Source organism: Mytilus edulis, chromosome 3 (assembly GCF_963676685.1).
Source record: "Mytilus edulis chromosome 3, xbMytEdul2.2, whole genome shotgun sequence".
Classification (NCBI taxonomy): Eukaryota; Metazoa; Mollusca; class Bivalvia; order Mytilida; family Mytilidae; genus Mytilus; species Mytilus edulis.
This window is the reverse complement of record NC_092346.1, coordinates 3,584,010-3,728,188: the sequence shown is the minus strand read 5'-3', so window position 1 is coordinate 3,728,188 and position 144,179 is coordinate 3,584,010. Positions and strand designations below refer to the sequence as shown.

The 144,179-nt window shown below is 32.4% G+C and overlaps 3 protein-coding genes and 2 long non-coding RNA genes across 6 annotated transcripts; 1 reads left to right on the top strand and 4 right to left on the bottom strand.

Moving 5' to 3' along the window:
• Nucleotides 1-21,167: 21,167 nt before the first annotated feature.
• On the bottom strand, nt 21,168-51,739 carry LOC139515632 (uncharacterized). Its single transcript, XM_071305258.1, has 7 exons — nt 51,624-51,739; nt 46,775-46,899; nt 37,939-38,073; nt 36,313-36,369; nt 29,379-29,470; nt 26,904-26,999; nt 21,168-21,557 (listed from the first exon to the last, which is right to left on the bottom strand). The coding sequence occupies exons 2-7, from the start codon at nt 46,857-46,859 to the stop codon at nt 21,309-21,311; spliced, it is 714 nt and encodes a 237-aa protein (XP_071161359.1). The 5' UTR covers nt 46,860-46,899; nt 51,624-51,739; the 3' UTR covers nt 21,168-21,308.
• Nucleotides 43,406-46,684, bottom strand: LOC139515570 (selection and upkeep of intraepithelial T-cells protein 6-like). The gene is made up of 2 exons (XM_071305148.1): nt 46,625-46,684; nt 43,406-46,129 (listed from the first exon to the last, which is right to left on the bottom strand). The coding sequence occupies exons 1-2, from the start codon at nt 46,682-46,684 to the stop codon at nt 43,406-43,408; spliced, it is 2,784 nt and encodes a 927-aa protein (XP_071161249.1).
• A 19,435-nt stretch (nt 51,740-71,174) lies between the features above and the next one.
• LOC139515630 (leucine-rich repeat-containing protein 24-like) lies at nt 71,175-129,419 on the bottom strand. Its single transcript, XM_071305257.1, has 14 exons — nt 129,253-129,419; nt 126,982-127,053; nt 126,187-126,258; nt 121,621-121,692; nt 113,818-113,889; nt 105,313-105,384; nt 103,982-104,053; nt 96,894-97,036; nt 95,441-95,506; nt 93,299-93,412; nt 91,824-91,880; nt 89,989-90,039; nt 72,573-72,680; nt 71,175-71,651 (listed from the first exon to the last, which is right to left on the bottom strand). Exons 1-13 carry the CDS (start codon nt 129,417-129,419, stop codon nt 72,595-72,597), a joined length of 1,116 nt encoding a protein of 371 aa, XP_071161358.1. The 3' UTR covers nt 71,175-71,651; nt 72,573-72,594.
• LOC139515631 (uncharacterized) lies at nt 76,273-86,296 on the bottom strand. Of its 2 annotated transcripts, none has more exons than XR_011662815.1 (3): nt 86,049-86,296; nt 83,329-83,512; nt 76,273-76,391 (listed from the first exon to the last, which is right to left on the bottom strand). It is a non-coding gene; the product is annotated as an uncharacterized lncRNA (long non-coding RNA). The 2 variants fall into 2 exon arrangements; XR_011662814.1 differs by lacking the exon at nt 76,273-76,391 and adding an exon at nt 79,445-79,491.
• On the top strand, nt 107,001-108,805 carry LOC139514761 (uncharacterized). The gene is made up of 2 exons (XR_011662687.1): nt 107,001-107,096; nt 108,580-108,805. It is a non-coding gene; the product is annotated as an uncharacterized lncRNA (long non-coding RNA).
• Nucleotides 129,420-144,179: the final 14,760 nt, after the last annotated feature.

The following is a 144,179-nucleotide window of genomic DNA, read 5'->3' as shown; positions in this document are numbered from 1 at the left end:
ACCAAGAAACTGCTAGGTGTGAAGATAAGATGTGTCAATTGTATGAGGACCTGTACGGGGGTCCTTAATTCTATAATTGTTCAGTTTTTTTCTGTGTTCTTTATATATATAAGCACTTCGTCATTCTCTATTCCTTATCTTTTTCTCTATGTTTCTGTAGTCATTATTTATTTTCCTTTATTCGGCACTTTTAACCCATTATTCACTATTCATCGACCCCATCCTGACCCTCTTTTTTAATGAACCGTTAGCAAATACGTCTCGAAGGTGGCAGCATACATCACAGTCCACGACATTATAAACTAGTAAGGCACACATACTGCTGGTGATCAACCTTTGATTTATAAACTAGAATAAATATACTAAAAAAATTTAAAGATAATATATATTTTTTACAATTTCGCTCGTCCGTTTTTTATCGACAAATGGTTCAGTTTTTTTTTTTCGCAGTTTTAAGTAACGTTATAATATATATATTTTATAGAATAGCTTAAAAGCAGATACATATCTTTATTTCGTGTCAAACCATTTCTTGGAACTTGTGAAGCTTTTTATGATAAATGGAATATTTTTTTCCCCGATTGACCTATTGATATCCATAATTTGTTTTATAAACCAATTGAAATACCAAACACATGACGAAAAAACAGTCGCCGAAAAAACATATTCATAGTCAAACTGTTTGTACACACGTGCGTGATTAGCGGTCCATGGTTGAATGATCATGAATTTCAATCGATTACACAGATTGCAATCAATATTGAACGTGGCATGTGTCGATAAAACATTAAATTTTGTAATTCTTAAAGATGTTATTAATATAAAATATTGAATTATTTATTTTGAAATAGTTTACTTCTATAATTCATTCCCTAGTGCCAATTATTTCATATCGTCTGGTCCCTTGTACTTGCATCACTTTTTATTAAAATTGTCATAAGAATCTTTCGACAATTTCGATCACACAGATGAAGCTTTAAAAAGTTGAAAAATATTTTCACGAGTCCAACAGTTGACGTGCTTTCTTTATCATGTTTAAGCATGCGAAAATGTATTCTTAAAAAATCTAAGAGACACAGAAAACGTAATACTACTAGTATACGAAATCGTTCAATTTTGCATAAAGATGATAACTCTAACTTTAAAAAAAAAAACGTTCAGAAATATGAAAAGGAAAAGATGGACTTCTTTCTTGACCAAAATACAAAACTAGTAAACGGTGAATGTATATGTCCTACTGTAGACTTTGTTATGATGATCTTTAACTTAATAAATATTTATTTTTTATTATTTCAATCAACAGGTATACCTTAATTAATTTTTTTCCGGAATAGTAATTTCTTTTTCTGGAAAAGTAATACCAATTTGCGGAAACGTAAAAACGCCGCTACTTATTTCGGAAAAGTAATGCACGAAAATGCGGAAACGTGAAATTGGACTTTTGGAAAAAAAAATAACTACTAACACTGAAAAAAATACCTAGTAAATATTACTAGTTTGGCTAGTACTTCATTAAAAGTCCCTAGTAGATAATCAAACAACTAATTAGACTAGTATGTTTACTATCGTGGATGCATCGTATTACCAGGAACCAGCTGTGTAACTGATAACAGGATTTCCCGCCGGACGATATCATATTCGCGTGGCCAAGTTCTGTTGTACATGAAGTGATGGCCGCAATCAAACGAATAAAGAACCCGAGTGATTTTTGGCCTGATTCATTGAAAAGCTGTAAGTATTTTAACTAATTTGTGTTTTATTCTATCGTCTTAACTTGTTTACACAAAAAAAGAACCACATCATCTCGCCTTTCACGTAAAATAAAATGTACTACAGAAGATGGTCAAGATAACCTTGTGACACGTCGAACAAACTTATCTATTTAAGTTAAGATTTACAAGATGCAGATTTCGTTATTTTAATCTTTTTTAATACGAAAACTAGTTAATAATCCTTCTATTTCACCACAGAAAACCGTAACTTAAATCCGAAACGTTTTATGATTATATAATTTAAGTGCGCCTCGTTATGAAATTAATATGGCTGCGCCCATGTAGTGAAAATGTGAACCTTCCAAAGCTATTAACACAGTCAATACATGGTATATCTTCAACATTTTCACATCAAATAAACATTTGAAAGCTCCACAGAATGTACTTGATGACATGCATGCACCATGTAGGTGTACACTTGCATCTTGACTCTGAGTGCACAAATGCATTATAATTTCAAACAAGTAATAGCTTTTCTAAAAAGCTAGTCGTCTCTTAGCTTCAGGATGAAAGTAGAAAGTGTTAAAATTCATAAAGGCTAATACAATTTTTCCTAATTTACTAATGTTTTTATGGGATAATTTACCAACAATGGATTAAAAAGGGTGATGCCTTAACTGTCTTTTAAATTAAATATGAAAATATTTATAAAAGTATATTTTAAACATGGCTCTGGGATAATTATTGTTTTTGCCAGTATTTTAACTCTCTGTATAGCAGTATAATTGTAGATTTAATATTAATGCATACATATTACACTCGTTAATGCCTTACTTGAAATACTTGTATGCAATTGCAATAAAAAGCTATAAAAAAAAGCACATACATGTAAATGTTGAGTGTGTATCTATATGTCTGACATGATGACTCACCTATCACACATAAGAAACAAAGTAAAATATAGTTTTTTAAATACAATGTATTTGTAGAAATTGACAGTAGAGTTCTAGTTAATCTATATTAATTAATATTGACAACACTACATGTAGTTTTATTATATGATTTTTGTATAATTTCAGGTTCTGTAAAAATCACAGGGGATGATAAATTTAGACAAGAAGGATCGACCACCAACATGCTACACTTACTGGAACTTGAAAAACCTGCAATTCACAAGAACAAGTCAAAGACTAGTATTACCGTACAAAGTGGTTGAGGGTATGGTCCCAGCTATCCAAACCTGACAAATTATTGGTAACAAATGCAAGCAATCTTTACCAAAAAGGAACATCAAGCTGACACGCTTTGCAGACTTTGAAAATTTGGTTAAGGCTATTGAAACAACAAACTGTGAAAACGAGCAATTTAAAAACACATTCTTCGTCAAAACTGTGATTCATTGAAAGAAGACGTAGTGTGCGCCAAGTCAGTTGAGAGCTTCAAAACAGCTCACCAAGGCCGTCAATATGAGTCCGCTCTCCTGTCAAGTTCAAGCCAGAATTGGGACCTTCGATGTAACAATGCAGATACATATATAGCATGAAAAGTTTTAAATAATGAACATTTATATTTATATCTATTGATGTTTCAGTACAAGTATGATTATTTGTTTTTGTTGTGATCTATGACATACATGAATAGTATAAACAATTTTGAAAAAGTGTTATCTGTATACATGACAGTTCCATGAAAATGTTAACCAACTTTTGTGTCAACTTATTCTTTAATCTAAAAACTGATACAAGCCAATATTAGAATTCAATAGATTAAGACTATAAAATCAGTTTTGACCTAGGCCTGTTGAAGTTTATTAAGGTCAAAATAAGATAAAACAAAGTTTCATAATATAAAATATCAATGTAGGAGCAAACCGTGAAAATGATTTAGATCCTAGTGCAATATGAGATGGGTGACATGTATTTAGATCCTGGTGCTCTAGAGGGGTGACATTGAGTTGCATCTGTTTGCTCAAACTAAAATTTACAGTGCTTTAAAAAATGATAAGTGATCATGCTTTATAAAGTTATAAACTGTTAGGTACAATCTGTATACATTTGTACTTACTTCCTGACAATTTTATTTTTACTTCTAAGTGTTTTAAAATGTAAACTTTGAAGTAGGAAGACATAAAATAACTGATAAGTCTTACTTTGTTCTTTTTTTTAAAATAAATAATCGAGGGAGTGTTTATTCATTTTGGTTTTGCAGGGAGAGCTGATTGATTTAAAAAGGGGCCGTGCAATAACTAGATGGGTTATAATTTATTAAACTGAGCTTTAATTTTTTTTCATCGAAATAACTTTAGAATTGTAAACTGAATATTCTAAATACATGTATGAAATATTGTTAATATTGATTAGGGTACAGCTTATTAATGGTTTTGAAACATGAATTTAAATGGTTACTTTGAAGTAAATTGAGAACATGTTACCTATTTGTTTGTTGTTGGTTGGACACTTTTTTCTATACTTGAAATTAACTACTTTGTATTGTCTACTCAAATGTATTTTACAGTTCTGATGTTATGCATCTTATATGTAAATAAAATATTTAGGATTTATCTTTAAAATTATTTTGCTGAACCTCACACACTGACAAATTTAGTTACATGTAGGTAACTGTAAAGCTTTCAGGCCTAGCATGGCGAAATTTGAATGAGAATGTGTGAAAGAGAAAACAACAAGAACAAGGAGTGAAAAGAAATAGTTTTGTCTTTATTGACATTGAAGGTCAATTATCACTACAGATGCAACAAATTTTTATTTGCATTCATTGGCAACCAAAGTATACATTGTAAGTCAATTCATATTGAGGATATTGTGACCTATTGCTGATGTTTTTGCTAGTCTTTTCAGGTCATTGTTGTATATTTATCTTTCAAAATTATTGCTATTGCCATTGTGTTTCCTGAATTGAAAGATCACAAACACATATAACTACCTAGAAGCTTCCTGTTGATTTTACTGAGTGATGGATTTAGGGGCCCTTAGGCCCCTTTCATGGGAAAAATGTAATTGATTATACCGTGAAAAATGATTACTTGAGTGAGCCCCCTTTTATGGCAGTCCCCCTTACTAAAAAAAATTGGATTTATTATTTTGAACTTTGTACCAGTACAATAGAGAAATAGCTATAAGAAATTGCACTGCTATGAAACTATGCATACAAATCAATATAAAAAAGAATCCTTAATCCAGTAACATTGCTACATGTAGGTACGAAAAAGTACCACACGAGGGTGACCTGGTACAAGTACTTATAGCTAGTAAAGTTACTAGCTGAAGGAGGTATTCCTACTAGGAAATGTTTGTAGAGTTACTTGAAGCTAGTAGAATCACTAGTCTTACCATGTATTTGCCACTAGGAGAACCTAGTTATGTTACTAAAAGGTAGTAAAATTACTTATTCAGACTAGTAAAGTCACCAAGCAGTCTAGCAAAATTACTAGGGACTCTAGTGTAATTACTAAGTAGCCTAGTAAATTTACTTTGATGGCCTAGTAAAGTTACTAAGTAGGCTAGTAAATATACTTCTGGCCTAGTAATCTCATGGACAGTAAGTTTACTAGTTTACCTAGTAGAGATTACTAGGTATTTTTTTCAGTGAAAGGACATGTTAGCGCCGACATGAGTTGTAAGAAAAGATTTCCAAAACAACCATATCATTAAGAAGGAATGTTTACATGCTATACTCTCGTACTAGTATTACAGGGTTCTTATGGCGTTCACCTTAGACACACATCTTTTTAACGATGTTTAACAAGAAAATCCCAATTTAGCGGACAAGCAATTTTTTTTTCTGTTATTGAATATAGAGAAAGAAAATAAATCCCGAAATTAATTTGGAACTTTGATACTCAATAGTTTCCCATCAAAATATTCACAATTAGTGTTCGTCCAGTGGCATACATAACAATCTTATTTCTATATGCAATCAACAATAAGCAAAACCCTAACCTTGTAGTCATTTAGAAAAGACCCGAAATGATAAATGTAAAAACAATTCAAACGAGAAAACTAACGGCCTGATTTGTGTACAAAATGTGAAAATTCCTTGATAACCTGAATTTTCTTAATTATTTGCCTACAATATATAAGTCACTGTTTAAGAAAAATAAAAAATAAAATTCTGGGACTATTATATTAACGTTAGTATAATAGTCCAAGAATTAAAGTGTTGATAAAATAAGAGCCTCACATTTGAAAGTTTTAAAACATTTCGAAGATAAAAAAAAAATTAAAAAAATATACAAAACAGACTTTTTCGTTCATTTTGTAACATGAATGAGGCGGTTAGTTTTCTCGACTGAATTGTTTTACATTGTCATTTCGGGGCCTTGTAAAACAGACTATGCGGTATGGACTTTGCTCATTGTTGAAGGCCGTACAGTGACCTATAGTTGTTTATTTTTGTGACAATTTGGTCTCTTGTGAAATGTGGACTCATTGGCAATCATACCACATCTTTTTTATATATTTAAATCATTTTACAAGATTTTGTGTTACTGTTGCAGACAATTCTTTTCAAATATTAAAAATTATTTTAATTAAATGGAATTTTGCATTTGCAACCGCTTGAAAAAAATAAAAACATATAAAGAAGCAACATCGAAATTCTCTGAACTTTAAGCGGCATTTTCACATGAGTAAAATATAAGGTCAACGTTTGAAACTTTTTCAGTCTTGTTCCGTCTTGTTCCATAACTTTCAGTCTTGTTCCGTCTTTTTCAGTCTTGTTCCGTATTTTTCAGTCTTGTTCCGTAACTTTCTACCCAGTCGTATAAACGAATCGTCGACAAGTGCGTACATTTTTTGGAACAACGTCAAAATCGTTGTTTTATTAGGAACGTCGTGTAACGCTAAGTGGCATCAATACCGTGCGTAACGTCAATATAAATCTGTGATTTTACTATGTCCACAACTTCGATGAACCAAAGCAAGTTAAAAATCGACCTGTATCTAAATCAAATTGGTTCTCTTCTTCTTCTTCGTCTTCTTCTTTTGGTATACAATAGTCTATCGACATTCGATGATTACATACTGTTGGCATACGTGGACTAGTCTATTTACAAAACTTTTACCCCAATTTATTCAAAATATATGTTTTTTTTCTTATGTTTAATGTATACATGTATATATTTTAAATTGCGCTATAGTTCCGTAACTTTCTACCCAGTCGTATAGACGAATCATCGACAAGTGCGTACATTTTTTTAAATCAATATTTCTGGTATGTTCCAATCTGTCCTTTACTATTGACAACGATAATCGGTAATACTGTTTTATATACTTCTTTGAATGATAAAACAGATTGCAATGCGACGACATTATGTTTCGTCGTCTGTTCAGATACTTTATTGAGCTGGGGACAACCCATATATATTACATTTTCCCAAAGTCAACCTTGGAAAAAATATTTAAATAGATTGTAATTTCATCAAATCTTATTTTTTGGGTATTATTTATATTTTTATTTTACACCAGAAATTTTATTTATAATCAAGCGTATGAGTTTAGTTATGACAAGTAAGACAAGAGTTGTATATTATACATCTGATAGTTCAAAATGGAAAGTTATAAGTTATCGGTCGTGTACACTGAATATTACCTGCAGAAGTGAAACGATGCATGAACTTGCAAGTCCGACAGGAAATCGGTTGAATACCTGGAAGTGTCACCTCACACCCCTTACAATACCTTTGGAAGTAATACATTAAGCCATGCTGGTGATCAGATGAGGGAAGATCAGAATTTATTTGAAAAAAGTTTATTACTTTAAAGAATTATGAACAAATTATATTTTCGAAAACAATTTTCACGGAACACTTATTCATGATTTCAACATTGACCAGGGGCGGATTTAGGCGGGGGCGTGGCGGGCGTGCGCCCCCCCCCTAAAATTTGCAAAGCATGGGTTGTCCCCAGCTCAATAAAGTATCTGAACAGACGACGAAACATAATGTCGTCGCATTGCAATCTGTTTTATCATTCAAAGAAGTATATAAAACAGTAAGTTTAACAGAACCAATGTGATTACTAATATACTGACCTACGGTTTATCTATAAGTTCTATCATAAATATGGTATACTTCAAAGAAAGGTGTCAAACGCGGTACTGCGTTTGATGACACATATCATAGGCTTTAATTGGCAGTTAAAGTAAAACAATTTATGAATTATAAACAATTTCTTTGATTATCGAAACTCCAAAACATCACAAACTCACTTTCCAACGAAGTAGGTGAAAGTGCCCTACCCGCGGTTGGGTTGGGTATTTCATCAGTGCACAGCGAAGAAAACAGTCAAGGTAACTGGTTAAATTCTTTCTTAATGAAAGATAGAAATACTGGTTCAAGCGAAAGGTTAGTTTTTATTAATTTGTATCAATATTTAATATATCTGTATCAATATATGTTTCTCACTTAATTGCAACCTGTAAAGTTTGCCGAAGCATGCATAAACGGTCAAGGCTCCAACTCGTATTTCCGTATTACATATAGGATCCCATGAAAATAAAGATCTCATTTTGAATTTAGTGGTTTGCTGTAAAAAAAATGTACATAAAAAGTTTGGCACGACCTCCGAAAACAACAAAAAATAATAATAATAAAAAATTGTGAAAAGACAATGAAAAATCGCTGGCAAAAGTGGACCGTTTTTTTTTTTAAATCTAATATTGGTCAGTTGAGCTATTGTTGAGTCAATGAATTGAAACTTGCACATTTCTTGTTAATTATGGTGATTGTAAATTGACAGGGGTGGATTTATGCGGTTTTTGCTTGAAACTTTAATTTCTCGCTTATTTTAACACAAAATATTCGCCACGTTTTGCTTGCCATGCAAGATATCTACATTACACCCTCTTTAGAAGATTATTCCAATAATTTCGATAATTATACCTCAAAAAAATTTTCGCCTCGCTCCGCTCGGCCAAATTTTAACATTGCGCCCCCCCTAATCTGAAATCCTGGATCCGCCCCTGTTGACTCTTTATTTAATTCCAATATTAACAGTTTAAAAACAACAGACCATGGTAATTTAAAAAAAATGCAAAAATTTTCCGTATAAAGTTAGTTAGTCGAATAAAACAACAGTACGATTGACAAGATATCGACACGCAATTACGACTACATCCTTATTCTTTCAAAAAGAGATTCCCAGGCAACCTCATAATATAAAGTTTCAGGTTTTGTAAATATTAGTAGACCTGTTACTATTCTTGCGGCCTCTAATTGCAAATTTTCTAATTTCCAAGGATCCGTGTTGAAGGCTGTTCTTTGACCTATTCAATTTTTAAATAAAATATGTTTAAACTGAAAAAACTATAAAAAGCCTCAAATGTTGAAGGCTATTCTTTGACCTATTAAATTTTTAATAGTCTTCAAATTTCAACAAAATTCCGCGTAAGGGACCACAACTTGGAAATGGAGATAGGTTTTTATAAAAAAAAAAAATCAAAGAGAACACAGAGTGTGTAAAGTTTTAAAATTTTTTATGGATACGAACATTTTTCTCCATTGCCAAATCAGAGACATATAATACAAGAGATTGGCAACTCTAGTAGAGTCTATATAACGGCCAATGAAATCACTTGGCCACCGGAAGTGCTTGGGATTATGATGTGACCTGGGATGAAGGAGGATCGAGATGAGAAAATTCCGCCATTGGCACATCAATATATTAAAAATATGCCATGAAATATTTTCCACTGGACGTAAGGCAACCATCAATTAAATCAGTCTGATCAACAACAAAGGTAGGTGCATTTCGTGCAGTTTGTATAAAGTAAAACAAAAAGGTTTTGACTTACAAATCAAGTCAAATAGTTGTAAAACTATTTACACATGTGCATGTCCGTTTCAAAACTAAAAGGAGATTTTAACTAGTCCAAAAGTTAAAAAGAAAGAAGGAAGGGAAACGTGTACATTTCGAAACATTTAGATATCAATGTGGCATTAAAACTGGTGTATGCTTTGAAGTCAACTTACCAAGCTGACAGAAGTATAACATAGTAAAATGTTTCTTCTTACAAAAATTGTTACATGAAAAGGCAGCAATACCTGCTGCTCTGAGTCTTTATCGTATATTTACCAGTTCCTTACACTTAAAATATGGTTTAATCTCTTTCTATTCGAGGTCAAAAGTGAGACTTATATTGCCATTTTCCCCTAAGTGATCATTAAATGTAAGTCCTAAATACACAATCCGTGAAAAGGAGAAACCATAAATAAACCGACAATCATAAAAAAAAAAAAAAAAAAAACTCAATGCAAGCTCATAATGTAAATTTTGAAAAAAAACACACTTAGAAAACAATTTACCGACAATCATAGAAAAAAACTTAATAAAAGCCCCAATTAATAATGAACACAATAAGTATTCAATTTTTAATGATCTATACAAATTATGAATATAAGACGAAGTCGATCATGATTAACGATAAACAAACAAATTAATTATTTTTTTCTACACATTAATTAATTTTATATATTTTGTAAATAGTATTTTCGGAAATAGTGTGGACACCTGTGGTGTAACAACTTCTTGTGTACCAGGTGTCAAATAAAACTCTTCAGTTTTAACAGGTTGTGATTTACCTGACCATCGAATAATTCAAGCCTAATATACATGTTACACTGTGAAATTATGTCTCCGAGACAGGTGTATATTTAATAGAAACCCATTGTGAAAGTATCAAATAAAATGAACTCTGATACAATTTATTAAGTGTTAATTATTTAATATTGTTTTTTTTTTTTAATTCAATATCAAATTATGTCAGTCTCTTTTTCAATAATACAAATAATACAATACAAATAAAAATTAAAAGGACATTTAAATAAATAATTATGAATGTATGAACTCAAATTATTTAATTAATTATGTTAAATTTAACACTGAAACAGTTACTCTATGCTTAAACATTCACCATTACCTCGAGTACTTTTAATACTTTGATAATAACTCTATTACCCAAAGAGATCTCGCGAGGTTTAAATGTGGCCGTGTGATATTACGGGATTTCACCGAGTTGCCAATCTCTTGTATTATATGTCTCTGGCCAAATCAACTGTAATATTAGCACTCATACCACTAATTATATTTATATCTATTTTCAGCATAGAATATCTCAGTTTGTTATTGTCGACATTTCTATTACATTTTCTTGATAAAACTTTTTAATACATGTATAAAAATTTTAACAAGCTCACCATATTCTAATTTAAGAGTTGGCGCCCATCAAAGCCATGCACACGAAAATATTTATAGGAAGAAAAATAAAACAAAAGCAAAATGATTTGTCCTTTTAATCTCTGAAATTATCAGCAATAATGATTTTTTTTAAAGTTTTAGTTACGAATGATATTCTGGGTGTGTCTAAACACTGCTAAGGAGTCCTTAGTGCACTAAGGACTGAAGGACTGATAACATGCCACTAAGAACTAGATGGAGAGCTGTTACATGCAATTTCTTTTCATATTACGGTAGAAATTGTTATTTAATGCATAAATTTCAATAAATTAAGGAGATATTCAACATTATTTAGACACGTGCCTGTTTTTCTTTGATGTGCCGAAAATCCATGAACCGTTTGACACGTGTCAAATTACATATTAATTGATTACACGGGAATCCTTTTGGTAAAGTTGGATACTAATAAATGAATTGTTGTTGAAATTTCATTAACAAAAAAATCTGAATGAAGAAGTATTTTCTTAAGTGTATATTTCTTGTAAATAATAAATTTGTCACCAGAGAAATATATCTAATGTCGCATTTTTATTTGATGTTCATATTAATAAGTGACTGAAATACAAATTTTTATAGATATTTAATTCACATTTATATATATTTTTTTTAAAGTACGTGTTGAAGTTTGGATAACCGGCAGATGCTTGTTGCGTTTTCATTAAATTCATCTTGTTATTGGGCTGTGATAAGCCCGGTAGTACCGAAAAATTAATCTAATATTTCGTAGCGTTCTTTGTCTCTTGAACCAATTTTATTTTTCAGGTGGTCGGACACATTATCTATAATGTGTTTTGTACCCGTATCTCTATTCTGTTTATTTTTTCTTGCAAGCGTGCTTTAATGTGGTGACAGGCGACGACGGACATGCGTTTGAACAATAGACTGGTTTGGAGCTGGAACACTTTAGTTTGTTTCTTATGGTGCACTGTTCAAAATTTATTTTCATATATGAAGACATTTTAAGAAATGTATTAGGGATGACATCAAAAGTTTAATGAAGGATAAAAAACTTAATTCACATAGTTTTTTCACTGACCCCCCACCCCCTCTTAACTTAATTTGGGAAAAATTGATTGACCCATATGGATATATGTAAAAATCAATGTCGGATAACCAAATCTTGCAGCCGTTCAACCCCCCACCCCAAACTATTTGAATTAAGTTTTTTTTTATCTTACATTGATCTTTTGATGTCGTCCCTAACTGGACAAAACGAAACCAATAAGATAATGCATTTTTACTACATGCAACACACTAAGTTCATATATGACCCGTTTGAATAATATATTTCGGGCCTTCAACAGTGAGTAAAGCGCATAGCACATAGTCATTATTTCATAAATTATTTCGTACGATATGTTAAGCAGACAATTTGTTAAAATCAATGCAAATCGGATTTCCTTCTGACATTCTTGCCACAGCCATTTGTCTCAGAACAAAATTCCTATATACCTTTTCTGAGACAAATGCCTGTGATACTTGTTCTTCTTTAAGAAAAGTAGATTTAAAGAAATTATAGTTGAAAATATTTCTGTCGGCTTTTTCTTTTTTTCGCGTGATATATTTAGGTTTAAATATTCTGATTATATTGCATTACAAAAAATAATTATTTACACATCATGTGGTAAAGGCATATTTTCAAGGCATTCATACGAAGCATTCTCTTTCTCTGTCAGAATTATATCTTTAGCTCTAAATTTACACATACTGAAAAAAAATTCGTGAATACTGTACTAAAAACTGTGAAACATTTTTAAAACATTTGTCTCTTTTATATATTTGAAAATGAAACTTAATCTGACTTAAAATCGGGAAATGATTTTTTTAACTTCTTTTACTTTTAGAAGAATAATAAAATGTCGAAATATACAAACAAATAAGTACCGTATGAAGCCTTTGTAAACACATATCAAGCTGGTTGAAAACAAGTGGTTTGGATAAACCCCAAGCACGACACATAATTTTCTCTCTCTCAATTCCATCGTATTGTTTTAGTGAAACCATTTGTATATATACACGCATCTTTGTCGAAATTAAAATAAAAACAAAACACTTATCAATATATATATTTATTTTGTCTTCATATCTCTTACATAACAAGCTGACCACACTCTAACTTATATTAGTCATTTAGTAGGCGCACATCAAAGTCGTGCACCTGTGGCAAATAACTTTGTCGGGAAAGAAGTAAAACAAAAACAAAATTATTTGTTCTGTAATCATTTTTCATAAGAACAACACATTTAATTATAAATATTAAGCATACATTTTTTTTAGATACAATTGTTTATTACCTAAAATGAAAAGATTATGATTGTTTAATGAATTGTTTTGTCATTTGGCACGTGTCAAACGGTTCATTGATTTTCGGCATATCAAAGAAAAACGGGCACGTGCCTAAATAATGTTGATTATCTTGTTTATTTATGATTATTTTTCTATAAAATTTGAAATTTATGCATGAAATATCAATCTCTAACATAATATGTAAAAATAATACACACAACAGCACTCCTTCTAGTCCTTAAGTAGTGGCATTGTATAGTCCTTAGTGCACTAAGGAGTCCTTAGCAGTGTTTAGACGTATATCATTCTAGCCTAACGTGTTGATGTGTCTGTTGTCAGAGATGCACATAGACCTAGGTGAACAATACTGTCTTTAGTTACATCTAGTGTTTAGTTCCATAAAATTTCAGTTATTATCAAATTTTGTTGAAGAATTTATTGGTGAAAGTTAATGTAAATGTTCAGTTGCAAACACTACATGCATATTGAGGACACAATAGAAGAAGTATGGTTACTGGCAAATCTATCCAGGCATCTCCACAATAAAAATATCTTCACGGAAAGCAAGCTATACTAAATAAAAAAATAAAAAACACTTATGTACGATTTTCAAAGTTGTTTAAGTAATTGTAGTGTATTGGATATACCCGTTGGATGCATGTTTCTGTCTTGTCATTACTTTCAATGAAAAGCTGGTGGTATTCTTAGCCCCAACACCATGTGTTGTTTTAAAATTGCTTCTGATTTTATTCACAGTTTTTGTTCAGATGGTGTCACAGTCATGTCTCAGTACCCAACAAGTCGGTTGAGTACACAGGAACCCTGATGAGTTCAAAATGATGAGTCCTCTATGCAGAAAGAAAATTCCGCACATAGAGGCGGGCCTCTTTTGGTCACTAAACAATAATGAATAATAGTTCAGAGAAATGGTTGCTACACTAATCTCTAAAATGCACTTTTGAACTTAAATTGAAAAAAAGCACATGAGATTACCAAAGGATAAAGGTTTCTGCTTTGAGACAGGCGATGGATGTATATTCATGACTTTTGATATCTCAACCGGCCCCTATTCCTTTAGCAAATGAGGAATAAACAACCACAATGCATTAAACAAGAGAAAACTCGATTTAAAAGAAGCCAGAGTCAAATGTAGAAATAGGTAACAGAAGAAACTACGCAAATGGCAAAAATAAACATAAAATAACAAACGGACCAGTAGCAGTAACTCAATGCAAGCTCCATGTTTGAAGTACACTTATCGGTAATTTGTGTCATTGGTAGAAAAATTAACAATTCTTAAACAATAATATCTGGGAATATTTGGTCTGCTCCAATAAAATAATATCCTTACCTACTACAAAAACATATAAAACTATTCTCTGTTCTTTGGTTGAGTTCACAAATAGATTTTTCTCTAAGATATTTCATTCTCCCATAGGATATTTGTTTCTCCTATAGGATATTTATTTCTCCTATAGGATATTATTTTCTCCCATAGGATTTTTTTCTCTCTTATGAGTTGCTTTGATCTCCCATAGGATTTTTAATCTCCCTTAGGATTTTTAATCTCCCTTAGGATTTATTTATTACCCTTAGGATTCTTTTTTATCCCACAGGATATTTTTTCTGTTATGAAATCCCTTAGGATATTTATTAATCCTATCGGATATTTTTAATCCCATGGGATTATTTTATTAGACTAATATCCTGTAGGATAAAAAATATCCTATAGGAAATGCTTTTATTTTTCCTAAGGGATTTTTTTAATCCTAAGGGCGAAACTATATCCTATAGGATATTTTTATTCTCCTAAGGGATTATAAATCCCTTAGGATTTAAATATCCTGTAGGATATAAAAAATATCCTATGGGATTATGACTTTATCCTATAGGATTTCTCAAAATCCTGTAGGATTTTTAAAAATCCTATGGGAGAAAAAAATATCCTACAGGATTTTGTCACTATTTTCACTCCAGTTGCCGAACCGGGCGAGCCACACCAATTTTTTTTTTGTATTGTGTTATTTATCCCCAGAGGTACATTATTGCCAAATTTGATGATTCTACGACAAAAAAAAGTGTGGTTCCAATTTGCACTTATGAGAAGTGCAAATTAATCCAAGAACATGTTTGTAGCAAATTGTTTTTATTCTCTATTTTTTTTTTAAAAGAAAACATTGTCAAAGAAGGGAAGTGAAAAATAACATTGTTTTAGAAGTGAAGGGAAAATTGTTTTTTTTTCAGAATTGGGAAGAGAAAAATAATTGGTTTTTTTTTGCTGATCAGAAGGCAATTGTGCATGATTTTTATTACGTGTTGTTTGTTTCTACTGATTAATCTTAAGATGGCATTATTTATTATTGTAAAATAGGACTGTTCCTGTGTGCTTCTGAAATTAATAGGGGTTCAATTTTTTGTTTTGAAAATTATGTGGAACATAATAAATTACTCCCCCTCATGTTGCATACAAACACAAAAGATGAATGACCAGTGTGGCAGTGTATATTGTTATTTTAATTTGTAATTCTCATATAAACATCCATTTTTGCACTAGGAAACACCTCTTTTGTATTCAAAAAGAGACTTCAAATGGTATTGAAATTGCTGCTTCTCTCAGAAGCCAAGTCATATAGAACTCTAAAGAGAAAAGACTGATTAAATTGGAAATAGGATAATGGGACCATATTAGGGTCTTGTGGCTGTTACCTTGTAAGTCAGCTTCTTAAATTAACACTGTTTATTGGACTAGTACATGTAAGCAGAATTTTCATACCACATTAATATATATAGGCTTACATGTATATGTAAGTAACACTTGCTACTGGATGTAATAGATTAATCAATAGACTAGTAACATTGGTTATAGTATAACAACCTCACTCAAGTTATTTTTATGACAAACCATTCCATTAAATAGCCCAACAACATAAACAGAAAATTAAAAAAAATAGTTTCCATATGTCCTCACTCAATTCAAAAATTAGAATTTATGATATGAATCCTCCTAGAGTCAAGGCAGCATAATAAACTGAAAATAAAACAAAACAGCTTCCAAATGTTATTGCAAACTATATCAGCTCCCTGAAGTAGCTTTCCATCAATGAATTTTAAAACTGCATTCTGCAGTAAAACATGCACATGTATTTTAATCCCTTTTTGGCAATAGTTTTCAAAGACTTGCATCTGTGTGTGCATATCATGATTTTAAATAAAACAGTACCCAGTAGTTGTCTGCATATAATATGATCTTCTTTGCCTGTACTTCATGTGATTAATAAATTAAACTATGATGAAAATAAATTTAAAATATTAATTGTCAGCTTTTGGTATTTATTAGTGCTGCTTTAACAAACATCAGTTGATGTATTTGTCAATTTTATGTTATCTTATACATCCTAAATTTTGACTACATAGTTAAGATTTTAATTTTCACAATTTTCCAAAAAAATAAATTCACTAGGCTCTTTTTTTTTTTGGTAGAAACAGCGCGAATATTTTCTTATCTGTAGTACAGTTATTTATGTTTAATTTTTTTTATATTATATAACCCCCATGACACAAATCAACTTTATTGGAAATATCATGGATTTAGAAAAAAAGTCACTTTTTGGCTTGATTCAATACTTTTATTTATTGGAAAGCTTCATTTTATTCACATGTGGAAGAATTAATGCACTACTGGGGTTAAGTCATAAAGCAAGGAAGTCCAATCGATTTTTATTGCAGTTAAAAACTTTTATTAATTAGTTCATGATCGCACATCAACGCTGGGGGTATTCATACAATCGTCTGGACGAGTTATTGTCCGTTATCGAACCCGAGTTATCTTTCTTCTTTCGAAACTGTAAACAAATGGCGGCCAAAATGTACGTGAACGACAGTCTTGATTTACAAGTAATTTTGCCAAGAAAACGAAAACGGAAACGGTTTTTAAGGAAAATAATGCAGTGGTTCATTGAAATAGCATTTTGAAACACACGTGTGCATAAGAAATGTTGCCGAATGTAAGTGAAAGTGATATACGGTACGCAATGACAAAAATTATCTTCCGACTCAATCAATCTACGTTATCGACACGCGTTTTTAAGGTAAAATTGAGAATGGAAATGGGGAATGTGTCAAAGAGACAACAACCCGACCAAATAAAAAACAACAGCAGAGGGTCACCAACAGGTCTTCAATGTAGCGAGAAATTCCCGCACCCGGAGGCGTCCTTCAGCTGGCCCCTAAAAAAATATATACTAGTCCAGTGATAATGAACGCCATACTAATTTCCAAATTGTACACAAGAAACTAAAATTAAAATAATACAAGACTAACAAAGTCCAGAGGCTCCTGACTTGGGACAGGCGCAAAAATGCGGCGGGGTTAAACATGTTTGTGAGATCTCAACCCTCCCCCTATACCTCTAACCAATGTAGTAAAGTAAACGCATAACAATACGCACATTAAAATTCAGTTCAAGAGAAATTGGATTTTTGATAATTTGTTTTAAATTAATTGTTGCTATTGGCTTTGAACTAGATGTCAGTACGATCAGATCTGTATTTAGTGTCTTTTCTTGTTGTTGGGATGTACATTTTTTAGTACCCAGCTACATCCAGTGTTTTCGATACTTAGTACATGTATTTCTAGTTGTATCCAACTGATAAGTCAATAAGCCTTTTTCAACTGATTTTATAGTTTAAATTTGATCCTCGTTTTACTGTTACACCATTGTTCCAAGTTAGGAGAGGGATTAGCAATGTATGTGCCGTCCAAAGTCAAGAGTCTTCAACTCAGTGGTTGTGTTTGTTGCTTTGTAACGTTACATATCTATTTTATACTAATAGTTATTAATTTCTTTAGCATTTTAGGTCTTATGTGAAGAGTTGGCTCATTGGCAATAGTGCTACATTCACTTTTATACATAGAATATGAGATGATGTAAATATTTCTTAATCAGGTCAGTTTCAGATAAAACCCTGCTGTATGTTAAGTCAATGATAATTGGTATGCAGTTGTACGAGCATTTGTAATTGTCATTAAGACGGAAAGTATCAAATTGGCCCTGCTCCCTCAGTCTTCTATTTGAATGAGAAAATATAATAGAAAAACCGGGAATGTGCGAAAGAGAAAAAAAAACACTGAACAAAGTGCAGAAAGGAGACCAGGGAGATCAACGTGTCCTAATAACAGATAGTTATTTCATTATAATGATATATGATATCGTGAAAACGACACAGGATTTCGCAAATATGACAATTTTATGACTTTATTTCAGTATATTTCTGCATTTATACCCAATTAGAATGCCCATAGTGTCCATACCGTCCTCCGCAGAACCATTTACAATGATGAGAGCACAACACGATAGGTGCAACATGTAGAGCAGGATCTGCTTACCCTTCTCTAGCAATTGAGATCACACTCAGTTTTAGGTATGGTTTGTGTTGATAAGATTATAGTTTTCTATGTTATGTCATGTGTGTTGTTGTTTGTTTGTTTGTCTATTTTTCTTTTACAACCATGGCGTTTTCAGTTTATTTAGATCTATGAGTTTGAATGTCTCTCTGGTATCTTTTGTCCCATTTTTCTTAAAGTTGTTATAATGTCAGTAATATGCCTGTAACTATCATTTTTTCATATATAAAAAACGAGACATATCTATATATTTGTCAACATTTTCTTAATACAAGATTTTCATAACTTGTAACTAATTTAAGATCAATCAATCTTTCTTTCTGAATATTTGTATCTATTTTAAGAATATGGAAAAAGAACACATTTTCAATTAAAAAGTACATTTATTTCTAATAGCATATTATGCAAATTTAAGCATATTCTAATAGCAAAAGTTTACACCCCAAGGCGTATTCTAATATTAAGAATTACCCATATTTGCTCTGCAGTCTTATGAGCAAAGAATTATCCGTATTTGCCTTTCCTTCTTGGCAATTTTATCTTACAGACATAGTTGTATTTAAGATTACAATTTTTTCCAACATTAAAATTATCTCGATACAAATATTTTGCTAAACAATCCCCTTGCTCAGGAGTGCCTGGTGGTTGACTACTATACTGCAGTATCTTGTTTGAAACTGCTCCATGATTATTACCCCAAAGCCATTTGCCATTGACCTTGTGTCCACTTGTCCAGAAATAATGAGTTCTTACCTGCAATTGATAAAAAAAATTGAATGTAAAAAAGAAATGTTTCATTTAAAGGAAGCATGCACGTTATCGACACGCGTTTTTAAGGTAAAATTGAGAATGGAAATGGGGAATGTGTCAAAGAGACAACAACCCGACCAAATAAAAAACAACAGCAGAGGGTCACCAACAGGTCTTCAATGTAGCGAGAAATTCCCGCACCCGGAGGCGTCCTTCAGCTGGCCCCTAAAAAAATATATACTAGTCCAGTGATAATGAACGCCATACTAATTTCCAAATTGTACACAAGAAACTAAAATTAAAATAATACAAGACTAACAAAGTCCAGAGGCTCCTGACTTGGGACAGGCGCAAAAATGCGGCGGGGTTAAACATGTTTGTGAGATCTCAACCCTCCCCCTATACCTCTAACCAATGTAGTAAAGTAAACGCATAACAATACGCACATTAAAATTCAGTTCAAGAGAAATTGGATTTTTGATAATTTGTTTTAAATTAATTGTTGCTATTGGCTTTGAACTAGATGTCAGTACGATCAGATCTGTATTTAGTGTCTTTTCTTGTTGTTGGGATGTACATTTTTTAGTACCCAGCTACATCCAGTGTTTTCGATACTTAGTACATGTATTTCTAGTTGTATCCAACTGATAAGTCAATAAGCCTTTTTCAACTGATTTTATAGTTTAAATTTGATCCTCGTTTTACTGTTACACCATTGTTCCAAGTTAGGAGAGGGATTAGCAATGTATGTGCCGTCCAAAGTCAAGAGTCTTCAACTCAGTGGTTGTGTTTGTTGCTTTGTAACGTTACATATCTATTTTATACTAATAGTTATTAATTTCTTTAGCATTTTAGGTCTTATGTGAAGAGTTGGCTCATTGGCAATAGTGCTACATTCACTTTTATACATAGAATATGAGATGATGTAAATATTTCTTAATCAGGTCAGTTTCAGATAAAACCCTGCTGTATGTTAAGTCAATGATAATTGGTATGCAGTTGTACGAGCACTTGTAATTGTCATTAAGACGGAAAGTATCAAATTGGCCCTGCTCCCTCAGTCTTCTATTTGAATGAGAAAATATAATAGAAAAACCGGGAATGTGCGAAAGAGAAAAAAAAACACTGAACAAAGTGCAGAAAGGAGACCAGGGAGATCAACGTGTCCTAATAACAGATAGTTATTTCATTATAATGATATATGATATCGTGAAAACGACACAGGATTTCGCAAATATGACAATTTTATGACTTTATTTCAGTATATTTCTGCATTTATACCCAATTAGAATGCCCATAGTGTCCATACCGTCCTCCGCAGAACCATTTACAATGATGAGAGCACAACACGATAGGTGCAACATGTAGAGCAGGATCTGCTTACCCTTCTCTAGCAATTGAGATCACACTCAGTTTTAGGTATGGTTTGTGTTGATAAGATTATAGTTTTCTATGTTATGTCATGTGTGTTGTTGTTTGTTTGTTTGTCTATTTTTCTTTTACAACCATGGCGTTTTCAGTTTATTTAGATCTATGAGTTTGAATGTCTCTCTGGTATCTTTTGTCCCATTTTTCTTAAAGTTGTTATAATGTCAGTAATATGCCTGTAACTATCATTTTTTCATATATAAAAAACGAGACATATCTATATATTTGTCAACATTTTCTTAATACAAGATTTTCATAACTTGTAACTAATTTAAGATCAATCAATCTTTCTTTCTGAATATTTGTATCTATTTTAAGAATATGGAAAAAGAACACATTTTCAATTAAAAAGTACATTTATTTCTAATAGCATATTATGCAAATTTAAGCATATTCTAATAGCAAAAGTTTACACCCCAAGGCGTATTCTAATATTAAGAATTACCCATATTTGCTCTGCAGTCTTATGAGCAAAGAATTATCCGTATTTGCCTTTCCTTCTTGGCAATTTTATCTTACAGACATAGTTGTATTTAAGATTACAATTTTTTCCAACATTAAAATTATCTCGATACAAATATTTTGCTAAACAATCCCCTTGCTCAGGAGTGCCTGGTGGTTGACTACTATACTGCAGTATCTTGTTTGAAACTGCTCCATGATTATTACCCCAAAGCCATTTGCCATTGACCTTGTGTCCACTTGTCCAGAAATAATGAGTTCTTACCTGCAATTGATAAAAAAAATTGAATGTAAAAAAGAAATGTTTCATTTAAAGGAAGCATGCACAGGAATAAAACATTGTGAAGCTCATAGAATTATACATAAAATACATGTAGTCAGCAATTTTAATCAACATCATGATTAGAAAATTAAACCTGTAAAGTAAAAGTACATTATATATTTTGGTATCTATCAAAAGACGATTTTTGTAATTACCGTCACTTATAACTTATTGGGCATGGCAACAATTTTAAATATTCGATTAGAACAAACATTTTAAATTCTGCAAAGAACCTTCAAAGAAACATTTCTGTCAATATAAGAACATTACATGATTGCCAACGAGACAACTATCGGTTCCTTAAAGTTTTGTGTTTTCAGCGGAGAAGATTAAAACGTTATAAACTGTTGGACGCAAAGCGATGAAAAAGAACAAATCAGCATTATTATACATATTTACATAATTTGATAGTTATTTCTACAAAAAAAGATATTTTTTAAGAAAAACAGAAAACAAACTGGTCTACCAGCTTTGTGGTTGAACGTAAGACCAACAATCTCGCCTTGTAAAAAAATGCAGTTACAGAAACATTGACGAAATGAATTTGAACCTACCATTATCAACTGTTCACAGACACTAATGTTTTAGAAAAGATTTCCCATCCACCTTAATCCACCTTAATATAACGTGTTATATTAAGGTGTATAAAAACATATTTTTCTTTGAAGCAATACATATTAAGATAATTTTGATTAAATCGAAACAAAATCAACACTACTTGTGGTTTGTGTAACTCTTGCTTCTGATAAGAATATAGAATTGAACCTTTTTTTTTGTCTAAAATTTCAAACTATTAGATAGTTATAACAAATATAAATTGCATTACACCAACTTGTAACAAAATTTACCTTTTTTCACATAATGCTGAAGTTATTGAAATTTTGTCAGAGTATACTTGTTTATGATATAAAAATGCAGAAAACCCGATAGTCCATACGTTTCTGGTACAGTTCAAGAATATGATATCACCACCAAAAGGAACATCATTTGACAAAGTGCAACTAAAATGACTAACTATTTATTTTTTCCTTTTAATGAATTATCCCTGTAAAATAATTTTCCACAACTTTTTTATAATATTAACCACATATCAGGCCTTTGTCAGTCAAATATTACCGAAAAGAGATCCAATACTTAGCAGTAAGTGAAGGTTAGAAAGTGAAACAAAAATAAAAATAATTTCAACAGGATCTGTAAATGAAGTTTTATATTTTAAAGCTTATACGATATCCCAGCGCATGCATTCCATCCCATTTAAAAATAATAATTTCCTTGAAGGTTTAATGTATGATTGCTGCAGTCTATGGAAAAAATGAACAAAACTGTTCTTAATCAAGTTAATGGTAAAGTTTGATTCATTCTTAAGAAATTTGAAGGTACCATGGAATACTTCCAATTCCCGTACTCCATTTTTCGATTGTGACATCACCGAATTAATGCGGCGTATCACCAGGAGTCGGTTTCAACAAAAAAAAAAATAATGATTGATCGTTACTTGACGTAAGTCATGAACAACTCAGTAAACTTACGATCATTAACCCCCCCCCCCCCCAAAAAAAAAAACAAACAAAAAAATCCTATCTATATATTGCTCCATATTCCATTTAGGGACTGAATATTAATAATGTTGCCAATACTTAGATGCTTTCTCTTTTTGGGCCCGATCCAAAAGCTGAAAAGACACATTGCAAATGAGAGCATCTGTTTTACACTAATCAGAGATCGGTAAGGGGCCAAAGACATGTGAATCGGTTCTTGGTTAGATGTATCAACTGAACAAACACAGGTTTGGGACAAAGAACCACAGTTTAATATTTTCTTTGCATATCAATATAAAGCAATAAACATAATTACAAACAAAGCAAAATCAAATTGAAAATCTGTGGTACTCCAAAATAAACCCCAAACCAGTGTAAAGGTAGAAAGTAGGACATGCGTCAGAAACAAGCTAAAGACTGAGGGCTTTTGCAAAACCATTTATTTTCCTTAGAAAACTGAAGAAAAGGCTGTAATTTCTGTTTGCCTGTAAACCTAAATATAAGAAAACGGAGAGAATGACAGGACATGTGAGGAACAAGGTGTTGCACATACATAGGGGTGGATAAGCATTCCTTCATTAAAAAAATATGACATAACTTTAATTCATGCAATCTGGAAATAGTATCATGCAGCAAAGACAATTTGCTTCCCAGGCAAATGAATTGCGACCAGATGAAAATTATAAGAAGCAGATAGCCAAAACAGTTCACGCAAAAAGGACATAAAAAGTTTGTTCCTTGAGGTACACTTATTGATGCAGGCAACTGTTGATGCATTATTACAAATAATATATACACGCCTATTTTGCCAGCACTTAGCCCAACATTTGACTGCCAAAGAAAAATTAGAATGTCTGCTCAAAGCAAGCGTTGCTTTCAGAATAATTATGTGCTTGTGCCTAAAACAAAAGCCCTGTTAATTAAGCGCTGATTGGTTAATTCAAATGCAATGTTAATTTTGATTGGTTAATTAGTATGATCACGAAAAAGCAATTTATTAATCGAGATTTCACATGCAGCAGTTACTGGGAAACCCCATGCTGATTGGACAAAATAATAGACAAGGATTCCCAATTAAAATTATATGTGCAGGCATTGAACAAAAACTTATTGTGTACATGGATAATGGTGTATTAATAATCTATTTTTACAAAATAGTTCCAAAAAAAAATCCTGTTTATCTGTATTTTACTTCTAAATGGACTTAGTTTTTCTGCCAGTTAACAATTTACATGCACTCTGTCGTGAGTCTGTGGTTAAAATTTAAAAAAAATTGATAACTTTCTAAAACTATTCTGGATTTGTACCAAACTTGGACAGAAACTTGTTGATGATCAAAAGCTAGTATCTAGAAGGAAATTTTGTTACAATTTAAGACTGTTAAAGTTTTTAAAACATTTCTTAGATTCATAAACCATCATGGATTTTTACCAAACTTTGATAGATAATACTTCTTACAATCAAAAGATAGCATCTAGAGGAAAATTTTCAATAATGTTTTCCCATTTTGTTTAGCCTGCACTAAAGTAGGCGATGTACTGAGTTTCACCGAAACCATTCAAGTTTTATTTATATATATGAGCATCATGTTGTGTACACGATGAGTGTAACAATCCTTTAGAAGCATTTAGGCTATCATTTTGGTGGGGTTCATGTTGTTTAATGTTTTGTGGTATGGATTGAGGACCGTTGATTGCATGTTATTTCGACATATAGATATTGGTATAGATTGAAATTGAATGTTGTCATGAATGCTATAAGAAATAACATGAAATCCGAATAAACAAGTATGTTTGATCATATTGTTGTCTTGTGGTGGGTATAGGGAAGGAAGGGCATTTGCACACTTAATTGAAGGGGATGTTGCTGGGTTTATGTTGCCTCATTCTTTTTATATATTTTAGGGTAGGTAAATGTAACCTTTTCCCTTATTTGTAGGGTGTCGTGTGGTGTGTCCCGGTCTAAGCTTAGTTTGACAAAAATGAACGTGCAATACTGGCTGCTAACAAGCTGATTATTACTTCATTATTTCACTTTCGTTAATAATTTAACAAAACTGATTATTCTTGTTTATATTTTATATATATCTTAGCTGGTGCCTCTTTAAAGGCGAGACTTTTTGCTATAAAAAATGACAGGGCTTTTCATATTCAATAGATATAAGAAGATGTGGTTGAGTGCCAATGAGACAACTCTCCATCCAAGTCAAACTTTATAAAAGTAAACCACTATATGTCAAAGTACGGTCTTCAACACGGAGTCTTGGCTCACACCGAACTTCAACACGGAGTCTTGACTCACACCGAACAGCAAGCTATAAATGGTCCCAAAAATTACCAGACAGAGTAAAACCTTTCAAACGAGAAAACCCGGTGAACGGTCTAATCTATATATAAAAAACGAGAAACGAAAAACACCCACAAACAACACCAACAAACGACAACCACCGAACATCAGACTCCCGACCCAGGACAGGTGCAAACAACCGCACCGGGCCTAAACACTTTATTGGCACCATCCCCAACTCCATCTGAAAAAACAGTGCAACACCACAACATAGATAGACACACCATAAAACATCAATTGAAATGGCCTAACTCAATCAAAAGACACATCAACACGAGCGAACAAACAAATCCGATCCATGACACAATACAAACACAAAACCAACAAAACAAGTGTATACTGAATGACCAAAGAAACAGCTAGGACCATACCGCTGCGGAGCGTTAAACAATTTCAGAAAAACTTGAACAAAATTATCCACCATTTGCAATTACATTAAACACAGGCAAATGAAATCAATCTTGTTGCCAGGTGTACAGTTCAAATGGAGAAAGGAAACATCTTCACAAAACAAACAATCTTGATGTTCACAGCAGGAATAAGTGAAAAATTACAGTAACACCAAACACCCACCAAAGCTGGTATATACTAAAGACTAGATATAACCCTGAACAAGTATTAACATAACAAAAAACCATTACAAAAAGTATCAAATTAACAGGTAAAACAAGAAAGTACGATTTGACAGTATAGATTAGAACTTTATTGACATAGTTATATATTTCCCCCCACCTATTCACATATTTTGAAGCTGGAAAATGTTATCTATTCAAGCGGCACGTCCTATCACCTTGTAAACATAAAGTGCTCCCCCCTCTCCCCTTCCGAGATTGTTGTTCCTCTGTCTTCTGTTAAAACATAAATTGCATTGTTCTTGCAACCAATTTAAACTGTCTGATATACATATATGATATATATAGATTCTTCCACTGCATCGAGTGTGATACGATATTTATCCACTCGAGACAGTTAAATTTTCAAATTTAAAACACGAGGCTCGCCGAGCGTTTTAAATCTTTAAAATTTAACTGTCGAGAGTGGATAAATATCGTATTACACGAGATTTGAAGGTAGAATCTGTTTCTCTAATGATTTTCAAACAATATGCAGGCAAAGTTATTCCTTCTTTTCGAATAATCTGCAAAAAGATGTGTTCTTTCTATGTGAGGTCATCAGGCATGATCGCCTTTTTTCATGCCGTCACAATAGGAAATTCAGAGGAAAGCAAGAAAATTCAACGTCATAATTGGATTTTAACCAATGAAGAACTCAGATCAAACAAACCACACGTTGATTAAATTTTTGTATACAATGGGTGCATAAAGGGATAAATTGACTAAGAATTAGAGAAATGTTGTTTTAACCTTAATTTACAATAATGGTGTACGTGTCTTGTTATACGTACCTTGCTTTGTTTTGCAATACTTGACGCAATACGAAGTTCCCAATCAGGATGCACGTCAGCATATAACAACTCTGCTCCTAAGTTTTTGCATGCTTCCTGTAAGGAAAAAATACAACGTGATTACGTTCATATGCCTCAAACGATTTTGGCTCGAGATATTATTCTGAAAAATGTCAACTAAAATAAATGTGACTTGCAGAAATTAAAAATCATGCACATTTTGTTATTTTTTTTTAAATTTCTTTTATAATAAGTAGCTAGTAAACATGCATTTATAAAATGACATTAATGGTACTGTACAATGTCAAATCATACCAAGTCTAATTTTATCCGTGACATGATATAATGTACAACAAAATCATACATAGACAAGAAATATGTATACTAAAGTGTTTCGATAAGTACCTAAAGGGCTTTATTTTTAGCAAACATGTCAATCAGTATTTAATTTAGAGTTTTTTTTCACAATTAAAAGTATTATAGTTAAAACAGAGATAAGAAAGAAAAAAGTGTCAACATACATGTAACAGACCAAAATACACTACCGGTATCAATAATTGTTCACCTCAATGATTCAATATAATGATGAATTTAGTGTCAATACTTGAAACATACATTACAGCGCTTGCAGTAAACAGAAAGATATCGCATCCTTTTTTACTTCCCACAAATAACATATCCGGCCTAAATATTTAGGATGTAGTATCATGCGATGGTGTATGCTGTCTAAGGCTAAATATGCTTTATTTTCGTTCATTTTCTTTTTGTACACTAATTAGGCCATTAGATTTCTCGTATGAATTGATTTACATTTGTGATTTTGGAGCCTTTTATAACTGACTATGCTGTATGGGATTTGTGCATTGTTGAAGGCCGTACGGTGACCTATATAGTTGTTAATTTCTGTGTCATTTACCAGGTCTCTATTTGAGAGTTGTCTCATTGGCAATCATACCACATCTTCTGTTTTAGAACTAGTATTGAGAAAATTTTGACAAGTTATTAACTAATCTGGTTTGTTGGCCTCTTTGGGCTTAAAACATGTAAAATGTCAACGACGCATTCATTGTCATTAGAAAATTTTTGACATAAATTGCTCTATTTCAATTTTTGTAATCTTTTGAAATAATTGTCTTGTTCTTTCATCATTTTTTTTTTTCGTTTGAATTGGAATATGTGTTGTCATGATTGAGCGTTTTATAGCTGTCTGCTGACTTATGATACTGCCTACGTCGGACAATAGATGCTTAAATTAAGGTCACTTGGACTTATTTTAAATTGATATCTGGGGTCAAAATAGTATAAGATCACTTGATATCAATGATTTGGATGCAAATTTATGTTGCTTCTTAGTAATGTATTTTCTGTAGACAGATCGAGATTACAAATATATGTCTAATCTAAAAGTTATATACATTATCTAGATCTTTTAAATTGTATAATTATACAAATTATCCATCTCAATTTATAAAAATAATCTTTATTGCAAAATTACACCCATATAACATATAAAGGGTCAAAGCAATGCGAACAAACAATACAATGCAATATCATAGAACATATTTAAGAAGAGTTCAATTAACACTTTTTTGTAAAAAAAAAAACAATTGTAAACTTGTCTGGCATGAGTCTGATCCCCTCGGTTGTAAAGACTGCTTAATGAAGACTCCATATATGACAAACAAGTACAGGGGTGAGGTTTAGAATATGTTTTAGTTTATTAAATGCATCACGATGTTGACATAATCATGTACATACTCACTGTCTTTTAGATAAGCAAAAATATTTGATCGCAATGCTAATAATGACTTAATAATCCTTTCAAATACCACATTACATAGTATCCGTTTAACAGAACCTTGTTACAAAAACAAAAGGGATTATAATTTATCTGTTCCTATTGTTATGTTCTTCTTCGAGGCAATGTTCTGTTAGCTATTTTGAATGAAATTTATTAGTACATTTCTAAGTGGATTTGCTCATTTTAGCACTGACATCTCATATATTAATATTATATGAGATGTCAGTGCTATAAAATAAATGTCATAATTTTAAAGTAGAAAATCACAGGCACTTGTTTCAGATTTACTCCCCCCCCCCCCCCAAGGATTTGTATATAATTGTTTAGATATAATTATTAATTACATGCATGGATGTTGATAGTATAAATTGGTAAAATCGACATATCTATTGAAATCAGATTTGAAGCAATTTTACAAATATAGCAATTTTACAAATATTACTTGACATGCTTTTCAAAAGAAGGTTCTTTGAAAAATTAATTTACATTAAGCAAGCCTCACAATGACCGTATACATAGTCACTACGGTCACCTAGTAGTGTTATTTTTTTTTGGTCATTTAGTCTCTTGTGGAGAGTTGTCTCGATGTCAGTCATACCACATCTTCTTGTTTTTATATTCTAGCGATCCCTTTAATCATGTTATTTGCATATTTAGTACATAAACCCACTTACAGTAGCCTCACTCTGGGTTTTCGTATCATCAAAGGCAGAAATGTAGTAACAGGCGCCTCCCCCAAGCCAATTATACCAGCCTTCTTGGCAACCTGAAATAAAGTTTCAAACGGCTAACATGGCTAAGTCGTTCATTCTTAAATAACACTCTTCTTCTTTTGCTTTGTAAATTAAAAGTAAAAGAAGACATGTTCTTATCAAACATATCTGTTTCAATTCTGCATCTCGGGATTTCATGTTTTAAGCCCGGGATTTCGGGATATGAGGACCTCTCCAACCACCCCTCAAATTAGCCTTAGTCGGTCTTAGTCATTTATACAAGATTCATATCCTACCATTGGCATTTAATAAGAAAACATGAGGTTCAGATTCATGACGTCATGTTTTATCCGAAACTGACGCGACCCGTTAGAAAAACGACAAATCAGATGAAACAGTGTAAAGAAACGATCATAATGAAGCATTACACTTTCTTATGGGAGACGTACAACTGACCAGGTACCATTTAAGGTTGAAGATATAGCTTGACATATAAGTAACGATATCAGTATTGCGTTAGAAATAGCAATAAGAGATACAGCATATTATAAGTTATTACGTCTAATGTTTAATCCGAAAAATACTTGATCCCAAATAAAAACAACAAACGAATCATCACTCACTGTGTAAAGGAACGATATTATGAGTTATATGTTGTTTTTTTTTCTCTTGTTATTTATACTGTTTTTTTTCCTGGTAATAATCTGAAAAGCATTGAATTGGTTAAAATCTTTCCAGAGCCCGGTTTTCTTACCAAAGTCCATCCGAAATCAGGTACGGTTTTTTTGCGTTCAAAATTACCTGTGCAACCTATTTCAAATACGAGTTGTCTCCCTTTCTGGTATGGTTTAACACTTATTCCTTTAGAAATGAAATAAATAGTTTTTGATACAATTTGGAAAAAAATCTTTGTTTTTAATGATATGAAAGACTATATTCATCACACGTGACGAAATATGAGTGTTCCTTCAAGAAATCAGATAAAACAGTGAAAATAATTTATACATCCCCTCAACAAAAAGACAATAAGTACAGATCTGAGAGTACTCGCAGTTACTGAAATCTCAGTTCAAATCGGATAAAAATTAATGAAAATATTCATAAGGAGTCTGTAGAACCTTTTGTCTTGCCTACGATTGTTACTGTCAGTGTAAAAGTGTATTAAATGTTGAACCCATTTATCAGTAAAATAAATAATTTAAAAACAAATTAAACTTTTTCATTAGATGCTCAATCTTGGTCTTCGAGCTTAGCTTCTGTCCAAGTTTCATAACAATCTATGAACTTTCAGGTACTTTATAGCTTGCTGTTTGTTGTGAGCCAAGTCTCCATGTTGAAGACCGTACGACCTATAAATCATAATGGTTTACTTTTATAAATTGTGACTTGGATGAATAGTTGTTTCATTGGTACTCATACCACATCTTCTTATATCTATTTACAAACTTATCATGTAAAAAAATGTATTCACAGACCGTCTGTATTTATGTTAATTAACTGAAAAAATAATTTTGATTGGGGACTTTCCTTTATGAATTTTCCTCGGAGTTCAGTATTTTTGTGATTTTACCTTTTTTTTATCTATGAGAAAAGCGCTAAAAATGAAAATAGAGTTTCAAACTTTGCATCATACAGTCATTGTAATCACAAAAAAAGCTTCTGCTCAAGTTTCATAAGATTTTATGTAGATTTGAACAAGTTTTTGAAGTGTAACCAACTTTAACCGAAGTGTAACCAACTTTAACCCCAAGTTCATTTATGATGGCATTTACATTTATGGAAAAATGAACATCAATATTTTCAAAATTTTGCTCGGGATACTGTATTCACAAATCTAACTAGAAATTATTGAGATGGCTGCCATCTCCGTGGGCCCCGCTGTGAATAATGTGTATCTTTACCATAGGACATGGGTTTGTCAATTTACTGAAATTAAAGTTTTTGACCTTGACCTTTGACCTTGGAAGTCGTACATTAATTATGACACACCCTTTGGTGTTGGTTTATATACATCATGTACATGTTATTATAAGTATAAACTTTGAAATGATAACGGTTCTCAAGATATAGAGCGGACACGATATTTATCATAGGACATGGGATTGTCTACTGAAAACAAAGTTTTTGACCTTGACCTTTGACAGGAAGTCGTACATAAATTATGACACACCCTTTGGTGTTGGTTTATATATGTTGTGTACAAGTTATCATTTTGTACAAATTATAATTTGTACAAAAATATTGTACAAATTATAATTTGTATTTTGACTTTGTACAAATTATAATTTGTACAAAACGTGCCTGTACAAATTACAATTTGTACAAAATTTGACCAAAATTCACTTATAACTTGTACAACAGTTTTAAATATGAATTTTGGTGAAAAATGCATTGATTCACACGATAGAATTGTAATTAACTGACCACACACTAAACTTAATTAACAAAATACACCGTTTTTTCACAACTACAAAAGGCAGATTGATCTTCGAAATTTTTGAGAGAAAAAAGTAAACAAATAGGATTTTTATACAAATTTTTAATACATAAACTACTTTTTCTTTAAAAAAAAAAAAAAGAGATCATTCAATAGTACTGCTTGATGAGTTCTTATCGTTATTTTGAGGATTTTTGTTTTATTTAGAAAGTTTGCAAAAACGATTATAGTTGTAAAATTTGATATTTTGTATCGTGAAAGATCGTGCATAGCATTTTGATGATCGTGAAAAGGATCTCAAAAGATATGTTGCCACGTATTCGTTATTTCAAAAATTCCATGAAAACAATCAAATCTTTCTTTAAACAAGTTATAGTTTATATTTGTAATTGGTACCTCAAAAGATTGGATTTATATGACTTGTTCAGCTTCACTTTTGTTTGTGAAAAGATTGATGGTTCAATGCCATTGGGTCTGATGATTTTATAATACTACACCAACTATAAAATAAAAGTCTGTCTGTCTGTTCTGCATATGTTTAACGTTGTTTTTTCAAGCTTAGATTGTCTCAACTGATTTCCGTTAAGTTTGATATTTATAAAACAAAGATCCTTGTTGAAAAAAACATTGATAAAAAAACGGCAGAAAAACAACTGACATATTCCTGACTTTAGTATAGTCATATTCCTTAACCAAATGGGGTGTTTAATCTCGCTTTCTTTCTTGGATATTTATTTGTCTAAAAGTCCAACTGAAGCAGTGAAATACACATGTTTATTCACAGCAACGGTTCTTGAGCTTCAACGTTCGCTATGTGAAGCAGTTAAAATGCCAGTAAAACAGGTCGTCATCGATTTGGGAGTCAAAAGATGGTTTGTAATACCTGATTCCATAAATCACTAGATCAACTGCTCAAACGAATGATAAAGAAATAATGTTTGATTTTGTAACTTAGGTGTACTGTGTGGTCATTTAATAGCATTTCAATAATGTGTATCGATGCTTTTTTTACCAAAATCCATATGATAAATAATTGTACAAGTTATAAGTGAATTTTTGTCCATTTTTGTACAAATTGTAATTTGTACAAGCACTTTTTGTACAAATTACAATTTGTACAAAGTCAAAATACAAATTATAATTTGTACAATATTTTTGTACAAATTATAATTTGTACAAAATGATAACTTGTACACAACATATACATGTCAAGTATAAACTTTGAAATAATAACAGTGTCATTCTCATGAATATTATATATTGCCATAAAACTACATAATTTATTTATAGTATGTGACACAACATAACAAAATGAAAATAAAAAATAACAACAAGATCATTAATATACACAATAAAAGTAAATATTTTAAGAGTCCCCTGTCCTCAGTTCAATAGACTGTTTTAAAAAAGGATCCTAGCTTATTTACCTGAGTGTGTGAAATTGGGTTGAGTTTATATGTTATTCTGTCTATGTCCTTTAAATTTATAAAGTGGATATTCTTATTTATCAAAAAATCAAAATAAACTTTTCTATTATTATGGATTCTATTACAATATAAAATAAAAATGAATTTCATCTTCAATTTTTTTTACAGTTTTTGCATAATCTTTCTTCTCTTGGTATTTTAAGGTGAATGTAGGACAGAAAGTCACAGGACAAAAAGTCACAGACAAAAAGTCACGGACAAAAAGTCACAGGACAAAAAGTCACAATTAATTTTTTCTGAATATTTTCTTTGAATAAAAAACACTTATTTCCACAAAAATATTTTTGTATTTTTTTATAACTATTGTATATAAACCAACATTGTAAACAAACTTTATCAAAAAAATATTAAAGATGATCAAATAATTGTTAAAAAAAAAAAAAATGTCACCGTGGCTTTGCACTTAAATGGCTTCATTGTGCCAAGAAATATACCCTTTGCATGATTAAAATTAAATAAATCTTAATTTTTCAAGTATAATGACACATTTCCTACACTTTAATATGAATATATGTATTAAAAAGTAAATATTTCAAGATATTTTTCTTATATATTCAAATAATTGTCAACAGATTATTTGTGACTTTTTGTCCTACCAAATTTGTGACTTTATGTTCTGTGACTTTTTGTCCTGTGACTTTCTGTCCGTTTACCTTTTAAGGTATCTTCCCTTTTCTATTAATAAGTTATGGTCACTTAATCTAAATTTTGTTATCAGTTTTCTGAATTCAAGTTTTGAGCAAGTTAAATATGTTTCTTCTGTATTATTTATTTTTATATCTGATAGTTTATCATTTACTAATTTTTCATAAAAATACTTCAATTTTAATTTTATTTGTTCCCTTATATTTTTAGTTATCTTATGTGAGGAATATGATTTCAAAGTGTCCAAATCCATACCAGTTTCTTCTACTATATGTTTTACATGTCAGAACCAAGTTTTGCTTTAAAATCATAGTTTTAGTTTTATTTACGTTTACACTTTATTGCCAATTATCACAAAAAGCACTTAAATTGTTTAAACTATTTTGTAATCCCTCTTTAGTTTCAGATATTAAAACTGTGTGATTTCAAATTTTTTTATCGGTAAATTGTCAATTTGTATATTGATGTTTTGTAACTTGTAACTTGTCGATTCGTGAAATGTCGGTGTGTGAAATGTCAAAGTGTTTTAAATGTTGTCGTTGTATTATGCTAACGATCATTATGACGAGAGATGGCGCTTGGTTTCTTCTTCGTGTACATAAGCCATCTGTAAGTAGGAGAACCTTCATAAGGAGTATATACATAGTAATTTAAATCAATTATGTTCAGCAAATGCCGCAAAAAAAATAATGCATGTTTACAGGATCCCAGTTTTATTTTGTTTACTAAAGACGACATGTGGCGTTTCGTTAAAACGTAAAACTATATAAAAAAATACATCGCGTATAGTTCAGTCCCTCCACGTAATAGATCTCTCATAATGGCGACGTTAATGAAATAGTCGTGTGTCAGCGGAATAAAACGACAGAATTATTCAAGTAAATCACAATAAAGAGATGTGTCATGAAACCGTATGATTGCCAATGCGACAACTATCCACCAATTTCAAATAAAGTCGATGTAATTAAGCAAGTATAGGCAACTTATGGCCTTCAACAATGAGAATACCTAATACTATATATATATAGTCGTCTATAAAAGGCTACATCATTACTTGAAAACCCAGGTACTAGTAATAAACAATTTCTGTTAATCCTTAAATGCTACTATCGGACCATTTTATTCTGACAGGATGGGATAGGCCTAGGGCTGACAGATATAAATATATATTAATATACACGCCAACTGAACTATAATTCTTGTCACGAAGCTTAAGAATTGCCGATGCCTGATTTTTCGTTCTATAAAAATATTCAACTCAAAATACCAAAATGTTCCCCTATCCCCCTCAACTACTGCTCAACGCCCAGTACTCTCGATAAGATCCCTAACCGGTGCCAGATTTGAAATTTGCATTTCATTTTAAAATAATTTGCAGTGAGTTGGTAACAATATAAATATTTCCCGCCCATGCATATGTCAAGAAATGACGCTATTGCCACACCATATTGTATTCCGCCTGGTGAGCCAGGGTCCCAGGCTACCCTTTTGCTCTTCAAAATGACCCAAGACATATCCCCCCCCCCCCCCCCACGGGTTCTACAGTGATCCCAAGTCCCTAAGCTGTCATTTGAAACCACAATTACCCAACCATAATACTTGTTGACAAAGTTAGAGCTACGCGTAGAAACTCTTGTTTTCAAATATGTAGTACTACTTTCTAAACGGGCTCGCAATAGTGGTTCTACATCTTAAAAGCTACACTAGGAAAATCGTGTGTTTCTAAGGAAAAAATACAATATCATTAAATTTAGAGAAATTTCAAACAATTGTCCTACACTATACACTTCTACAGTACTGACATTAAAGATCCTGTGCCGCTAGCTCCAGCGCACCAGTTATATAGCCGTCGACTTGACACCGAACAAAATTAGAACAAAACATTGACAGTTTTACATCTGAAGATTTGCACTTTATCAGACGTCATTCCGTGAATTCTACCATGCATCCGAAAGAAAAAACAAACAATTTATACAAATAGGAAACATACAGTACAAGTACACAATGATTTAAATCGCACAACGTAGAAAGTAGCAGTTGTTTATAAAGATTTAGTTCGCGGGAAATATAAACTGATTCGAAGCGCTGTGAATGAGGACTAAAACACGAATTACCAATCTTTCAATTGTGAAGCTTTACCCGTTGGAAATGCGTAGCAAAAAACTGATGCATGATGCAAACTCCATACTATCACATCGTCCTAATTTTAATTTGGTGTTTGCTAAGAAATTTTAATTCAACTGGCAAAACTTTTTTTCCATTTTGTTTTTATTTTTGTTCGTTTTAAATGCTCGAAGTATAGAATAAAACCTGTTAATATACTCACGTCCTCTGTCATGTGTTGATATTGGTACTGGTGCTGGTATTTTTAGATCCTCAGGCCCTATCAATTAGATATTATACATTAGATCTTAAAATCCTTTCTCAATAGCTATATAAAACTAGACAAAGTCATGCCCCGCACTCCACTCTGAAGTAACTGTATCATATCGCATAACAAAGTTGATGTAGAACTTTCCTTGAGATATTATTATGTCTGGGAGACACAATTGATGCTCCCGCAGATGCAAAGTGTTAATTTAAAATAATTATAACATTTAACCGCTTATACACAAAAAATGACAAAGTTCAACTATCTCCCAAATTGGCTAAAAGAGCAAATATTATTGCGAACCGAATGAAAGTTTTCCACAGTGCTATCTTTATCTGACCAAGGTATTTAAACGTTTTAAGTTCACCCCTCCTATAGTATTGAATAAATACAATAGTAAAAAAATTATCTTATATAGAAAAAAAATATTTTTTTTATAATCATTAACTGCCTGTGATGATGTATGTATTTAATATTAATAATATATATATTAGTAATCTTTTCAATATAAACCCTGTTTTAATCATAAACTGTAAACATTTGATTTCTAACAAAAATTTTAAGTAATGTACCCATTGAAATTTGCATTTTTTTGTTTTTGTTTAGATGTAAAATAAATTTAAGTAGGTCTTACTTTGAACATCATAATTTTTCAAGTTTTTATTTGTCAAACATAGAAAAAAAACAAATTTAAAGTTTTGTCAGAAATCAACTTTTATTAATCATGTTAATGTTTTAATCACTGGTTACATTCAACAAATTGAAATTATTTTATTAATATTGAATAAATACAACATCACATGCAGTTTTGAGTATAAAACATGTATTTTCGTCTATTTAGAAGATTTTTTTTTACTCAGGTAAATTAATCTATGAGTCACTGTGATAGATTTCTCTAAAAAGAAATTTAAAGGTTCCAGTAAATAAACTACACAGAGAACAACAGCCATTCTATTTATTCACTAGGACAGGTGAACTTACAAAAGTTTAAATACCTTGATCAGATAGAGATGTCATTGTTGAAAACTTTCATTGGGTTCGCAATAATAATGTGTTTCTCGTTTTTTATATAGATTAGACCGTTGGTTTTCCGTTTGAATGGTTTTACACTAGTCATATTTTTGGGTCCCTTATAGCTTACTGTTTGTTGTGAGCCAAGGCTCCGTGTTGAAGACCGTACTTTGTCCTATAATGATTTTTGCTTTACACATTGTGACTTGGATGGAGAGTTGTCTCATTGGCACTCATACCACATCTTCTTATATCTATAAACGTATATCGCTATTCAATGGTCGTAAATCGATAGAGAGAAAGCAAATCGTGGTTTATACAACCTAAAATCTAGGGAAACACATCAACTGTAAGAGGAAAACAATGGACCAACAGAAACACTGAATTGCTACAAAAACTAATGCCAACGTTTCATAGAAACGGACTATTTGATAACAACTGACATATTTCTGATTATTCATTTAAATCAGCGAAGACCTTGTTTAACAGCAAGGAAACTACTACTGAAGGTCTTTAAATCCTCTTACTTGGTATCATGAAAACAAATTAAACAAAACTACAGAAACATACCAGGCGGTGGAGGCTGTGTCATTTGGCTCTGTCCTGTCCTATGGTTCTTATATCTATAATGGCATACTCCATTTTGATAATCACATATAGCCTCCCAGTAATATGGCACTGAATTTTTTCTTCTTGCAAATTCACCTACAACAATGATATTAGTATTAAATAAAAGCATAATCTATACCTAGATAATTAATTTTAGCAGGCTCCAAAGATCAACTCCAAATTATTCAGAATAAAAAAAAAATTTTTTTTTGCATGATGATATTATGTTCTTTTATATGGTCCTTGTGTTTTAGGTCTGCTCGAATCAGTCTTTCTGGACCATGTTGTCTGTGCCTGTTCGAATAGGTCTGTCGGGCCCATGTGTTTTGTGCCTGTTCGAATCGGTCTGTCTGGACCATGTGTTTTGTGCCTGCATGTTCGAAACGGTTTTTTATATTATGTGCCCGTTCGATTCAGCCTGTTTGGACCATGTATTTTGTAGCAGTTAGAATTGGTCTGTCTGGACCATATTGTTTGTGCCTGTTCGAGTCTTCTCAGGTCTGGACTCTTTGTTTTATCAATGTGCCTGTTCAAATCGGTATGTCTGGACAGTATGTTATACATGTATGCCTGTTCGAATCCGCCTGTCTTGACCATATGTTTTGTAGCAGTTTGAATCGGTCTGTCAGGACCTCAGTTCAGGACTATATCTGTGTGTCTGTACAAATCTGCTTGTTAGGACCATGTCCTTTGTTCCTGTTCATTTCGGTCTGTATAGACCATTATTTTTAAGCCTGTTTAGATTGATCTGTTTCTACGGGGCGCCAAATGGGGCTCTTGTGGTTTTGTACTCGAAATTCAATTTTGTACGGACAAAAGTGCGTTTTGTTCAACAAAAATGAGTTCAGTTTAACAAAATTTGTAGCTTACTACAAATTTAAAATTTTGTCATACAAAATTATCTTTCAGTGGACAAAACTTACTTCTGTCATGACAAAATTCATTTTTGTAACACAAGACTTTACTTTTTTTACCTAATTTGAAAATTGGGCGACAAAAGTCAACTTTGTATGCAAATTTGTTTAATTTGGATTCTGTGAACTAATTTGCATACAAAATCGACTTTTGTGAGACAAAATTGACTTTTGTGAGACAAAATTGACTTTTGTGAGACAAAAACTTTGTGAGACAAAATTGACTTTTGTGAGACAAAATTGACATTTGTGAGACAAAATTGACTTTTGTGAGACAAAATTGACAAAATTGAATTTTGTCTCCATATTGAATTTTTTGTCTCACAAAATTGAGTTTTGTCTCACAAAAGTCAATTTTTGTCTCACAAAAGTCAATTTTGTCTCACAAAAGTCAATTTTGTCTCACAACAGTCAAATTTGTCTCACAAATGTAAATTTTGTCGTCACAAAATTGACAAAACAAAAGTCAATTTTGTCTCACAAAATCAATTTTGTCACACGAAAGTCAATTTTGTCTCACAGAAGTCAATTTTGTCTCACACAAGTCAATTTTGTCTCACATAATTGACTTTTGTGTTTTAATTTCTTTATCAGGTAACAAAAGTCAATTTTGTATGCAAATAAGTTTATGTTTGCATACCTTTTTGTCAAAATTGACTTTTGTCATCTACAAAAATGAATTTTGTCTACAAAAATGAATTTTGTCTACAAAAATGGATTTTGTCTACAAAAATGAATTTTGTCTACAAAAATGAATTTTGTCTACAAAAATGAATTTTGTCTACAATAATGAATTTTCCTTTTTTGTACAAAACCACAAGACTAGAGTCCCATTCGGCGCCGCGTAGTTTCGGCCTTGTTTTTTTGTGGCTGTTCAAATCGGTCTGTCTTGACCATGTGTGTTGAGCCTGTTTAAATCGGTCTGTCTGGACCATATTAATGTGTTGCTCTTCAAATCGGTCTGTCTGGACCATTTATTTGTTGTTGTTCAAATCGGTCTTTCTGGAACATTTGTTTCTTGCTGTTCGAATCGGTCTATCTGGAACATTTGTTTGTTGCTGTTCAAATCGGTCTGTCTGGACCATTTATTTGTTGTTGTTCAAATTGGTCTATCTGGACCATTTGTTTGTTGTTGTTCAAATTGGTCTATCTGGACCATTTGTTTGTTGTTGTTCAAATTGGTCTATCTGGACCATTTGTTTGTTGCTGTTCAAATCGGTCTATCTGGAACATTTGTTTGTTGCTGATCACAAATCGGTCTATCTGGAATATTTTTTTGTTGCTGTTCAAATCGGTCTATCTGGAACATTTGTTTGTTGCTGATCAAATCGGTTTATCTGGACCATTTGTTTGTTGCTGTTCATATCGGTCTATCTGGAACATTTGTTTGTTGCTGTTCAAATCGGTCTATCTGGACCATTTGTTTGTTGCTGTTCAAATCGGTCTATCTGAAACATTTGTTTGTTGCTGATCAAATCGGTTTATCTGGACCATTTGTTTGTTGCTGTTCATATCGGTCTATCTGGAACATTTGTTTGTTGCTGTTCATATCGGTCTATCTGGAACATTTGTTTGTTGCTGATCAAATCGGTCTATCTGAAACATTTGTTTGTTGCTGTTCATATCGGTCTATCTGGAACATTTGTTTGTTGCTGATCAAATCGGTTTATCTGGACCATTTGTTTGTTGCTGATCAAATCGGTCTATCTGGAACATTTGTTTGTTGCTGATCAAATCGGTCTATCTGGACCATTTGTTTGTTGCTGATCAAATCGGTCTATCTGGAACATTTGTTTGTTGCTGATCAAATCGGTCTATCTGGAACATTTGTTTGTTGCTGTTCAAATCGGTCTATCTGGACCATTTGTTTGTTGCTGTTCAAATCGGTCTATCTGGACCATTTGTTTGTTGCTGATCAAATTGGTCTATCTGGACAATTTGTTTGTTGCTGTTCAAATCGGTCTATCTGGACAATTTGTTTGTTGCTGTTCAAATCGGTCTATCTGGAACATTTGTTTGTTGCTGTTCAAATCGGTCTATCTGGAACATTTGTTTGTTGCTGTTCAAATTGGTCTATCTGGAACATTTGTTTGTTGCTGATTAAATCGGTCTATCTGGAACATTTGTTTGTTGTTGTTCAAATCGGTCTATCTGGAACATTTGTTTGTTGCTGTTCAAATCGGTCTATCTGGACCATTTGTGTGTTGGTGTTCAAATCGGTCTATCTGGAACATTTGTTTGTTACTGTTCAAATCGGTCTATCTGGAACATTTGTTTGTTGCTGTTCAAATCGGTCTATCTGGACCATTTGTTTGTTGCTGTTCAAATCGGTCTATCTGGAACATTTGTTTGTTGCTGTTCAAATCCGTCTATCTGGACAATTTGTTTGTTGCTGTTCAAATCGGTCTATCTGGAACATTTGTTTGTTGCTGTTCAAATCGGTCTATCTGGAACATTTGTTTGTTGCTGTTCAAATCGGTCTATCTTGAACATTTGTTTGTTGCTGTTCAAATCCGTCTATCTGGACAATTTGTTTGTTGCTGTTCAAATCGGTCTATCTGGACCATTTGTTTGTTGCTGTTCAAATCGGTCTATCTGCCAGACCATTTGTTTGTTGGTGTTCAAATTGGTCTATCTGGAACATTTGTTTGTTGCTGATTAAATCGGTCTATCTGGACAATTTGTTTGTTGCTGTTCAAATCGGTCTATCTGGACCATTTGTTTGTTGCTGTTCAAATCGGTCTATCTGGAACATTTGTTTGTTGCTGTTCAAATCGGTCTATCTTGAATATTGTTTGTTACTGTTCAAATCGGTCTATCTGGACCATTTGTTTGTTGCTGTTCAAATCGGTCTATCTGGAACATTTGTTTGTTGGTGTTCAAATCGGTCTATCTGGAACATTTGTTTGTTGCTGTTCATATCGGTCTATCTTGAACATTTGTTTCTTACTGTTCAAATCGGTCCGTCTTTTTTGACATTGTGTATAGTGACAACTAACATTCATATCGGTCTGTCTTGATCATGCGTTTTGTGTCTGTTTTAATTAGTCTGTCATGACCATGCGTTTTGTGTCTATTTTAATTAGTCTGTCTTGACCATGCATTTGTGTCTGTTTTAATTAGTCTGTCATGACCATGCGTTTTGTGTCTGTTTTAATAAGTCTGTCTTGACCATGCATTTGTGTCTGTTTTAATTAGTCTGTCATGACCATGCGTTTTATTTCTGTTCGAATCTATCTGTGCGGGCTATGGGTTTTGGTTTCTATCAAGTCTTTGCTGTTTGAACCAATTGTTTTGTTGTCTGAGCCAAGTGTTTGTTGTCTGGTTTATGCTCTTTATGCTTGTTCGAATTATTCTGTCTGGCCCATGTGTTTTGGTTTTGACCATGGTTTATGCTATCTAAACCATGTGTTTTGGTCTGGCCATGAGTTTTGTTGTCTGAACCATATGTTTTAATGTCTGGCCATATGTGGAGCTGTCGTCTAAACCATGTGTTTTGTTGTCTAGACCATGTGTTTTGTTGTCTGGACCATGAGTTTTGTTGTCTGGACCATGAGTTTTGTTGTCTGAACCATGTGTTTGTTGTCTGGACCATGTGTTTTATTGTCTGAACCATGTGTTTGTTGTCTTGATTATGTGTTTTATGCTTTTTCGAATCGGTTTGTCTGGACCATGTGTTTTGGTTTTGACCATGGGTATTGCTGTCTGAACTATGTGTTTTTATTGTCTGGACCATGGTTTTTTTCTGTATCAACCATGTGTTGTAATGTCTGGACCATATGTTTTGATCTTGCCATGTGTTTTGTTGTCTGAACCATGTGTTCTTAAGTCTGGACCATGCGTTTTGTTTTCTGAACCATGTGTTTTGTTTTCTGAACCATGTGTTTGTTATCTGGATTACGCCCTTAATGCTTGTTCGAATCGTTCTTTCTGGCCTATGTGTTTTGGTTTTGACTATGGTTTTCGTGTCTGAACCATGTGTTTTAAGGTCTGGCCATATATCTAGCTGTCGTCTGAACCATGCGTTTTGTTGTCTGGACCATGAGTTCTGTTTTCTGAACCATGTGTTTGTTGTCTGGATTACACGCTGTATGTTTGTTCGAATCAGTCTGTTTGAACCATGTGTTTTGATTTGGACCATAGGTTTTGAGGTCTGAACTATGTGTTTGTTAATGTCTTGACCATGTGTTTTGGTCTGGCAGTGGCCATATGTTTAGCTGTCGTCTGAACCATGAGTTTTGTTGTCTGAACCATGAGTTTTGTTGTCTGAACCATAAGTTTTGTTATCTGAACCATGAGTTTTGTTGTCTGAACCTTCAGTTTTGTTGTCTGAACCATGAGTTTTGTTGTCTGAACCATGAGTTTTGTTGTCTGAACCTTCAGTTTTGTTGTCTGAACCATGAGTTTTGTTGTCTGAACCATGAGTTTTGTTGTCTGGACCATGAGTTTTGTTGTCTGGACCATGAGTTTTGTTCTCTGGACCATGAGTTTTGTTCTCTGGATCATGAGTTTTGTTATCTAAACCATAAGTTTTGTTGTCTGGACCATGTGTTTTGTTGTCTGGACCATGTGTTTTGTTGTATGGACCATGTGTTTTGTTGTCTGGACCATGTGTTTTGTTGTCTTGTCTGGACCATGAGTTTTGTTGTCTGGACCATGAGTTTTGTTGTCTGGACCATGTGTTTTGTTCTCTGGACCATGAGTTTTGTTGTCTGGACCATGTGTTTTGTTCTCTGGACCATGAGTTTTGTTGTCTGGACCATGAGTTTTGTTATCTGAACCATAAGTTTTGTTCTCTGGACCATGAGTTTTGTTGTCTGGACCATGAGTTTTGTTATCTGAACCATAAGTTTTGTTGTCTGGACCATGTGTTTTGTTGTCTGGACCATGTGTTTTGTTGTCTGGACCATGAGTTTTGTTGTCTGGACCATGTGTTTTGTTGTCTGGACCATGTGTTTTGTTCTCTGGACCATGAGTTTTGTTGTCTGGACCATGTGTTTTGTTCTCTGGACCATGAGTTTTGTTGTCTGGACCATAAGTTTTGTTATCTGAACCATGAGTTTTGTTGTCTGGACCATGTGTTTTGTTGTCTGGACCATGAGTTTTGTTATCTGAACCATGTGTTTTGTTCTCTGGACCATGTGTTTTGTTGTCTGGACCATGTGTTTTAATGTCTGGAGCATGTGTTTTGTTGTCTGGACCATGAGTTTTGTTGTCTGGACCATGTGTTTTGTTGTCTGGACCATGTGTTTTGTTGTCTGGACCATGTGTTTTGTTGTCTGGACCATGTGTTTTGTTCTCTGGACCATGAGTTTTGTTGTCTGGACCATGTGTTTTGTTCTCTGGACCATGAGTTTTGTTGTCTGGACCATGTGTTTTGTTGTCTGGACCATGTGTTTTGTTGTCTGGACCATAAGTTTTGTTGTCTGGACCATGAGTTTTGTTATCTGAACCATAAGTTTTGTTGTCTGGACCATGTGTTTTGTTGTCTGGACCATGTGTTTTGTTGTCTGGACCATGACTTTTGTTGTCTGGACCATGTGTTTTATTGTCTGGACCATGACTTTTGTTGTCTGGACCATGAGTTTTGTTGTCTGGACCATGAGTTTTGTTGTCTGGACCATGTGTTTTGTTGTCTGGACCATGAGTTTTGTTGTCTGGACCATGTGTTTTGTTGTCTGGACCATGTGTTTTGTTCTCTGGACCATGTGTTTTGTTGTCTGGACCATGTGTTTTGTTGTCTGGACCATGACTTTTGTTGTCTGGACCATGAGTTTTGTTGTCTGGACCATGAGTTTTGTTGTCTGGACCATGTGTTTTGTTCTCTGGACCATGAGTTTTGTTGTCTGGACCATGTGTTTTGTTCTCTGGACCATGTGTTTTGTTCTCTGGACCATGAGTTTTGTTGTCTGGACCATGTGTTTTGTTCTCTGGACCATGAGTTTTGTTGTCTGGACCATGAGTTTTGTTGTCTGGACCATGAGTTTTGTTGTCTGGACCATGAGTTTTAATGTCTGGACCATGTGTTTTGTTGTCTGGACCATGACTTTTGTTGTCTGGACCATGAGTTTTGTTGTCTGGACCATGAGTTTTGTTGTCTGGACCATGTGTTTTGTTCTCTGGACCATGAGTTTTGTTGTCTGGACCATGTGTTTTAATGTCTGGACCATGTGTTTTGTTGTCTGGACCATGAGTTTTGTTGTCTGGACCATGTGTTTTGTTGTCTGGACCATGTGTTTTGTTGTCTGGACCATGACTTTTGTTGTCTGGACCATGAGTTTTGTTGTCTGGACCATGAGTTTTGTTGTCTGGACCATGTGTTTTGTTGTCTGGACCATGTGTTTTGTTCTCTGGACCATGAGTTTTGTTGTCTGGACCATGTGTTTTGTTGTCTTTTTGTTATCTGAACCATAAGTTTTGTTGTCTGGACCATGAGTTTTGTTCTCTGGACCATGAGTTTTGTTATCTGGACCATGTGTTTTGTTGTCTGGACCATGTGTTTTGTTGTCTGGACCATGAGTTTTGTTGTCTGGACCATGAGTTTTGTTGTCTGGACCATGTGTTTTGTTGTCTGGACCATGTGTTTTGTTGTCTGGACCATGTGTTTTGTTGTCTGGAGTTTTGTTGTCTGGACCATGTGTTTTGTTGTCTGGACCATGTGTTTTGTTGTCTGGACCATGTGTTTTGTTGTCTGGACCATGTGTTTTGTTGTCTGGACCATGACTTTTGTTGTCTGGACCATGACTTTTGTTGTCTGGACCATGAGTTTTGTTGTCTGGACCATGAGTTTTGTTGTCTGGACCATGTGTTTTGTTGTCTGGACCATGTGTTTTGTTGTCTGGACCATGACTTTTGTTGTCTGGACCATGACTTTTGTTGTCTGGACCATGAGTTTTGTTGTCTGGACCATGTGTTTTGTTGTCTGGACCATGAGTTTTGTTGTCTGGACCATGTGTTTTGTTGTCTGGACCATGTGTTTTGTTGTCTGGACCATGTGTTTTGTTGTCTGGACCATGACTTTTGTTGTCTGGACCATGACTTTTGTTGTCTGGACCATGAGTTTTGTTGTCTGGACCATGAGTTTTGTTGTCTGGACCATGTGTTTTGTTGTCTGGACCATGTGTTTTGTTGTCTGGACCATGACTTTTGTTGTCTGGACCATGAGTTTTATTGTCTAACGTCGTTAATTTTGATCTGTTAGTCTTTTTCAGGAGTTGAGCATTAGCGATTGTTTTGGTCTATGGTGTTCTCTCGGCAATAACATTTTTAGTAATTACAGTCACATACATGTACATGAAGGTGTTAGGACTATGTGAGTCATGTCTTTTCAAATCGGTCAGTAGTGAACATGTGTTTTGCGTCGTTGCTGGTCTTAATCTTTTGAGGAGTTGAGAGTATTACTGATTTTTATTGTCTTGTTGCTGTTAATTATTTACATCTTTAAAAATTACGTTATTCTTGCAATCAGATTAATGGATTTAAGTATAAAGAAACCTTTACGCATTCTGTATGAACTTGTGTTTATTTGATAGAGGTTTATTTGTGTTAACTTACGCCAAATAAAAATATATGTGTGGTTCAAGTTACCCTAACTATCCTACTTTTTAGTCTTTAAATTAGTCTACCCTAAAGATTTTATTGTCATTTTTCATTAAGCACTGTAAAAGTCAGAATGATGCTCCCATAGACTCAATGTAAAAAAAAAAATTAAATAAAAAAAAATGCCTACCTACCTTCCCTAACTTTTTTTCAGATGTAACTGGAACCACACATACTTTTTTATTTGGCCTCATTCAACATGATCATTGCTAAAAGTGATGTTAGTATGACACATTGTAATGTACAATAAAATTTTCTAAAAGCAGAGTATGAATAATGCGTACTTTCCGTTGTTTCTCTTTTCCACCTTGCTTCCACAATAATTGCACAAATCACGACTAAAAGTGTTATCATAGCAACACGTGCCATGTTGGTTGACTGTCTCTAGGTACGGTCGTGATGATATTGTCTGAAAAATAGAGGATACAAATTTCAAATAATACGTACTATAAGTAGTTTTCGAATTTTGGTACGAGTAAATAAAATACTTCATAAAGCAGGTATCATTTTTCTCCGAACTTCGAAGCTTGTTAGCGCAGGGTGTAGTTTTAAGTCGTTATGAACTTATCACGGCTAATTAACTCGTTATAACGACTTAGACCCCGTTCACAGTTAGCAATTTTTTTTAATCGTCGGATCTAATTTGAATCGATCTAAATAAAACCAGTTAGCGTTCACATTATCTTTAATCATAACGATCTCTATCGGTCTAAACCGATCCACTGCGTTCACACTACAATTAAAAACGCAATCGATCTAACCTTTTTACCCGTAAAACTGTAAACATTGTGTATAAATAGAACTGATTTATTAAATTCATCTATTAATACTCTGACACACACACTTGAAAAAAAAGGATAAAGTTATTGTTTCTCCTGAATCAGAAGTTAACATTTTGGTACAGGTGTTATTGCCGTTTTCTTTAATTTTGGAAAAAATATCTGTAGTAACGAAGTTACAACACGACGAAATATTGCGGTTCCTGAAAAGAAAAAAAATCATCATAAGAAACAGTCTTCACGCCGAGTGGCAGCCCAGGCTGGTAAAATTGCTCTTGGGCCTGTAAAAATCAGACCTACAGGCCAACAGAATCTAACTAAAAATTTTCAAAAATTGAGCTGCGGGCCTGTAGATTTAGCAGTTCAGCATGAAGACGGAAGAAAAGAAGACACAGATTTCGCAAATCTCTGCGATGGCAAAGACAAAATGTTTTCAGTTTGTTTTAAATGTCTGTAAACAGGGAAATATGGGTTAAACAAACGAACCTCTGAGATAGTTTTGGCGCTGTACATGCGCATACGTTATTTTCGATTCAATCGTACTAGTTTAAACCGATCTCTGCTTTCACATTTAAAGTAAGATCGGTTTACTTCAGATCGATTAAAACTAAACTACCTCTTTTGGTGTTTTAGTTTAGACCGATTGAAGATCAAAGCGTTCACATTGGCCCTTTAATCGATCTAAAGTGAACCGGTCTAGTTTAAATCGATAAAAATGTCCTAGTGTGAACGGGGTCTTAGCTGACTAGTTATACTGTATTAGCTTAACTTGCTTTAACGGTTTAACACTTAAGTGGTTGGCAAGGCTTTGAGAAATCGACTAAACATTTGGTTCACTAAACTTGTACTTAACTGGACCTAATCAATGTTAACTGGACTTTGCCCAATGTCCAGCGACTTTGGGAAAGACTACTACTTAGATTTATGATAAAGAAGATGTGGTATGATTGTCAATGTCACAATGAGACAACTTTTCACAAAAAATCAAATGACACAGAAATTAACAACTATAGGTCACCGTACGGCCTTCAACAATGAGTAAAGCCCATACCGCATAGTCAGCTATAAATTAAAAGGCCCCGAAATGACAAATGTAAAACAATTCAAACGAGAAAACTAACGGCCTAATTTAAATACAATAAATGAACGAAAAACAAATATGTAACACAGCAACAAAACCGACAACCGCTGAATTACAGGTTCCCGACTTGCGACAGGCATATATACATACAGAATATGGTTTGGTTATACATGTAAGCGCGATCCCAACCCTCCCGATAACCTGGGACAGTGGTGTAACAGTACAACATAAGAACAAACTATAATAAACAGCTGCGCCACGAGCGCATGATACACCCGTTATCTTGTGTGTGAAGTTTTATGCAATAATCATAAATAGTTTATGAGATACGGCACGACATGTGAAAATCCTCCCTTTTTTAACAAAAAACTCAATAACTCTATTAAAAATAAAATTTTGAATCATCACCAAAAAGTATACAGATCTTACTAAGATTAATATAAATAAGAAGTGTGTAAAGTTTTCAGCAATAATCATAAATCATTTTTGAGATACGGTGCGACATTTGAAACCCCCACTTTTTTTTACAAAAAAACTCAATAAGTCTAAAATAAAATTTTGAATCATCAACAAAAAGAATACAGATTTGTATACCATAATGTTGAAAAAGGCTTTACTCAGATGGATACAAATAGAAATACATCCAACAAAAACACAGAGTGGACGTGGCCGGGTACTTGTATATCCCAACAACAAAAAGACAATAAGTACAGATCTGAGAGTACTCGCAGTTAATGAGTTAAGCCTTCCAATTGATATTTTATAGTGTGTTTTTCTATGTTGTGATGTTATACTATTGTTTCAGAAAAGGGAGAAGGTTTGGTACCATTAAAACGTTTAATCCCGCTGCAAATGTTTGCACCTGTCCAATGTACAGTAGTTGTCGTTATTTTTATGTAGTTAATACGTGTTTCTCGTTTCCCGTTTTTATATAGATTTAATAGACCGTTGGTTTTCCCGTTTGAATGGTTTTACATTACTAATTTTTGGGGCCCTTTATAGCTTGCCGTTCGGTGTGAGCCAAGGTGACGTGTTGAAGGCCGTGCCTGACCTATAATGGTTTACTTTTATAAATTTTTATTTGGATGGGGAGTTGTCTCATTGGCACTCATACCACATCTTCCCATATCTCTTTAGATGAGTATAACTAAAAAGTTTGTAAAGTTTAAAGCAATAATCATGAATCGCTTTTGAGATACGGCGCGACGTGTGAACCCCCCCCCCCCCCCCTTTTTTTTTTTTACAAAAAACTCAATATCTCGAGGATAACATTTTGAATCATCACCAAAAAGTTTACAGATCTTTAGATTTATATAAATAAGAAGTTTGTAAAGTTTTAAGCAATAATCATAAATCGTTTTTGAGATACGGTGCGACGTGTGAAAAAACACACCCCTGTTTTAGTTACAAAGTCCCGTTACCCCAAAAGTTTTAATCTTATTTTCACCAAAAAGTATACAGATCGTTTGACCATAATAAGGAACATAAACTATATTCAGTTTCATGAAATTTTGATAAGTTGTTCACAAGTTACGGTGCGACATGTTTAAGACGAACAGACAGATAGACAGTCTTCACACTTAACCACAAGTCCTACAGCCATGGCTTGTAAAATTGCTTTCTGGCTTGTGAAATTCTTCTCTACATGCCAACAGAACCCAACTAAAAATTTTGTAAAATTGAGCTTCGAGTTTGTGGATTCAAAAGTTTATCGTGAAGACTGGATAGGCGGAAGGACGGACAGACGGAAGCCAGACATTTGTATACCATAGAAATACATCCAACAAAAACACAGAGTGGACGTCGCCGGGTACTTGTATATCCAAACAACAAAAAGACAATAAGTACAGATCTGAGAATACTGACAGCTAGTTCAAAGCCAATAACTAATAAAAAAAATCATGCATCTAAGACTAAACTTGGATAGTTCGTTATATCTATTGCTAAGTCGAGCATTTGAAATTGTTGTGCAAAAGGATTTTGATGATAAAAAGTACATTGACTAAAGCAGAATAAAAAACTCGTCCTGCGTATTTTTCGATAGAACCATCAAACTTCGATAGGAAAACTGACAATCTTAGCCAATTATTAATGAACAATGTATGAACGTGTGTGTTCTTGTGTATCATAATTTCATGCGTATTTTAGACTAGACCACATTTAATTTGCCATTGACTGAGATGACCTCTGAAGAGTGATGACAGTCTTACTCTTAGTCCAGTGGAGGATCCAGAAATTTTCACAAGTGGGAGCCCATACACCTTATCGCTATTTGTCCGCCATTACTAGATATCACACAGGTTCCCGTAAACTTTTGTCGTCACTAAACAAAATATCTGACGCCACAATGGAAAAGTGATTGTTGTATGCGTCAAAAGCTCAAGCGGTTGGGTCAGCCGGGATCAGCGATAAGGTGTATTGACTGCCTAAGGCTAAGAGGGGGTCCGCTCCAGTCTAGCTGCGGAACTGTTGCTCATAGGTACTTTTGATATTTTTTGACAATTTGCGGACCATATTATATATCTGCAAAATCAATAAATTTATAACAAGGACCATGAAAAGCTACGGTCGGGTTCCGCAGCTGGCTCAAGTCATGCTTCGTTGATTCCTTTAAAACCAACCAATGACAATATTTAATTCCCGTAGGCTAGCCTATATATATAGGTCCTTATGTCTATGATACTAGACCAGATATAGACTTTTAGTCTTTTAAATTTGCGGCAACCTTCATTTGCATGGTAAATAATGGTTGCGTCAAGTTTGTAGCAAATGTTTACTGCAAAACTTGCGGCAATGTTTGCTGCAAAACTTGCGGCAATGTTTGCTGCAAAACTTGCGGCAATGTTTGCTGCAAACTTGCTGCAAATGTTTGCCGCAGGGCTTATTTTTTTGTAAGGGTTACATGTGGATTTAATCCAAGGTGTCAAAGCAAAAAAATATAACAACCTTTCAAGACGTCATAATTATTTGATCAATGCATTTGAATGGGGACATAAAGTTGGAACAACCCCCCTTTATCCTGGGTTGGGACCACCCCCTTTTTAAAATGACTGGATCTGCCCCTGGGCAATGTAAATTGTACACGGAGACTTTAATATTTACAAGGGAGACAGCGACACCTACAGACATTGACAGAATACAGAAAACTGGCACACTTCTTCATTCAAAAGTTAAGAGACCCCCCCCCCCCCCTTTTTGAAAGGAGTTTTGTATTTTATCTTCAACGTCTGACAACGAGACGAGTACCCAGGTACATTTGATTTTACACAATACCTGTTTTGCAAATATATCCGAAACCTATAGTACAGTGCATTCAAACCTCCTGCATTTCGATGTCGTTTATGGCGTTTGTTTATCAAGTGAAGTAAATGTAAGTGCAAAGACGTCGGTCAGATTAAATGACGTCAGGCCTGTAACTGTGCAGCGAAACTACCTCCAATAAAGGAGAACTTCATATAGTTCGATTAACAGGGCTTCCAAAGTCGTTAAATCGCATTTTCAGATGCAGTTCATGCATACGTCATTGTTACGTACATGTCATAAATTAATATTCGATTACACGGCATATCAATTTTAACAGCTATAAGTTATCTCACAGTCGTTTGAATTTTAGTTTATTGAATATACCTAATGCACATTTGTACCCATATGGGTTGAAGGCATACATAAATCAACATAGTAATTTTACAATACATCATACAGAAAAAACCAACAAAAGAACCAAACATTATATACATATATGAATTTTAGTGATGAATAAACAAAAAAAAAATGAAAAAAGTCGTTAGATATATTAAATAAACAAAAAAAAATGAAAAAAGTATATATATTTTTGTACCTAGCGACTTTTTTTCATTTTTTGTTTGTTTATTTATCACTGAAATTCAAACAACTGTGGTTATCTCTGAAAAAGGGGGGGGGGGGGGGCACTTCCTATATTTATATACAAGGTGATAGAACGTGCTGCTGTAAGATGTCACCTTTTCAAGCTTGAAAATATGTGAATAGGTCGGGAAAACTACCGGAAATATGTGATAAGGTCAGTAAACTTCCCATAACTTCTTCGTCTGTCATCTTTCTCGGCTGTGTTTTATCAACCATTTTTCTCTCTTTAACACCGTCCCGGCTTTGGTATTCCGGTCCACTCTTACATAACATTACATGAAAGATGAAACACAAACAATATGGGAAAAGGTAACATTTTTAACCTACGCAATATATGAAAAGGTATACATTTTTAAAATTTAAATTATATGAATAACAGAACCCCAGCGGCACCCGGCCGCTATCATTAAAGTGAAGTGTCCCCCCCCCCCCCCCCGAGTAAGTTATAACTTTTTTGCTGCCGGAGGAACACATGTTTCCACACCGGCTGTGCCGATAGGACACATACATATGTCGATGTTTTAATTTCTGCAAGCTTCTCATCATTGCTGTATCTCTTTCAAATAAAATACTTAAGACTAAACAGTGTAATATTTTTCATCAATGCCCGTTAGTGCCCCAATTTAATGCCATTAGGGCGTGACGGCATCTATCAAATGACGTCATTGTTTGATATATAAGGTCACAAATGTCCAGCTGTCGTATTTTCCGGCACATGAAATGTATAGCTCAACATGCAGACTTCTAATACGTTCAGGTATTTCACATCCAATTTTTTATGGTAATATTCTTTATAAAGCACAAAGGTGTCAGTATTCACCTCAGAAACTTACAAAACCTTTGAATAGACTTATTAAGAAGGGATATAATTACGATACTGTTGTCAAGTCATTAAAGATTGCATATGTTGGCGTTAATATTGAGTCACTGATAAGGTCTTTGCATCGGAACTAAACACATTTATTCTAAAAACAGTTGTTGGCATGACACGGGTTATGTTCTTCTCATATATGTTATGATGGTATGATACTAAACCCCTAACGGGAAGGATTGTGCCTGATGTTCATATGATGAAATCATAATCTTTCAGTCAGTTTAATTAAAGTCTGGAGCTGGCATGTCAGTTAACTGCTAGTAGTCTGTTGTTATTTATGTATTATTGTCATTTTGTTTATTTTCTTTGGTTACATCTTCTGACATCAGACTCGGACTTCTCTTGAACTGAATTTTAATGTGCGTATTGTTATACGTTTACTTTTCTACATTGGTTAGAGGTATAGGGGGAGGGTTGAGATCTCACAAACATGTTTAACCCCGCCGCATTTTTGCGCCTGTCCCAAGTCAGGAGCCTCTGGCCTTTGTTAGTCTTGTATTATTTTAATTTTAGTTTCTTGTGTACAATTTGGAAATTAGTATGGCGTTCATTATCACTGGACTAGTATATATTTGTTTAGGGGCCAGCTGAAGGACACCTCCGGGTGCGGGAATTTCTCGCTACATTGAAGACCTGTTGGTGACCCTCTGCTGTTGTTTTTTATTTGGTCGGGTTGTTGTCTCTTTGACACATTCCCCATTTCCATTCTCAATTTCATATAAAACTAAAAAATATGTGTCTCCCTGTTTAACAACCTCATATATTCCCAACAACCTGGATACTGATTACTCATCAATTTTTACACCTGATATCAAGCTATGTGAAAAAAGGGAAAAGTCTGTGATGATCCTTATAACTGGAATAAACACTAGGGAGACAGCACCTCAATAACACAAATATTTTACAAATAATACCTTTAAAAAAAGTAAAATAACAAAAATACCGAACTCCGAGCAAAATTCAAAACTTTCCGTAATCAAAAGGCAAAATCAAAAGCTCAAACATATTGAACGAATGGATAACAACTGTCAAATTCCTTACTTGGTACAGGCATTTGCTTATGTAAAAAATGGTGAATTTATCAGACAGCTAATGCCACAGCAAGATGACTGAAATATCTTGATATTTCTTGTTTTTATTCTAGTCATGCCACTTTCTATTTTGAAGAGCATAATGAAACCAAACAGATAATAACATGCATGGTCATATCAGTGGAGAATGGACATCCCCTAAATCATCTCGTGCATAAAAGATAAAGCAATGCCGTTCGAATGCAAACAAATCTGCCATCAATCTACTCATCACCAATCGTGTACGTTGTGTATAACATATAAGACATCTATTTAATATTGAAAGTCTAAGGTGAAAGGTCCGAAGTCTGTTCACTATGGTACAGTCTGTACCGTTTAAAATATATAAATATGTATTTTGTCAATCAGCTTTTTATCTCTATAAAACTTCATGGAGAATAAATACTTAAATTATAGTCGCGAATGGGTCAAACCAGTCTCCACACAGCACATTTCGAATTGATGTTTGCAGTACATAAATTTGTCTTTTTTCAAGTAAATATAAAAAGAAAATGTAATATGATTGCCAATGAGACAACTATCCACCATAGTTCAAATAAAATTGATGTAAGCAAGTTTAGGCTATCGTACGGCCTTCGACAATAAGAAAACCAATACTGCATGTATTGTCGGCTATAAAAATCCCTGACATGAAAAATATGACAATTCAATCATTGAGAAAACCAACAGCATTATTTTTAACGAAAAAACAGATAAAGCAGACATGAGCCAACGACAACCATTGAACTACAAGCCCCTGAATTGGGGCAGGCAAATGTAGAATATTGAATATGGCGGTGTTAAACATGTTTGAAGGCGCCAACCTTCCCGAACATGGGACAGTGGTGTAACGACACAACACAAGAACTAATTATGAAAACAATAAACGAAAAAAAAGATACGAGAAACAGCAAAAAATGACAACAACTCAATTACAGGCATATATAGAATGTGGCAGGGTTTAACATTTTGAATAAAGGTGCCAACCCCTCTAACCTGGGACAGTGGTGTAACATACAAAATATATAAGAACAAATTATAAAAATCAGTTGAAAAGGGCTTAACTCATTAAATCAATACAAAACTGAAAAGCAGACGGACGGGACGTGGCAGAGTATACCAACATCACACATACCCGTTTTTTCACTGGCAGTTCCCCTTCATTTTTCGGGTCAGACCGACCACTCTATTGACAAAATCTATATATTGCATTAATTGTTCATTTTTGTTCATCCCTATAATTTGCATGACCTATTCTACATTTGATTGGTTGATTGTTGTTAGCTTAACGTCCGGTCACAATTATTGCAAGCATACTTAGAACGAGAAACTATGAAAAACTAAGATAAGATGTAAGTTTTGCAAGTTGGGACAACAAGGATGGAGGGTAGAAAATTTGAGAAGCCATAGGGAAACAGAGGTTTGTTTGATATTCACTATTGTACTTTGATAATAGTAGTAATACAAAAGTGATAATAAAAGGCAATTTACAACCTACAGTTTGAAATTGAGTTCGGATACCTATAATTCTCAGAGATGACAATTTAGCTACATGTATGGGTGATGAGGGCAGCAGGATTTTTCTAGATGTCATATTAATTTTGCTAAGCCGACTCGGTGTACATTTCATTGTCCTGCACTTTCTTGGACAGAATTTATATCTTGGTAACTATATACATGTAATTCATTATAGATATAAAAAGATGTGGTATGAGTGCCAATGAGACCACTCTCCATCCAAGTCAAAATTTGTATACTGAAGTAAACCATTATAGGTCAAAGTACGGCCTTCAACACGGAGAATTGTACCGAACAACAAGCTATAAAGGGTCCCAGTAATGACTAGTGTAAAACTATTCAAACAGGAAAACCAACGGTCTAATCTATTATATAAAAATCGAGAAACGAACCACATCAACAAACAACAACCACTGAACAACATGTTCCTGCATGACTTGGGACAGGTTCAAGCAAATACAGCTGGTTTGAACGTTTTCACAGGCGCCAATCTTCATCCTAACCTGAAACAGCAGTCTAACATCACAACATTGAAAGACACACTATAAAATATCAATTGAAATGGCTTAACTCAATCAAAAGACATATTAACACAAGTGGACATACACTGTATACAATGTAAATACAAAATAAATAAAATAAGGAATAAATTATTAAAGTTACAGTATTATACCGCTGTGAAAGATCAAGGTAAATGAAAATAATTTTGTTGTTTAAGGTATACATGTTCAAATGGAGAAAGGAAATATGTATACAAAATAAATAATTTTGAATGCATAACATTCAGACCAAATTATTTAAAGCACAGTCAGAATTAGAAGAAAGTTCGCCGACTCCTTTAAAAGTATCTACATAATCAAGGGAATAATGGATTGATTGATTGATTGATTGTTGGTTGCTGAACGTCCAGTGGCAAATATTTCATGCATATTTTCAGGACGATGGGAATAATGGAAAATTAAATGATAAGTTCTGTTATGTATATGGCAATGATATAGTTCAGGCTTGATTTTATTTAAAAACTTTGGTTTCTAAATTTTCTAAATTTGATTCAATAGCATTACAACTTAAAAAAGATAACGTATATCCATTCATATCTAAATTGAATATAAATGATAAGTGGTGTACTTGAACTAGACATCAACACAACGACTCAATTTACCCAAAAAAACATAAACAGCTGGCAAACATATAATCTCTAATAATAGACTGGCTTAACATGTCAAGTCATCAATGTGTAGGTTTGTAAAAGTATAAATAAAAACTGATACAATCAAAAATATGCCATCAACACCCAATTTTCAATTAAAATAATGAAAGACATTGTTATATAACATACATGTACAACTTTCTGGAGCATGCATATGCCAACGTGGGGGGTTGAGTGTTAGTTATCATATTATTTTCTGTTTAAACCACGATCTGTATATTTTTATTATCAATACACCTGCATGAAAATACTGATATCTTTTTAAGAGTATTTTGTTAATTAAGTTTGGAAATCATCTGAGTTGATGAATGTATCTCCCTTAGGGAGCTACCATTTGATTTTTAGTAGGGGGCTAAATATGCACTTGGTATTAAAAAACCTTCATCAAAGTTAGGTGCAAGAGCTAATCTGGGGAGACTTACTCTGGAACCGAATATCAAATTACAATCTACAGTATATTGTATCTTATATAATTATATTCTGATGACATAAACCCTCTTGTTAAAGAATCCTTTGTTTTGTCTCAAAACTTGGACTCTTTAGGAATTCATTATTGGTTCTCATATGTGAAACATGTATTAGTAGAAACCGGTAAGGATTTGGACTTTGGATTTGGAAGAAATATTGCTCACATAAGATGATAAATTAGACTATAAAGGGAACAATTAAAATTAAAATTGAAGTATTTTTTATGAAAAGCTAGTAAATGCCGGATAAAATATTAAGATAAAAAGGATTACAGCAAACTCACTATTTATTAACATGTAAAATTAAATAATACAGAAGAAAAATATTAACTTGCTCTAAATTTGAATTTAGAATACTGATATTAACATTTAGAATAAGTGACCACAATTTATTAATAGAAAAGGGAAGAAATCTTAAATTACAAAGAGAAGAAAGATTATGCAAAAACTGCAAACAAATTGAAGATGAAATTCATTTCATTTTATATTGTAATAGTAATAGTTATAATAGAAAAGTTTATTTAGATTTTTTAATAAATAAGAATATGCACTTTCAAAACAGTCTATAGAACTGAGGACATGGGACTCTTAAGATATTCACTTTCATTATGTATATTAGTCATGTTAATGATCTTGTTGACATTGTTTTTTTTTATTTTGTTTTGTTGTGTCACATGCTATAAATATATAGTGTTATATGGCAATGAATATTTGAATTGAATTGTAATTTTAATTTTAATGTACAATCAACTTTTTATGAAAACACTAATGCAAACACATCATGTAATTTAATACAGGCTGAAGTATAGTATATGAACATTGTCGGGAAATATCGTATTTATTTGTGTGAGCTTAAGAAACAGGTTGAAAATTGAGGCTCGCTGAGCTTTTCTCCTATTATTAAGTTTGATTGTTTGAATTCATAGTTATTTATGACTTTTCACAGAATTTGATATAGTTCAAATGCGGACCTCGCAGATAAGCCCGAAACGAACTCTTATTCTAATAGAAATATTAAAATTACCGTTTGCTCAACACGGAAGCAGAGTAAACATAATTTTTTTGTACAAGCCTCCGAAAGTAAAATTGACCATTCATGTGAAAACAAATGCATAATGGATACTTGTCGTCGCTTTAATTCTGTTTATGCAGCTGTTTCCTCCATTGTGGAATTACAGAATGAAAATTACTGTCTAATTATTATATGAGAAATACTGTCAAAATCTTGACTTGCAAAGCATAAAAGGTCGGACGCCATGCCACTATAAAAACTGAACTACTTGTACCAAGGGAAGAACAGGACGAGACTGCTTAGTACCAGTTCGACGAAACCACTTAGCTAAATTTTTAAATTGTTTCAATATTAATTTTTTTCTGCAGTGTTTAATCTCTGCTGTATGTCTGTTCTTTTTTTTGTTGGTTGGGAACGTGTGTCTGTTATACTTCGACATTGGGTTTTAAACATTCATAGTCCAGTCAAACTAAGATTTCACCTCAAACTAATTGCAATTACAGAAAATGTTTGAGTTCTCAACTATAGCATTATGCCCTTAATATACACAGAAAAAAGTCCCTTAAATTCTAATTTGAGGAAATCGTTCTCTATAATAAAAAGGGACCCAAAAAATAATGTAAAACTTGTAACTGCCGTGCTTTTAACTAAAATCAGTTGTATCTTATTTTCATAACCTCTGCAGAAATACTAAAAAGTTCGATGTTTAACGAACTTGATTTCACAGTATAAGGATTTTGCACAGTCAGCTCTATTTCATCTCTCAATGAGCCGTCATTCTTTGCACGAATAGTTTTGTTCTTAAGTTTTGAATTGTATATTTTTGAATCTGTAGACCAATAAATTGAAAATCTTGATCATGTAAAGCATCTGCCAACTTTAAAGCTTTTCCCTATGTATCATAGGTTTTTTGATGTGTCAAAAATCAAAAAACATCCTTTTTTTGCCCCTGCAACTGAATGCCGAGGGGGGGGGGGGGGTATTGTTTTACCCCTGTCCGTCTGTCCTTCCATCCGTCCCATTATTGGTATATATTTGGCATAACTCCTCCTTCTGTTTGATTCCTAGGAAGTTTTCACCTTGGTGTCTGTTGAGTAGTTAAGTACGTACAGTGCGCGCTTCAATAGAAACTATTCCTTTTTCAAACAATTCTACGTGACTACATGTCCATTATGTATTCCGTGTTCATTGAATGGATTGACATGTCATAAAATGTGTCTATATTGTTGTATGGTCGATTAAAGCTTGTGTAATATGATTTTTAAAAATAAATATGAATTCATAACTACGTAAAAGTCATGGCCCGTACAAGTGTTTCTTACAAAAAAACACAATTATCATCATTGGGGTCAACCTTCAAGGTCACATAAAGGTCAAAATTTTAAGAAGGCACACTACCTCATGATGATACATCCACATGCCAAATATGTAAGACCTAGGTCAAGGGTGGAGAAGTTATGGCCTACATGGTTGTGTTTTTCATGAAAAAAAACCCAACATAAAGTTGACCTTGAGGTCACATTTGAAGGTCACAATAAGATCATCATGATGCAAGACACTTAACCCCGTGATGATACATCCACATGCCAAATATCTAAGGCCTAGTTCAAAAGACTAAAAAAAATATGTCCATTATGTTCTTTTTGAATAGATTTTGCCCTTATTTAATGAACCAATTTGAGGGTGGGGGGACTTTAAACTTAAATACCAAAAAACCTAACGGTTAAATGTTTAAAAAAATTTGCAAGAACAACCGACTAGTATAGCACTCCAAATGCTTAGTTTTTTGAAAAAATTAAACGACACATTTTTTTCCAAAAAACAATTCTTCTTCAAATACTAGAAGCACAGCATTCACTTTTTCGGGGCTGATTCTGGCACCCCCTATTTAATTTCGGGCAAAAATTTAAATCTAAAATAAAAAAACTTACAAGAAAAGGGTATCATTGAACTTATATTCACCTCAACTATCATTATTAGCTATGCTATTGTCAATTTAGGATTAAGTTTTAAAATTTTTAACATATTTAACCCCATACCCATATTTCAGAAACTTCCAATTTTGGCCGATACTAGTATGTAAAAGATGCTATATTTGAGTTGCCAAATCTTTTAAACCTATGGTTCAAATCTTTTAAAAATGTTTAGGTTGGCCTAGTTTATCAATGAAAAAAAATTAAGAAAAATTAAACGACAGGAATTTTTTGGGGTATAGTGTTGGGTACCCCCTTAATTATTTTTATTAAATTTGAGATTCTTTACCTTGACATGTTGAAAAATTCAATAAATGGTCAACTAATGAATTACGAAATCTAGATTATAGCTTGACAAAAGATATGAAAACACATTTAGAGTTGTTTGTTATACCCTAAAGACCGCTAAAAAATCAAGAATCAATACATTCTGATGAATAGAAGCGGTAAAGTTATAATTTTTTTATCAATTTTTATTGATGAAACTTTGAAACTTTGAAACTTTTTATTTCACTAAAGGCCTCACATGAGGTATAATAGTACAATAAATTTAACAAACAATAGTAATGCATGAACTAACATATATACATATGAAGTAGGTGTATGCAGATGAAAGAGTAATATCCATATATTATCATTTAAATACAGACATAACAATTTTGCAAAATTTTGCCAACCCAACAAGTACATACTTATCTTCATTAAATTTGACAAGCTTACAGTATTTTTGTATTTATATATATGATCAGGTATAAACTTTATTCTTTCTTGAGTAAAAAAGTTACAATTAAATATATAATGAAATTCATCACCCAGTTCTTGCTCATTACAAAGATCACAAATTCTTTCAGCTCTATTGATACTAAAAAATCTACCAGCTTTAATTGGCAATTTATGGCTACCGCATCTAAACTTAATAAGATTATACACTAAGTCAGGTGGAAGTACAGTGAGATAATTCTCAAATTTAAAATCAGATTTATAAATACGGTAGTTTATACACTTCGGTGAGTCATATACTTGTAATTTCCAAACTTCTACAAATTTTACATGAAGAACTTGCTTTACATTTTTAGACAGGCTTATATTTCTTAATACAGATTGGTCATACCAATAATTGCCATAACATCATTCAATTAAAATATCTTTTATATATAATAACCATTTAGAATGGTACACATCACCTTCATTGAGTTTATGCAACATATCATACAATGTTCGAGATATTTTCTCTTTCTTGCCATTTAAAATTCGCTGCCAAAAACAAACCATTCTAGCTTTAATGCATATAGACATGGGTGTTCTACCAAGTGCTAGGATGAAAAATGTTGTCCTGCATTTTTTTTTAGCTGTAATATCTGTCCTGCCTTTTCATTTTTCACTCTGTTCGGTCCTGCCTACTTTTTTTTAGTTTATCCTGACTTTTATTTACCTAAATTGTCGTCCTGACTTTTTTTTTGCAAGTGTCTCATCCTGCCTTTTTTTTTTACTCAAAACTCCTGTCCTGCCTATTTTTTTCAAATTTCATCCTAGCCCCCCCCCCCCCCCCCCCCCCCCCCCCCCATAAAAATCAAATGGTAGCTCCCTAAAACATAGAACATAGCTTTTCTAGCTTGTTGTACAAGTCTAGCCTTATTTTTGTGAAAAGTACCTTTTCTAGAAAAAAACTGTACCCAAATATAGAAAATCATCTAACACAGCTATTGGTTCATTGTTATAGAAAAATTGAGTGTTTTCACACTGTCTGTTTTTTGAAAATATCACAATATTAGTTTTGGCTACATTAACACTAAGCTTCCATGTTTCACAATACAAATACATGGCATTTAATGCAGATTGTAATTCAGTAGCAGACTCAGCAAATATAACAGTATCATCAGCATATAATAACAAATACAATTTAAAGAAAACTTCAATATCATCATTATCAAATAATAAATGAATCTGTCAAATCATTTAGAAAAATTGAGAACAATAAAGGTGAGAGATTCTCACCTTGTCGAACTCCTACATTGGAGGCAAAAAATTCTGAAAAGTTGCTACCAGATCTAACACAATACTTAGCATTTTTATACAGGTTTTGTACAATAACAAGCATTTTACCGTCAATACCATTACGTAACAGTTTTTGCCATAATAATACCCTGTTTACAGAATCAAAAGCTTTTCGATAATCTACAAAAGCACAGTACAGTTTTTTTCTTCTAAATAAATACATATCAATAAGGCATTTAAGTTGAAAATATGGTCAACAGTACCATAGCCTTTCCGAAAACCGGCTTGCTCTTCACATAATAAACCCAAACATTCAAGGTAATTGAATAATCTGTTATTAAGAATACATGTAAATAGTTTGCCATAACAATTAAGTATAGTGATACCTCTATAATTGTCCGCACTTGCGGGGTCACCTTTGTTTTTGTATATTGGACATATAAAACCTTGAGACCCAAAATCTGGTACAATACCACTTTCAAAAATAATATTAAAAATCTTGACATAAACAGGCAATAATTTGACAGCTCCATGTTTCAAAAATTCATTTAGTATCATATCATTACTACATGTACAAGCTTTATCATTCTTTAATGTTTTTATAGCATCTACAACATCTTTTTCACTTATAGGCTCATTAATAACAGTAGTATATTCTGTAACATTATCTGGTAAAACAATATCAATATCATTTACAACATTGTTTAAATTTTTAAATTATAAAAAAATACATTCATAGCTACTTTTTACTGGGTAGCTTTACCTTTTTCACAACCTTTATTTAGTAGTGACCAATATGATTTAGGATCTGAGGTACATGTACGCAGACCTCTGAGTTTACCTATAAACGCCTTTTGAATTAAATTCACAAAATTGTTTTTTCAGTATATTCTTATATTCCTTGCTTTTACGTACCAAATCATTGTGATTAACAACAGAACGTACTCTATAATGGTATTTTTTTGCTTTACGATAAGCTTTGCGTTTTGTATAACATTCACTGTTAAAATATTTTTTACAATGATTATATTTTTTACAACCATGTTTCTTGACATTGCTAGTAGTTTTAATCAACATATCAGCACATTCAGCAGCATTCTTAATAATACTATTACAATTTTCAACTATATCATTAATTGTTACAATGTTTGTATTTTTGGGATCAATATCTCCCAGTCTAACTAAAAGTTCATCTATCTTGTTAACATCTAAGTTTTCTTGGAATACTGCAGCCCGGTCTCTAAACCATTTAGGTTTAATGTGTGATTCATTATCACTTTTTAATCGACACTGAACACAGTCAGATCTACCGGTAGTATCAGCACACTGAGCACAGTCAGATCTAGAACTACCAGTAACGCCACACTGAACACAGTCAGATCTAATATTTGAACATAATTTTAAACATACAGGTTTATGCACATCACTAAGAATAGGATCATATGACAATATATCAAAGTCTACAATAGCTCTAAATAAATCAGGAGTTATAATTACATAGTCAATTAGAGAATTGTTACATGTAGTTTGACCTACACCCTTGTCAGCACCAAAACGACCATTTACAAAGAACAATTGAGTACTTTTACATAAATTCAATAATCTCTTGCCGTAATGATCAATTTTACCATTATCTTTAGAGTAGCGAACAGGAGACACATTACATTCTTCCAGAATATGCAGTTTGTTTATCAAATTTTGATCATCATTTGCAATATTACAAGCATTTAGTATATGGTTATCAATATCAACATATTCATTAACATTTTTAGTATGAGCATCGAAATCACCAAGTAAACAGACCTGCAAGTTTGTATCTACAATAATATCTTCTATTTCAGTAAACATATCTATATTACTATAAAGACTATTTTCAGGTGGAATATAAACAACACCAAATAAAGTTTTTTCAAACAGTAATTTGTCATCAATAGTAAACCATAACACACAATGACTAGGACATGTAATTTGATCATTAATTTGAACATAAGTATAATCATAATTTACTGAGTCGTCATTTTCGGAGTATTCCCCTTCACTGCACCTCTTAAGTTCATTTAATCCAAGATCATGGTGATCAATCTCGTCAATCCCAAGTTTAAAAAGATCATTGGGGGATTCAATTATGGCTTTAATCCCATTTTTCAACGTGCAAATAGTCTTCCCGTCTCGTGTATGAGCGTTTTTCACGTCTTCCAGCTTTCGCACCATCTGGAATGACTTGAATCTTAGTGGCGTTAAATGGTCATGCAAATGGGTGCAGCCTTAACATGCACCCAAGTTTACTTGGAGCAGACTTGTCGCGTTATCAACATTTACTTAGGAATATTTTTAAAAGCAAACAAACAATTTAACTTCATCTGTGGATGACCAGACCAATACTAGATTTGGTTTTTTTTAGGTTTTGTGGACAGGTCTACTTTTGACTTGTCCTGTGAATAGATCAACTTCTGGTAGAACTAAGGACAGGTCTGCTTTTGATCGATGGCCTATGTACAGGTACACGTGAGACTTGACCTTGCTTATATGAAAGATGCATATGATATGCATGCATGTGTTATTTTATTTTCAGCAAAGTACTATGTTTATTATACTATAATTATTCTATATATCTAGGACTCTAAAAAGCGATGATCATGCTAAAGTACGATGGATTGCTTTTGATCAAGGTGAATTGCAAAGATTACACGAAAGAGCTATGTTGTTGAAAGCTACACTGATATGCGTCGGTGTTAGCGTTGAAGTGTGATGGTTTACATACATTATTATGTAAATTTTCACGTGCATGTTCACGTGTTTGACAGGCGATGTAGAAATTAATTCGTTGGTAAGGAATATCTGGTCCCAGTGACCGAGAATATCCACTGCATTATAAGCATAGCTGTGTCACAGTGGAAAAATGGACAAAAATTGATTTGAGACTTTTTGGACATTTTATAAAAGATTTTGTAAAATCACTGTTTTGTTATAATTGCAATATTTCACTAAGGGATTTTGTTATTTTTATTGTGCAAGATTTAAGTCAAGTTTAGAAGATTAAGCTAATCTAATTTCATGTTTTAATTTGTTTTTCAATTAGCGACATTTTACTACAAATGATCTATTATTCGTATATGACAGGCCAAGACTTTAATTCCATAAATAAGTCTGTAGTGTATGTTCTATTGTTAATCATTATCTATGTGCTAATTTTTCTGTAATCCCTTAATTGACTTTTCTCACTCATTTAGAGAAATATTCGTCAAGTCTATTCAAGTAGTTTTTGGTTTGTTATATAAACTATGTTGTTATTTTGATGTGGCAGATTTGATTTAGTATTACACTGAGCAGTTCCAACTCTGTACAATTGTATTCCATGCTGAACTTATTAAATTATAAATCGCGCTATTCAGAGTCGTCTTTTATTACAAGAGCTAGTCCCAGAGTTAAGGTCCATGCAGGCTTGTCATACTGTTTATTGTGTGTGTGTGGTTCCAGGCCATGACATTTCCCAGTCACAGATACACCCAGTTTCTATTTGTGACATTTGGTGCCAGGTCCGGGTCGTGTTGACTTTTCAGATCAACACGCTTTCCTGATACCTCAAAGCAGCAAGCGAGTTACCAGTTCCCTAGAGACGTACATATACATGTAGCAGAGTTTCAGTGATGGAATACAACTTCAGGTCACAGTGGAGACCATGGTTTTTCCAGATGCGTCAGGTTCCAGCGTGCGCCAGATGTGGAAATCAGCATAGACAAACATTTTGTTATGCAGTAAGTATGAAATGTTTTAAGTGTCATCACGTAGGACACTACGCCCGAATGTGTGTCTCCCGTCCTCATCAGGAAATTCCAAAGTGCAAAGATGTGCCGCAGATAAAAACAAAATCAAAATCACAAAAGGATAGAGATTCGAGACGGATACAGGAATATTTCGATTCAAAATCATTTACCCGTAGTTTGCCATTTGCTAATCTTCGTGATTCAGAATTCAGAAGTTGTTTGGACTCCTTTAGTATTATCAAACGTGAATTAACAAGTGTAAAAGAGAAACTTTCAACAACACAGAAAAGGGGTGAAAGTCAGGCAGCCGAAATTTTGAAGTTACGCGAACAGTTACTTCATTTTCAAAGTGTTTCAGTTGAAAATGAAAAGTTACGTGCAGATGTTCTTAGTTTACAAGACAACCAGCAAAGACAATCCATTAATGAGGACAACTGTCAGATTTACGTAAAACGCATTAATGATTTGGAAGTATACCTACAAAGAAAAAGTTATTTTATTTTCGACATCCAACAAAAATGCGAAGAAATATCCACCAAAAAGAGACAGTTCTTTAATAAAAACTCCATTTTACATTTCGAAGTGGACGAGTATTACAAACAAATTGGAGAATTGAATATTAAATAAAAAGAATCCGAAAATGAAAAAGGACAATTGCGATCCATGCTAAACCAAAGGAACGTATACATGTACCAGAACTAGCCCAGACCTTTTCTACCACAATTTGGACATTTTCGTTAAATTTATTCGAAGCACGGGGTCGTGCTTCAGTGGGAGAAGAGTCACAGTGGAAAAATGGACAAAAATTGATTTGAGACTTTTCGGACATTTTGTAAAAGATTTTGTAAAATCACTGTTTTGTTATAATTGCAATATTTCACTAAGGGATTTTGTTATTTTTATTGTGCAAGATTTAAGTCAAGTTTAGAAGATTAAGCTAATCTAATTTCATGTTTTAATTTGTTTTTCAATTAGCGACATTTGACTACAAATGATCTATTATTCGTATATGACAGGCCAAGACTTTAATTCCATAAATAAGTCTGTAGTGTATGTTCTATTGTTAATCATTATCTATGTGCTAATTTTTCTATAATCCCTTAATTGACTTTTCTCACTCATTTAGAGAAATATTCGTCAAGTCTATTCAAGTAGTTTTTGGTTTGTTATATAAACTATGTTGTTATTTTGATGTGGCAGATTTGATTTAGTATTACACTGAGCAGTTCCAACTCTGTACAATTGTATTCCATGCTGAACTTATTAAATTATAATTCGCGCTATTCAGAGTCGTCTTTTGTTACAAGAGCTAGTCCCAGAGTTAAGGTCCGTGCAGACTTGTCATACTGTTTATTGTGTGTGTGTGGTTCCAGGCCAACACATTTCCCAGTCACAGATACACCCAGTTTCTATTTGTGACAGCTGTATCGTTGTAGGTTTATTTGTAAATATGCCTGGACAAAAAAAGTAAACAGTTATCCTTATATATATCGTTTAGATATTGACCACTTTTTTGTGTCTTTAAAACCTTTGTTTAAGTTAGATTAGGGGTCTCAAAAAGATAGAATTTTACTCATTTGTCAAATACTTAATTGATAGGGGTGCCGCTGTGGTTTTGTTACACCACACTTTCATATAATTTATATTTTAAAAATGTATACCTTTTCATATATTGTGTAGGTAAAAATGTAACCTTGAAAAGGTGACCTATTCACGCGGCACGTCCTATCACCTTATATATAGGAAGTCCTCCCTTATCCCACGAGAGGTCATTTGATTTTGATTTCATTGAAAGAACTATACTTGTTGTCACCTTGGACTTGGTCAAATCCAACCTGCGAATTTTGTGGCCTTCCGGTCGATATTGTAAGCAGACGTCTATGTTATAGGACATGAGACATATAAAAATGTTGAAAATAATTTTATTCAAATGACTTTTACCTAAAATTGACCTTGTTGCCTGATGCATCTATACTATAAGATTTTATCCGGTTTGTCTACGAGCTGACGATCGTCTGAAGTTTTATATAATAATAAATAGTTAGTGCATGTAATGCATTTTATAAATACATATAATAGTAACTTCACCATTTGGAACTCTTGGTTTAAAATTTAAAAAGGTCACAAATTCCTCCTTGCTTTATATTTAACACTTCTCTCAACACGCCAAAATTGTTATGATTTACAATAAAGAGAAACTATCATCCTCCACACACATGGCAAAGAAAACAATGATATATAATTTCCTATTCAGATGAATTAATAATTAGAATAAAAATGTTCTAAGGTTCATGTATTAACTTTTTAAAGCAACTTGTTCTATTATTAACAAGTGAATGTACAACTAAGAGTAGTCGGGACCACTCTCACAAAAAATATCAAGTGAAGCTATTGCGAATTGTTCTTGGTACACCCCTAAGTTGCTAAGTTTGTTTTAAGAACACTTAATAACTGACCATTTACGAATTATTTTGTGTTACTGGAATTAGTAAGATCGCTTTAAGGTAGACCTAAGAATCTTTTTTTTTCAAAACATTAAGGGCTGTCAGTCATTATAAGATAGGTCTGAGGTTGGGTCTTGTTACATTCTTAAATCTTAAGACGCCCTTTAGCTTTCGTAAGACATAAGAATGCATCTTGCTACCGGCCCCAGAACTGTGTCGTTACTACGAAATTCAAAACAGATTAACTATTCACAGACTTTTACGTCTTGCCGTTGTCTATCCGCATTTGAATTGTAAACTATTAGTCATGGTAAAACTTGGCTCAATAGCAATAAAGGATGGCCAGTGCTCTTTATGCCGTTGTTATTCTACAGATGTCGTTCAACACTTTTAATGTTATACTGTGAAAAACTTTTGGATGCAAGAAATAACATGTTTTTCGGAATTGTTGATGTTTTACCAGTCTAGGAATCTGTACGCTTTTTTCAGCAAAATGATAGCAATGTAATCGTAGCCTTACTTGGTGGTATTACAGATTTATGCAATCTGTGAACTCTGACAACTGGAGAAACATGATGTGTTGCTTGGCAGATCATATATTTCATCTGTACGGAAAATTTAACGGCGAATTATCTGAGCATAGGTTTAATTTTGGTCACTAAAATATCTGAGCTAAACAAATGTAGCATATAGATATACATATATATAAGTAACACTGTTTTTTGTTTGTTTGTGTGTGCTTTAATTGTAGTCTGTAATTATATGTTGTTCATTTCTTTTAATTAGGTTATTTGTGTTATAAAATGTAAATCTTCAGTATAATGGAGGAAATAAAGAGAATCAATCAATCAATCAATCATGCAAATGCATAGATGAAGGCTTATAATACAAACGCAACACATTACAGTACTTATATATATATATATATATATAACTCGTCTAAACATCAACCCAACAATGTTAGATCTGTAAATTTGCTTTCGCAAATTTTTTGTTCTTCCCTCGCCGGGATTCGAACCCATGCTACTGTGATATCGTGACACCAAATCGCCTGCACTGCAGCCGTCCCGCTAGACCACACGACCACCTGGGCTCTCAAAAAAAGAGCTTTCGCTGGCCGTGTGTTACCTTTCCTCGTCAGTTTTAATCTAGCGGCGTACTACAGTACATGATATATAAGGCATGAAGATGTTATTGTTACAGATCAGCTAAATTATCTATAGTAAAGGATCCTACAAATTAATGTAATATATATATATTTATATATAATGTCTAAAAATAGCAACAATCAACATTCAATCTATTTAAGCGTGGATCAGTTTGTGAAAATAAACTGATACAGTTACTGAATTAAAATTATATAAATGTCTAAGAATATAACTTAAACACACTAATTAATACATTAAAACAGTTCTATTAGATGTTAAATAGAAATACGCAATATTTCGCTAAACAAATTAGCTTCATCAGGCGTGTGCATCTCTCAAGGTGAAATCGGATGCATGACAATATATATTTATATATATATATATATACAATTCGTCTAAACATCAACCCAACAATGTTAGATCTGTAAATTTGCTATATAAACGCCTAAAAAAGTGTACACAACAACTCCAAATACATAAAAAGGTAACTATAAATGTAATTATTTAGAAATATTTCAGATAACAGATATCCTTCGTCAGTCAGATTCTGATGTTAAATGAATCATCTTTAAGTCTTCTTAGATTAAACTGTTACTAAATCTTGAAATTTATACAATAAAAAAGTCAAACCAAACATCAGTTAAGACGCTTGCATCATTCTAAAAATTTGTTAAACATGACATAGGTTATATGGCTTATTACAACAGAGAGCTCATATGTATGCTTTAAATACAAATAATATTGTGCGATTTTAACCAGCACAATTCTAAAACTTTATCGGGAACGACAATTATGATGGTATAACATGTATAAGCATGATAACGTCTGTAAAATTACCAAATAGACAGCACTGAATGATCTAAATTTTAAAATATTTGAAATTGACAGAGTAAAGTAGCTACAACAGAGTCTGAATATTTAAACATCGCGAACAAACGGCCGTTAAAATGTAATAATAATTTTTGACTAAGTATAACTAGAAGAACGTGGCTTGGTACTTGTACATCCCTAAAAAAATTAAGCAATTTAAATTGGTATCTTCAACAAATTTAATGAAAGTCTGTGAACAGCGATGGTACTCCAAACCGCGTTGGTCCGGTGAAATGTGATGGCTTGGCGCTGAAGTGGGGTTTTGATTACGATGAAGTCCGATGGTACCAAAATAACGCTAACTTTGTTGTAGCTTCGTCGAAAAATATTGGTGGTTACGCTGAAGTACGTCGAATTAAATTAATTATGTTGTGGGTGTTTTTAAGGTTCGCATATCAATGTAGACGTTAGTTTGTTAGTGGTAGTTTTAAAAAAATCAAATATAATTAGGTTAAAACAAAACAAAACTTAATAAGAGTAACCAATATTATAGATCGTTTTACTACAACTGGAGAAAATATGGAATGTCTGGTATTCATATACTAACAAAATTGAAATAAAAATAAAAAAATCGCATAATAATAAGACATCTGCTGAATTAAAACAAGCCACCTTTATATACATATATATACACAATATATACAACATATAAGTGAAGAAGTGCATAATTAACCTCCGAAAAATCATGTTAATTTAAAATTATGCAAAGCAAATATGATTGTATATCTATATTTCTGACTGAAATATGGACCCCTATATGATGTTTGAAAACATAAATAACTTGGGTTTCGAATCATTTGATTTGCCGGAATCCCATTGGTCAACTATGATCTCGAATTGATGTATTACATTTTATTTCTTCAATATTGACAAAAGTTCACAACAAGTACTATAAATAACTATGATTGTTACACAGGGAATGAAAAAGATGACTAATATTAAAAGCTGTATAATTGTTATGTTCTCCATTCTTTAAAACGCACAAACAATTGTCTTTTAGACTATATATATTGCTCCTCTATGTCGTTGTCAATGGTCTGTTTTAGACAACATCCACACCCCGCTGCTTTCCTGTTAATAAAAATGAATGTAATTGCTTTCGCGTAAATTTTTTCAGCTTTGAAGAAATTCGTTAGATTTGTTATTTTTAATTAAGTGAAGTAAACTGAACATTAATAACAGGCAATTTACGTATAAATATGTTTTGCAGTATTCATTTTTTATGTACTGGTTCGTTGCGATATTTAATTTAGTAAATATGTATAGTTGGATATAAAAGGAAATGCTCTCGGAATGTGGTATTTCGTTTCGCACGTTGTAAGTTGTAAATTTGAAGGACACTATTCTTTTCTTGAGTTTTGAAGAAATGCACTTGTAAAGCCTTTACAATACTTCACGAAATTTCAATCTTTCTGATTTTAGATTTTCTGCAATACCATTTTGGTAAGTTTTCAAGACCATATTTGGACATTAACATTATTCTTCGTTCATAACATAAAAATCAATGTTCCAAATTAATCAAGCAAGGTTGATCTTATAGATATATCTACTTTTTTTTAGTGAAACTGTCCATAATGGCCTCACAGTTTTAAGTATGTATGCATCTTTTGGATTCATTTAGTTATGAGAGTTACTAATTAAGATATACAAGAAAGTGTGTCGGTTGCACGCCTTTATAAGGTTTATTTTTCTTATTTTATTTCATTTAAGTACATTCTCAATCATATGTATTATGCCATTTTTTGCCTTATTACATAACATGCATAAAGGATGCACTTATCGGGCTTCAACGGAACAAAATAGATGTACTGACATATCAGTAATACTGTACATTTAAACGTCATACATTGGCAATAACAACACGTACACTCTTTACAGCCAATGTGTGTTTAATAACAATTACTTTACACAATAACATATAGTTTTGAACTTTATTTCCTATATATAAACTTTCAAGTTTTTTAACAAAAGTTCTTGTATAGTTCAAATTACCCTTTTTTTATAACTCCAAAATTTAACAGTACAGCAACAGATTAAGTAAAACCACCAACAACGGTCCCGTTAATCGTTGTAAATTCCTCGAACTCTTTGAGGTTACATCTGAAATATATTGACACTTAAAGTTCTTTTAATTTTTACTGGTACAAGCCCCATCATCATTGTATGCTACGCGCATGTACAATTAATATTGAATCTTCTTGTATAAAGATTGGTCCTTTTTGGATTATTAATATATTTAGGAATATGTCAACATATTAAATTGTATAGTATTCACACTTATAAAAATATATAAAAAGAATTCTGAACTCCAAGGCAATACACAAGGTGAAGCCTGGCTGAATAGCTGGTGAACCTCCCCTTGTAAGCAATTGATTTTATTTCCTTTATATGGACAGTATTGGATAAGCCACCAAACACACAACATAGGGTACTGTTACAATAATAGGGATCTGAACGGTAATTTTGATCTGAACATTTATTTAAATCAGAACAATACATTATTGCATCCTTTTCAGTTTAAAAGTTAATTTTCAGACTTATCTACTACAAAACAGACTTTTCACAAGTAGTCAATTAAGATTTGTTCAGTCTATGTTCAGACTGTTCAATAGCTTATATTTACATGTACACATCAGCATGTGAAAATTAGTATGTGTAACTCAAAACAATTACACACTATTCTTGTATAATCATACGTACTTGCTGTTCCATAGATACACATAATAAATTATAGAGTGATATTTATAGCATTACTTTTATAAGAAACCTATCTATAATTAATATATATACTCCTCAAAATGTTAATGAATTCATTATTATAACATTGATTAAATTAATTTAAAATATCGTTATACATTTAATGTTGTTAATGCTTCTACAGAAGTTTAAAATAAGTTCATTAATCTGAGTAATTTACCTTTTCCCCTATAACTTGTTTAAATTAAAGTACTGATGTTCTGAACATCAGATGACCGCAAGTTCTTGTGGATGGTCAAAAGCACTTGTCACAGAAAAAAAATCACATCTCTATACCTGAAACTGATGTTAATGTACAGAGGTATATTTTTTTTCTGAGACAAGTTCGTGCGTGGATGATGAATAAATGACAGGAAATTCAACCTCACCGTAATAACTAACATGTAAATAAACTCATCATAGATACCAGGACTAAATTTTGTATATACGCCAGGACGCGCGTTTCGTCTACAAAAGACTCATCATTCACGCTCGAATCCAAAAAAGTTTAAAAGGTCAAATAAAGTACGAAGTTGAAGAGCATTGAGGACCAAAATTCCTAAAAGTTTTGCCAAATCCAGCTAAGGTAATCCATGCCTGAGGTAAGGGATATAAGGCCGATAACAGTCCATTCTGTAAAATATTGGACAATTCTGAGGCCGCAGGCCAAAAACCTGTTCAACATTTTACGGAATGGACTATTAGAGGCTTATATCTTGATTAAAACATTATTTAACACGTCGAAAAAGGTAACTCAAAAGAAAAAGCAAGCAAAGATTTATTTTCATCCAAGTATGAAAATTGTTATGTGAATAAACTTTCTTTACATTAAAATATATTCTTTATGTTGGCCCCTTTAAACAGTAGCTCAACTTAAAAATAGACAAAAGGTCAGTACAGCTGAAGGTAAACACCATAAATTGCTACATGAAGAATAACACAAAGGGCATGCTTATCATGATTTTTTTCGTGCGCACGGGCTACTCATATTTTCCGCTCATAGTTTCCGTGAATACCTTTACATGCGGTTTGTGTTTCAAAATGGATAACATGATGAAAGTATATTCTTAATGCAAAAACGAAGGAAGAGATGTCGTTATTAGTGATTGTGTTGTTTCAAACTTTGGATTAAAATCAAATGTGTATTCAGAATCTATTATTTCAGTGTGGATTACAAAGAGGATATAGTCAAAGCAGCTAATGCAAGTTTTATATAAATTATATTTCAAAATTTAGTTCTCTCCTGTTAATTTCTTGCTTCTTCACGGGTTTTATTTTTTACTAGGTGAATGAGAAAAAAAATAGCATATGAAAACAGGTTCTTTTTTAATCATATCCGAGTGCACCGCAGTCGATTTTATTTCAAATATACAATTAATATGAACAAATGAAGAGATAACAACATGCAATCAGTTATATCCTTTTGTTGGAATTTTCAAGAGACTGTTATTATTTACCCAAACGGTACCACCTGAATACCCCCCGCCCTTTTGTTCTGTTTTTTTTTCTTTCTGCAAGGTCGTGTCGTTCTTTTTTTCGTTTATTTGTGTTTTGAGTCCCTTGTGTTTTTATTTTTTTAAATGTGATCGAAACGTAATTTTGTCTCGATTTTCTTTTAAAAAAAAACTTTTATAAAACGATCACTGCGAACAAAGTGCGAATCGGACACAAGATTGTTTTTTTCTACAGATAAAATGCTGTAATATCTTCCTTTATTCTGCTTCCCATATTCATCGTCGTTCATAAGCGAAGTGATTCATTATATTCATATTTAAGCAATAACATCAGACTTAAAAAAACAGCAACTTGTAAATCAACGCCGAAATCTGAAAATTATAAAAACTGTTTTAGTCCCCTACACAGGCAAAATTGCAACGCATGTAAACGCATGTTTACCAGGAATTTACCGTACGTTTCTAAACATGACAGAAACGCATGTTTGGAGCACCGTACGTTAAACGCATGTTTGGAGATAGTATTGTTTACATGCGTTTATGGGAAACATGCGTTTGAAAACACATGGTTAACGCATGTTTATATGTGAAACATGCGTTTGAAGACACATGGTAAACGCATGTTCATGGTAACCGTATGTTTGAGAATATATGGTAAACAGTTATTCATAAACCCTATGGTAAACATATGTTTGGATGATGGTTGCTTTACTTCCAGTTGCAGGTCAGATGCATATTCAGGCTATGAGATCATGATAATCAGAAATGAGATCTAACCCTAATTTGTATAAGACTGACACCCTAACTCACAAAGTAACAGTTTGCAGGAAGATATGTCACACTACCTGGACACAAAATTTTAACTATGTGTTAATTCAGTCTTTGTTTTTACTTCTTAATGCTTTTTGCCTAGCAAAACAGCTTATACCAGTTTTAAAGTCTTTGCATTGACTCGGTCCCTGTTTTAACCTTTAATAACCTCCTGCACTCAAGGCAAGCACTTTCAGACTAACTGAGGTGTTCTAATAACATGTAGGTTATATGAACAAAACATGTCATGATTATCACTGAACTAGTATTGTTTTGGGGCCCGCTGAAGGACGCCTCAGGGTGCGGGAATTTTTCGCTACATTGAAGACCTGTTGGTGACATTCTGCTGTTGTTTTTTCTATGGTCGGATGGTTGTCACTTTGACACATTCCCCAATTTCATTCTCATTTTTATCATGATGTGAATTATGCTTTTGAAATAAAACTGTCATGGTATCAATTATATGTTGCATCATATGGGCATTTCGTCTGAATGCAGATGTTTCAATCAATAAAGAATCTACAGTTATACAGTTTGCACTTTGACATGTTTTTTTTTTGAATTTTTAAGAGCGCTTACAAATTGTATCATTAAGATGAGAACCCCTTAACCATCCCATCAGCTTAAGATTAAACCAATTTTGATACATGCACGTTTCCTTCAAATGGCATGATTGATAATAAATTCTCATCTTTGGTAAAAGAATATATTTTCAAAATTTGTTAATAGTATAATAAAATGTAACACAAGTTAAAGTCTATTTCTTCATCTTTTTTTTTCTTCTTTAAACACTTTCTTTCCATGGCAGATTCTGAAATAAAGCAAGATGCAAAGTTTATTATAACAAACAACTAACTATCAATTTATTTTTATTTTAAAACAAGCAAAATAATCAAGTTAAGGTTAATATTATTATTAATTACAGTGATACATGAACATCTGTATATTTACAAGCATTCTGTCAGTGTTGCATTGCAATATAGTCCCCTACCAGTTAAATTTCATTGTATTGGAACAAATTTCTAACTTTATCTATAACTTGTCATGGTGTAAACTATATAACAAATACCAAATCAATATCTTCAAGCATGATTAAACAAGAATGTGCCAAAGTACACGGATGACCCACTCGCACTATCATTTCCCATGTTCGATGGACCGTGAAATTGAAAAAAAAATCTAATTTGGCATTAAAATTAGAAAGATCATACCATATGGGAACATGTATACTAAGTTTCATGTTGATTGGACTTCAACTTCATTAAAAACTACCTTAACCAAAAACTTTAACCTGAAACTGACACTTTCATTTTCTATGTTTAGTGGACCGTGAAATTGGGGTCAAAAGTCTAATTTGACTTTAAAATAAGAAAAATCATATCATAATGAACATGTGTACTAAGTTTCAAGTTGATTGGACTTAGCTTAATCAAAAACTACCTTGACCAAAAACTTTAACCTAAAGCGGGACAGACGGACGAACAGACGCACAGGCCAGAAAACATAATGCCCCTCTACTATCGTAGGTGGGGCATAAAAAAGTGTAGAAAATTAATTATTTAAGTGAATTTTGTAAGACCAAGGACTATAATTATTAATGCTCAAAATCATCAGACCATAACAAAATTTAAACTGGATCTGTAACTTGTCATGATTAAACAATATCATATCAATATCTTCAAGGATGAAGAAACAAGAATGTGTCCATAGACTAGTTCATGGATGCCCCTCGCACTATCATTTTTTATGTTCAGTGGACCATGAAATTGGGAACAAAACTCTTATTTGGCATTAAATTTAGACAGATAATATCATTGGTCTTCAACTTCATCAAAAACTACCTTGACCAAAAATTTTAACCTGAAGAAAGACGAACAGAGAAACCGACGAACAAACCGAAAAACAAAATGCCGATAAATGGGGTATAAAAAAGTGTGGAAAACTGGATGGACAGACCATAGGAAGGGAACTAAAAACAATTGAAAATAACTTAATATCAGAATACATATTTAAACAGATATCCTTTTCCTTCTCAAATAACTCATTATAACTAATAAAGGAAACAATTTTGTTTGCATCCTCAACTGTCACCTTTCTTTAGTTTTAATTGTTTGATATACTATACATGTCATTTTTAAAGCATATAGGTACACATGTTCATGTGTTTTGTCTAACTAATATAAACCCCCTCATAATCCAAATTACAAAATAATTATGTAATCCTGTTTACCACCCACTTCATTTGGCCAAAGAACACAGTTATTTCGTAGTGCATTTCTTTTAGACAATAAATTCAAATTTAAAAAATCGCACCTGCTCTTTCTCAAAAAGATTTTTACAGTGTAGTGTACTACCAGTGAGACAAATAATATAAAAATTATAGAAACTTCTACCAGCTCAAACTCAAAATATTGACAATTCTGTCACTACTGGACGAAAAAACAACTGTCCATACCAGTAACAGTCGTTGTACGACTGTCTTAGTCGGTAAAAGACAAGTAATGACTGTCAAATCTGTCATATTTCGTTGCAACAGTTCATTTATGTCTGTCCCAACTTTTCTACGGGTTGTGAAAGTCAAAAAATGCTACCATCAGTCATTTCAGAACTGTTGCAGTGGTTTACGGTGTTGTCACAGTCAAAATCTATTTATTACAGTCTTTCTAATAGTTGTGGCAGTTGCATAATGTCCGTCCCAACCTTTTAATAGTTGGGACAGTTAAAATTTCTTTTAGACAATAAATTCAAATTTAAAAAATCGCACCTGCTCTTTCTCAAAAAGATTTTTACAGTGTAGTGTACTACCAGTGAGACAAATAATATAAAAATTATAGAAACTTCTACCAGCTCAAACTCAAAATATTGACAATTCTGTACATGTGTTGAGTAGTGTTAAATTCAGATTGACAGCTTCAGACGTGATAAAATTTGACCTTTTTGAACTGGAACAAATCACCCAAGATTCAGCACCCAATTTTTTTTTAACATGATATTACATCCCCCTACTTAATATTTCATACATTTAATATTAAGAAATAAATTGGGAAAGTGTATCAAATAAAACATGCAAGTTATACACTGTTTACACTAGGGACTACATGTATATTCGTAAACAACGAAAACCAAAGGACGATAACTGTGTCCTTGGACCATTTAGTGGTGATATAATTTGATTGGTTGAGGTCACAACTTAATAAAACATTTATAAATATATATATATATATATAAGCTCTTTTTATGAGAGCCCAGGTGGTCGTGTGGTCTAGTGGGACAGCTGCAGTGCAGGCGATTTGGTGTCACGATATCACATTAGCATGGGTTCGAATCCCGGCGAGGGAAGAACCAAAAATTTGCGAAAGCAAATTTACAGATCTAACATTGTTGGGTTGATGTTTAGACGAGTTGTATATACATTATGTATACAGCCATGTATCACCATCATTGATGGCGATCCGATGGATACATCTGTTGTAGAGTTGTCACTGACTCAGACGTACTTATAAATATAATTATTTTCTGTGACTGTATATTACATTAATTTGTAGGATCCTTTACTATAGATAATTTAGCTGATCTGTAACAATAACATCTTCATGCCTTCTATATCATGTACTGTAGTACGCCGCTAGATTAAAACTGACGAGGAAAGGTAGCACACGGCCAGCGAATGCTCTTTTTATGAGAGCCCAGGTGGTCGTGTGGTCTAGCGGGACGGCTGCAGTGCAGGCGATTTGGTGTCACGATATCACAGTAGCATGGGTTCGAATCCCGGCGAGGGAAGAACCAAAAATTTGCGAAAGCAAATTTACAGATCTAACATTGTTGGGTTGATGTTTAGACGAGTTGTATATATATATATTTTTCCCCTTTTCTTTATTGCTATTATGTATGTTTTTGTGGAGAAATAACCTCTGAAATTAAAACAATTAAAACATTGATTTTATTATAACTTACTGATTTAAGGATTATGTACCCATCTTATGTCCCTATGATTAGTAAACAAGAATGTGTCCATAGTACACGGATGCCCCACTCGCACACTCATTTTCTATGTTCAGTGGACCGTGAAATTGGGGTCATAACTTAAATTTGGAATTAAAATTAGAAAGATCATATCATAGGGAACATGTGTTCTAAGTTTCAAGTTGATGTAACTTTAACTTCATCAAAAACTACCTTGACCAAAAACTTTAACCTGAACTTCGCACTATCATTTTCTTTGTTCAGTGGACCATGAAATTGGGGTCAAAACTATATTTTGGCATTAAAATTAGAAAGATCATATCATGGGAAACATGATTACTAAGTTTCAAATTGATTGAACTTCAACTTCTTCAAAAACTACCTTGACCAAAAACTTTAACCTGAGGCGAACGGACGCACAGACGGACGCACAGACGGACACACAGACGGACGGACGGACGAACGAACGGAGGCACAGACCAGAAAACATAATGCCCCTCTACTATCGTAGGTGGGGCATAAAAATCACCCGTCATTTTAAGTGATTATTTCATAGTCAACTTTTAAAACTACACAAAAAGTTATATCAAGAGAAATATATTGACTGCGGACAAGGCCAAAGTTTATGTGCTTCTCTTGGTTAATATATAATCTCCTTGGAAATGAGAAGTACATATCTTACTTCAACCAATAAGAAGTATTATTGACAAGTTTATGGTTAGTTATTTCTTGCTTTCTTTTAAACTGACCTAATTATAATCATGAATTTTAACAAATCTTAAAAAATTTCTCCTATGTCAACAAGAGTGCACACGCTGAAATGTCTCGCATTCTTTACTAATCATTGATATTATGTTGATAGTCCTAAGTTAAAAACTGTCACATAAACTTAACATTAACACGTTTGATTTGTTGCCTCTTTGACACATTCCCTATTTCCAAACTCAATTTTATTATTTTTAGAACTTGTCTTGCTGATCATTTTTATACGACCGCAAAAATTTTAATTTTTCGTCGTATATTGCTATCACGTTGGCGTCGTCGTCTTGCGTCGTAGTCGTCCGAATACTTTTAGTTTTCGCACTCCAACTTTAGTAAAAGTGAATAGTGAAATTTTGACACAAGGTTTATGACCACAAAAGGAAGGTTGGGATTGATTTTGGGAGGTTTGGTCTCAACATTTTAGGAATTAGGGGCCAAAAAGGGCCCAAATAAGCATTTTCTTGATTTTCACACTATAACTTTAGTTTAAGTGAATAGAAATCTATGAAATTTTGACACAAGGTTTATGACCACAAAAGGAAGGTTGGGATTGATTTTGTGAGTTTTGGTTCCAACAGTTTAGGAATTAGGGGCCAAAAAAGGGCCCAAATAAGCATTATTCTTGGTTTTCGCACAATAACTTTAGTATAAGTAAATAGAAATCAGTGAAATTTAAACTCAAGGTTTATGACCACAAAAGGAAGGTTGGGATTGATTTTGGGAGTTGAGGTTCCAACAGTTTAGGAATTAGGGGCCAAAAAGGGGCCCAAATAAGCATTATTCTTGGTTTTCGCACCATAACTTAAGTATAAGTAAATAGAAATCTATGAAATTTAAACACAAGGTTTATGACCATAAAAGGAAGTTTGAGTTTGATTTTGGGAGTTTTGGTCCCAACAGTTTAGGAATAAGGGGCCCAAAGGGTTTAAAATTGAACTTTGTTTGATTTCATCAAAAATTGAATAATTGGGGTTCTTTGATATGCTAAATCTAACTGTGTATATAGATTCTTAATTTTTGGTCCCGTTTTCAAATTGGTCTACATTAAGGTCCAAAGGGTCCAAAATTAAACTTAGTTTGATTTTAACAAAAATTGAATCCTTGCGGTTCTTTAATATGTTGAATCTAAAAATGTACTTAGATTTTTGATTATTGGCCCAGTTTTCAAGTTGGTCCAAATCGGGGTCCAAAATTAAACTTAAGTTTGTTTGATTTCATCAAAAATTGAATAATTGGGGTTCTTTGTTATGCCAAATCTAACTGTGTATGTAGATTCTTAATTTTTGGTACCGTTTTCAAATTGGTCTACATTAAAGTCCAAAGGGTCCAAAATTAAACTAAATTTGATTTTAACAAAAATTGAATTCTTGGGCTTTTTTGATATGATGAATCTAAACATGTACTTAGACTCACAGCATTGTGCAATAGCAAATATTTTCAATTGCACAGTATTGTGCAAAAGCCAGAAATATCTAATTGCACAATATTGTGCAATAGCAAGAAATTTTCTATTGATTGGAGTTATCTTTCTTTGTCCAGAATAGTAGTTGAGTCAACTTAAATCATTGTTTTATACAATATACATTCACTTTTACTACCAACTGATAAATTAAAACAATCTTTACCATTCAGTGATAACAAGCACCTTTTGTTACATTTTAATATTTTATGATGCATTTAAATGAGAAATTTGAATTGAGATCAGTTTTGGAAAAAGGGAAAGGGGGATGTGAAAAAAAAGGGGCGGGGTCAATTTTTCTCATTTCTGATTTCATAAATAAAAAGAAAATTTCTTCAAACATTTTTTTGAGAGGATTAATATTCATCAGCATAGTGAATTACTCAAAGGCAAAACAACTTTTAAGTTCATTAGGCCGCCACATTCATTCTGTGTCAGAAACCTATGCTGTGTCAACTATTTAATCACAATCCAAATTTAGAGCTGTATCCAGCTTGTATGTTGTGTCCATACTTGCCCCAACCGTTCAGGGTTCAACCTCTGCGGTCGTATAAAGCTGCGCCCTGCGGAGCATCTGGTTCAATTTTTTGTAATTTAAAATTTCTCTCAATCTATACTGTTTTAAAGTTTTTTAAATACAGATACATGCATGTGTAATATACAAAAACCAAAACAAAGGTCAAATTTGTCATTTCAGGGCTACAAATCCTATTAGAAGTTGTCTGACAGTTCTGCCTCTATCAGATTTTCTTTGTTATGAAGGTTTTTAAAATAATTGACAAATCTTGCATTTCACACTAATGTTCTATTTTTATGCATGTCAGCCATGTGACTTTGGTTGGCAAGTGGGGTCATCAGACAATTTTTTTTTCACCCTTTCCTCCATGGATTTTTTTTTACATACTTGATTGCATAGGATTTTTTCATTAAAAAAAATTATCAGGTTTAAAGTATTACATGTATTAATGCATTGCCAAAAGAAATATTTCATCAATAAAATTCCAGTAAGACATTTTCATGAATATCCTTTTTATAAAACATGCAATTTTTTTAAAGTCTGATAAAGTTTTTTCGTAGGCAATACGTTTCAACTAAGGGACTACACAGGCATCTAAAGGCGCAATTATGGAGTAAAGGGGGTTGCGTCAAAAGGTGTCATTATGGAGGAAAGCAAAGATACTCTAATGATGATTGTGACCAAGTTTAGTTGAATATGGCTTATTACATCATGTACATTGTAGTAGTTTCAGAGAAGATTTTCGTAGAAAATAATAAAAAGACACCAAGTAAAAAGAAAAGGCAATTTGACCCTTTTGGCTAGTTTAGCTAAAAAGAACCAGTAAAGTAGAGTAAAGAGAGCTTCCAATGCAATTTTATATAAAATTGACCAATTAAAATAAATAGTTTGTCACTGCTAAAATGGTTAATTTTCAAACTAAAATTTTCAAAGTAACCCAAGAATAAAAATTGTCACCTCTATGACCTCAACATTTACTTGTACATTGTACATGTAAGTCTGAAAACAAAAAAATATTTAAACAAAGGCATAACTTTCATGACATACCTCTCATCACACAATTGCAATGTTTCATTGGCCGCTGCTCCTTATTTGCACATGAATCAATACAGCACTTTTCAAATCCACTACTAGTCTATATATAAATATAGAAAGCATTGCCTCTAGTGACTTCTGTTTTGTTGATTGTCTTCTCCTACTTCTTTTAGTACATGTACTTTCATTAAAAATGCTAAAAGAAAAATGTTTAATTGCATAAACATGATAAAAGGAATTAAGTTATGATACATGTAACTGGCAAAATTGCCTTACTTTGGCATTTCAAAATAAGACCAACAGATTTGCCCTAAAAATATGACTTTACAAAAAGCATTTCATTATTTTAATGTTCTTACGCATCATATTAAATCACTATGATCAATACGATAGTTTTATGAAAGAAAGTGGTTATATTGCATCTCTGATTTTGTTATGATTAATAAATAAATTAATGCCAATCTTTGGGCAAAAAACATGATATTAATTAAGGAATTTGAAATTTGAAGTTATACAAAGATGTTAAATTTGGTCAATGAAAATCATACATTGACCTATGGATATTTGTTTTTTGTGTTATATGTACATATGTATAGGAAGATGTGATATGAGTGCCAATGAGACAACTCTCCATCCAAGTAACAATTTATAAAAGTAAACCATTATAGGTCAAGGTGCAGCCTTCAACACAGAGCCTTGGCTCACACCAGACAGCAAGTATGTATGTATCACGATTTTGTGCTGTATTCGTGTCAGTTCTGACTTTATTACACCTATAGATAATAAAATTGAGAATAGCCTATCAAACAATCTAGATCTAATGCCCAAATTATTAATTTCTTTAGAATTACAGCCACACGATTAATGATCTGCCTTTCCAAAATGAAAATGACATGAAAAAAATAGTATAATAACATAGCATCCCCCCTTTATAAAGTGACTTGTATATATTTATTTCCTACACCATAAAAATTCTTTTGTGTCTTGCTTTCAATATTCAAGATTCAATATTTTATTTAAGTCTCATCACATACATTTTGTACAATTACATTCATTACACAATAAAATATTCATACAGGTACATAAAACATACATGTATAACAACAAACTTTAAATTCACATTGTATGTGCCAATCTTAAAAGATTTATGAGATAAAATTGAGAATGGAAATTGGGAATGTATCAAAGAGACAACAACCCGACCATAGAAAAAACAACAGCAGAAGGTCACCAACAGGTCTTCAATGTAACGAGAAATTCCCGCACCCGGAGGCGTCCTTCATCTGGCCCCTAAACAAAGAGACTGTATAATCAATACTACTAAAAAACAATAAGATATTGTACATATTATATATAATATATATTTGCTTATGAATATCATTAAAATACAGCATAATCAATTATATAAAAAACCATTCCTTCTGAGTAAAATGCTATAGCAGGTTCTGACGACTTTCAAAAACTTTATCATTATTGAATAAAACGAGGGGTATTTGCGAAAAATACCAGTCTTGAGAATGAATTTCCCTCGTCTTATGGCTCATTAAATTAAACATTCTCTCGACTGGTATTTTTCACAAATACCCTCCTTAACATGATATACATGTATCTGTTTAATATTAAAACTATTGATTTTAACATAAAAATCTAAAAGTTGATTAAATTATAAGTAATTTAATTTGTTTTATTGTTTTATTGTATATCACAGTTTTTCTTAGTGGTCAATGGTTTTTAGGGTGTTTGGTGGTGTTTTTGGTGTTGAAAAGACACACCCCTTTGGATTTCATGTTTTTATGCTCGGGATTTCGAAATCAGCACCACTCCAACCCTCCTACCCCCTAGAAGACAAATACTTTGTTTAAACAAGACCATGTTCTCACCAGAAGGTCATGAAAAAGCGACCCTGTTCTTACAAGCAGGACATGAAAAGGGACCCTGTTCTAACCAGCAGGGCATGAAACAGCAACCCTATGTTTTGGCACATTTGTACTATAAAAATTTAGTTAGTAACACCCTTTTCCCAGATACAAACCTACCATTCATATGTCGGATAGTGTTGTATTATTATATTTTATGATATAAACTGAACATGATCAATGAAACTAAAACTTGAAGTACAGTATGGAGAGGGTGGTAAAGGGGGTTGAATTAATTGGTTTACGGCTTTTAAAAAAAGTATTTTTTGACGATCCCTGCCAAATGTTTGAATTTTATTTGAAAATACCGAGCACGCAAAATAAGACTCTGAAAATCACGATGCACGTTAAATTAAATAAGCAGAACACGTTGAACGAGGCACCCGTCTTGCACGACTGAACGTCAAATAAAAAAGTAAAAGCACGTTGAACGTCAAATAAAAAACGGTGATCACGTTGCACGAAAATAACCCTTTACCACCCTCTATGGAAGATGTCTTTACAGAGTATGGACGATGAGTCCGAGATTACTCTGACGTCCAATGGCTGTTTTGCCAGACAAGCTGGGGCCGTCCAACAGCTGTTTTGCCAGACAAGCTGGGGCCGTCCAACAGCTGTTTTGCCAGACAAGCTGGGGCCGTGGGACGTCCCACGGCCCCAGCTTGTCTGGCAAAACAGCAGTTGGACGTCAGAGTAATCTTGGACTAATGGACGATGTGCATGGTGTGGCGGTATATGGCCGACACGGAGATAATTTAATGCTTACATCTTTCTGCTTATCCATTTAAAAAATGTGAATGATAAATTTATTTTTACCTTTCCTTGGTGCTTTCCAAGTCAGTCATAAAAACAAAAACACTTTCGTTGCGTTGACTTTCATTTCAATCGTTCCCCGGTTTCTTCCAGTTAATCTACAAGTTATCTATTTCCATTTATTTGTTCATCGGTTTGACCGTCAGTTTGAACAACCAGAGTTGTTTATACCATATATCTCTGACTGTTTCCATTCTTTCAGTTTGTTTTAAAAATTGAAACTCCATCGCCAGCTCGTGAGCGTCCATGGTATTGCGTCATAGTATACAAAATGGTATATATTGTGAAAAATTGAGAGACATACAGGAACATTTCCTAAATATTATACTAGTAAAGTTATATGACTGTGTTGATATGAAAGTGTATAATGAAATACTATCATCAGAAGACTTACAACTCAAAGTTATTATTGACTGTTCATCCTTTGAATTCCTAGACGAATCCAACATCTCTAATATTGAATGTGTATCTAGAGGTTATTGTTATAGACTACATCAAAGAAGAGCTTCGCTACTTCAAATAACCTAGTTATCGTTATTATTCAATTGACAATAATCTTGAAACTGTGATTAATTCCATGCGAAGAACTTTTTTGAACTGTGCAAGTAGAAGTATGAATAAGCCAGGAGTGGAGTCATGTACATATTTGCCTTAAAGTTTATATATTAAATTTCCCATGATTTAAAGTAAATTTAAATTCCCATTAAAATACATATTAACTTCCCATTTATGGTCACTATTTGTATATACCTGGTTAACATAAAATTCATGATGAAACCCATAATAAATCATGTAGTTAAGGTGTGATTGAGCCCCTGTATATAGCAACTCCCAAGTTACACCGTATGGTGGTGGCCTGACAGAGGCGGAACTTACAGATTAGGTAACAGGTAACAGGTAACGGTGAGAATTCCGGGTTTTCGTACTGTCGTACATGTACGTATATGAGGGTCTAGAAACCGTATCGGGAGGGAAAAATAAAAGAATGATGGACGAATAAAAGTGCAGAATAAAGAGAGAAAAAATAAAGAAAGGAAAGAGGAGAGTAAAAAAGCAAAAAATAGAATAAAGAACAATTGAGAATCATGGGGTTCAACTTCTAAATTGTAAAGACTGAATTTTGAGAAGTTATTGAAAGTAAAGGACAAATTATAAATGAAGAAACAGAGAAAATGTTAATGGTCTAAAGATATAAAGGACCCCCATCCAGAACCTCATATTTATTTTTATTCAATTAGTTTGTTACAATTCTTTTTTTTTAAGTGGTAGTAGTTTGATAAAGTTGTAATAATTAGTGAGAGTGTTTGTGGTTTGAGTTGGGCGAGTTGTATAGAAAAGAGAAATTGAGAAGGAAGTTTATTCCCGAGAATTACAATTGTTCTAGTATCATGATTTGGCAGATTTATCATTAGAGGGACATAATTTAGTGACTATTGTTTGTCATGATTTTAACATGATAAAATGCTTCTTAATTTCAACTAATTCTAATAAGCTTCATTGAACAAGACAGTAACTACCTCAAACAATCTGACACTGACTAAGGGAAGACCATATAACTTCAAAAGGAGGGTATGTTTTTTCAAAAAAAATTCTGACCCACAATTTGATGAAAAAAATATATTCTGGTCAAGCAGATGACAAAAATATTATTCTGAATGCAGATTTCCCACATACCTTATAAATAGTGTTAAATTTTGACAAAATAATTTGATTGATAGCGTCGAAAAACTAAATAAATTTGTTTACACTTTGTGCAAAAAAAACTTCTGATTCAGAAGAATAATCATACCCCCTTCTTTTTGAAGTTTGATGCTTTCCCCCTTAATATAAGTAATATAAAGTAATATAAAATATGAAAACATATCTTTTTGAACATCAATATGTTGATAGGGTATTACTCAAAACATACGTTAACAACCTGTTTTCAAACATATGTTTACCAGGTGTTACTCAAAACATGCGTTTACCAGGTGTTTTTCCAAACATATGTAAACCACATGTTTACCAGGTGTTTCTTAAAACATATGGTAAACATATGGTCAAACGTATGTTTCTGATGTGTTTTGTAAACATGTGTTTCACATGCGTTCATCAACGCATGTTTACCACATGTTTTTCAAACCTATGGGAAACGCATGGTTTCAAACACATGTTTACCACCTGTTACTCAAAACACATGGTAAACATATGGTGAAACGCATGTTTACCATCCGTTTTCAAAAACACCTGGTAAACATGCGTTGCAATTTTTCCTGTGTAGTTCATGAAGGAAGTTCTAGATTCGCACTTAGTACACAGGATAAGGTTTAAGTTCTTCATGGCCCTTGTATTGCGGCATGATCTGTACATCTCCTCTAAAATCTCTATGTAGTTGAAGTTGTGGGTTTTTTTTGGCAAATAATTTATAAGAAATACATGAAAAACCGAAATTATGCAATATGTTTTACGAAAACTATGACTCTGAATATACATGTATATTGATTATGTTTTTTTTTTGAACATTTGCATTACAGCTGCAAATTGAATATTCTTAAAGTCGTTTCCAGAAATAAATAAATGAAAAATAGATAAATACATGCTCACGTGTATTTTTCTTACGCTTGGCAACTTAATTGCTTTTCTTAGCTTCGTGAAATTGTTAAAATTGCGATAAAGGTTACTGAATTTACAAGGCATCCGTTACAAGTACTATATATACCATGGTTTTTACGAGTTAACATATTTAAACAAACGAATCCGAAGGATGAGTTTGTTTAAGTATGTTAATGAGTAAGACACATGGCATATAAAATTTGTAATATAAATAAAATGATTGACAGCTTCAAGACCTTCAACTAATATTGGAAATTGATCACGTTACAGTTTTATCCAATGAAATGGAAGCTCGCGCAAGTCACTTTTGCGCTTGCTTCGTGTATGATCGTCTGTGTATTTCAAGTAATAGAACCCCTGAATTTGAAGAAAGTAAAGAAAATGTCGGATTTTCCCGATTTTTTTTTTAGTTTTGCGCCCCGTGTATGATTGTAGTCGCAGGTAGTTTCATAATGTCATCAGACTGAGGTAAACAAAAATGTCGGATTCCAGCGACAAGGATTAAATAATTATTCTAATCACGGTAAGAATTGGTTTTTTTTTGTTTGTTTTCTGCATGTATTATATAAATTAATCATACTTTACAGAATTTTCATCTAATTGAAAAATGCTTTTCTTCCGTTATTTTATTAGATTATTTATTAAAACACAATCTTAATGATAAAACAATATTTTAACAGTGGCGGATCCAAGGGCGTAGATAGTGTACGTCCCCTAATCATGTTTTTTGACAGATATTTGTAGCCGATATTTATTACTTTTTGTATAGGTACCACCCCCCCCCCCCCTTAAAATCGAAATTTAATTGAATTTTCGCAAAGGAAATGATAGTTTTACATTTTATTTTTTTCAAAACTGAAAGAAGAAACATTTAATTGTTTCCAAAATTACGGGAATTCGTAACAATCCTATATAGTTTGAAAAGGGTTTCTTGAAATATGGTACACATAATTTATTGCATTTTCTTATAAAATGAAAACAAATGAAGATCTTGACCTTTTAGTACGTTTTACAGTTGCCTAAATATTTTAGAGGCGGATACATTTAAAAACAAAAAAAGGTGGAGCTTCAGCCATGGAATAACATGGATTCTAGTCGAGTTGCATATTTAATTAGCAAAGTATGGTACAACATAAATTTACATATAATATACCATGGTTTTCCCTCACCACACTTGTTAAGCAAATTATTTCATATAAACATCAAAGGAAAAAATCCAATTTATGTTACAAGTAAATAATATTTTAGTTGTGTGTACACCAATAAATGTAGGGATATCATCTTTTCTCTTTCAAGACGATTAATATTTTGACGTGTTTTCTTTTTATTCTTCGCAAAATTGTGGTCCTACCTGATTTGCTTCCATTTAGACTTGTAGTCAGGTTTGCTTCTGTTGTCATCTCTACTAAATATAATGATATAAGTAATTAAGAAGAACTCATCATAGATACCAGGATTGAAATTTTATATTCACGCTAGACGCGAGTTTCGTCTACAAAAGACTCATCAGTGACATTCCAATCAAATAATCTTAAAAGGGCCAAATAAAGTACGAAGTTGAAGAGCATTGAGGACCAAAAATTCCTCAAAATTTTGCCAAATACAGCTAAGGTAATCTATTCCTTAGGTAGAAAAGCCTTAGTATTTCAAAAGTCAAAGTTTTGTTAACAGTTAATTTATAATTATGAACATATCAATGATAATTCAAGTCAACACAAAAGTGCTGACTACTGGGCTGGTGATACCCTCTTGGAATTAAAACTCCACCAGCAGTGGCATCGACCCAGTGATGGTAAATAAACTCATCATAGATACCAGGATTGAAATTTTATATTTACGAAGATATCATATTCAGATAGATGAACAACGTATATTACTGAAACAAAATATCGAAAAGAAATGTTATATGATGGTTTGTTTCCTTTCACAGTTCAAAATAGTACTACTACCAACACAAGTAAAGACAGTGTGTGCTCGCTTTGGAAGGATAAACTGTCCCTGTTTCGTTTTTTTCTTCTCCCGACACAACCTGGATTAACGTAATTGGTTATACAAAGGCTTTATTGTGACATTGACAAAAAAAGTCAGTTTATACAGAGATAGTTATCCAACACAGACCAAATTATATCGCCTAAAGGTAACCCCAAGACAACAACAATGATGATGGTGATGATGATGATGATGAGGAGGAGGAGGAGGAGGAGGAGGAGGAGGAGGAGGAGGAGGAGGAACTGGTTGACGCATTTAGTAGAAAATTAAACAATGAAACATAACAACCTTAATAGAAGACATCACCATTAACAGTAGACGTGACGTCACATTATCCTTATTTTCGTTGCATTTAGTAGAAAAATAAACACTGAAACACAAAAACTTTAATATATGACGTCATCATTAACAGTAGATGTAACGTAATGGAAATTCTATGAAATTTCATAAACCCATACGGAACCATAGGGGGTCATCACGTGACGTGAAATTCGATAATTTAAAGGATAGTGAATTCAAATAACTATTCATAAAACAATGTTCATGTTATACGTTTTAGGAGAAATTGTACACACTTGTCTAAAATAAAAATACATCTAGCGTCACTATTGTTCTTATTCTGATAACTGTTATGTGGTCATACACATGACGCCATAGTCATTTACCTTCAACTTTGAAGGTTAAAGATAATAATGACTGAACATCCAGAAAAATAAATAAGATATAACACAGCGGACAGGGTTATAGAGCAGATTGCTAACCATCGAATGAACATAGTCATCTTTTATATTTTTTTCTCGGGGAGCAATTTGTTATTTTATGTTATTTATATATTGGTATGGATCTACCCCTTTCTAGTATAATGTCGATACGCACGGCCGGATTTGCAACGTGCGAGTTCACAATATAAAGGTCAATAATGAAAAATATCAACCGCATCCGAACACATTACATTGACACTAAGCCTTCCTGTCTTTGCCCGAAAATTGTAGTGCCGTTTTCAGCAAATACCAATTTTGAAGATGTTGATTTGAACCAGCCGAGGTTTAAACCAAAAACGTCACACCCAAGGCAATATGTTAATGCAAGTCCAACGAGGTTTTTGTTCAGTTTGTCCACTCGAAACAAAATATAAAATTTATCAATATATATTTTGATTTTTCTCTTACTGATATGTGTACTGAATTGCAGCCTTACCTCTCATTTCGTTTGTGCTTTGCTGAGTAGTCGTTTCCTTTTCATCTGTTGTCGTCTCTGATAAATAAAACGTTTTTAATCAAATACCCTATAACAACATGCTAAAAAAATAAAAGTTATAGGTTAACCTAATCGGCATGTCTGATACAGAAAAAGATTTACCAAAAATGTAACATGTAATAAAGTGAGATAAATAAGACAAAAATCATCAAACAATGTTGCATAATAATTGTAAATAGAACATTTCACAACTGAAATTAAAGTCTTAAAAATACCAACACCAATATGTATATGTTGCAGGCATTTACTAACTTTAGATAACTTTTAAAATGACTGAATTTTCAGGCAATTTATAAAATATCGAACCTTGATAGGCATTGTACAAAACGCCTAGTCATTTTGTAAAGTGCCTGAAATTTTGAAAAGAAATTAAAAAAATTCAGTGTCAGGCAATTTGTAGAAAAAGGATATCATTGAGTTGTATATTTCAACAGTTGACAAAATCAATATCGCGCAAAAAAAAAAAAAAAATAATGGTTCGGTAGAATTAGTTTATTCTCTAAAAACCAACTAAGAAGGTGTTTATGTCATATGATGTGTTCCTTTAAGTGACACTACGTTTAGTACGTATACTCACTCTGTATTTCAGATAAATTTATGATTATTTTGTCAAATGTCAGAAGGGCAAATTGTTCTGTCAATAGAACAAAATTTACAAACGACTTTTAAGAAAATCTAGATGCAAAAAAACAGTAAAGAGCAACATGAAGCAGAGACACATGAAGTTTGTTTTTAATTGACTGAATGCTGTTTGTTTCCTTTCAGTCGCAAATATGTCATGCATTTTAAGACGTGAACAAGTTGGTCGTACAGGTTATGTCTGCAGTGGATTGACCTGGATAAAGGACAGAAATTTTGACTGCAGCTTGCAATTGAAAACAAGGTATTATGAATAGGGACAGAAATGTCACTTGCAAAACAGCCATGGAGTTCCTTGGTCTTTGCAATCTGATGAATAAATGAGACAGTAGTTGAATGTGATAAAAATTTGAAAAATCGACCAAGAGAAACACATATCAGTGCGTCCTGCTATAGTTGCATTGCCTGTCATGGACAGAATCGCTTCATTCCATAAAAGCTACAAGCCAAAAGACACAAATCAAACTAATCATGACAATGTACTTTGATTTTTTGGGAACATATGAAATGGAAGATATTCATGTGTGACGTGTGTGCTTATTGCGACACCCAAAGTGTCAACGTTAATTTTGTGTTATCTGTAGAGGTGCAGCTAATTTCATTTGTATAATTCATTAAAAAATATAAAGGCAACAACAGCATAACGCTGTTCAATCGCATATGATAATTATGTTCTCGTTGTTTTTGGACATAAGTCAGTATACACAGGCATAACTCTTCGCATTAATTTAGCACCAGTTGTATGTTATATTGCTCGCTGTGATTAATATGTTTACCTTTAATATTGAAATGAATTCTGTTATCATCTGTATTAATTCCAATGACGTCTGTTTGATGATGAGTTGTGGTTGTGATTGTGGTAGTGGTTTCCCCAGTAGTCGTCTCTGACACTTAAGAAATGTATTTTTATACCATAGATATAAAGTGGCAATTGAAACTATACACCACAGAACAATTAAAACGTGTCAAAACGAAATATAATGGTTTATAGAATCGAAAGCGAGGATCAACTATGTTTGACAAGACTATCTCGTTACACGATAAAAAGTCCTTCAGCATTTCTAATGTTATTTTTGAGAGGAAATTCACAAAACGAGGAATGAAAGGTGGTTTTGTCACAAAAACACACGGGAAAATGAACACAAAAGCTTTTAGCTTAGTATATTTCTTATAATATATTTCTATATTTTCTTACTAGTTTAAGCTGACTTAAAGTGTTGGCTACTTTCTTTGTCATCTGTTTTACAAAGAAACAAATACAATTTAAACTAAAAAATCATAGAAAAATAATAAATTGCCAAATAGAAATGAACTGTTAAAATAAAATCATACCTGATAATTAGAACATATCCTTAAGGAAGATAGAACATTGGAAAATATTTTAACTGTGCTTGCTCCCTTTAATGTTGCTTAGGTTTTTAACTCATTTGCTGTATGCGGATACAATTCACCATTTTCTACATTTGAAAATGCCTGTACCAAGTCAGGAATATGACAGTTGTCGTCCATTCGTTTGATGTGTTTTGTCATTTGATTTTGCCATGTGATTAGGGACTCTCCGATTGAATTTTCCTCGTAGTTCAGTATTTTTGTGATTTTACTTTTTGCATGTTGTCATAAATCAAGTCTGGTACAGTCAATAGAAATATTCATGTTCATAAATGGCGTATGTTGTACATATATGAAATACCATGTTTAATGTCAATGTGACGGAGTGTTTTTGAAATAAAAACATATTGTATATATTGTATATAATTTAGGGTTTATCAGTCAGGGGCGTTACTTAAACAAGTTTTTTTTTTTTAAGTTACTTATATAAGTAATTTTTGTTTGTAAAAATAATAAAATTACTTAATAGAGTTATTTTAAATTTCAGTAGAAGCATAGACTAAATGTAGTTTTCAATAATTTTGACACCATCTTAGATAAAAAAATAAAGAATTTATTAGATTTGAGAGCAGTATAAAGATATATGATCACTTTAAAAAATAATGACAAAAATATATCTTGAATAAGTTATTTTATACATTTTTGAAGAAAAAAATAGTAATATCACTTATTTAAAGAACATATGTATATTATTCGGTTACAAACTATAATAACTTCAAGTCTTAATTAATTCACAAATTTCTATCTATTTATATCAGTCCACCATCAAAATTTTGGAGGACAATGATAATGTAATAGTCCCAAGAGACCAATCTTTGACCCAGAAGCGTCGATATGAAAGATAAGTACGTCAGAAAGGCAATTAGTGGTTCAGAAGGATTATATTTTATATTTAATGAGAAAAGTAACCATATGACTGTGAAAATTTGTTAAAGCTAGTAAATCTGTATTAGTGGATGCCTATAAAAATAGTCTTCAGAAAAGTTACTTATATAAGTAATATTTAGAATAGCCTCGTTTTCAACATTACTTGTATAGGTTATTTTAATTGTTACTTCTTTAAGTAATGCCTCTGACTGTTTATAGAAGACATGTACTACTTAATATTTCATGTTAAATGGACACTTTATATCTGAACTTTTATACATCCAAAGTCTAATGAATATATTAAAGACAGCATCATGTAAATATATTGCAGGTAACATTTTATGTAACAGCTACAGCTTGTAAGATTGTGACAATTGTTTTCAACATAGACAAACGGATTCTATTTAATAGAAAGTAGACATATTCTATTGTGTTTTATGTTTGTTTATTTCTATTGACGGGCTTACGTTCTTTGGATATGTGCCTGTAACTTTCCCCTAGTTTCTTCTAGTGAACACGATTGAATATGGTTTACAATATTAGTAAGTCGATTTGAAGATAAAGTTTTAAATTCACATAATTTTAATACGGTCTTCTATGTCTACTATTCTTGATTATAGATCAATATCTACTCAAATTACTAAAACTAATTTTTGTCTTACTTGGACTAGTTTCTGTAACGCTGGTGGTTGGTTGAGTGGTAGTTTTCGTTGTTTTTTCTGTTATCTCTGATCATCATAACAAAAACAACAAAAAACGAAAAACACATGATTACAATTAAATGTTTAAATTTGAAAACAGAAAATAAAATATCAAAACTAAAACAAAATCAATTTATAAAGGTAAATTTGTGTAACAAGTAGTTCTTCTGTATTTGTGGTTTTTCGCTTGACATTCCGTTGTAAAAAGAATAAAGAACTAGAAGTGATTGAGGTGATTGTGATTAACAGAAACAAACAAATGTACGAACAGACTTTTCCTCATTTGAAAAATTAGAAAAATACTTCAACTATGTATTTTCCCCCGCCCCCCTTTTTTCCCACTTAGTTGCAAACCGTATAATGATTGCTCGAGAATGACACAAATATGGTAAAGATGTTCCATACAGTGTCAAATTAAAGATGTTGATGCTTTTGTTAATAATTCATGTTAAATTTTCTGTCGACATTTGTTAAAATGCTTTGCTACAGCCAATCCCGAAATCAATACAATTAGCAAACATTTAACACCTCAAATAAAAGAAAATATATTGTTGTCTTTAAGACCTTGCTTCTTATGATTTGATTAAAACTTTGAGCTCGCAATATCATTGTTTGACTTTGTTATATCAAAGAAGGAAATTCTAGTTTGCACGAATACTTTCAGTAAATGTCTGTTTACGTTAAGTATACGTGCAGTTATAGATATGTCTTATTTGTCTTCCAAACTTGTTACTAAAGCGTTTATCCCATTCTCAATATTTTTTGGATGTATATAATTATTAAATTATTGTTGATCATTGCAATTTGACTAATGTCAACCTATCAAGCAGTTCTCATCCTGTAATTTGTTTAGCATGAATAAAATAATCTAATCTCAAAATTCGACTTTTAAAAGTAGTAAATACGAGTTTAAAACCACAAAAGTGAATTATATTGGCGTACATTCGAATCACATCATAAAATTAAAAGATAGGAAACAGTTTGAATTATCATGTTTTTTTTCTATAATTGTAAATTCTAGTTACAAAACCGAAATTATGAGTTATAAATATGTAAAATAAAGTGTTAACTTTTATTTAAGGGATATGGAAATCTTAGATTTTCTATATTAGTCTATTTAAAAAAAATCAAAAACCATCTTTTTGAAATAAATTTTCGCTCAGGTAGACTATCACGAGCAATAACATGATGAGATTATCTGGATAGCTTGACCCTGGTTGTATTTTCGTTACAGTAGTTTTCCTTGATTTACTTGTTTGAAAGCAATCCAACTGATACATAAACTTCTTTGATCTATGTAAGCGTGCCTTGTGCGTTTTGTAGTATAAACACGTAACGAATTGCGAAAGTATTTAAGCTAACATTATTGTTTAAACTTCCTGTTTCAAATCATTATGTATTTGTAGCATATTACCTGGGCAGTTGTCAAAATTTAGGTCATTTACTAATGTTCCGTCATCACACACTGCAAGATACCCAAGTGGTAGTCTTTCTAAAAATGTCTTAAGTCGTTGCATTATACAGTTGACGCATTTGAGTGGATTGTCAGCTAAGTTGCTTTAATAAAAAATAAGATATGAATATTTTATTTTGAAAATTAAGACTTCTCAATAATAACACAGGAAATGCTAATGGTAAATTGTATATGATATAGTTTCAGTTAGTAGTGGACTTGAAATTTATTTATACACTTCTTCAAACAAAATAGGGGGCCTCGGTGGCCAAGTGTTCTAAGTAGTTCTACTACTGTAATCACTAGCCAATCAACACTGAGGTTGTGAGTTCGAACCCCGCTCGTGTGGGGGCACTCGACTCTAATCTCAATTGACTAGGATTGTCAGTTTTCCTATCGAAGGTCGGTGATTTTCTCCAGGCATTCCGGCTTCCTCCACCCATAAAAACTGACCGCCACGAAATAGCCCCAAAAATGGTGCTTAAAAGTGGCGTTAAAACACCAACAATCAATCAAACAAACAAAATATAAAATATGCGTTTTAAAAATTCCAACAAGAACAGACGTTAAGTATAGGGTTAAAGAGAAACGAAATATAATGTACCGAACCTGTGACACATATCTTGTAAATGTGGGTGTACGTGAAATAGTCTTGTTATTGTTTTGGAATTGATGAAATCAAACTATTGCATACTAGGTAAAAACCAAAACATAATGATTTTAGATAAGGAACCATGTTCAATGCGTACACTGGGGAAAACAATACTATTATTGAGATTTTGATTATTTATTCAGATCTTACCTTCAAAAACCTTAAATCAACGTATGTTTCAAAATGTATGATATTTAAACAACTTGAACTGTTCACATTGATTAAAAAAAGGCAACAGTAGTATAGCGCTGTTTGAAAGTCATAAATCGATTGAGAGAAAACAAATCCGGGTTACAAACTAAAACTGAGGTAAACATATCAACTATAAGAGGAAAACAACGAATCAACTGAAACACTGAAGTGCAAGAACAAAAAAAAAAACGACAATGAAACCATACAGAAACAAACTATAAGATAACAACTGCCGTTTTCTTGACTTGGTACAGGATATTTAAAACAAATAGTGGGCTGAACGTACGTATTTTAATGGCTAGCCAAACCTCGCGCTTTCATGGCAATGTTAGATATAAAACGAACATAACGAGTAGGACCACGTGTGGAGCAGAATCTACATACTCTTCCAGATCATATTAGATGACCCCTTTGTGAAGTTCTAGTTGCTCAGTCTTAGGTCTTATGTTGTGTTATGTTAACTGTTATATGTCTTTTGTCCTTTTCAGCATAGCAATGTCTGTTTATTTTCGACAAATGAGTTTGAACATACACTGGTATTTTAAGCCTCTCTGAAATACGTCTCGCTTTTACTTTTGAAACTCAAATGATTATAATGATAAAATTAGGTTGAACCCACCATTTTCTTCTGATTTTGCCATTTGATTACGGACTTTTCGTTTTGAATTTGAGTTCAGTTTTGTGACTTTACTTTTTATAAAATTGTATAGAAAAAAAGAAAACAGTTGCAAGTAAATCCAATTAACATAAGTATAAACGATCTGACATCAGTGTCTAATTCTACAAAGATATTAAGAATTTGAAATATTACATATTACACAAAAGTAGTATCACGGTTCTTGCTCAAGACAAGTCATAAGTAGTAGGGATAACCTTTAGTGTATAGCAATTAACATAAAAATAAAAAGATGGGATATGATTGTCAATGAGACAACACTCCATAAGAGACCAAATGACACATATACTAAAAAAAAAATAGCCACCGTTCGTCCTTCAACAATAAGCAAAATTCATTCCTCAAAGTCAGCTATAAAAAGTAAAATAACAAAAATACTGAACTCTGAGGAAAATTCAAAACGAAAAGGCCATAATCAATTGGCAAAATCAAATGATAAAACACATCAAACGAATGAACAACAACTGTCATATTCCTGACTTAGTACATACATTTTCAAATGTAGAAAATGGTGGATATAACCTGGTTTTATATCGCTAAATCTTTCACTTGTACAACAGTCGCATCAATTTCCATAACATTGACAATGATGCGTGAACAAAATGTCACAAATAAGGGTACAAAAACAACACGGACCCCACTAAAAACTAGGGTTTTTTCAGGTGCTCCGAAAGAAGAAGCAAATCCTGCTCAAAATGTGGCACTCGTCGCGTGTTGCTCATGTTGTTACAAAGCCGGTAAATAGTCTAATTCGGTAGGTCACATTCGTGAAAAGGGAAGGGGATTGTAGTGACGACATTAGGAACATAAAAGGCTCCGAAATCCAAATGGGAAATAAGTATGTGTATATGTATTACTTTTCTCTTTAATCGTATTTAATTTATTTTGGTGAATTATTTAAAAAAAAAATCCGAACAACAATTATTATATTGTTTCATCAGAAAATGAGAGCAAGGATATGATATTACAAACAAATAAACCTGTGACAGTTATGCTTTTAGTGTAGCTATGATCCAATTAAAACAGGCAGATATCTACCACAAAATGTTTGTAAATAAAATATATATACCTTGTATACATACATTGAAAAACTAAGCGAAATTGTTTATCCCGCTATGCATGAACAACTGTGTTGCATTCCAGTTTGTAACACGTGTTCTCGGTTGACCGTAAACACGCAGAAGTCCATTATGCATTGCTAATCATTTAGTGGATTGCTCAAATAACCCGTGTAAATAAAAATTGCTTAATACGTAAATAAACAATTACATGTGCGAGGACATAAGTATGTTAATTTATCCATATCCACAATAGGTTTCCTACCTGTTCAACGACCACAGTTAATTGAAAACTACATGTTAAAGTGTGAACATAATTAACGCAATAAATTGTCGACGTTCGTTTGAGTCTTCAACGTCAAATTCATTATTAACAACTGACGAGCAGATTATCACAGAATTGACGGTGGAAAGCTGGATTTTGCATTCATTTTCAGTTAAATAGGTGGCAAAATGGTACATTTTACGGACACAATTCGTTTCTTCTCATTTATTTTTGTTGAAAGTGAACGACAACTGTCATATCTAAATATTTGTATCACAAAAAGACAGAGAGATACGAAGACGATTTTACCTTTAATACAAAATGGCTTGACTTTTTTTCACGTATATGCAGTCCCAACAGGTAAACGCAGTTGTTATCAAAATGATCAATATAAAGTTATTAAATAAATATGTTTATTAAGGAAATTTTATTTTATCTTAGACAGTAATCATATTCTTAAGGCGAAACAATGTCTTAAAAAAATATGTTATAATGCTGGCTTTTATCAATGATGTATATGTTACAGTAAATAGGTGAAATTATGAATTACACGTAATTACTAAACATTTCAGTAAATACCTGTAATTACTAGCCAATTCAGTAATTACATGTATTTACTAGTTGTTTCAGTGATTACTGGTATTCACTGAATTTTTTGGTCATTTTTACTGCTATTTACTTACTTGATATTTTTGTTTTAAAACTAAAGACATAGTTCAAGATACCAAATAAGAAAGTAAAGGAGTAGGGATTTTTGAAGCATACTTAAGGATTAAGGGGTATAAGGCACTTCAAAAACACATACTCTTTAATGGTTGTGAATTGAAACTGAAAATGGTTGTTTTATAAGTTTGGAACTCCCTCAAAATCATTTTCAGCATGCCAGACAATGATATCAATCCAAAATTGAGAAATGCATTTGTGAGAAGTTTATTGGCAACTTCGCCAGCTCTTTTTGATGATATGAGTATGCCAAATTTGGTTAAATGATCTTGATAATTTTTAAAATCTCTTAATTTTGTTAAATTAAAATCTCCATCAGGCATACTTTGCCTATCAACTTGCCCAATGACATTTTACATAATAGGTTGAACTACGACTTCTTTTGTCCGACATTTACGATGAAGATGACATTTTTCACAAACAAATTTATACAAATTGATAGCGTTAAGAGTCATATTTTTATATTTTTATATTTCTGTGTTTTTCTTTTTTATGAGTTTTTAAGACCTCTAAACTTAAGCTTATTAATCATGTAACACAATTTTATCATTGTTTTTACCTGTATAAGAATGATCTTTTTGTGGATTGAATAAGTTAACTAAATGTGTCATCCCTATTGTTTTACTTTCAATGTTGACATTCTTTTCCTTTATGTCGAGCCTGCGACTTTTGTCGCAAAAGTGAGACATAGTGAACCAACCTACAATCCATCGCCAGCGGCTTGTACAAATATTCACTCTGTGGTTAAAGTTTTTTAAACTTTGATATTTTTCTTATATTAACCTGGATTTCTACCAAACTTGAACATAAGGTTGTTTATGATTATAAGATAAATTTCATCACTTTTCAAGAGTACTCACTGATTTTCTAGTTAGTATTACCATAACTTTTGATCAGCTTACCATATTACAACATTGTTTTTAAACTAACAGTTAGTAAATAGGTGTAAACATTCATTTTAAAATTAGTAATTACTGGTAATAACTGGGCCGTTTTAGGAATTACCTTTATTTACTAAGTGCTTCGGGATTAACATGTAAGTCCTAAATTTTCACCTTCTTACTGTAACATATATATTTTTTATCCAATTTTCAATATAAATAAATATTTTTGGTTATTTCACTTCTCAAACATTTTCTATTGAAGAATGAAGAAATAAAAATTATTTACCACATCCCAAATGACACATAAAATGGAGGGTCGGTGTCCAAGGTTATAAATTAACTAATTGTAATGATATCCGTACAAATGATAACAGTTACTGACTGCAGTATGTATATCACTCTTTATTTAAAGGGAAAATACAATAAAAGTACATTCAATCTGCATTTACAAACAAATGATATATACACTTGGTCATATTTAAGTTGACCAAGTTGATATCGAGATGAATATTTAGAAGACTTATAAACAAATAAATGGTAATTTTGATGATCTAAAAAGTTTGAAACTATATTAATGTTAAGTCTGATGATGAACAGACCTGAATCGACTGTACTATATATATCGTAACAAATATGTCTAAATACGGAACACAACTCACATAATATTGCTCGGTCTGTTAAGAGCTGTTTAAATCAAAATACTTAGTAACTGCTTCGAATAAGCATACGTTTACAAGTGAGAAAATGTCTTGTCATAAACGATGCTACATTAATCTGAAGGAAATTAATGTTATTGATAAATAAACCCCTCTTTGATTTGATTTTCTTATGCCATTTTCAACTTTGATCGCTATATTATGAATTGACCCAAAACAATACTCATCATAAATGCTCCAAATAAAAGACCAGTTCCACTAAGTAACTATTAACACAGTTTTAAATAGATTTGATTTTACAGTTATGGCGAGCACCGAGTAGGTGTTTAATGTTTATCTAGGGATGTAAAACAGTAGATAACACAGTAGATATATGATGTAAAGTGGCAAGTAGTAAATGTACCTTTCAGATCAGCCATTTTGTCTGTTGTAAAGTATGACAATGTTAATAACCACGATACCAAATCAAGTTTGAATGTTATAATACACGTCTAAACTATGACAACTTTATGACAGACATTATCCATCGGAATGCACGTGGTTATACGGGGATAACACCATATTACATATATATATAATTCGTCTCAAATTTAGCCAAAGATTGTTAAATCCTGACTGCAAATTTCTGTTCTTCCTTTAGTGGAACCAGTAATTCTGTAACATAATGGCAACACCACCTAAACCGTGTCTATCTATATGAATGTACGCTTATGTGAAGTGACAACTGTAAAATTAATCCTTGTAAATCGGAATTAAGAAATTCCATTAGTTAGAATAGTAAGAAAGAGTTTATATATCGAGAGGTTGTTCCATCCACGCTCGGGGAGGAAGTAAAGAATCATGTCTACTTTAAATTGTCATGTTGAATGTTTCTAGCCACTTTATTTTAACCCTGATATTTCTTACAACACATGCTATTCTGAAAGATGATTTTTGGGGGATTAAATAGTTGTTGAATATTGAAATGTTTTAATGTTTGTGACGGAAATGATTTGCTTTTCTCAAGATTCAAACATCTTTGATTCTTATATGACGTGGTTCTTTCGCTTTGAGAACAACATCGTGATAAAATTCTCAACATATCTATACTTGGCTCGAACTCAGAGCTGTAAATAATAATAACTGTTACAATATATCTCCCCCGTAAATTCACATGTATCGTAACTTATTCGCACATTTACTTATTTCAGCACGTCAATATGGCGGCTCTTTAGTTTCGAAATGTCAACTGTGGATTTCACGGTAGCTTATGAGAATAAAATGTAAATAAAAAATGGTACATGTTAGGGTTGAGATTTAAAAGAGTAAAACATTTTTTGCCTAGCAGTTATTTAAGAAATGATTCATGCAAGCTATATATTTATTGGAATTTTAAAGCTTTATCAAACAGGAGAAAAATAGAACAGCAATACACAAGGCATCCCACTCTCGTTTCAGTTTTAAATAACTGGATTTGTCCTATTAGAATTGAAATAATTCATGGGAGCCATATCTTTGTTGTAAATTTACGCATGGCCTTGGCCGTGTTACTAGTTAATTGTATCGATCTCCGCTAATGCTCAGGATAAAATTTGAATATCACGACCTAGGCCACGTGTAAATTTTAAACAAATCTATGGCTTCCATTAATTATATTTTAAATATTACTATTAAAGAACTGACCTATCCTTTAATTGCAAATTGACGTCCAACTATCGGTTCTTTTCATTTGCAACGGACGCAGTAAAGAAAAACAATTATCAGTTATGTGTTTCGTCGCAAATTTTTATTTTCAACCGACCCTCATTGTTTTTATGTCAGTAAAATGTTGTTAGCACCTAATTATGCATTACTTAGAAAGATAACACATTAAACGTATCGTAGATTGATATCAAAGCTAAATAAAAAAAAAATCATTCAAGCTACTGTTTTTTTTATATTTTGACATAGCTCAAACTACTTACATGCCATGAAGAGCAATCAAGTTGTTCAATACATTTACATCTATAGTTGTAATTTGATTGTTGGCCAAATCCCTGAAATAACATTTTTTTTTATCAAATGTAATACTATATCACATATGTTATCTACAAAAATGTTAACGGACCCATTTGCATATGTATACGTACTAAAATGTGTATCTAAAATTAATGAAAGTCATTTATGTACGCCTTACATTTTCTTTGATTAATGATGTTTTTTTTTAGGTCAACTCTAAACTTCAAAAAGATTTATTCTAAGAAAGGTATATCGTAATTGTATAGATGTTTTAAATGTAAAAACACGTATGCAAGTGACCATATTAGCTGTCAGCAGAACGATACATACGGGAACAGCCGTTATTAGGCTTCTACTTGCGAATAAAAACATCATCACACGATAATGGTAACATAATTACCACCAGTTGCGATCGAAATGATATAAATGCAGATGAGCGAAATCAGTCAATAATAATTAAAGGATGTTCGTAAAGAATATCAGTCAACACAGACGTGGTGTAGTGATTAGTACATCGGAGTACTAACACAAATGTCCAGGTTCGATTCTCGTTTCGGGATGAAAATTTTCCGCTCGCCCTTGGCACCATTTTCGAGTATGGTCTTGAGGAAACGATGATAATCCGACGGAAGGGAACGATAAATGGATAACCCGTGTTGAGAGAGAGCCATATATCTTCCACTTAAAAGACACCCTTGTAGATTTCGAAAAAGAGCAGGCTAATGCCGCTACAAGGCAGCACTCGCACCCGAAAAGTGGAAAGGGATTTATATAAGTTGCAAAACTTGTTTCCCAATCCACTATAAATAAATATGTTTAAACTAAACATTTTAATTGAACTACTAAGTCTGGTATGCAATATTGGTTTAGTCATACGATACGGGGTATGTGATACAGGGCAGATGATACAGACCGGAGAAAAGAATCTTTATTAGGTATACAAAATTCTGTATTTAGAACTAAATATATGATAAAGTGTTATGTCTGCTTCTGTTAACTAATAATCATTACAACACTATAACACCACTCCATTGAAAAATAAATACCAATTCATTTACCCGGTATAAACTACCCTATTTGCATTTCTTAAAAATGACACAAACTTATAGTAAGATGAAAAGAAAAGAAAAACGAAATGTATTTACTACCAGGCAAACTCGCGATTTTCATAATCAGAAAGATCTATTGGAAGTACAAAGTAGCGCAATGTAATAAAACAAAAAGAGTAGATATATTATGTGTCAGCAAACCTAAAAACAAATCGGCAACAATGTTTTTGTGAAATCAATAGACTTACAAATATCCAAGTGCCGTTAAGTCTTTGAAAATATTTTCCTCAAGTATGGTAATCTGATTTTCCTGCAAAAACCTGTAAAAAAATATTTTAAAATTGCATTGCTTATTAAATTTTGATCTTCAGAAATGCATAGAAAAGTACGCAAAAATGGTGCTCGAATGATAATGTGATAGTCTTGTTTAAATTTGTTTTCTCCAAAATTGTTAGCGAGCGTCAGCAACTTGGCACATTTAATGCCATACCTGTCAGCAAAGTCGCTGTTCACAAGATTTCTATCTATGCTGAACGACATTGCTACGTAGTAAGTTAGCTTTTAAAAAGTGCATCGATTGTTAAAATATTGTAATGAATAGATAATATTATGTCGTCATGATAAAAACAGGCAAGCTCACGTTTTTCATAATCAAAAAGGGCTATTGAAAGTACTATACAAAATGTAATTAAATAAATGGAGACAAGGTACTTTTAGTGTCAGCTAATGTTTAACATATAGTGGCAACACTGTTCTAGTGAAAGCAATGGCTTTACAATGTTTGAGGGGCAGTTTAACCTTCCAATACATTTTCTTCTAGACATAAGATTAGTTATCTGATTTTATTCATTAGTATGAATTATAGCATGTATACAAATTGTTCTGTTTAACCACTTTCAAATTGGTATTATTCAAACAATAGAAATGTATGTAAACAATAGAGAAAATGTGATAAAGAAGGTATGATATAAATCAGGTAGCCAAACCTCGAACTTTAATTGCAATGTTAAATATAACACTAAAATGACACCATTACATGACAGGAATACAGTACAAATTCAAGAACATTCAGGACAAAGAATTACGCAAATAAACAATACAATATAGTAAATATCGAAAACGAAACAACGGAAACACTGAAGTGAACAAAAAAGAAAGATGTATCACAATTGGGTAGATGTTTAAGATGCGGAAACAAGTACGAAAGTGACCTAATTTTCAATAACTAAGACTATATTAGTGTTAAAAAAAATTGAAGTGGCTTGTTTTGAAGAAACACAAACTAATACAGTACTTTTTACATTACAGCATTATCAAACAGTAGCACTAGAGTTGATATGCGTGGAGTTGTATGAAGCAGACAAAAATAAATAAAGAGTGTATGGCAAGAATATCATTCAATCATTTCAATTTAAATAGTAAGGTGGTTATGATGAATGTTCCTAATCAAATGGCAAAATCATAAGCTCAAACACTTCAAACGAAAGGAAACAACTGTCATATTCCTAAAAGCTAGCAAACCTCTCACATCAAAATCAATTATATTGACAACGATGTGGGAACAAAACGAACACAATATGTAAATATGTCACAAATAAGGGTATAACAGCAACACGAATCTCACCAAAAACTGGGGGTGATCTCAGGTGCTTCAGAAGGGCAAGCAGATCTTGCTCCACATGTGGCACCCGTCGTGTTGCTCATGTTATTACAAAGCCGGTAAATTGTCTTATTCGCTAGGTCACATTCGTAAAAAGGGAACGGGATTGTAGTTACAACATAAGGAACATAACTGATATCATCAATGACGGTCAACCAACTCGTGATGGCGTCCGTAAAATATACGACGTAATGATTTCAACTTCAGTCCGAAATGCGGTTCGATAAAATTTGCTCCCCTTGTTTATTTCGCTCTCCTGTCAATTCATTTAATTTCGCTACCTCCAATGGTAGACGCTACAATGATGGGTGTCGTCAAGAAAGGTACGATTAAAGGAATCAGCTAGGAATTAGACAATCACCATTGGTATAGGTGAGTTATTTAACAGTTGTTGCATTAGGATAAATGTATGTTTTGGAATAATTCATAATCAGGAATAGCTGGGAAGGAAAGAAACGTGTTGCTACGTAAACCCGGAAAGGCCGGGACGAATTTAAAAAAAAATCTAGAGACGATCGTTCTGAGTGTGCCACCTACATATTCAAACGTGTACACAAGCACAGTATTTCCTATCTATGTAATGTGTTTTCATAATTATGTGATATAGAGCAAAAAAATGTGGCAGTTTTTTGTGTCGTGTTGTTAAGCATTTCTAGGGGAGATAATGTTATTTTTTTTTAGGTTTGTTACATTGTAACATTATATAATTACACACTCATAAAGTGGATTAAAATAGTCTCTCACACTCAATTAACTGAATTTCAATTATTCTATTTACCGTAGTGCTATTATATAAGACTTCGGAGGTTCATATCACTAATATTCAACGTTTTTATATCGGATTTTTTTTACTAATGTTATTGAACGGTTCATAGTAAAAATAAAAAAAAAATCCGATAAAACCGTTGAATGTAAATGACATGAACCTCAGAAGTCTTATATATTGTCCTTTAATAGAAGACCGGAGGTTCATATCATTTACATTCAACATTTTTTATCGAATTTTTGTTTACTTTCAATGTTGAACGGTTGAACGGTTCAACATTGGTAGTTAAAAAAAATCCGATAAGAATTAATGGTTCAACATTGATAGTAAACAAAAAATCCGATAAACATGTTAAATGTAAATGATATGAAACTCTGAAGCCTTACATTATTGGACTATCGTTTATTAGTTCTTTATCCTAACTAAATGTTTTTTTTGTGGTGTATATTACAAAAAAAAAGGGGAGGGGGTCTTTTAAAAACACCAAAATACCTTAACAATCCTACAATATCTGTTTACAGAATGAGAGAGATGTTTCGTATTCTGAAACTAATTTTTTTTCACATGTTTATTAGATATGTTGAAAATACAGATTAATAAAATTGAGAATGGAAATGGGGAATGTGCCAAAGAGACACAACCCGACCATAGAAAAAAACAACAGCAGAAGGTCACCAACAGGTCTTCAATGTAGCGAGAATAATGTTTAGTACGTATACCCATCCCCTCTTTTTCAATTCATTAGTTCAAGATACAGCTCTGAAGAATAAGCCATAACCTAACATTTAGAATTTAGCTAACAATAAATTCAATACATTTTTATAACAAGTGAAGACCAATGAAAACATTTGATATGATTTGAAAACATGGCCAATTAAGTATGATCTTGTGGTTTCGTAGACATATATGATAATTCAACATTTTCGATTCATATTATAGTATATTTAATAACATGTTTATATTTTGTGACGCATCTGATGTATAAATCCAGTGCTAGATCCGAGAAAAAGCTCTTAGTTCCGATCCGTTTGTACGGGGAACATGTGGTTGCAACCCCCTCTTTAACTGCCTGTTCGAATTTGTTAGCAGTGTCGAAAAGGGAGAAAGACAGCAGTTTTATCAAGAAGTTATGTGAATGTTCTGCTATACATCTGACAGTCAGGAATTATTCTGAAGTACAAATGTCGACCAGAGGCATGGAACTGAGAGGAGAGGGTACCAGATGCTTATCTGAGATTCCAATTTGAACTAAAGAAAGCAACATATAAAGATATGTTGGAGAAATAATCTATATGAATAAAGTTATGCCACAAAAGGAACTTCTTTTTTTATATACAGAATTTGTCAAACGTATCCATAACAGAAGAGATGTGAATGCATCCTTCATAGCCTTGTAATACTGATGGTAATAATTTTTATCCCCGGCTTAGTATATATCTAGGATTTTGATTGGTTAACGCACGTCGTTACAAAACCCATAGCCCCTGGGTGTTGCTAACCCATATCCCCGGACGTTGCTAACCATTATCCCGGGGAACTTCACGCAAATTTTCCTTAGTTCCATGATTGCTCCTTGTGAAATATTGAATTCTGTAGATTATCCATGATGTTTGTAATTAAATATTTAATTCATTAACGATTTTGTCCTATTATGCCGATCATTTACACTCATTTCATTAAATGCATCACTTAACTGCCTCATTTTCAAGGAATGGGACTACTGACCTAGCTATGCAAATGACCAACGTTGACGTCACACCATCTATGACGTAACTCTCACAACATTGAGCGCCAAATTTGACTCAATCCAGTTTCTCTGTCTCCATATTAAAAACGTCTTATATTTGACTACCTGTAGGGTTCTACCAAAGATAGTACCCTACACCCCGTAAAAAAATATGTAAAATTTCCAAATTTCAATAAAACTTTTTTAGATAATGAAAAAAACGTTGTTTTCACGTTACACTTTGTTCCCAAATTTCCAGAAAACTCGCCCGATTCGGACTAAGACCGGGGATAAATTCGAAATTTACGTTCATATCCGTAGATATGGATATTTTAACACCCTTCAGTACCCTGTACACCCTTCGGCTACGCCTCATGGTGTACTGGGGTACTTCAGGGTGTTAAAATATCTACGTTCATATCCGTAGATAAGGATATTCTAACACCCTTCAGTACCCTGTACACCCTTCGGCTACGCCTCATGGTGTACTGGGGTACTTCAGGGTGTTAAAATATCCATATCTACGGATATAAACGTAGATAACTTATAATATAATTTCTGAGATGATATAGCAGTGCCATTGGTTTCCCCTTTCTCCTTCTTCAAAGAACTTGATCATCTGAATTCTTTTTTTTTTAAATTGGAGCCCTGTTCAAAACAGTTGATTAATTTTCGTTATTATTTAGAATCATCGTTTTTTTTAAAATGAAACAGGTTGTACATTCTACACAAAATATGCCAGTAAACCGTAAATGTTAACACCCCAAAAAGGTCTTTGTATATTCATATGTCAACTTACAGAATATGTCAAAGGTTTAACAAATGTTTAAGCATCCCAACCATTAACATGTGACTAACTCTTGTACAAAACTCTAACAGATTATCAAAGACTGTCTAGTAAGTACAATTTTAACCTAAGCCCCTGCTCTTTAAGCACCGTCTTAGCAACGGCTTGGATGATTGTAAGTGTTTGGCGCAGAGACTGAAGACTTGAGACAATAGCATGGACGTAAGTATGTATAAGAACAACGTTTTCAAGAATATAGGCGGATTCAAGCGGGGGGGGGGGGGGGGGGGGGGTGGAGCTTAAGTCGGACAATTTGTTTGGTTAAACATCATGGACATAGGGAATCACTGAAGCATGACTGGAGCGAGCTCTCCTAAACTCAGTCAGTGCCCCCCCCCCCCCCCCCCCCAATGTAAAATTCTGGATCCGCCACTGAATATTGGTTTGAACAGTGCGATGGAAGTCTTCAAATGTATATAAAAAAATAATGACAGTCTTTGTGCTGGTTATTTACATACGGGAACGAAAATTTAACATTCAAATTGCGAAAAAGAGTGAGGGGTAAGATTCATTCAAAAAAATATCGTCTGATCCAAAATTCTTTCGAAAAAATATTGTTGTCAGGCAAAATTTAAAACCAAAAAGAATATTATGAATTCTGATCTTCTAAAACATTATTGTGTTAAGTTTTGAAAGAAAGAAAAAATTTATTTGATGGAGGCGGACAATAATTGTTCGCGCTCAGACAAGAAAACCATACCCCCTTTGAAGTTAAATGATTAACTTACTTCCTTGTTGATGGATTGTTTCCTGGCTTGCTTTGGTAGGGTATTGTTGAATGTTTCACACTCGAGTAATATATATACGCATGTGTAGTACATGAAATATGAAGACACTGGTGTACTACTATAGTACTTGACTTGTAATAGTGAGCATGTATGAGAAAAATAGAGTTAGCTACCGTATACGGTAAAAATTAATATAAGGGAAATTTGATATCCTTGAATCTGTTTCTGAGTTGTGAAGAACTAACAAAAGAACTAACAGTGGGATGGTTATTCAAGTAAAATACTATAATACAATCGAGTCTTTATGTGATAAACTATAATACAATTGAGTCTAATGTAAAACTTTAAAATAAGTAAAGACTCTTAATGTCTTGCAAATTTTCGACTGAAGGTAAACTATTAAGAACAGAAAGATATAAATAGTAAATTCAAATCGTATGAATCGTATGAATAATATTGGCGAACAAAAAAAGTATCACATTATGTCGTCTGATAATTGTAAGGTGCTATACGATAGACTAAAACTGTATCGAAAATATAGCACAAAAGAAATCATGAAATAACTCAATGCAATCCCAATTAAAGATGCAAACACATGAAAGAAAAACAAAATCACACCATATCTCCACATGACACAAAACAAAAACTAACTGCAATCAACAAATAAGACGCAAAGAGTCACAAGAAATTAAAAAAAATCCATTTGCGGGCAACTACCGACTTATTATACTGTATGATCGAATACAAACATAGCCAAAATATGACACTCAAGAAATAAGACCCAAAATAAATTACAAGTAATTGCAAGATCAATTAATGATGAATAAAAAATAATTCCGAACAACAATTGGTTAACACAAACAAAAGGAATACAACGATATAAATCTGTGCTACCCCAAAAACTTCACAATGGTCAACCAATCCGGGTTACTGTTTAACTAAGGTGTAACAAAATGTGTAACAAAACTTTTTTAAAATATTACAGAAATTATGACTGTCGGTGTAATTGTAATTGTTTAAGAAAAAAACATGTCAAGCATGCAAATATTATTTAAAAAAAAATAGTTTTAATCACTTAAAAGTCATGTGATGTTACATATATAGGACGGGTGTGTTCGATGCATAAATTAATTAACAAAACCCCGTCATATAATATCCAACTTTGAAGTTGCGTCTTAATGTAAAATTTAGGTGTGCCACTTTGGGAATGGTCTTAAACGATTGACAATTCATTTTTCAATTTTTGTAATTTTCCCCAGATTTTTTCTATGTCGAGCAAAAAAAAGTAGCAGTTTATAAGGAGATCCCCTAACTGACGTAACAGCTTGACTTATGGTCGTTTTAAAAACAATTATTTGCAAGTTGCATTGTGAACAATTGTACAATATGAAAATTAAACAACGTGAATGCAAATATTTTTAATGACTTTGCGGAAAGTAACTTTTGTGACATCTTGACAACCGTATACAAAGTTCATTTAACTTTTCTACCTTGTAAACACAAGAGGTCGAATTCTTTTGTTCTATTTAAACCGCATATTGGACTGACTTCCCCATTAAGAACTAAAAATGGAAAGGTCACTATTGGGAAGCTGAACCCATCTCTTGTCGTTAAGTTTTGTTTTCAACTGACCGGCATTGTCAATATCTAGATGTCAGTTAAGATACTTAACTGTAAAACGTAAAGTCCTCATCAAATGGCAAAATCAAAAGCTCAAACACATCAAACGAATGGATAGCAACTGTCACTTTCCTGACTTGGTACAGGCATTTTCTGATGTAGAAAATGGTGATTTGACCTGATTTTATAGCTAGCTAAACCTCTCATTTGTATGACAGTCCCATCAAATTCCAATATATAGACAACAATGCGTGAAAAACCAAAACAGACATGATAGGCAAAAATGTTACAAAAAGGGGTACAGCAGTTAACACTGTGTTATAATCTTTATCACAACAAAAACAAACAAATATTTAAGCAAAAAGGTATATATCAAATAATACACCCTCATTCATTGCTTTCTTGTTTTTGAATTTTATTTTTATATATTAAAAATAAACTCATCATAGATACCAGGTTTGAATTTTGTATGTACGCTAGACGCGCGATTAACAATCAAAAGACTCATCAGTGAAGCTCAAACTCCAAAATAGTTAAAAAGTTAAAATCCAGCCATAAAGGATCGAAAGATTGTAAGAACTAGGACCGAATGGTTAGATTAACATTAACTCTGACGTAGAATCGTTTGACCTCAGAATGTAAACGTCACACAGGAAGATATATATTTATTGTGTACTTCTTCTAAAAAAGAGCGACGGCATTATGTATCAAAGAAACACAAAAGGTCATATAGACAAAGCATTAGCAAATATGAAAGACAAGAATACAAAAATTATAATAGAACAATAACACAATGGGGGATGTTTAAGTACGGGGCCACGTCATATGTATCAAAGAAACACAAAAAAAGTCACACGGACAAAACTCATAGGCAAACATGAAAGATAATACAAACAACACATTGACGGGATGCATAAGTATAGGGCCACGTGAAATGAAAATCACGAAAACAGACCAAACAATAAAAAGAATATCAATAAAGAGAAATAAAATAACATTATAACACTATAAAACATTAAGGGGAAAGTTATATAGGTCTACCAATGTTCTGTCTTTTTTAAGAGTTTGTACATGTATATGCCAAAACGTATTACTTTAGTTTTATTTCTACTATTGTTTACCGATTTTCATTGTAAGGCTACAATCTAATACCTCTCCAATGACAAGACAAAGTTTCAAATATTCATCCGATGAACATAACAGTTTGAGCATCTCGTTTGAATGACACACAATAACAGTATGATGACATAAAAAAATGTAAATTGCTAATGGTTTTCTAGTCAGAAAGGGCTATCGAAAGTAATCAACAAAAAGTAATGAAAAATAAAGAAGATTAGATATAAAATGTATCAGCAAACTATCAACACATATTTGCCACAATATTTGAGTGAAATCAATCGACTTACAAAACCTGAAGCTTTTTTAAGCCCTTGAATACATTGGCATCTAAGGTCGTGATCAGATTGTTATGCAGATGCCTGAAAAAATACATTTCAAAATTTTTATATTGATTATACTGCAGTTTCAAAGAAACACTTTTTTTAATAACCTGCAATTACCATCAAAACGAAGGTTGATATGTTGTAGCTAAGGAACGAGTCGCCATATCGAATTGCTTAGATGAACACATTTTTGATTCCTACAATATAGTTAAGATAAAACGTTAACTAACCCAAAAAAAAACGTAGTTCGATGTGTTTTAATACAAACTTGAATCGTCAAAGTGACGTTATATTCTTTAATTCGAACGTTGTTATTTGAATAACGTCACATTTTGCAATAAATCGTATGCACATAAATCATTCGTAAATTTATTCCTAATTTTATTGTATTCAAAATTTATTGATGTTTTGAAACTTCTATCTAGTATCTCTTGTTGTAATGCGTTAGAATCGAAATAACTATACAGTAGCTGAAGAATTCCAGTCGTCAACTGAGATTGCATGGTGGAAAATATCTGTTTTACTGGATGCGCTACACAACTCCTTATTTACAGTACTCAGGGTAGATAAAGTGTCCAGCTAGTTTTTCGAGTGAATCGATCCAATTCTTTCGAGTGCAGTTCGTCTTTATTTTTCGAGTGAAAAAACGTGCGATAAGGTCAACTAACTGCTATTTCGTAATTATAATAGTTTGTTTCATGACTACCAATCTTATTTCGAATACTATATATGTTTTGATCAACAAAGCAGCACACCTTCCTTGTTTTAAAAAAACCAAAACATTTAACTTTTATTAAGTATTGTCCAGGGTACCGTTTCACAAAGCCTTCGTAAGTCTACGTGTCATCGTAAGTCCACCGTAAATAAATCGTAGGATTTACAGCCGTTTCACAAAGCCGTCGTAAGTTAAGATGATCGTAAATAATGCGTAAATCCTGGCGTAACTTACTACAGCTATACCCAGTCGTAACTCCATCGTATTTGTTCTACGAAAATGAATTAATCCATCTAACATGGCTGCAGCGTTTTTTATTCTTGGTCAAGATGCCTCAAATGTTAGAAGACGAAGACGAATCTTCAATATTATAGAACTACACTTAAAGTCTTTCTTCGTTTGTTTATTTGTATATGCAAGCAACTTACTTAATGCAAATCTAAGGTATAATCTTAAACATTGTTTACTCATCTTATTTCCTACCGGCATACGTCTTAACAATTTAATAAATAGACTTTCTATCACGTCCGCGTTCTGAAATCTATTTAAAAGTATATCACTACAGGCACAGTGATAATCGATAAAACGTTTAAAAAAGGATGTTTTATTCCCATTTTTAAAGTTATGTGTACAATATAAATCTGAAATCAGTGAATCAGTCAAACCAGATAATAATTATTTTTTTGTTATTTCAGCCAAAAAAGAAATGTATTTTAATTTTTAATAAGAATATCGAAATAAATATCTGACTGTAATTAGTTTCGTGGTTAATGGAATTTATTGCAACTATTTAGATATGTTACTGTATGCCTTTCTAGTGACTATTTTTGGATCGAATTTAATGTAGATCATATATACAAAAACTAATAGGGGGAGGAGTAAGCTGCAGATCAATAAGACTGTGTGTAGATGCGACATGTCTTAAAAAATTAATACAGTAGAAAAAAAATGGAAGGGGGAGGGGAAGTGAAAGATTGAAAAGTGAAGCAATTTTTTCTGTTTACTTTATATTTTTTTTTATTTAGAGACATTGCCACATGCACCTGTTTCTATTAATGGGAAGGTCGACTATCAATATGTAATATATATATGGATTGTCGACCTTCCCATTTATAGATCGAAACAAGTGCCTGTGCACATCTCTCCTCGGTCCATCTTCTTTTAAGCATATTATTTAGGGAAAAAAAGACAATTATTCTATACACAATAGTCGTTTTAGCTATACAAAACTGTTGGAAAGGTAGTTTATACGTTAATAAGACAGCAATCAAATGACAAAGACAAACTAAGGATATCCAGTAGGCAATATAGTATAGTATAGTTTTCAACAATATAGATAGATGTCTATGTTCCACACCGTATGCGTACTTTTTCAAAATACGCATACGTCGGACTGTTCGCGTACGGTCTGTCAGATTTTAAGAAGTTGATCAAATTTTAATACAAATAAATATATTACAGATCAACATGACATAAATCTCGAATTGATATGAAAAGTTCAATTGTAATTGGAATAAAAACTTATTGTTTTGACTATTTTAATACGTCGCGTTAATTTAATCTGGTAAGCTCCTGTATTTAGCATGACATTCAATATTGCTCACTGAATTGAAGACATAATGTGGGTGCAAAGATTTTAGAATATTTAGGAACTTTTCTAGAAAAAACGTCAAAACAGCTGTTTCCTTGTGAGACAACAGGTCAATTTCTAGTTTTAATATAAAAATAAAATTTGATAGAAACGATACATTAAATCGCAATTCTCCAAATAATGTAACAATTTAGAAAAAAAGAAGAAGCCTAAATGTAAAAAAAGTTAATAATTTAAAATTACCAATTTTTAACTACATAAACGCGTATTTCCCGCTTTTCGTTACACTACAAGAAACTTTCCTAGGAGCCGTGGATTGCGGAATATCGTCTGTATATTTCCAAAATATTCACGTAAATTGATGGCGTCGTGTGTTAAAACAGTTATTGGCCAATCAAATCGGTATATATTATTTAATATTCACGGTTGGGAACCCCTTTAACCCGAACTCCTGCGTCGTAAAAATTACATGTTTTGCATATTCTTTAGCTTTTATATACTTAGTAGGCAATCCTTTTTGTTGGTTGGTTGTAGCATAATATTCTTATGCACCGACTTTTAAAAGAGACCACCAAAACTCTCTTTGTGGATACTCTTATACTATTAAGCATCCTATCCCGCTAATTGCAAGAAAAAAAGTGATTATCTATTTGAATTAATCTACATAAATGATTATTTGGAAAAATCACATTTCAGATATTTAAAGTATATTCTTGGTGTAAATAAGAAAGCCTCAAATTTAGCAGTGTTATCAGAGGTTGCAAGATTTCCTCTTTATTTTTCTGTCATTATATCTATGGTAAAATATGTACACAGGCTTAACAAGTTGGACAAAGGGTTACTTTATGATGCTTATGTTTGTATTAAAATTTTAGATGCAGAAAACATTAATTGTTGGTAATCATCTATGAAATATGTACTTCAATCACTTGATATACAAAATTTAGATACAAAGCTCAATAAATTAATTAAATTTGTAAAAGGTAAACTTTGTAATAGTTTTAAAACATTTTTGTTGGTCAACAGATATGAAACCTTATCACAAGGTAAAAGTAATTAGAAAATTATTTTAACCTCAAGACTGACTTTGTAAAGGAGGCTTATTTATCAATTAAAGATTTTAGTATAATAAGAGCTATATATAAAATGAGAATAAGTGCTCATGATCTTAGAATTGAGAAAGATAGATATAGTAAAAAATACATAGAGAGAACTCAACGTCTATGTCATCACTGTTTATCACATGGATCAAATTCTATTGAAGATGAGACCCATTTTACAGTTAATTGTCCATTATATGATGAACAGAGGAAAATATTATTTGATAAAGTTATCACTTTTTGTACTAATTTTAAAGAACTACTTAATGATAAGAAATATTTCTGGCTGTTCACAAATGAGCATTTACCAACTCTCATGTGCCTAGGAAATTACATTATTAAAGGTTTAGAAATAAGATCCAGATGTAAACAAAATATATGAAATAATTTAATATTTTATTGTTATAAATAGGATTTTATATAATAGTTATATAAAACACATGTTGTGTTAGGCTCTGATCCTGTCCATAACGTTATAGTATGGTATTAGTTTTCTGTTTTGCTTTTTCCAATCATATTGTGTTGTAAAATGATGCCCTTTATGGGTTCTTGAATATCAGATATTTATTTGAAATAACACAAGATATATGAGGTTGTGAAATGTGTTGGTACACCATTATCGAACTGATGAATGTATTGGTTTTGTGCCTTGACAAGAACTTAATTTGAACAGTTTTTTATTGTTTTAATCGTATATACACTGAGACATAACATTGAAAGCTGTAGATAATTTGTATAATTACTCAATAAACACAGACGCACTCGAAATACCCCAGACTTCTCTCGAAAAAACACAGACGTATAGAAATTAATTTTGTCTCAAAATGCTCGTTTTAAATGCAAAAATGTATATATAAGGATATATAGATTCCGTAAATGCATTTCCTTCGATATTTGCATTGGTATGTGTATAAACATGGCTTTATTCTATATTTTGGAATAAATGTTTGCGATACTGTTGTCAGGTCATTAAATATTGCATATATTGGCTTTAATATTGATTCGCTTATAGGGTCTTTGCATCGGAATTAAACACATTTATTTTAAAACTTGTTGTTGGCATGACACGGGTTATGTTCTTCTCATATATTTTATGATGGTATAATACTAAACTCATAACGGGAGAGATTGTGCCTGATATTCATATGATGAAGACATGAGTTTCAATCAGTTTAACTGAGGTCTGGAGCTACCATGTCAGTAACTGCTAGTAAGCTGTTGTTATTTATGTATGATTGTCATTTTGTTTATTTTCTTTTGTTACCTCTTTTGACATCGGACTCGGACTTCTCTTTAACTGAATTTTGCTTTAACGGATTGTTATGCGTTTACTTTTCTACATTAACTAGAGGTATAGGGGAAGGGTTGAGATCTCAAGAAAACATGTTTAACCCCACCGCATTTTTGCGTCTTCCAAAAAGTCATCAGCCCGTAGCCTTTTTTAGTCTTGTAGGCTATTTAAAGTTAGTTTCTTGTGTATAATTCCGAGTTTTAGGGGCCAGCTGAAGGACGCCTCTGGATGGAGTTTCTCGCTGCATTGAAGACCTATTGGTGACCTTCTGCTGTTGTATGTTCTATGGTCGTTGTCTCCTTGACACATCCCCATTTCCATTTTCAATTTTGTTGTAAGGTTTAATTTAATTTTCTTAGTGAACAATAATGTCGGCTTGATAATACTTTTTTTTCTCAAATACTTAAATACCTTGTGTAACCTTGTATATTAAACTCATGCGTCTTTATCACGTCTTGCCAGATAGGAAATCTGTTTGTTTACATGTTCAAACATACTCACTCGAAAAAAAGTGGTCACAATCGAAAAATACACGATCAAATCACTCGAAAAACCATGATCCTAGCCGGACACTATACCTACCGTGGTACTATTATTCCTTAAATTACATTATTAGTCTTCGTAAATTCATAGGGATTAACACAACAAATATACGTTAACCACATTCAAAACTTATAAAAAAAACTATTGACACTTAATGGACCATTCAAATAGAGTGCATTTTTGGAATACTTTTTACCAAATTACTCTGGAAAGGCACATGTTTTTTTAGTTTAAAGTAGGTAATTATTTTCCGTGTTTGTGTCGGATAGTTTGACCCAAAACATCCTGTGCAGTTTGCTCATGATTACCTGAACTACCTAACATGAAAATAAGTCATGTGAGGGGAAACCAGAACATACAATTTTTAACATAGAAAAAAAAAAACACTTCAGAGAATTTTGAAATACACAAAGGTAAAAAGAATAAAAGAAAAACAAGCAAAGTAATTACACAAAAAAGTATTTCTATGTCACCTTCATTTCTCCCATATATCTTTCAAAACAAGAAAACATTTATAAATAATATACTAAGGAATTATTTCTTTTATTTGGAAAATCTCTGATGACCAAAAATAGTTGTCTAGAGGGGGACTAAAAAAACTGACAAATTCATAACGCATTTAAACTTATTAAGATCGATTCAAAATCTCCTGGCTTGGATGGTTTTACAACTGAGTCTTATTAAAAATTTTGCACGACATTAATTCGTCCCCGCTGTGTTGTTTCAAGGACCGACGCATTGAAAGAAAGTAAATTATCGATTTCACTAACACAATGAGTGATTACCTGTCGACCTAAAGATGGAAACCCATACATTTTCTATTAAAGTGGCGACCTATTTCACTACATTATGTAGGCTATAAAATTATAACAACATATAATGCAATTATATTTACAAAGTTCTTGATCCCCAAATTAGTGAAATTCAAACTGGATTTAGGAAAGGAAGGTATATTGGTGAGTATACACGTCTTATATATGACCTATTCTAAAAATTAGATGAGGAAGATATTCCTGGCTTGCGTGTCTTGCTTGATGTTAAAAAAGGCTTACGATTTCTTAGGTTGAACTTTATATGCGAAATTTTGAAATTTTTAGGTTTTGGTGACACACAAGTGAAAAGGTTCTCAACTGTACACTATAATTCAAAAAATTGTATTTAAAAAAATACTATATGTTTGATTTTTTTGTAGAAGAGATGTTGATTAAAGGAGATCCATTAAAATTGTCTTTCTATCGGTTTATTTTATGATTGGAACTGCTTAGTGCATCAATAAAATATGAAAACAACATTAATGGTATACAGATAAAAAAAATCTGATTTTTTAACTCAGCCAGTAATCTGATCATTCGACTTTGATCCTGGACGGAGGTGAAGAATCTCTAAACAGTGCTTTGAATAAGATAGACTTGTTTTATTCTTGACCTGGTTTGAAGGCTAATTTTGAAGAAAAAAAATTATATTTATCGATACAAAACGGGGCTGTGGTGAGGAGCTAAACACATTTAAAACAATTAGTATGCAACCATTCAGGAAATTTCAAACTACTGGAATTCAATATTGTTTGTCAAAAACTGATAAATGTGTTGATAATAATTTAGAAATATTACCATATATGGAAAAATTGTAGTTGTGAAATTTATTGACCTCCGATTCCTTATTCAATGTATTACTGTGAATAATATACTGAAACATAATTGTACACTGATTGTACAGAAACTAAAGAAACATGTATATATATATCTTTTTTGAATGTAGATAAATTCAAACATTCTGGCTTTTTTTTCAAAAGTTGGCAGATGTATGTAAAACAAGTTTTTACCCAACTTTATCAAGTATAATCTTGGGTGTTTGAAAATATCTTGTATTTAACGATATCAATAATTCATGTATTCTGATATTGAAGAGGTGTGTTAACTTATGTCGAATTATATTTCCATTTCCATCTGTTACTGAAGCAATTGAATAGCTTAAATTTAATTTTAGGATTGACATGCTCGGCCGATAAATCAATAAGAATAAACAAAAAATATATTTTACTGTATTCCTGTCATGTAATGTTGTTATTTTAGTGTTACATTTAACATTGCCATACAAGCGCGAGGTTTTGCTAGCCACAAAACCAATTTTAACCAACCATTTATTCTTGAATTATCCTGTATCAAGTCAGAAAAACTGCAGTTGTTATCTTATAGTTCGTTTCTGTGTGTGTTGCATTGTCGTTTGTTTTTTGTTCACTTTAGTTCTCTCATTTCGTTGTTTTCTTCTAATAGTTGATGTGTTTCCCTCGATTTTAGTTTGTAACCCGGATTTGTTTTCTCTCTATCGATTTATGACTTGCGAACAGTGGTAAAATACTGGTGTCTTTATTTAATATACCTAAACACATTAATTTATCTAAAAAGAAGGATTTCTAATTTTAGATTATTCTCAAAAACATCATCAGGTAGAGAGAATCAGTATGATGCGACAACTAGCAAACATATTGTTATTAAAACAAATGAGTTCGGAGAACATATTTACTCACAATGATTCAAGCGCTGCCAATCCTTCGAATGCAGCAACATGTACCACTGAGATCTGATTGTAGTTTAGAGTCCTGCAAAAGAGATTGTTTGCAATGCAACTGTAGATGATATAGAGCTATTTGAAGGTGTGTTACTTTATTGCATATGTGCTGTGGTATAGATAGTCATCATTGTTTTTTTTCTAAAATGATTTCAGTTCAAATATATTTGATTCGAAATCAGCTCTCAAACGTTATTTCTTTGTACTCAGTTTTTTTAAGGATGTAGAAGTGCCTTTTAAGTGGCCATATAATCAACAACTAGGTTATTAGTACTACAACCAGAGTTCATTTTTTAAAAACTTTAATGGTCCGGAAGAACACACACCTAAATTATATATCGATGGAAAGAGAAAAATGTGTACAATAAGAAAAGTTGGGTCGTAAAAACCATGAGTGGTCACATTTTTTCGAAATTGGGGTCAAAGATCAAACCTGAAAATATTATAAATTCAACCATGAGGTTAAAAACGAGAAATTTTCTTAATATATATTCATTTGAATGCTGCCAAAACGATAAAATCATCAGCATATGCTCTAAAGGATGCCAAAACGACAAATCTGACTACTTATATTAAGGGCTGCCATTACAAAATGATGCTAATCTTGAACCATCTGAATTTTCCTTATTTATGACATAGCAAATGAAGAATCGGCCTTGACCTTTTTACATCAATTAATTTTTAGATTGCATATTATTTTCTACTAAAACATATGAAAGAATTATTTTCTTAACCAAAAAACACCAGTTTATCAAATTATGTTAAGAGGTTTTCTTCCTTAAAAAAAAACAAATTCAAGCGATAAATCAATGTTTTAAATTTTGCTTCCAAAAGGTTTTGTATTTTTGGAAAATAAGTATCTGGCTATAGATAAATTATTATTTTGTATTTACAGAGTCGGAAAGATTATTTATAACATAAAAAATATCATAGTAAACCGAGGCGAATGCGAGGTTTAAGAAAAATCAAAAGTGTGACTTGCATTGATTAAGCGGTTGGTTTAGTATAAAACAAAATCCGTTTGTCAATGCATGAACATTGTCTTATTGGGATCATCCTTTTATGCGCAGACCCGTCAATTGTTAAGGATAATGATAGATAATAATGCTAGTTTGAACATATATAACTTGTCTCTGAAAAGATACATTACAAAAACCCTGTCATTAATAAATAAGAAGAAACTGCCTGTAAAAAAATCAAAACGTTACAGTGGGAAAGTGTTTATAAGAATCGTAGCTATGGGTCAATCTCTTCGTCGTCCTTTGCAGATTCAGTACGCATATTGGCATTAAAGCACGCTCCATTTCCTTGACACGGACAAAGTTCGGTGCATGATAGATTTTGTTCAAAGCAAACACAGCATTTTTATCAAACAGATTTACCTTTGCAGGTACAAATTAAATCTTGCAGATAATTAGTTGACATTTGTCCCTTAAAAAGTGTTGGGGTTCATCCATGTTTGTCTTCCCATCCGAAGTCTAAAGCAGACTGCTGTGGTAGCTGTGCAATATTTGAAGAAGTCCAAATAGTGGTCTTTTTGTTTAGCTTTCTTTACACGGAGTTTATTCAAATCACTGTGGTCAAATTTAGCTTTCCGTTTTTGGTCATAGAGCCTTGCAAACAAATGTCCGACTGACATCAACAGATTTATCAATGTCACCGCATGAAAGAAGAACTTAATCAACAAAGTCTCCAAGATTGTCCTTTAAAACTTTGTAAACTGTTTTTTTTCCCGATTAGCCCTAGGGTAGTCATCAGAGGAAATAGCAAGGTTTTTAATATCACGCCTAAGAGCGTTAGCTGAAGAGTGAAGTAATTGGTCTTCATTTAATGTATCCTTAATATCTACAGAAACACCTTGATGTAATTCTGAAAGTCTTAACATGGACTTTAATTTTCCTGCTGCCGATATGGCATCCCCTATAGTTAGGTCAGAGCTAAACACTATATTTGACATCCTTTGTCCCCGCTCTGTCTGAATTGTAGTTGAGCTGCCATAATAACTTATTAATTTGTTATGAAATTTGTGATTGGTATTTATCGCAGAAATTTTGGGGTAAAAGTGACTGGTATATATGAAGGATGTGCGAAATTAATTATCTAGGCCTTTTTGTGGAAGAACAGATTATCATTAACAATGCTATTAATGACTCAAAAGCAAGTTCATAATCTGATTGTTCATATACTGTATTGTCTAATTTCACAGGAGATAACTTTAATGAATGCTTCGTAATGCATGCTGAATGATAGACTGCATTTGAAAAAAAAACTTTACTAGTATTAGCTTTGCCATGGATAAATCACACACAAAATCTCTGCGTATATTCATAGCTTCAATAAAACCTTTTTTCCCGATTGCTGTCATACTAATAAAATTGCTCCGATGTTGAAAATTGACACACAATGCATTTTTCCAACACAATATCATTATTTCTCCTTTTTGAACTAGTAGGAGTAAGGAGTAGGGCTACCATAACTAGCCATTATCCGGAAAAAATCGTATCCAAAGGATTCGGATAAACTTTTATAAAAAAGCCAATATTCAATCAACAAAAATATAACTTATTTACACAATATACACAAACACCCTACTATATAAAACCAAATTACACTTAAAAAACTAAAAAATAATCAACTAATCAAAGAAATTGTACAAAATCGTATCGAAACTATTAAATTAATTGTGCTTTTGACGAACTTGATAGATGGTAACTAAAAGTGATGGAGATGATTGACGAATATGAAATTTCCGTAATAAAAACATGATACAAATGATGTTTTTGCTTTTGAGTTTTTGCTAAAACTGTTTGGAATTTGCCTATATAAATTTGCATGCAGTATCACAATAATATATTCTTCCCTATCAAATGACAAATACTGCCTTTGAACAGTGTATTTTCTGGTTTAAAAAAAAAATGCCTTAAATTTCCACATAAAAAAACTGTCAACTTTAAGTTTGAAATTTTTATTTAGGGACAGTATTTTATTTACGTCATGATGATTCCAATGATCCTTGGTATTATGTGTATCGAAAAAGAATTACGAACAGAACCTGAAATTGAACCAAACTTTTTGTATTGCAATCTTTAGTCGACTACCCAAAACCGTAAATTGAGGGGTACCCCATAAACGGGCAAAACAAGAAAGTGTGACAATAGAAACTTTTTACGACCAGACGAAAATTAAAATATAGATATTTTTCTGTCATTTAAAACAATTTCCAGTCGTGTGTTATTCCGGACAATTAAACTCGTTAACTAAGCGTCTTTTTCGAGGTCAGTTGCAGTACTATATATAGAGATGATGTTTTCTCACTAAATAATTCAAAATTTGGTTATAATGTTGAACGCATCTATCTCATCGAAATGGAGTTAACGGATACAACAGATACAGCTAAGTCGGCCTTATATCTTGACTTACATCTAGAAATTGACCATGGGGGTCGGTTGAGAACAACACTATACCAAATTGATACGTTATTTCCGCGCTTGTATTTATTATCATGATTTCCTTGATAGAGGGTAGTTGATGACAAGTTGGTTGTCCGTAATGAAATAATCATTTCACGGTTATAATTTATTTTGCGTTAATTGTTAATCAAAGGAATGTTACATTTTACATTCAAGTTTTGGAACAAAACATAGATAAAGACACTTTACGACAAAAGAGATGATTTGCTTCCAAATTGTGAACTTTCCATTTCTTAGTAGCAACATTTCACTAGCGCCTGCATACGGAGTATATATCTCCAAATTGATAAGATATTTCCGCGCTTGTATTTATTATCATGATTTCCTTGATAGAGGTTAGTTGATGACAAGTTGGTTGTCCGTAATGGAATAATCATTTCACAGATGATATCGAATATGTTCCTAACGTCGTTACAACAATCCCCTTCCTTTTTCATGAACGTGACCTACCGAATTAGACTATTTACTGAGTTTGTAATGACATGAGTAACACGAAGGGTGCCACATTTAGGGCAGGATGTGCTTACTCTTCCGGTTATAATTTTTTTTTGCGTTAATTGTTAATCAAAGGAATGTTACATTTTACGTTCCCGGAACAAAACGTAGATTAAGACAACAATTGAACATTAAAATAAGCATTATAGACGACCAGTCATTAAACAAGACAAAAGTAAGTAAGATTACGCCAATTATTGAATCATCTACTTTGATACATTTACTGCCTTATCTCCTTTTGTTTACATGTCAGGCAAGTTTAAGTTGTGTATAATTTCTTATCAAACTTCGTCTCTTAGATTGTCTACAAATACTCTACTAGTTCGAACCATAATTGAGATATTTGTTTGTGATAGTTAAAAAGTTCGTAAGTTAAAAGTTATATATAAAAAAATAGGCCATGATTTATTCTGTAAAAAATAAATACATGTTTACAGAATGTAAATGTAAAATGACAGTGGGTTTCCTTCAAAATAATAAACTGTCAAAACACGGCTGCTGATAATTGATTTCTCAACATATAGTGCGACCAAAGTTATACAGGAAATGAATTTACTTACATATTGACAAGAGCCGTCAAGCCTTTAAAAGCATTAGCGTCCAGCATGGCTATCTGATTTTCATGCAAATACCTAAAAATAACATTTTGAAAATTTATTGCTTACCCCAATTCGTCAACTTAATAAATACAACATATTTACTTAGAAAGTATTAGAAAAAAATCAAACTTGAGAAACGGCATTTTTTACCACTATTGTTAATTAACTGCATATTTGTATGATTCAAAGAAGAGATATTAATCAAATCATATGAATTCGCGTAATGATTATCATAAAACTCATTTGATCTTGATTTCATATTATGTGAATTTTGTCAAAAAAGATGTCTGTGCTAAACTAACAAGCTTTGTATAGTTCATGTTTTTCTAAAAAAAAATATTCTATCTTCTATTAACGGTATCTAAAGATAACAATATGCTATTTTGTTCAGAAAGAAAACTGATATTGTTATTGTTATCCATATTTGAATCTTTGTCTGTGCATAAAACATGTGTGTATATTACCACATATATCGTACTTTTTACTACATTAGTACTTACCACATGTATTTTCTCCTACTTTTTTTTTTTTTTTTTTTTTTTTTTTTTTTTAAATCAAACCGTATATTACTGATCAATTTAAATCACAACATTAATTTCAAATTCAAAATATAAATCTCCTTTTTTTTTTCTTTTTTATTATATCAGAACAGAAGTAACTATTGAAAATATCGGCACATATTACGAATAAAGATTGTAAGATTAAATGAGAAAACACCATCAACACATTGATTTTTTTTAGAGCAAATATACTTACAAGGTTTTAAGTGCCGACAAGGTTTGGAATGAATTTGCCTCCAGTGTTGTAATTTGATAATAGCTGAGGAACCTGCAAATATCGTTTTTGATTTCAAATGTTCTGCTTCATCACATTTGGTATCTTCATAAATTCAATGAAAATCGGGATTATGTCAAATCAACAACACTCCGAACAAAGAGCAGACAACAGCCGGAGACCAACAATGGGTCTCCAACGCAGCGAGAAAATCTTGCACACGGATGTAGTTCTCAAAACTAAAAATTGTGTAGTATTTCAGTGAAAATGACCGACACACTAAACTCCAAAACATTAAAAAAGGAAGTTTGTTTTTCTTAAATATTATAACAAAAACTTACTTGCTTCCGTTAATTAACCTTTTACGTTAGGATAACATCAAATGTATCATTGAGAGAAAAAAAAAAACCAGTTGGTCTTATGTTTTTTTACTAGTCCAGTAAAAATCCTCTTAGCATTATACAAATAACGATATATGATAAGTAAACAGAGAAACAATAACCTTAACCTTACTGACCATTTTTACGATATTGATGTCAATATCAGTGTATACCTACTTCAATCTGACATCTGAGTCCTTTGTAGATGAAACGCGCGTTGGGCGTAAATAAAAAAATTCAATCCTGGTACCTGAATTTATTTACAACAACTTGGTGAATGCCACTGCTGGTGGAGTTTTAATTCCCCGAGGGTATCACCAGTCCAGTAGTCAGCACTTCTGTTTTGTTTTGAGTTAACATTGATATGTTCATAATTATGCTAGTCAACAAAAGAAACGATACAGGACTTTTTTTCAATTTAAAGATGAAGTTTTCCGTTTGTAGGACCAATATTGAAGGTAGTAATATTTCATGACCATGGAAATATAAATCCGTTAATTTTTTTTTTTTTTTTTCATTACGTCATTTCGCGAAATTAAAATTTTTTGACAAAATTTACTTAAAGCGACACTTATTTAAAAAACAGAAGTTCAAACTAATGATGTCAACCTCTTTTTTAAAGATGAAGATAATGTTTGCCATCAATTCTTTTTAAAAAATCGTACAGTTTCTTTGTTTATTTGTAAAGCAAAGTTCGGCCCCACAAGAAATCGTTAAAATGTAAACATGATCAATGGCTTTACCATTGACAGTATGTGTAGAGTGAAATTAAAAAAAACTTTAACAATCTTAAAACTAATCCGAAAGCTTCCTAATTTACAGTGTGTTGTTTCCATATCTTAAACATTGATTTGAGAAGAAAACATTCTTTTTTTTTTTTTCATTTTTTTGAGATTTCAAAAATCACTTTGTTTACCAAAAATTAAAAAAAAAACAATATTTCAACCCATTAGTTACAATATGAACATAACTTGATTAGCATATCAAATATTTTTAAACAAATTTGAAAATTCATTTAGAACTTAGAAAATTGTGTGTCGATTTTGTGTCGAACTTTCCGTAAAAATAATCTGCACCCTATGATCGTTTACAGACAGGTTTTGATTTCCATTATCATATGTGCATACATTGCAAATGAAAGCTTTTTAAAATATTGTATCTCATTTTGTTTTAGTTTTTATACTTTTCGATAAATGTTATTCTAAGTCGTTTATCGTTTCTTTTGTTGACTTGTATATTAAATTACCCGTCAACAAAACTTTGAATTTTTAAAATACTAAGACTTTTCTACCTCAGGAATATTTTACCTTAGCTGTATTTGGCAATACTTTTAGGAAGTTTTAGTTCTCAATGCTCTTCAACTTCGTACTTTATTGGGCTTTTTTTTTACATTTTTTATAAGAGCGTCCCTGATGAGTCTTTTGTAGACGAAACGCGCGTCTGGAGTAAATAAAACATATCAATCCTGGTATCTCTGATGAATTTATTTTCAACTGACGTTGAATATTATGACCATCTGTTTGGCAAACGTGAACCAAAATAAGAAAAAGAGTGAGTATGAAATACATACAGACAAACCTGCAAAAAATTCCAAGTTACATACTACATTTTTGGCCAGAATAAGTTTTCAAAATTTTTCCATCTTACTGCATTTCTTTGATAATACGTCATAGGAAACGAAACATAATTTTCAACAAAGATACCTTTAAAAGTCAAAGTTTATCATTGACGGTATGAAGGAATGAATGTTAATGAATTTGACTTGCTGCACACAAATCATTTAAATATTGGTTGAGCGTTTGTTTGTGGACATGCCTGTAATTAAAAAAAAATGAAACATTAGAATTTAAAACAATTGGTTTTATATACTCACAGTGATGAAGTTGACATTGGAATTCCAGATGGAAGTACAGTAAGACCTTCACCGGAGCAAAGTACTATCTTATGAATAAGAATGGTATCGCATCTACATTCAGATGGACAAGCAAATACTGTACTTTTCAGAACAGTGACCACTATTAGAAGAAATGTGCTGCTCATTGTCTTCAAAATATCAAACAAAATATCAAACATTCTATTTGTGTCAATCTAATAATAGAACATATGTTTACTAAAGGGTGTTTTTATGGAATATATAAAGTGCATTGGAATATAAGTTTTTACACGAATCATTTTCACATATTTTTCTTATCTACCAATTTGTAAACTGTTGTTTTTGTTTTTTTATAAATTATCCTTTGATTATGGTATTCCTCGACTTTTGCTTCTAAATTGTTCAAAATTATCTAAATCCTGAGATGGTTCAATTTCCTCTGTCTAAGTTAACCTTGTTTCAGATGAATTTATTAATCTTTTAACATGTTTAAGGTCCCGTACTTCGAAGTTCTCGTCTTTTAATATAATAGATTTAAAAATTTCACTGAAAGTAAATTTTGTGAATTAAGATACATATTTCGGACACAGCAATATTAAGTAAAAATCACTTTTTTTGTTAATGACATGACAACAGCCACAATAACATAAAAATACAAATCAAAACATATTTTAACGTCCTTTTATGATTCCGTACGATTAAGTATTATTTGCTAGATAAAAAAAACCTTTATTTTAACTGAAAACCACACCGACACTGAGGTCAATAATACCTTATAAAGGTGTTGTTGTTTTTTTGGCATGTGGGTTTTGTTTTAAAAACCAAAGAGTTCTCAAATAAATTGTTTTTTTAGAATCTATGGCTACATAGTAATAGACATATCTGTTTAATGAGGTAACACCTGCCAACTCAATCACTGACTTTATTTAACCTTATATGAAACTTATATCCATTCCACCTTGTAATTTAGGATTTATATATATTTAGATTAAATAGGGATAAAAAATTAAAGAAATGAACAATATTTTCTTCTGTTTGGGGGTCAAAAAGTGAAATCGAAAAAATACTGAACAAAGAGGAAAATCAATTCGGAAAGTTCCTAATCACATGGCAAAATCAAATGACAAAACACATAAAAAACGAAAGGACAAGAACTGTCATATTCCTGACTTGTTATAGGCATTTCTAAATGTTGAAAATGGTGGATTAAACCTGGTTTTATAGCGCTAAATCTCTCACTTTGTTGACAGTCTCATTAAATTCCGTTATATTTACAAAGATATTAAAATATAAAGTTGTGCATCCTGCTTGGGGCCCATTGGTTAAATATGTCACACATGGTCAGACAGTAATAATTGAAAATTAGTACATCCTATAAATCTTAAAAAAAGGCCTTTTGAATTCACTAGATAAGTATTACACGAGTTTAAGAAAAATAAGATTTTCTGTTTACCTGCAAAAACACATATACTGAGGTAATTTAATGTTATTTAACATGGTTAAAGTGCTTCTTGTATTCCATGTACTTAATTTAGACATAACTTTCTAAATCTAAATAGAAAAAGTTTCTACTGCAACTTTGAAATACATTTATTTTTTCAAAAGGTTATCAAGGACTTATATGAAAGTTTTTTTTTCATTGTTATGGTTTTGCAAAACAAAGGTGTCAATTTTAAAATTCACAACTATTTTATGTATATTGTGATCTATGATGAAGACCCATTGGTGAAATAATGGGGCCGTGTTCATTGGTCGGGTTGTTGTCTCTTTGACATAGTCCCAATTTCCATTCTCAATATTATTTTTGTCTCATTAGCAAGCATATGGATACCACATATTCTTTTATTTATGTTTGCAGCTAAATATTGTGCAGTCAATCAATAATTTTGAATAACACATAGCATTCAAATGCATTCAGTACACTGATTATATTCCCTATGATTTGAACATTAATCACATCGGGGGTCGAGTGGCCTAAGTAAGTACTATTCTTATCATTAGCCAGTCAATACTGTGGTTGTGCGCTCGAACCCCATTCGTGGAGTAACACTCGGCTCCAAACTGAATTAACTAGGATTGTCAGTTTTCCTATCAAAGGTTAGTGATTTTCTTCTGGAACTCCGGTTTCCGCCACCAATAAAAACTGAGCACCACGAAATAATCCAAAGTGTTGCTTAAAAGTATCGTTAAAAACATAAAAATCAAAATCAAATCAAAAGTATTTTAAAATCATATATCTTTCTAAATTTCGTGTAAATTTCTGGGTTTAGGAATACGTTCCTTGAGAACGAAGTGTAAATGAAATCCTCCACTTTTTGTAAATTAACAATTATAGGAAAAACACAGAAGTCATGGAAGTGTTGTATTATAATTTTTTACATTTAAAAACATATTAAAGAAAAAGATGTCAAGTTATTAGAACAAGACACTTCATATATTCATCTTAGTCTTACAAGTGGGATTCAATTTTACTATTTATGTTTCCTGTCATTTCCAACTGTATAGAAAGAATGTTACATTTGTGTATGTAACCAAAAAATACCAAATCCCCACCGCCTTAATACGCTACATTTTTGGACTCTTAACAAGTCGTCTCACTATTTAAATGATCATTGACCCACATCCTCAAATTATTGCAACTCTATTTCCTATGTCGTATGTTCATGCGACTGTTTTCCTATATTGATTGGAGACAATACTAAATTTTGTGGTGATAATCAATATTTTACATTGTTAGATTCAAACGTTGGAGACAATCATTAAGACATAACTTAAACAGTACCAAATACTAACAACTATATTAATAAATTAGATAAAGATATAGCTTTTCAGTTTTAGTTCATTTAGTCTTTTGTAAAACCAAGATTACATTTCCATTTGTGCCATTTTTTCATTATCAATGTACATTATAACATAGTCACAAAATGCGACCCATGCGTACAACAATGTACAATGTACATGCTTGCAATGGACTATTACCAGTTAGTTACGTTAGGACACAATTAACGTAACAACTTTTTTCTAAACCCTGTTGAGCATTCTGACAAAATTATTTAAAAAACCAAATAAATATTGAAAATTCATGTAAATGACTATTTAGATAATTGAAATCTTTACTTAAATATTTACCTTAAGTTGCACTCCAACAAATTTATGGAAAATTAAAGTTCTCGTCCACATAAACCTCACCCAGGTATGTTTCAAAACTATTTGTGAAGGAATGTAATTATTGAACAATAGCTAATGATATTTAATTCAAGGTTTGATCAGATAATAATCCTTTTGAAAACATAAACCATGTTGACCATGGGAGATATTTAGTAATAATTATCATTACAGTTCAAATGATTGAAACGGCGTTACTAGCATTTTGTTATAAATCGAAATAACCTAATAATCAAATGAACAATAGCTAATGATATTTAATTCAAGATTTGATCAGATAATAATCCTTTTGAAAACATCAACCAAGTTGACCGTGGGAGATATTTAGTAATAATTATCATTACAGTTCAAATGATTGAAACGGCGTTACAAGCATTTTGTTATCAATAGAAATAACTTTATAATCAAATATTCAAAAGAGATGTGAAAGAGTATCTAATCCCTCACGCAAAGTTGATCTGGTATGAATTCCTAATATTACGAATTCATACATCCTTTGCTTGAAAGTATTTTTGTTCAAGCTCTCTTGATGAAAGTAAAACACTTTAAAAAATGTAAAATCTGTGCTATACTAATATCTGATATCTGATAGACGCTTCCAAAGTAATCTGACCACCAAAATTTACAATGCACACAGTCATGATGATTGATTGCCCTGCTTCCAATATTGTATACGGTATTGAAAGTAATCTCTGTGGATTGTTCAACGTCGGGAAAATTCGACAAAGACTCAATTTAAGAAAAAATGATCATCGGTCTAATGTTAATAATTCTAATAACAACATAGTTCTCTATAAACAATTTAACCACCATGACCATTCAATTGCTTCAATTGGTTCAATGAAAGTCCAGATTATAGAAAAAAACATCATTCAACAAATGACCCCATATTAAGTACACCTTATCGTTTACGAAGAGAAATCTTTTGGATAAGAGAGTTGAGAACAGCCAATTCCTATGGATGCAATGACAAAATTGATGGTGTAGGTATTTTGTCTAGTCCCAGGTGAAGTACTGTCAATACATCAAAACTATTTAATACCTCTGCTGAACGAAATAGAAGTCATGGCCACAGAAAATATACACCAACAGCTGAGCACACCGATTGATATTCTGTTTACGTCTGTTAAAAAACTTTACTTCACCATATCAGAACTAAATTATACGTCACTCTATTATCTAATTAGTTTACAAAGGTACACGGGTTATAATTTAATTCACCAGACGCGCGTGTCGTCTTCATAAGTCTCACCACAGGGAATTTATAAAAGATGACCATATAATTGATATTCTTGTCAACACCGAAGCGCTGACTACTGGACTGTTGATAACCTCGGGGACGAAACGTCCACCAGCAGTGGCATCGACCCAGTGGTGTTAATAGTTATCAAAGGTACCAGGCTTAAATTTTAATACGCCAAACACACGTTTCGTCTACATAAGACTTATCAGTGACGCTCATATCAAAATATTTATAAAGCCAAACACGTAAAAAGTTGAAGAGCTTTGAGGACCAAAATTCTAAAAAGTTGTACCAAATACGGCTAAGGGAATATACGCCTGGGATACGAAAATCCTTAGTATTTCGAAAAATTCATACTTTTGTAGACAGGAAATATATAGTATAAAAACTGACCATTTAATTGATATTCGTGTCAACACCGAAGCGCTGACTACTGGGCTGTTGATATCCTCAGTGACGAAACGTCCACCAGCAGTGGCATCGACCCAGTTGTGTAAATAGTTATCAAAGGTACCAGGATTATCATTTAATACGCCAGACGCGCGTTAAACCTTTATTAACTATTTCAAAATGCTCAAAAATACTTCCAATATTAATTCTAATTCTGGTTTGTATACAATAGTTACAATAGTCATGGACATGGCTAACCCGTATTACCTACATCGAAAAGGGAAGAAAAACGAAGTAGAATTCACAAATAAAGGTTTAGATGCTATATATCAGGTCTTAGCAATATTTTCCACCAGAAATCTGTACAAAAAACTATACCTTATTACTTATAAAAATATTGAATTCGAAATTTTTAACCACAATAGGGTTCTAGAGGCCTTCAACCGCAAAGATGTGAAAACTACACCACTATTTCTATGTGTAACAATCTAATGAGTTGAGCCTTTTTCAACTGATTTTTACAGTTCGTTCTTTTTTTGTACCGTAAAATCACTGTCCCGGGTTAGGGGAGGGTTGGGATCCTGCTAACATATTTAACCCCGCCACACACTGTATGTGCGTGTCCCAAGTCAAGAGCCTGTTATTCAGTGGTTGTCGTTTGTTCATGTTTTACATATTTGTTTTTGTTTCTTTTATGTACAAAAATTAGGCCGTTAGTTTTTTTCGTTTGAATTGTTTTACATTTATCATTTCGAGGCCTTTTATAGCTGACTATGCGGTTTGGCTTTGCTCATTGTTGAAGGCCGTACGGTGACCTATAGTTGTTAACTTATGTGTCATTTTGACTCTTGTTGAAAGTTGTCTCCTTGGCTATCTATCACATCTTCTTTTTTATAAACAGTAACAGTAATGTTCATAAAGACAAGACAAATAAAAGAATACAACAACACGTAATTTAGATATATGATGTAATAAATCATTGTACGAAAACTTTGTACTATGAAAGTATTACATGTATTATATCTCGACAAATGCTACTGCTCTATTGATGTTCATTTAAATTGACAAATGTAAAGACCGATAAAGATTGTGATGTTTTGATGGCAAAATGAACTTCAGTTGTATATTTTTATACATAATTGAACATTTTGAAACGGTTTAACATAAGTATATAACTTTATAGTGTTTGGAAACTTATTTCCCTCATCAGGAGATTGTAGCATGTACAGGTGATAGTCAATTCATGGAAGCAGTTATAAATTCTGCACACGAAATAATGAGGATTTGTTATAAGACTGAAAGTATAGCATTGATTGCCGAAAATATGGATTATTGGGAATTTATAGCCATACGTGGGTAGTTTTTGATAATTCAGTGGGAAATCATAAAGTTTGAATTCCTCTTAAAAAAAGATGATGCAGTATGATTGCCAATGAGACATGTAGAACTATCCTCCATATATACAACAGATAAAATCGAGAAAGGAAATGGAGAATGTGTCAAAGCGACAACATCCCGACCATAGAGCAGACAACAGCCGAAGGCCACCAATGGGTATTCAAATTATTTTATCTGTTTAAAAGAAATAACCCCTTATAAGGTAATCAAGGAATTTTAATGATATATGAGAGACATATTGTAAATTGGTTATTGCATATTTTATGAAATAAAACTTGTAAATCAAATCTAAAGATAATTATATTCTTAATCCAATTCTGAGAGGGGATCTTTTCGGACGGCAATACTTGTTTATCTTACATTTGTTGTTTCTTGACCTTATACACTGAATCTAGACATATGATATAATGATTTCAAACTTCTTACATTTAGCTACATGTAGTACAAAACAGGAAAAAAACACCAACATAGCATCATTTTGACATCTAGTCATTAATTTTAAGATACATGTATGATAATGATGAGCATAAAAGGTCAAATATATAAAGGTAAACATGTTTAGTAAATCACAATATTCCTTTCTGTACTAAAGTTTTCATTTTATATTAACCTGTCCATTTAACAATAAAATGAATTATAATAACTCTGAACAATGCTGAAAGGCTTGAATAAGTTTACTATATAGTGAGATGGTAACATATCATTATATATTTTCCATGGGTTCTTATATTAAGATCAGAAAATAACTAATTTGATTTTAAATACAATTTTCCTTATTAAAATTCCTTGATTACCTTATAAGGGGTTATTTCTTTTAAACAGATAAAAGATACATCAGATGACAGACTTAGAATAGGCTATAATTAGAGAAATGAATCAACTTAATTTTGAAGTTAACCTACTGCATGGATATGAAAAATGAAAAAGTTAGTTTCTCTTCAAGGTACAGTTTTTACATGTACATCTTCATTTAGATGAAATACCATCTTAGATAAAGTAAATGGAATCGTAAATCCAGTATACTAGACATAATATCAGTACATACATTATGCAAATCAGAATAAAAGTGCATTATAATCAAACTGTTTAACATTAAAAAAATGAATACAAAAAAAAATAAAATAAGACCATGTAAAATAATGTACTCCAGACATACCAGGAGGGCTTTAATCTCCCACTACACATGTACATGAAGTCCTGAATGTTAAATCCTCTACAAAATTATATTACACCACAAATATGTGTACTGTAATAATGTTATACTATACATCAAAAAATCGAATTCATCTTATCTAATATCATTGAAAACATCTTCAAGCAAAATACTGATGTAAACATGTATAGCTTGACCATTCCTTAAATTCATTTCAGTTGACTGAGAGCAAAAAGAAAAACACACATGAAGGTGGTACCAGTTTGAGACCCTCAAAGTGACCAACAAAACATTTCAATACCTTTTAAGTTTTGTTTTGTACATATTTGATTTATGGGGATATTTCGGCAGTTACTTCAGTAATTGATAAACCTCAGTGTTAAAAATGTCAATTTCGATAGAGAACAATTTTAAAACTATCGATTTCATTGTTTATGGATCTAGATCTTTTAAAAGCTTATTGGTTGTCTGAAAGAGTATTTTGAATTTTACTTAAACCATTTAGAGATTTATAGGCTTATATGCATGATCATAGGTCATTTATATTAAGCAAGGGTTTATATTTTATAAATTAAACAAGTGTGGACACAGATTAGTGTGGATAGTATGTTTGGATGTTTGACAGTGTCTTATGACAAAAGGAGTTCTATGTTTTCCTATATAGTGTTATTAACTGTGTCGCACGGTGACAACCGATTTGAGCATTAGGAGTGTTATTTATTTAATATTTTTTCAAGACAGGCATGGAGGAGACAGTAATTACATTAGTTACCAAATGGTTATGATAGAATATGTTCTACATCTTTGACTTTGGATACATTTTGTAGCTAGGAGAGCAACACATAAAAGGTTCATTTTTTCACGTGTTTTTTCTAAATGGGAGATGATATCTAGATTTGAGAACATGATATAAGGAGCCTGTAACTTAGTGGTTGTCGTTTATTTAAGTGTTACATATTAGTTTTCTGTTTATTTTTTTAACATAAATAAGGCCATTAGTTTTCGCGTTTGAATTGTTTTATATTGTCATTTTGGGGCCTTTTATAGCTGATTATGCGGTATTGGCTTTGCTCATTGTTTATGGCTGTACAGTGACCTGTAGTTGTTAATTTCTGTGTTGATTTGGTCTCTTGTGGAGAATTGTCTCATTGGCAATCATACCACATCTTTTTTATATGTATTTGCTTACTATTGGAATGGTTCTATTTATATTACTTTGTGGTAGATCATCAGTATCATTAGTAATTTTTTTTGTTAAAATGTCGAATTGTTCCTCAGATTAGAATACATTTATTGGTGTTTAGTAATGACAATGCCTGACATGATGCTTGGGGCTAAATGAGCTAGGAAGTAAACCTCTGTGCTGATTTATATCAATTCTTTGATTATATCTCCTTCAAAGCTGGTCGAAGTAAAGAAAAATTTTGACCAATATGAAAATGATTTCACCAAAAGAACCTTTGTGGGCATGCTACAAAGACTCATACCTGCTCCAAAAGTAATCTGATAGAATTTCAAGCATGTCAAGCAGATATTATCAACATCTTCTTAATTAGTCTTTATATGTCTAAATATCTAAACACTTATATTCAAAAGGTATTGCAAAATTATTCCTTTTCATTTTTTGTTTTGTTATATGGATACAAATATAAGTGATACATGTACCATTACAATATTTGTTGTGGTATGAAAGTGTAGTAATTAACATTTACTGTAACAATGTTAATTCAACCAATTTAAAAAATAACCAAATGAATGGAACAGATACTCCGCAGGGCGCAGCTTTATACGACCGCAGGGGTCGAGCCCTGAACGGTTAGGGCTAGTATGGACACAACATTCAAGCTAGATACAGCTCTGAATTTGGATTGTGATTAAATAGTTGACACAGCTTAGGTTACACAGAATGAATGTGGTCTTATGAACTTAAAATATTTTTTTTTCTTTTGAGCAATTCACCAAGCTGTTGAATATTAATCCTTTCAAAAAAAAAATACTTGAAGTAATTTTCTTTATAATTTATGAAATCTGAAATTAGAAAATTCCCCCCCCCCCCCTTCTCCCTTAATTTTTTTCACCTCCCCCTTTCTCTTATTCCAACCAGATCCTCCACAGGGCGCAGCTTTATACGACCACAGAGATCGAACCCTGAACAGTTGGGGCAAGTATGGACACAACATTTAAGCTTGATACAGCACTGAATTTGGATTGTGATTAAATAGTTGAAACAACATAGGTTTCTGACACAGAACGAATGTGGTTTAAGAACTTCAACTGAAAAACTTAAAAAATTTAAATTGGACATTTACCTGTTATGGTCCAATATCCAAAATCTAAATACATGGTTAGATTCAGCATATCATAGAACCCCAAGAATTCAATTTTTGATGAATTCAAATAATGTTCAATTTTAGACCCTTTAGACCACAATGTCGACCAATTTGATAACCGGGCCCAAATATCAAAAATCTAAATACATGGTTAGATTCAGCATATTGAAGAACCCCATATATTCAATTTTTGTTGAAATGAAACAAAGTTTAATTTTTGACCTTAATGTAGACCAAATTGAAAACGGGACAATACTGTGCAATTGAAAATTTCTTGCTATTGCCCAATATTGTGCAATTAGATATTTCTTGCTATTGCGCAATACTGTGCAATTGAAGATTTCTTGCTATTGCCACTGGCGGATCTAGAAGTTTTCATAAGTGTGGGCCCACTGACTTCGTTAGAGGGGGCCAACTCCAGTTACGCTTCAGTGATTCCCTATATAAGCAACCAAATTTGTTCCGAAAAAGGGGGGCCCCCCTCCCCCCTAAATCCGCTTCTGATTGCACAATACTGTGCAATTGAAGATTTCTTGCTAATGTGCAATACTGTGCAATTGAAAATTTCTTGCTATTGCACAATACTTAATATAATAATATTGGACACCGATTTGGACCAACTTGAAAACTGGGCCCATAATCAAAAATCTAAGTACATGTTTAGATTCAGCATATCAAAGAACCCAAATAATTCAATTTTTGTTAAAACCAAGGTAAGTTTAATTTTGGACCCTTTGGACCTAAATGTAGACCAATTTGAAAACAGGACCAAAAATAGAATCTGAATACACGGTTAGATTTGGCATATCAAAGAACCCCAATAAATCATTTTTTGATGAAATCATACAAAGTTTAATTTTGGATCCTTTTGGTCCCTAATTCCTTGGGACCAAAACTCCCAAAAATCAATCCAAACCTTCCTTTTGTGGTCATAAACCTTGTGTTAAAATTTTATAGATTTCTATTAACTTATACTAAAGTTATTGTGCAAAAAACAAGAAAAATGCTGATTTGGGACCTGTTTTTGTCCCCTAAATCCTAAACTGTAGGGACTTAAACTACCAAAATCAATCCCAACCTTCCTTTTGTGCTCATAGACCTATGAAAAATATCATAGATTTCTATTTACTAAAACATAAGTGATTCTGCGAAAACCAAAAAAAAATGCTTATTTGGTCCCTTTTTGGCCCCTAAATCCTAAACTGTTGAAACCAAAACACCCAAAATCAATCCCAACCTTCCTTTTATGGTTATAAACCTTGTGTTTAAATTTCATAGATTTCTATTTACTTTTACTTAAGTTAGAGTGCGAAAACCAAATGTCTTCGGAGAACGACGATGACCCCAACGTGATACCAATATATGACCAAAAAATTTAATGGAGTTAGCAACAATAATTATACAACTACTCATTTAAATACATCATAAAATATTAAAATATAAAATGTCATACAGTCATGGTCAGGTGATGATGCCCCCGCTAGCATACAACGTTATAAAGGGACATAAATCAAGAACTGTAAAAGTGAAGCTGCCAAAAATTGAACTTAAAGAGTTTAGAGGTAATAAGCATAATATACACATTTCACTCAATTTAGTTTAGACAAACTTAAGAAACTAAATAATTCTTCAATTTTTCCATTAACCTTAGACTGATAATCACAGTGCTTGTAATCACTGAATGGTTATTAAAGACTGCTTTAATTTATCAATTGGTAGTAAAGTGAATTTTGCATTGTATATTGTATATAGCATTAATTTAAGTTGATTCAACTACTATTCTGGACAGAGAAAGATAACTCCAACTTTCAAAGAAGATTTCATAAAGCATTGGTTTTAGGTAATTCAACAACCATTCTGGACAAAGAGAGATAACTCCAATTCATGGTCTTGAATCTACAAAAATGCTTGTTTTTGGCTCTTAATTCCTAGACTGTTTGCCCCATAACCCACAAAATATACCCCAACCTTCTACTTATGGTATTAAACATTATGGTACAATTTCAGAACAATTGAAATACTTATACACAACTTTTTGTACTGACACTAGATTAATGATTGTTTTGGGCACCTTTGGAACCCTTATTCCTAAACCTTAGGGACTATAACCCCCAAAATCAATCCTAAACTTCCTTTTGTGGTTATAAACGTTGTGTTATAATTTTATTGATTTCTTTTTGCTTATACTAAAGTTATTATCCGGAAACCATTTGTCTTCGGACGACGACAACAGGATACCTATTTACGATTGCAAAAATTTCTGCAGTTGTATAAAAAGTTCAAAAATGTACAATGAAATATAATTTTTTAACATAATTGAAGGACCATTTACACTCATGACCGAGTCATCAGTAGGCAGCACAGATGTATTAAAAAATAGAATGCTTTGATCTCCCTAATACTTACATTGTACATAGAGGTGAAACTACTTTGACAAATCTTTGTACATGAGAGTTGTCAGTCAAATCTTTATTTCACAAAGAATGAATTGCATAACAATGAACTGAGCTCAAAGCAAAGTACTTTAATAATACACTTAGACAAAGAGCTAAATCCAGTGATATACTTTGTACTACAGGTCCTTCATGAACATCTATCGACCACAACCATATCTCATGAACATTCCATACTACATGGTTGGATTCAGAATTCCTGAAAAAGACATGATTTGTTTTATCATATTTTAAGTATATATGCACAGGTTAAAACTTTTTTGAGGTATAATTCAGTATCTAGCAACTATCAATTTGCTTCATGCACATATTGATATAGGTTGAGAGACCCTCTGTTGGAAATAGGAACACACACACCTCCACCTAGTCAACTGACAAAACCTTCAAAACTATAAAATGTTATCTAAGACTTGTCAGTGTCTATTTACCATTGTCACTGAATCAGTGATATATGTACACATAATTATATACATGTAAGACTTAAATTATAAAGTACATATATAAGACTAAAACTGGCATTCAGTCTTTACTACATCTTCATTCCCTGGTCTGAAAGTCATTTTCAAATCTGACTTCATGATAAAATAAGATTCCATATCTACAACCAATGAAAATGAAATATCCCTCTAATAGACTAGCATTTAAATCACAGTTTTCTAAAATGGTAACTAGGTCACCGTGGAACCTAGAACTAAAAAAATTGAAACAATATTTCTCAAATATTTCAAATGCATGTACATTTAATAATATAAATTCTCCAAAATTCACTATATTTTCCCCTTTTTTATCTTCTGTTAGAGACTGTATATTGACCTCTAGCTAGATGTCTTTCAATTACATTCAGTTTGGTGTGGGTTGATGTTTGATGGTTGTTCATGTTATAATAAGGGGGAAAATGTAACGTTTTCAATTTATAAAAGGGGGGGGGGATACATTTCCATAGAATAAAACTTTTCTGAAAAATGATTCCATTTATTTTCAATAAATGATAAATATTGAAGTCTATCTCATGCATCTAGAAACAGGCTCATCATTATTTCTATACATGTATGAACATATTCCAAAATGTGAACAAACCTTCATTAAATATTCTACTTCATTAGTGGAGGAGATCAAATTAAAAAGTTGTAATGGTTAAATACTCCAATTGCAGTCTTTCCTGCTAAAATCTCATGTGTAGAATGTGATATACCATTTTTGGGTCTATATATTGTCCTTTTTATTAAGGTCATTTTGACACAGCAAAATATAAAGAAAATGTAAACTATGATATGGAGTTTGAGTTCTTTTTCGCAAAATAAACCCACTTAAACTGAACTTTAAATGCAAAAGACCTCTAAATGGCTAACAGATATTGCTATAAACAATAGTCCATGATTAAACATGATATTAAAGAATTCATGAAATTTACACTGTTTCTGTCAGTTGAATGGACTAGAATGAGACAACTAAGTTATATAGACATAAAGGTTTTTTCCAACCATTCCAACAGTTGTGGTGTAAATTAAATCAGTTGTGTTTTATGGTTGACATATTTATGTATATACATGTATGTAGATCATTGGCCTTTCAACGCATTGATAGTTTACAATATCGATTATCTGTTTATTTTTCTATTGTTGGTATTTTTCAGCTTCCTAAAAAAGTTTTAACACAACATGAGCGCAAGCTTGATAGGGTTTTGATGTGGCTGCAAAAATTTTGGTTGACATATGTGTCCTCTTCTCATCGGTTATTGTTCTATTAAGAATGCATTCTGGCATCACAATTTCATTTGAAAAGGCATGCACAAAGTACAAATTCAAATGACATACGATATAACATATGATCTGACCATATACATGTACATGTATGAGGGTAGTAATGGTGGTACCTTATTGAAGTATTCTTGCCAAATCCAAATGAAAATTAAACGGTAATTTTTAGACATGACAATAAAATGTAAACTTTTTTTCAGACGATAAAAAAATCAGCTGAATTTGACAAATCACACTATTTGTTTTCCAAAAATAACAGTAATGATAATTATTTGAGACATCTGTCAAATCACCTTAAGGATATTTTGACTAATCACAGTTAAATTTTAACCAATTTGAAGCTAACAGTAGCCGAGAATGACTGTTTGACACCTGACAGTAAAGGGAATTAACACCCTCATGTATATGTACATGTTATCAGCTTTTCTAAATATAAGCCAGTGAGCCACAATGAACTTTATGGCGAGTGAGTGCAGCTACAAAATGTAATGTTCTAATGTGAATCAAATTGTGTCCTCAGTGGGGGAAATTTTAAGGGATCTATACGAAGAAAACCTGATCATCTGTTCATCGTTCTGTAACTGGCTTTTCACCTCCATAACTTGGCCTATGATATTTTGTACAGACGAAAGCCAGCTTGATATTAACTTCTCACACACATGTACATGTAGATTATCAGATTATCTACACATGAATATCATAAAATATTTGCCAGTGAACCGTAATGAAAATTTTTAGCCAGTGAGCCCAGCTAATGAGCTAAAATGAATCAAACTGTGTGCTCAGTCAGAGTTGGTGATATTCTAAGGTAGCTTTACAAAGAAAACCTGAAAATCTCAGTGGCGGATCCAGAACTTTCCATAAAGGGGTGGGGGCTCTGACTGACCAGAGGGTTGCCCACTCCCATCATGACTCGATGATTTCATATATAATCAACTAAACTTTTCCCACTCCCTGGGTCTGTCTATGCATGCATCTGTTTATCGTTCTGCGAAATAGTACTAATACTGGCTTTTTTCCCCTCCCTTATTTGGCCCT

What these genes read in the sequence shown, in the direction of transcription:
- LOC139515570 (XM_071305148.1), bottom strand. Translation starts at nt 46,684, where the DNA reads ATGAGGCCAAATAAAAAAGTATGTGTGGTTCCAGTTACATCTGAAAAA. An exon ending in CTGAAAAAAAGTTAGGGAAG is followed by an intron (nt 46,130 to 46,624) that starts GTAGGTAGGCAT and finishes AGAACACCATAG; the next exon opens with ACCAAAACAATCGCTAATGC.
- LOC139515632 (XM_071305258.1), bottom strand. Translation starts at nt 46,859, where the DNA reads ATGGCACGTGTTGCTATGATAACACTTTTAGTCGTGATTTGTGCAATT. An exon ending in GACACAGCCTCCACCGCCTG is followed by an intron (nt 36,370 to 37,938) that starts GTATGTTTCTGT and finishes TCTAATTGATAG; the next exon opens with GGCCTGAGGATCTAAAAATA. An exon ending in GTATTGCAAAACAAAGCAAG is followed by an intron (nt 21,558 to 26,903) that starts GTACGTATAACA and finishes TATCAATTGCAG; the next exon opens with GTAAGAACTCATTATTTCTG.
- LOC139515630 (XM_071305257.1), bottom strand. Translation starts at nt 129,419, where the DNA reads ATGAGCAGCACATTTCTTCTAATAGTGGTCACTGTTCTGAAAAGTACA. An exon ending in TTAAAAAAGCTTCAGGTTTT is followed by an intron (nt 105,385 to 113,817) that starts GTAAGTCGATTG and finishes ATTTTTTTACAG; the next exon opens with GTTTTTGCAGGAAAATCAGA. An exon ending in AAGCACAAACGAAATGAGAG is followed by an intron (nt 90,040 to 91,823) that starts GTAAGGCTGCAA and finishes TATATTTAGTAG; the next exon opens with AGATGACAACAGAAGCAAAC.